Raw genomic sequence first — 144,179 nt, forward strand, 5'->3', positions numbered from 1 at the left:
TTGTCTCTTGTAGTTGTTGTGCAAAGTTTATCAGCATTACCTATTTCTGAGGAGAAACTTACTGGGGAAAATGTGCTAATAATCCCACTACAGATAAGTGCTAGAAAGCTCTTTCTGAGCAGGTAGCTTTCAAAATAGGCAGAGGAAGGAATCTGATTTGCATGTGTTTACTCTTTATAACAGGGTTAACATTAATTGTTAATTAATCCCTGTTAATTTGAGTGATCATTTTCTGATCTGTGGAAGGTTTTACTTAAGTCAGTAATGATACTAAAGCTGCATCTTTGGCCGTGTCTGTACTGCAGTTAATTGTGACTGCAGCACATAGCATAAATTTCTGAATGAGGTGTCAGTAAGCACTTTAGGAGACCAGGCGCAGTTAAAAATAGTCATGCAGAGCTTCACAGGCTTACCTGAGATGTTTCTTTGCTTCCCTAGACTTCCTGATGCCACTACTAGACTGCTGCTCATGCTCAGGCTGACTTAAAGCTATCTCCCAGACCTCTGTACAACTCAGTAGTCACTAAAAACTTCAGCAAAGACATGTCTTCACTTTCATTTCCTTTTATAGGGTAGAAAACACTTCAGTACTTTCTGTTACCTGTTCAAAAGATGCGTGAAAGGATTCATTTAATCTTGTGGGTTTTTAATGTCTCGGTGCCATAATCTGACAAATCCTTCATTTTGAGCTTTTTGTAGGGGTATTCATTTGTCAGGGAGCTGAAGCTCGAAACTCACAATGATAGCCACACGCTCCACTGAACCCCATTGCCGCCTGAACTTGCCTTCCTAAAGACTGTTAAACTTCAGATTTTAATCGCTCTGTGGGTTGGTATGCTGGCACCACTGAAATCACAGGCAGAGCTCCTATGGACATCAACAGATCTGGATGTACTCTGTGATCTTTTTTGGCAGGTGGATTTTGAAAAACAAAAGAATAACTTCTAGCTGTCAGATGGTAATTTTTATGTTGGAGCTGTTTTCTTAGCAGTTCGCATGATGGCTTTTTGCTTTTTCTGTTTAGTCTTTTCTTCCTTGTAAATATATGATATGAATCCTGTGATATGAATGGGGGCTTTTATCATTTGTAGGATAGTAATAATTAAAAAATCCCTGATTATTCCCTATAAACAAACACTTTAGGTCTTGTGCTAAATTCTTTTACAAAACTTCTTGGAGATTTCAGAGATGCTCTGTCACAGTGAGGGGTAAGTGAAAAAATGCAGAAGAGGCATTTTCAGTGCTGCCTGTTGAAAACTGACCAGTCGGAAAAGCAGAGCACAGAGGCAGAAAAGGGAGTTCGTCTCACCTGGAAGGAGGAAGAACTAAGGCACTGGGTCCTGCTTCCTGGAGTGTGTATAACTAAATGGTTAAGCAGAACTAATTTAGGGGGCATTTCCACTTTCAAGTAAGCTTTGTGGGCCAGAATATTCTGACTCCGTTCTTCTCGCTCTTCTTTTGACCCACTGATTTTTGGATCAACCAGATTCAACCAGAAGGACTTGCAGTCAAAGCAATTTCTTGGGAAGTAACCAGAAGTTAGATCCACCTCTTTCTGAATTGTAGTAGTGTTCTTATCATTAAACTGGCACCACCACCCATGAAGTTAATTGAGGTGCTGACTATGACTAACTTTTCAGGATTCTCCAAGGTCTCAAGCAAGCTTTGGCAGTTATATGTCATCCTGGATTGCTTTTAGAAGGAGATAAATATCTTTCTCCATATTGTTCGGGTACTTCTGAGGATGTATGCCAGCCAGAAAAATTTCTAGTCAGATTAAAAGGTACGTAGTGAGTTCAGGTGCCAGGAAATTTAAGTAGTACTGGAAATTGGGTAGAGGGGATTGTTGTTCAGGACTCAGAAGGGTTTACGTGCCTGGGACACACTTTGGGTAGACATCAACAGCACATAGTTTGAAACTTGCTATCTTCTGGAAGAAAAAGTGGTCCTAAACAAAACAAAACAAAACAATCCAGTCCAATCTGTGTATGACAGACATTAAAAGTAAGATATTAAGTGTTCCATCTGGGGTAATTTCAGATGAATTCCATACCAGCTGAATCTGCAGTCTCAGCAGTCACTCCTACCTGAGTATTATGTGATGTATTTTATTTCCGGGCTAGTAAAAGAAGTGAGGGATTTGCAAGACAATAATAAGTTTAGAAAATACTAAAATGACTGTTTATCTGCATACTGAAAATCTGATAATTCCGTAGAAGTTCTATCATAAACAAAAAGCTGTAATTATAAATGCAAAGTAAATGTGATTCTAGTAATTCACAGGGGGCCTCTTAGACACAAATTCATCTTGCTACTAAGGTATTTAAATACGAAAATGCAGAAAATGTCAGACAGCTGTATTCTTTGGAATAATTTTAATAAGCTAACGTGGTAATGAGTTTACTGGTTGCATTCTGTTGCATATATTCAAATTTCTGTGCAACTCAGTCACTTCACTATAATTTTTCTCTTGCATAACCATCTTAAAACCTATCTAACCTATTGTGCACCTTTTCATTCCTTGTTTGCATTGATCTAGAACCAAATAGCTTTGAATAAGTGTACAAATGATGCATGAGGTATTACACGTGTGTGTAGCTGCAGGTTTCTGTTACAGATATAATAAGCAACAGGTATATGTAGACTGTACAGTTATACAGCTTGGAAACCTCAGGGTTGGGCTGACATAAGTGCCTTCTGATGGCTTGCTAGGTAAGATCTAGCACAAGACTCTCTAGGGATGAATTTCTTAAAAAAATAAAAGTGGGTTCGACCACATTTATTTGATATTACATTCATAGGTGTAAAATAGCAGTTTATAGTTTCACTTGTCCATTTCCCTTGCTCTGGATCTGCCTCCCTGATCAAGAAATTCAATAGCTATTAAAAGCTGCAGCTGTACTAACAGTCTTATGCTTTATAGGAGGCATTTTGCAGCTATTACTTTAGAACAGGCATTCTGTGCCAGTACAGATGTTGCGTCCACCTTTTTCATAAGCACTTTATCTGCACCATGGGCATTGCATTTGTAATGTTTGCTTGAAATTGCTAAACATGCTCCATAGCTGTAATTTATTTGGGCTGGTGTAGTTTAAAGACCTGAAAGCTGTATCTGCACCTGTTCTATTCATCTGACGAGGAAAGCACTAATTCCACTGCATGAGAGTTTGTAGAGTTTGGATCTTTTCTTTACAAATCTCCTGAACCAAATGCAGCCCTTTGATTCACGTGTATGTTCCCCTTCCCTGAAGTGGAAATAGCTTGCATATATATCACTGAATTTCAATTTTCTAATATCGAAGGGAGAACATACCACTTGATCTAATGGAGGACCGGCATACAACTCCTACATTTCCTCCCTCAGTCAATCCATCTCTGAGTAATCAAACATACCTAGTGAAATGTGAAACATGTAGAACTGTGTGTGTAACTGGAGCAAATTCTGCTAGTATGATGACACTGGTTTCATTGTGGAACAATATGACAAACAGTTCTGAGTGTAGTGCATTTAAAGGGATATAAAATGAGTGAGAAGGAAAAGCAACTACCTAACCCAATTCACCTCCTGACAACACTGATATCAGTGAATTTGTACTAATGTAAAATAAGCAACAGTTGAAGAAGGCTGCGATATTAGCAATAGCCTAAGTCATAAATGATAAATTTTAAATATTGAATGTTGAACCAGTTTAAGCCATTCATTCAACTGTTTCAGCCCAAAATTTTGGAATTCAGACAAAATCCAGGAGTAGTCCTAGCTTTGAAAGACAAAAAAACTCAAAAAAAAACCCCCCTTTAAAAAAACCCAGAAACCACCCCAAACCAAGCAAACAAGAAAGCCACTGTTCAGTGAGGTTTTTCAAAACCAAAGCTATGTCCCACTGCCCAATTCTGCCAGAGATGTATGTCATCCGTAGACATGTCATCAAATATGACTCAAACCAACCCTTCCCCCAAAATAAATAAATGCAACCACATAGACCGAAATGATTCTTTGGCATTTTAAAGATTCTACCCTACTTACTTGTGGTGCATTTTTAATTTAGAGTTAAACCAGGGGCTGGTCCCTTACTTAATGTTTTTGTTAAAATCAAATAGAAAAAAAGCACTCGTGCCATAATCACTCTTTTTAAAAACTTGTAAATACGTAGGAAATTTAGTGCAATAGAATGGAGAAGCAGCATCTCTATAAGAAAACAAACAAAGAACAGAGGACTTAAAGAACAGAGCTATACGTGGAAGCAAAGAGAAGGCAATAAAAGGACAGAAGCTTATTCGAAGTATGTATTTTGGGAATAGTGATTAAATACTGAGGCAAAGATATTATTAGTAACTATATTACTAAAGTGAAATGCTCCAGAATTGTGCATTTAGGCTTTGAATTCCTTTTGAAAGTTCTGATAACTTTGGCAAACCACACAAGCCTTGTTCGAGAGGCCAAGGATACCTCCTTTGATTCATCTAAAGGCAGAGCAGAATTTGGCCCCTCAGGTTTAGGATGCCATCAGAAGCTCTAGACAGAATTACAGTCTTGCTGTACACAGCTGGGTGTATATAATTCTTTAAGTAAAATTCATGTCTTATGTGTTATAAAAGAAATGAAAGGTAGCTGTTAATTCCAAGGCTTATAAATATGTCAGTGGGTTTTCATAATGTCTTAATAAATTACAAGTACAAACTCAATGACTCATGATGTCACCAGAACTACAGGCTGCACCATATTTATTGTAATTATGTACTATACCTCACAGAATTATGTTACTTTCTACATGACTATATAGGTCCCACTAAAAAATCAAAACAATCCTCATTGATTTCTTAATTTTTTTTATTTGCTGTCTTTCAGCTGTTTTCTTGTTCTGAGCCCTTGTTCAAATGAAGAAAATTTTTAAGAAAATGTATTTAAAAGAACATGGCTGCAACTGCTATATTTATTTGTTGAAAAGCTGAAGTAAAATATAGTTTTCAAATATCCCCAAATTTGGGTGAAGTTCAAATTTTCCTTGGATCCTAGTTCTCTGGCTGGCCACCAGCCCATATCACTAATGGTATAACTAGCTGAAAAATGGAAAAACAATTTCATGAGAATTTCAAGATTATTTTGGCTTAGATCTGAAATGTAGAGATAGCATCAATATCGTAGTATCAGTAATGCTTCATTCTTTAGTGTAAAAAAGAAACGCAGGACGGGCTAAACACTTTAGGTAAGTTAAATGTGTAAGACTAATTCAACAGCATTTCAAAACCACTAAGGTAAACTTAGTGTGTGAAGAAGCCCTTGGCTCTTTAGTGCTCCCTGTCCAAACTGGTTTTTACTCTCACAGATGCAAGCTGCAAGTGTAGTTTGCATTTAAGTGTCATGATTAACTATTCTTTTGTATCAAAAAATATAGTGAGTTGATATATTGAGTTGGCCCTGCTCCCACATATATGGTTAGGTGTTGATTTCAATGGAATGGAACCTGTTACTTAAGATGGGGAGAAATGGAAAGAATTCCACACTGCATCCATTTTTTATGGCCCTTATTTAAATCACTGGAAATGGTACATCTGAATTTAACATACATTGATTTGATGACATGCTTCTCTGAAGATATTAAATAAACAAAACAAAGAAATGACTCCCAACGTTTCTCCCATCGTTACTGAACTAATTCTCCAAGATACCTATACTTGAAAAGCCTGTACATGAAATCCCCTTGTTCAAGCTGTATGTGCATTCACGTATTGCTTGCAAAGAAACAGCTATCTTTTCAATATGGAGGTCTTAATTTTCACTCTCATTTATCCAGAAGCAAACAGGAAACCCCATTCCAAACTTCCCATTCCAAAAATAATAGCAGTGTTCAGTCACATTTTATGAAAGCATCTTAGAATTTATATAAATAAAACTAGTGTACATTTCAAAAAATATATAAAATGTTGGCGTTTTGCTTTTACTGCAAAGATCAAACAGCCGATTAAAATTAAAATTTCATGAATTTTAAAGTATGCATTTAGTCATAACAAAAATATTAAAACAAAAAAAAATTTAAAGCAACAGGTGTACCTTATATAGTAAGATAAAGTTTAATATATTTTATTAGCTTAAGGGACACAGAATAACTATCTATCCAGAACTTCAGGCATGCATTTACATAAATATATTAAATTAAGAAAAGCAATTATACACTTAAACATCCTTTTGTCTAAAAAAATCATTAAATCCACAGATTAACAATAAATCCAACTCTATGCATTTATCTCTTCCAGATACAACTGTTCCATTTCTCAGATATTACACAAATACATTTGTTAGAATTTATATGCATTATACATATATTATATATTACATAATAGTGTGTATACATACATGGTGTTCAATAATATAATAATAATTTGTACTTTTTATAGCACTTTTCATTTGAAGAGCTCAAAGCGCTTTACAAAGATTGATTTCACTAATTTTCAGGTGGAAAGTGGAGGCACAAAGATGCGATTATTTCAGGTTATATAGAATTTGTGACAGACAGCAACTGAATTATTTTGTTGTGAACTTCAGCCATGCTGTCTCCCTAAAAAGAAATACGCATATAGCATATGTTGTCTACGTAGGTAGACTTGCAAAGACTTGTAAGGTCTCAAACCAAGAAAGCACTTAATTATATTAATAACGTTAAGCACATGACTTCAGTGAGACTCATATGCTTAAAATTACTTGTGTGCTCCAGTGCTCTGCTAGCTTCTATATGCTTAGTAGTATAATACAGTTTATAGAAGACACTTAAACATAGTTTGAATGATATTTTCTAAGCTATTTTCCCACATTTCAAATGTACATACAGTACCTGACAGCTACTATAAAATAAAACTAATTGAACAGAGGAATATCACAACAGTAATGTTCTCAAGTGACAGAATTTTATTTCCTTTTTCTTTTCTGCGTGGCTCCCATTACAATCTAATTATTCTCAAAAGGGAATTGAAGTTTTAATTCTGCAGTATATTTTGTGGGGGATGGCTAATAGTATTTCTGGATAATTCACAGGGTAGGGTTACTGCTTCTGGTATTAATGGAGATCACTACAAGATACATCTGTTGACTTAATACCAGATGGTTTCTGGTCTCAGTATATCTCGATATGAATTAAGTTCATTCTGCACACCAGTTTTGACTCTGCCTAGAACATTTGCTTTTTAGTGGCTCCTCCTAGGAACATTCAGAAAACGGGATTTGTTTGTTACTGCCTTGTGATGCAAACCACCTTTTTGTCCTACAGCAAAATGCATCCTACATGCAAAAAACCCCCTCCAAAATAGCCACCTCTCTCTGCCTTCTTTCCACCCAAGAATATTGTGAACACAACCACTGCATATATTCACATGCTTTAGCTGGTGCCTTCTTTCTGAAGTTTCCTGGGAATTTAAGCAATTTTTAATTTACCTATTTTTTTCACTGCTGTTTTCATCGCAAAATGAAAATAAATGGGAAAATCTCATAGACTGTAGAAGGAACTTAACTATACGATACATGGGACCCTATTGATCACTTATAACAGATGGAAAGTTGTTTTTTATCAGTAGAAGTAAAACTTCTCCAATAATGCAGCTCGCTGTTTGTGCACATTCTTAGCAATAATTTCTGACATTTTTTGATTGTGGAAGCCAGTGTGTGTACAGTAGACAATAGGTAAAGACACACATTAAATGTATATAACACAGAATATTATTTTTTTGTGAATTTCTATAGCATGAAATGATCACTAGAATGATATATTTTCAGTACTGAGAGCTCTGGTAAGCAGGTGTGTCACTTGGCTTTCAGATCAAACTGTACAGTGTAATGTGAAGAAAAATTTCCTATGGAAGCCTATGGGAGTTTTCTTTGGGTTATGGGACAACATGATAATCCTTTGCTAATATATAGACCAAATTAGTAATTATTAATAACTCATGAGTGAACTGAAGGAAAATGCTTGATGTGTCAGTTGGACCACTTGTACAGTGCTATAAAATAGTAATGTTTCTCCTTTCCCAGATAAGGCATTAGTAATACTGTCTGATTAGTCAGTCTGCCCAGTGTAAATCTATGCAGAATTAATTGCTGTGCTAAGCTTGTTTGGACGTTGTGCATTTTATAGTGTGATAAATTCTGTGTGCAGAGTCGTAACTGAGAGCAACAAGTACAAAGGCAAGCGGCTATCCCTTTGCCTAGGACGCATCTATAGAATGCCTGCTCATGTCCCACTCCGTAATCGCTTACGCCTGTCATTTCAGTACTGAGGAGGCTCATCGCTTTCAGTCTTACTAGTCTTATTAGTAAGGGTCACAACAACATTTTTTGGATTAGGATATAGTCTTGATTGAAATATTACACCATGCCTATTAAATACAAGAAAAAAGGTTTGAAAATGTGCCCAATACTGCTGAATTCAGCCTTTGTAATACTGGACTCAAAACAGTTGAGGGAACTCTTCTGTGGATGTTGGTGAGCATCTGTGGGGGCAACTTTGGGCCCTGTCTTACTACGGCTATTTCATAAAATGGGGCCACTGACTTGGTATTTTAATTACTTTCCTGCTTAGCGGCATATGCTTACATATTTGAAATAAGCATATATATGTGTGAAAGAGAAAAAATGCGAGATAATTGCTCAACCTTTTTAAAGAAGTATCAAGAAGTCTGGCAGACTTAATAGACCCCTTGTGTAACTGTTGGCAATACCCATAAGGAAACCCAAGAGGACTGGATATGCTCTGTACGTCTTTAAGTAGGATATACTCCGTACAGCTTTATGTAGGGCTGAATCTGCAGTCTTATTCCAGAAAACCTCGGTGTGTCTAATGACTGCAGATGCAGACACAGAGAGGTCATGTGTGCACTGATGTCTGAAGTTAAGATCTTCTGCTAGCTAAGTGGATATCTTTTAAGGACTTAATCCTGTAACTAATGAAGGCAATAGGAGATTTTCAGTTGACATCAATGGACTTTGAGTCAGGCCCTCAAAGATTAAAGTAATCCTGTACTAAGCTTTCAGGTGGCTTCTGCTGTTTCACACCTATATCCTAAAAAGTACACGAGTCTTATTTCACTGAATTACATATGCTGTTGAAGACAACTAACATTTTAGCAAAATGGTCGTAACTTTTTTCAATGTTTCTACAACATTTTGCCCTGAAACTACTTATGGAAATATTTATTAGTTTTTTGTAGCCAGAATCCAGATTATTTGGTACATATTTTCTGCAAATTTGGATTAGAATAAATTTAAAGGGTTGGTTGCCTTTACGGTAAGATTCTTAGTTAATTTTTTTAAATGACAAAAATAAAATATTGGTCAATTTTTAATATTGCAAAATGGGAAAAATTAGTTTTTATTTACTTCATGACTCCCTTCTGTTTGTTCTGAGACAAAGATCACCTCTTAAGTTGGACAGAAGATCAAAACAGTATCATTCCCAATTAAATTGATACACAGTTAAACTAAAGGATAGTAAATTAAAATGCATTAATGTCTTTTAAAAGATTTACATAATTAAGGAAAAATAAGCAGAGCAGGATGTCCTCAGAGTTGTTTTTAGCATGTAGACCCAATCTTATAAATGCTTATTTCATCGATGCAAGTAGAATTACATGTATGAATATTTATTTTCACCTTAATGGGACTTTGCACCTGTGAAAAATTACTTGTTCATAAGTGTTTTCAGAATCTCCATTTTGTATATTTGTACATGAAAAAGTCCTCGTTTCTAACCCCAAATTAGAGAAAGTGTATACTGAAAAGCAACATTTCATCATCCCAGGAATATTGTTCTGCTTTTTACTTGAGGCATCTGATTATTGTATTGAAATCAGTAATTTTCTGATAAGCATAGTGACTGTATAGTGACCAAGTGCTTTCTCCCTTCCTCCAGCTTCAGTCTGTCTGTGGCTGAGCTTCACAGCCTGAGGCTGAGCTGCTTCAGGCTAGTACTCCTGAACTGTAAATGTCCAGCTAAGATACAGTATTAGAAGTCACTATAAAATAACAAAGTTCTGTGGAATAATCAAAAGATGAAAACCTCAGCCTGCTGGGAAGCCTTTTTGATGCACACGTCTACTAGGCAGTTTCAAAAATAATAAGCATCACCTGCAGCAACCAGAGATTATTGACATTTGCTGTGGTCCTAGGAAGGAAGGAACTGCAAAGCCAAAATGTGGAGAAGTGAATGAAAGGAGATAAACAGAGGTGTCATGTTGGAGATACAGAATTTATACTCCTGTTTATACCTAACTTACACTTTGTTTGCATGAAATAGAATAACCTGTGAGGATTTAAAGGTACAAAGGTTTGCATCTGTGTCCCTGACTGTTAACGGAAGAAATTTATATCCTTGAGGGGGAGGGTTTGAGTTAACATTTCTTACTGGATGCATTAGAAAAATGAGTTTACTGTTTTTCTGAAATGGAGTGAAACAATTTGGAGCTGATTTTACATAACCACTTTTTGTCTCCTTGCTTATCTATGGAGTAAAGACGTTTCTCCTTGTATTCCAATAATATGCCTTCTTTCTGATCAGTGGTATTTAAAAAGAGAAAGATGAACGTTTTCTGTCCCAAAAGAATAAAACGAGGGTTGAAAACTAGCAGATATCAGGAACAGAGTTATGTTTCTTGCAACAGGTACGTTTGTTCTCTTTTAACAGTAGAAAGCCTCAAAGAATGCTTGAAATGTACAATGTGTGGGGAACAGAGGGGCAGTATCTCCGAATAAAGGAAGAAATGAATGGAATAAAAGATTAGGAGAGAGAGAGAGACAGAGACAGAGACAACTTGAACACATACATAAAATCCCTTCTGGAGGCCCTTATCTAATTGCCTCATTTATCTAGTTTCATTTATAAGCTCAGTTTTATTCTGGGACACTCGCGGAGGCTGTGTGAGAATGGCTGCAGAATGACCTAACTGGCAACAGGCTTTCTACAGACCCTTTTTTTTTTTTTTTTTGTATGCCAATTCTCAGGGCAATTACTGCAGTTGCCCTTTTTATATTAGCATCTTGGGTGGCTAGGCTTGGGGTTTAGTCACTCTTTTTAATAGTATAATTTCTTTTGATAAATAAGCAGCTAGGATTTTTTGTGTCTTTTTTTTTAGAATACTTCTTTTCCACTGGGACTTCCTATGTACCCATGTGGGCTTAATGCAGATGCTTGCTTTCACATGATATAAAAGATGATTTAAAAATGAAGCAAAACACTTTCCACAAACTGTCTCCCCTCTCTCTAATCTTCACTTAGATTACTTCTGGTTTTGAAGTTTTGATGGAATGACTCAAACAAATTTTTTTAAAAAATAAAATAAACGGAAGTATTTTGCTTAAATTTTGAAAGTGATTTTCTGGGTGCAGCACAGCTGATGTGAGTTTTTTGCCATTGATTTGAATGAGGCCTGGATTTAATTCTTAACTTTTACTGGAGTTTTATTTTCTGATTTCACTAGTAAACTAAATTGTCTTTATTATTAAGATCAAAACTCTAAGATAATTGTTAACCCTTCTGTACGTGACTATGGCATATATATTACTGGGGATCTTTGATTTAGGTACCATCCGTGGTATTTTTTAAGTCTTCAGGAATTAAGCAGTGAGAAAAGAACTATCACATCTCCCCAGCTGGTTGTTGAAAATAATGCGTCACAGTGGAGTTAAGGTTGGGTTTATTTTTAAATATATTTCATTAAAGTGTTAAAGATGTTATCTCTGTCAGATATTTAAATGTTGCTAAAATACTTCAGTGACTTTCTGCCGATTAGGAAGAGTGTAATAAAACTGCACTATTTGACAGATTTAGACAGCTGGCTCATTCATGAGAAGTTCACATTTTTGTCACCCACGTTGAATAAGGAAAGATTAGATGCTAAGGTCAATTTACAAAAATGGTTGTCAGGACATTTTTTAATTGTAAAACTTTTTGTGATGGAATTCAGGGAAAAGACTAAAGGCAGAAAGCAGCGGAGACAAAGAGCTGCTATTAACCTACAGATGCTACCGCAGGGTTCATTTTAAGATTGGTCACACTGCTTAGCCAATGAAGTGTTCGTGTGACTATAAGGGACCACCCTTTTCTGGGGTGAGAGGGCAATTTGGTCTTCATGCTCATTTAATCCCGAGACGTCTTTCAATGGACTGTCAGTTGAATCTACATTGTGCAAAATTATGCATGCACTTTTTAATGCAGACCATTGTTCGCTGAGCACTTAACCAAGATTTCTCAACCAATTTCCATTTGGCATGAGGTCACTCGAAACCCAGGCAAACATATATGGAAGGCAAATGTAATTTTCTGTTCCTCTGAGCTGGAATGCTTAAGACAGAGAAATGCAAGTATCAGTCATGCTGTACTTTCAGATTTAATACTTACTAAATGAAGACTGACAACGTTATAGAAAGGAAAATTCATTGCGTGTCACTGCCCTGGAGAGGTAATTTTGCTACTGGAGAGTAATATGGCTAAAGTCTTTTAGATCTTATTGCCTAAAGTGTTGTAAATCATTGACGCATGAGCAGCTGCTTGTAAGAACCATAGGATGTGCACACTGTGGCTACTCTGCTTTCTTTTGATAGGCAAGATTCTATAAAAGCCAGGTAGTGCAAAGGAAATCTGATAGTCGGTAAGTAGTGAGCAAAGAAACTGCCAATAATGCCCTAGAGCTGGAGGTAAGAGGGCACCAGTTCTGAAGATACATCTAATTAGACTATTAATACTTTAGAAAACCTGACTATAGCATGTACACCATATTTATTGATACATTTACAAAGACTCAATTTTATGTTAGCTCTTCAAGGAACATTTACATTTAGAGAACTGCATTTGGTGAGAATCATTATATGTTTTGTACAAGTGACATCTTACACAGCCAACACGTGCTCATGTGAGCTCTCGTCCAGGGACGTTCCGTTCAGTGTGAAATCGGCAGCAGTCTACTCGTGTATAATCTGGCCCATCCTGTTACAGTGAAAATCACTTTATGAACACTTTTAACATATGCTGGAATTTTATTATGATTGGTTGGTGGTTGTTTTTTTCATCCGTCGTAAATGAATACAAGTTGACACAAGGATACATTTCTAGATTAGATCCACAACACTTTAAAGAGTGCGTTTGCTCTCTCTTTCCCCGTCTTTCCAATTAAGTTGGTGAAAAATGTAACTTTAGTATTTTACAGGACATGGTAAAGCTGTCTCATCTAGGTGATGTCTATATTATAAAAATAAAATAAAATAATATAAATATGTAACATGAACCCAGTGCCCGTCGTTAAATAAAATATATGATAAAAAGCAGACCTTCTAGGATGACTGGTTTTGAAATATGCGAATATAATTTAATTATTAAACACTTGAAACAATCTTGATATTAAGCTGCGATAACCAGATTTTTGCATCTATGCTAGATAAAGAAATGCGTAACATTCTGTAATAGAGTTACATTGATGAAGGTGAAGGTTACAGTCTTACAATGAATTGCCTAGATAGGAATGCATTAAGGAATTCTGAAATATTGTCTCATGATGCAGTTCATTTCACCTTAGAAATTGTTACAACTGGATTTTATTAAGTCCAGCAGTTTATACAGCGATGTTTGAAAACTGCTCTCTTATTGCTATAATCAGATAGGTACAGACACGAGATTTCGGGGATGTCAAAGAATCCATTAAGACATCACAAAAGTCCTTTGACGAAAGTGTGGTTTACAGTGGAATTACTTTGTAAACTATTTCTCATGAAGAAATAAATATTAAAAAAAATTCCACTAGCTGTAAAACCGTATTTGTGATAGCGCGTGCATGTGTATGTGTGCACGTATTGGATATCGGTACGTCTGTGGAGACGTACAGAAATATTTACACACATACAAAGAATTTATCTGCACATTTGTGGATATTATACTTAAATTAATAAAGTAAATCAAATCACCGGTATTTGCTGCAGGATAACAGTCTTTTAAAAACGACAGGATTCAAAACAAATGCCCGTTGAAAGTGTAGTTTCCAAATAGTCCCAGAAACTATACAATATAGCTGGTTAGATCCAGCAAATAGGATGTCATGTCTAGGATCTGATCAAGAATACCTGCCCTTGTCACTCTTCGGATGTTTCTATCCACTTGTTCACACTGGGGGCCGAGATAGCCTTTTTTACATAAGCATTTATTAGGCCTTACACAGACACCTCCATGTCGACAGGCTGGGTCACATTTTGCTGTGGGGAAAAAAACAGCAATTTTCTAATTTGTTTAGAACATCACAAACCGAAAAGATAGTGTATGCATTCATTAAGAGCTTTTCTAAACTTATAATGATAAAGCACATAAATTAAAAACAAAATAGAAAGGATGAAATATTAGAAGTTTTGAAACCGTATTTTTTTAAGTTTTAGAATATTAGGGGGAGGAAGCAATTTTGTATGTCTGAGAGGACGTCACCCAGGACAGACTGTGAAACTCAAATAGCAGATTTTTGAAAATGTCCAATTCCCATATTCATGCTTGATTTTGGAGTGCGTAGAAGACCCATCTCAAAAGACTTTAGGCTCCAAATGTCTTATCATTTGAAAACAAGACATACAGCATATCTAGATCTTTAAACAGTGGTGGTCTACCTCATCCAATTTCTAATGCTGGCAACCCAAAAAAGTCCTGAAGTTGGTGACACATTTTAGCACCTGGCCATCTCCAAGCTACCTGAATCTCAGGTAAACTCCTTTGTACGTGCAGAGTTCTGGACTACACGCTTTCCTTAGCAGAGCAGACTACAATTGACCACAGAGATGCACTTCATTGGCTCTTGAATCACTCACGCTTGGAACAAAATTGAATTCCCTTTAGAAAAAAAAGAACCAGAGTATTTTTTTGATAGCTTTTATCAGTGAGTTAAGTTTCAAAGTTTTTCCCTCTTTCTTTAGCAGATGCCTGACTATTTACCTATAGAGTTCTAGGTTAATCAGCTTGCTTAAGTTTTTCAAATACAAATGCTATTTTAAATTGTAGCCACTGTTAGCAAAACTAACAATCAATAACTTTAGCTGTGGAAGTATTTTCTTCTGAGGTAGAGTCACAGCACTGTGATAAATATAATGTATCTTTCTTTTTGCAGACATTTTGCTGTTTAATGTTATCTATTACAATAAAGCTATAATATTGATTTAGAGAGATTTATAATACGCTATATAAAACCAGGTTTCTTGATTTTATTAATGAGTTTCTTAATTACTTTTATACTGTGATTGCACCACAGTCAATTTCTTGCGAAGATGAGCTGGGGGCTCCTGAGGTAGTAGGACCCAACAAGGCAACTTCTGTGGAACACCTTAAAGGAAATAAGGGGTGTTCCACTAGGAAGGTGACATGGCCAACAGCCCAGATGAAGTGTCTCTACACAAATGCACACAGCATGGGCAATGAACAGGAGGAGCTGGAAGCCACCGTGCTGCTAGAAAGCTATGACCTGATTGCCATTAGTGAAACCTGGTGGGACGAATCCCATGACTGGAGTGTGGCTATCGATGGCTACAGGCTGTTCAGAAGGGACAGGCAAGGAAGGAGGGGTGGAGGTGTTGCCCTCTATATCAAGAAATGGATGGAGTGTGAAGAGCTGTCCCTGAAGAATAGCCATGAGCAGGTTGAAAGCTTATGGGTAAGAATTAGAGACCGAGGCAACAAAGGGAACCTTGTGGTTGGTGTCTGCTACAGGCTGCCTGATCAAGGAGAGCCTACTGATGAAGCCTTCTTCCTCCAGCTACAGGAAGCTTCACACTCGCAAGCTCTTGTCCTACTGGGAGACTTCAACCACCCCGACATCTGTGCGGCAAGCTGTAGGCAATCCAGGAGACTCCTGGAGTGCACTGACGATAACTTCTTAACCCAGGTAATAGACAGCCCTACCAGAGGGGATGCAATACTGGACCTGATGGTCACCAATGCAAGTGAGCTCATCAGTGACATCAAGATTGGAGGCGGCCTAGGCTGCAGTGATCACGCATTGGTGGAGTTCACAGTCCTGAGGGATATCGCACAGGTGAGGAGTATAGTCAGGACCCTAAATTTTAGGAAGGCAAACTTCCAGCTCTTCAAGGAGTTAGTCAGTAGGACCCCCTGGGAAACTGCCCTCAGGAACAAGGGAGCAGAATAGAACTGGCAGATCTTTAAGGGTGCCTTCCATAAAGCGCAAGAGCTCTCAGTCCCCACATGTAGGAAATCAGGCAAGGAAGGCAAGAGACCAGCATGGATGAGTGGAGACATGCTGGTCAGACTGAAGGGCAAGAAGGAAATGCACAGGCAGTGGAAGCAGGGACAGGTAACCTGGGAAGAGTATAGGGACACTGCCCCGGTTGTGTAGGGATGGGGTCAGGAAGGCCAAGGTGCGGCTGGAGCTGAACTTGGCAAGGGATGCAAAGAATAACAAGAAGCGCTTCTACAGGTATATCAACCAGAGAAGGAAAGTTAAAGAAAGCGTACCTCCACTGATGAACAAAACTGGTGACCTAGTATCAACAGACGAGGAGAAGGCTGAGGTACTCAGCAACTTTTTTGCCTCAGTCTTCTCTGGCAACCGCTCTCCTCACCCCTCCCGAGTCAATGGACAACATGTTGGGGACCAGGGGGGTAAAGCCCCTCCCACTGTAAGGGAAGATCAGGTTTGTGACCACCTGAGGAACCTGAACATACAGAAGTCTATGGGACCTGATGAGATGCATCCCAGAGTCCTGAGGGAATTGGCTGATGTAGTTGCTAAGCCACTCTCCACGATATTTGAAAAGTCATGGCAGTCAGGTGAAGTCCCCAGTGACTGGAAGAAGGGAAACATTGCACCCATTTTTAAAAAGGGTAGAAAGGAGCACCCTGGGAAGTACTGACCTGTCAGCCTCACCTCTGTGCCTGGGAGGATCATGGAACAGATCCTCCTAGAAGCCTTGCTAAGGCACATGGAGGACAGGGAGGTGATTCGAGACAGCCAGCATGGCTTCACCAAGGGCAAGTCCTGCCTGACCAACCTAGTGGCTTTCTACGATGGAGTTACCACATCAGCGAACAAGGGAAAAGCAATGGATGTCGTCTGTCTGGACTTCTGTAAAGCCTTTGACACAGTCCCCCACAACATCCTTCTCTCTAAATTGGAGAGATACGGATTTGATGGGTGGACTGTTCAGTGGATAAGGATTGGTTGGATGGTCACATCCAAAGGGTAGCAGTCAATGGCTCAATGTCCAGATGGAGTTCAGTGACAAGTGGTGTCCCTCAGGGGTCCATACTGGGACCAGTGCTGTTCAGTATTTTCATCAATGACATTGACAGCGAGATCGAGTGCACCCTCAGCAAGTTTGCAGATGACACCAAGCAGAGTGGTGCAGTTGACATGCCAGAAGGACGGGATGTCATCCAGAGGGACCTGGACAAGCTGGAGAAGTGGGCCCATGTGAACCTCATGAGGTTCAACAAGGCCAAGTGCAGGGTCCTACACCTGGGTCTGGGCAATCCTTGGTTTCAATACAGGCTGGGGGATGATGTGATTGAGAGCAGCCCTGCAGAAAAGGACTTGGTGTACTGGTAGACAAAAAGCTGGACGTGAGCTGACAATGTGCGCTCACAGCCCAGAAGGCCAACTGTATCCTGGGCTGCATGAAAAGAAGCGTGGCCAGCAGGTCAAGGGAGGTGATTCTGCCCCTCTACTCCGCTCTGGTGAGACCCCACGTGGAGTACTGCGTCCAGCTCTGGAGCCCTCAGCACAAGAAGGACATGGAGCTGTTGGAGCGGGTCCAGAGGAGGGCCATGAAAATGATCCGAGGGCTGGAGCACCTCTCCTATGAGGACAGGCTGAGAGAGTTGGGGTTGTTCAGCCTGGAGAAGGGAAGGCTGCGGGGAGACCTTATAGCAGCCTCCCAGTACTTAAAGGGGGCCTATAGGAAAGACAGGGACAGACTTTTTAGCAAGGCCTGTTGTGACAGGACAAGGAGCAATGGTTTTAAACTGAGGGAGGGCAGATTTAGACTGGATTTAAGAAAGAAATTGTTTACAATGAGGGTGGTGAGGCACTGGAACAGGTTGCCCAGAGAGGTAGTGGAGGCCCCATCCCTGGCAACATTCAAGGTGAGGTTGGACGGGGCTCTCAGCAACCTGATCTAGTTAAAGATGTCCATGCTCATTGCAGGGGGGTTGGACTAGATGACCTGTAAAGGGCCCTTCCAATCCAAAGCATTCTGTGATTCTATGATTCTACCCTAGGAGGAAACTGATGCCTCGTTTTCTTATTTAAAGTGTAATAGTAGCTTGAGGTCCAACCTAGAACATCTCTGTTAAGTGCTGCATGGGATACAGGGAAGAAAGATCCTTAGTCTACATACTTCCTGTAGCTTTCTTGTACATTGCATCTATCAAATTATCTATTATAGAGCTGTAATTTTTAAACAAAACATTATTCAAGACACATTTATGTTCACACTGGAGACCTTTTTTACTTTAAGTTACAACATTGGACAAGGGCTGTAGAAGGGGCCTCATTCTCTAAATGTAGGAAATCTCTGACTGACAAGTGAGGACAATTGAAGTTGGGCTATTTGGCCAGATTACCTCCTCCATTTCTCCAACCTGCCTTTGTTGCATGGCCATATGATGGTCAGCTCATGAATCTTGCCAGTAAGATACATCATTAGTGATTTTATTCATTTCATTTTATTCCAAACGAAGTCACTTCTGCTGATCACTAAAAATCCAGAGGTTGCTGAAATTTACACTCCAGGCTATAAGGACCTCTTAGCTGACCTAGCTTCAGCAGGGCCCTCCTGAGTGCTCTTCCAACCTGGATTATCCCTGGTCCATCATGTGATCCTTGCTTTGTCTTCCTCTGTGATTCTTTTCCTCTTTTGAGTTTTACTGCCATTACATTAACCTTATCTCTTTGTATAGGCATCTGGTCAAACTCGCTGAGCAGATACACTCAGTCAGAAGACTGTGCTGATGCACTAATAACACCTCCTGGTACCCAGGCTTGCTCTGGAAGATCTGCATAGGCCAGAGTTATACAGCTCAGACATAACCACAGCCTCTGAGACAGTAATAGCACAGCTGTGGCACTCCAGGTTCATTCATCTCACCCCTTTGGTGGCATACCCACCATCTAGTTTGATCACAGTCACTTCTTCAAGTGACTTTTAAAAGATATGCTATGGCAACAAGATAGGACTTAATGAAAGCACTGCAATTAATAATGAATTACAGTAACGTTCTGATTATTAGCTGCTTTGTGGTAAGTTGTACATAGAATTCTCTTTAACAAATTGGAGCCATTTTATTTTGTAGGATCAAAAGTAAGAATGTACCAAAACTAAAGTATTTGCATTAAATTAGCGAAGTGCAAAATACGGAATAGTGACCTGCAGGTCTGATTTATCATCTTTCCTGACAAGGTACTCCTATTTGACACTGACAATAATACTGCAGGTGGAAGCTGAATGTCCAAACATGGAACATGTATTGATTGCATTTCCTTTCATTTTACAATCTTGGCGAAAAAATAAGAATACTGTTGTCTGTCATATTTATGCTATTAATTGCATTCTGTATTGGTTCACATTGCATTAGATGTTTTAACTATTGCACTTATCTAAAGACTTATTGTTCTCCTACAATTCATGAGATCAGTATTTCTTTAATGTTGTCTTAGAACTGACGGTCAATGATCTATATTGAAAATTTCTCTCAGCAAATAAATAAAAGCAAATTATGACCCATCACTGCTTTTTTCACTTGTTGCTATGAATCTATGTACAAACCAGTTCTGCAGAACTCTCCTTCCCAGCCTTGATTACAGCAGCATTTTCCTGTGGGAGTGCAGTGCCCATTCCGACAATGCCTTGAGCATTCAGATGTCAGTGTCTGTGCAGGTTGAGCTGTTCTTTTGCATTCTTCAGGGACTAAAGGCCTGAATAAAAATATATGAACCAAGCAGATAGTTAAAAGTCGGGATCAAGGAGAAAAACTTTGGGTTTTTATTAAAGGCCTGATTCTCTTTTATGGTATTATCAGTGGATTACCAGAGAAATCTGTGTTCTAAGGGGATTGCTTTTTTTCTCAAAAACACCAGTAAACATAGAAATGATATGTTGCATTGCAGAAGAATACAGTGTGATTTGCTATTCTTTCATATAACTGCTTTCAGAAATCTTCTACAAGATTAAATAATAGTTCTTGAGAATTCTTGAAGCTTGAACCTGGCAAAACCAGCTTGCTGAGGAGCTTATTGCAGGCAGCATATATCTCTAGATAATATCATTATTAGGTGTCCTAATTCTACTGATTGGGTGGCTTTTCTTCAGGGAGCCCAAACAGTCATATAATTCAGTCTAGAATCTGATGGTGTCTTTTTGCTTTTCTAGCTGATTTATATTTCCAATTGTATGCTGGGAAGAGTAATGTGAACAGCAAGTTTTATGTCACATTATGACATGCATAATAATTTTGTGAAAGTATTACCTCTGCCTATGAATTCAGTTTGACATTGCAGGTTTTTTATTTCCATGATTTAGTTCATGAAATCATATTTGGATTATGCATTCCAGATGCTTATTCAAGCATCTCAGCATCAGGAAAGACTTTTTCACTATGAAGGTGACCGAGCCCTGGCACAGGTTGCCCAGAGACGTTGTGGAGTCTCCATCCTTGGAGATATTCAGAAGCTGTCTGGACATGGTCCTGGGCAACTGGCTGTAGGTGGCCCTGCTTGAGCAGGGGGGTTGGACCAGGTGCCCTCCAGAGCTCCCTTCCAGCCTCAGCCATTCTGTGGGTGATTCTGTGAAATGTATGTGTGAAGAAAATTCTAGTTCAGCTGACTTAAAATATTTCTGATACTGTTTTTTTGCTGGGCTTCTTGGTGTCAAGTCTTACATAATGCAATTTTTTCTGTCAGTCTCTATAAAATATTTTGGATGTCCAGTAGCCTCTTTTATTTACAAAAGCACAGCATTATTTTCGTTAACAAAGATGGAACTGTAGTGTTCCTTCTGTAGTGTTAAGCGTGTAAAACACTTAAGTGTTTTAACTTAAGTGTGCCCTAACTGTTGATAAGACTTCCAGTGCTTTTTTAGGTGTTTATTGTTTTGTTTTTTTTAATTTAGCTGTATGTCTTAATGCTGACCACTTATTTTCTTTGCTGTCTGAGTTCAGGAGCTAGAGACTGACAGGATCATCACAAGGCTACAGGTTCCCAGTATAGGTACCATGTTTTGTCTCTGCTGTGGGTTTGATTGCACAGGAATAAGTTGAGAAAAGAACATCAGGATCTCCCAAGAGATCTAAACAAGTAATTGAATGGGAGCATAATGGCAAATTAAGTTAATTAGTGACAAATACAAAATTATTCATTCTCAAGGAAATAATTTGAACTACAGCCATACATTCCTAAGCTTGAAATTTGCAGGACAAAGATTCTAATAGTTTTGTGGAGAGCTCAGAGAAACCTTGGCTAAGTGTCCAGCTAGAATCCAAGCAAACCAAAACAAAACTGTATGAGATCTAATAGAATAGAAAATAACATTGTTCATTATACTGACATCAATATTAAAACCCCAATTATATGGAAAAGCTGGAATAGCAAGTTGTGCACTGATTACCCGGTCAAATATTAAAATCCTAGATTGATACTCCTGTGTAGAGAAAAGGATAGTCTTTGGAGTCTGAGAAAGAAGGGGTATGATGGAGGTGTGGGAAACAGTGGCAGAAAAAAAAGAGGAGGAAAACTGGGCATTCTTGTTTATCTCCCATTTCAACATCAGAAGAAATATCAAGGGAAAAAATTAAGCTAAAGAAAATAAAATTAACTAGTTGAACTTATGGCTTCTAAGATATCAATGAAGCCCATATTCTAGTAGGATTTTAAAAAGATATTTCTATGCACAATGGGGCCATTCAAAGTAATATTAGATAGGGTAAAAATAATTTTTAAGAAAAATAAGCACTTATACCTAATGTCAAAGAAGTCCCTCACTAGCTGACTGGACTTACATTCCCCTCCCCCCCCCCCCATTTTGGCATGCAGGTTGTTAATGGTACATTACAGGGTTTCTTGCATTTTTCTTTGAAACAGAGTAATAGAGTACAGGCTCACTGGTTTGTTTCACTGTAGCACTTTCTCTGCTCAGTCTTAATTGCTACCATGATTATTTAAACATACATACAGAAGAACTGGTTCCCCAAAGATGTTAAGGACAGAAAGAATGTGTAGATGCATCTTTAGTGTGCCACTAAGTTCTGATTTCAAAAGCACTTCTGAGAATCAGAATTAAGGTCCTGTATTATTTAAGGGCTTTGAAACATGTTTTGACACCTTTCGTGCAGCATATTTGAAACCCTTTCAGGTTTTGCATTTACATATTTCCACAGCTGTCTTTTAAATATAATGCATTATTTTTTTGACCTGTAAGGAATTCCAGTTCTGTAGTAATGAGTGCATTACATATGATCTAGTTAAGAAAGTTCCTACACTTAAAAATTATATACGAGATTCACAGGCAATGCTGTTTTGGAAACAGTTCTACAAAATGATGATATGATTTTCAGTGGAGACTTGTTCAGATTTAAAGTAAAAAGGTCTGTGTTCTAATTCCTACCTCTGGAAAAAAAAATCTAAATTTGAGTTAGTTTCTTTATAGCCAACTGCATAGGAGACAACATTCTTTCTTCATCTGTCTCTGTTAAAGCCCATTTCTTTCAAGTTACTTTAAATGGGAGTTTCTCTTTTTCTTGCTCAAACACAAGTACAGTACTGTGTTTAGCAGGAAGCGTAACCTCAGGCTCCTGGAGCATCTCTCGGAAAAGAGCTCCAGTGGCATATCTTTAGCAAAGAATGACCTCATAAGTCACAGAGATATTTTATTTGTGAAGATAATTATTTATTTTATTAATACATGTAAAGTATTTATCTATGATAGTCCTGGAGTATATGGTTCTTTTTTATTTGTATTTAATTAGGGAGGCAGAAATCATGCTTTTTTTGTATCCAGCAAAGCACGGCTGGTCACTTTTATCATTTAAAGTTTTTTAGTGCTCTTGGTACTTGTGAATATAACCTTGCCTTTTATTCTACCATCAATCAATAACTTGCACTCATCAGCCTCGGATAATTTTATTAATGGTGGGGTGGAGTAGAAACAAAGATGGAAAAAATTCTGGTTGGCAGAGTGCCTTAGGACGAGAGGAACACAAATGCAGCTGCAGCAGAATCCTTCTTGTGTGTGAGAAGAATTACCGGTTTTCCTTAGTTGTGCTATGGGAAAAGCCACACTTCTTTCTCAGGATCTGAATGCCGTTACGGTACCAACACGTATCAAGAGAAAGTCTCTGCCCCACAATACTTACACTTTGCATTCTTAAGGCTTTAAAGGGGTAGAAATTTTCAGGCTCAGCATAAGTTGAACTGAATCTCACAAAGGTAACATAAGTCTTGAAACTGACTGTTGGGACTTGATCTTTCCAGCATTTAGAGAAGCCTATGATTTTGTTTATATAACTAGTGCTTCGCTGTGTCTCTTGACGTGGAAAATGGAGCAGAATAGATGGAGCCACACTGTGGGCTGGAGAGAATTTTTTTCCTTGTCTCCCTCAACCTATAAAACTCTAAAGGGTACAGCTTGATTACTCTTACAGTAAGCACTATTTGGTCCGCAGAAAGTCAGCCAAAAATGTAGCTGATAATGACTATTTATATGGTCTGTACAATTCTAGTTATCTTAAAGAGCTGTTCATATATACAGTACAGTACAGTATATCTTGCTTGTTAAAACATGCTTTCATGAAACTGTGTAACAACTCTAAATGTATGAAACATGGAGAAAAAGTTGTACTGGGGGCTGGGGCCCTCGCTGGGTCCCTTCACTGACGTGTGCAGTGAGCTGGGAATTCTTGACTGTATGATGTATAAAATAATTTTTGCTGCATTACTGTAGCTCGTACCAGAAAGTAGCCTCTGCTGTTAGTTTAGAGGCATATAAAAGTCTAACATGCTTTAATAGATTAAAATTCATCCTGGAACTGCTTAGGATTTCATGCTTTCTTTAGTGCATCTCTTCACAGTTCCACTAAACGCACAGAGTGATTTAGTTGCTGTATGCGCTAGCCTGTAACTCAGACATACATAAAGCAATGCAAGTGGAGGGTCAAATTCAGCAGTAATACAATGGTACTGAACAGAAAACAATTCCTCCATCATGCCTTTGACACAATATCAAAAATCTCTACTTTCCACTAAAGTGAGGAAAAAACCCAGACAAAATTCCTGGATGTTCTGATTTGAACAAGAGACACTGCCGTAGAAATCCTGATTGCGGTACAAAATATATGGAAAGAATGTTACGCTTCAATTAACTGCACACAAGATATTAGGTATTAGAATGATGCTTAGGTATATCACCAAAATTTGTGCATTAGTTGTTCATTTTTTTCCCTTTATAAGGGAAAATGTCAAGAAAAAATAATTTTGTTTCACTCCTTGTCATAGACTAAATTTACTACTTGTCATAGAATAAATATAGCATCTCCTCAGGTACAGCTTCTAAAATTAAAAAGTATACCTTTAGAGCTGGGAGAGATGCCAAAAGCTCGTTACTTGTCTCCAGATTTACTACATGGGAATAATGTGGAAAAAACTCACCGCTTTTAAGATTTAAACTCAGCAGCATATCAAATTTATTCTTATATGTTATACTTGTTCATGACCTCTAGTCTTAAGAAATTCTGTCATGTTTGAAAACTAGTCCCTAGTGAAGCCTGTATCAATGTTAATAGCTAAGAGGTCAATGCAACTGCTAAACAGTTTGTATTACTGTCAGGGTGGTCATGAAAACAACACCTGCTGCATGAGCACTTGGCAGCTGGGTCAACAGGCACTGTGGGAATTTATCAATTTAGGGGGCCACTTGCATAACACTTTGACTGATGAATTGGGAAAGACTGGCTTACTGGGCTAAAGCTGCTCTATTATGTGTGACTTTCTTTAGGATGGCAGAGGCTTCCTGCAGGCTCCAGAAAATAAGCAAAAGATAAACTAAGCTGTTTTTTCCTTATAAAGCGATAAAAAGTGAGAACTCCTTAAGAGCCAATGCTAGAAAGACTAAAAAAAAGGAAAAAAAAATCCCAAACCAAAACAAAAACTTTTACAGTCAGTGAGCTGTGATGTGATTGAAAAAAATCCTTAGGTTTTTCCATCGTGGTTACAAAGGAGTTTTTGTGAAGTACTTCTGTAAAGTGAAACTCTCTAGACTGGTATTCGCAAAAAGCTCTAATTTCTCTTTAGTGTCTCTTCTGGGAATAGTAACTGCATGTGGGTTGGTAAATGAGATAAGAATTTTGCATGCTCCGGCTAAACTAAACATAATTAGACATTAATTCTGGCTTTCCATTCCCTCAAATGACTTAAGGGATAGTAACTTTCTGAACAGAAAGAAATCATATAGCCCACCTGGGTTGGTGAGAGCATTCACCAACAAAATTGGCTCATTCTACAGAGAGTTTCCAGTAGTAGCTTCAGAGTATATCTATAATCCATCAGAACTGAGTATCTTGATGCAGATTAGTCTAATGCCGTATGTTTCCGAGGTTCCATTTCCATAGGAATCAAAGTCTTCAAGAGGGCTACGCTTTCATAAATGCTATGCTTCTATCATACCATCAAACACTCTTGACTCATACTAAAAAATAAAATCACCAATGTTTTTGTAAAGAGCCCGAACAATGTCAAAATGAGGTATGACCTAGATATTGTCCCTTAGTGTTTGAAATCAGTCTGTTTGGAAATACTCTCCGATAGCGGAAATCCCAGAACGTGATGATGGAAAGGATGATAAGTGGAATTACATACTCTGGACGGGCATAAAAGAGGAGTGAGATGGTTTGAATCAAGTTTTATTTATCTTTTAGACAAAGAAGGGGGTTGGACTAGATGACCTTTAAAGGTCCCTTTCAACCCAAACTATTCTATGATTCTATGATTCTATAAGTTCAAGTTTCAATCCAATGAAAAGCAGCTATTCTGGCTGTTGATACGAAACATATTGAAATCCAGATCTATAAGGTGTTAGGAGAGGAAGATGAAATCTTCTTACGCGTGCAAGGACACTTACGTAAGCTCTGCCCACTTTTGTAAAAATCACCTGCTGGCTCCAGTGAGCCATCCTGGTCAAAAGAATTATTCATCCCCTTTGGAATCAAGGCATTGACAGTGGCAAACACTTAAAACTTCACAGGGGATACAGCACTGCGTGACTGCCCTATCAACTTTTCTGGGTTTAATCTCATCTTTTAAATGGAAATCTTTTGCATTGTCCATCAGTTTGAGTACTCTTCTCTGAATCTCTTTCATTTTATCTATAATTTGCTTAGACATAAAAGTGATCATAATAGAAATATTCTAAAAGAAGGCTTACAGAGCCACATTATGGCTGTTCTGCCACCTTCCAAAGTTTATTTTCCTACTTCTTGGTCTGTCCCTGTCTGTGGTTTTCAAAGAACAGCTGGTAATAAAGTTTAAATTACAGCTGATATGAACCATTTCTTATTTGACTATGCATTTTTAGTATTGCCTACAGCTGATTTTCTCCTCTTATCATGCTAGAAAATGACTACCTTTTCTTTTCTAATGGGTTTGTCTCCTTTTTTTCTCTGTTATTGACTAACCGGAATAGTTTGACCTATACACATTTTCTATATCACTGTTTACCTAGTTATTTTTCCTATGCATTCATCAATGTTTTTGTGATTGATATTAGTATGTATTTATTTGTAGAAACAGAAAGAGAGACAGAAAAATTATAAAACAGAAAGTAGAAAAATAGAAAATAAAAAGTTTTTCTTTTTTGGTCAGAAAGACAATTTATAAAATGCTAGTATTTGCCCTGGTCTTCAGGACATCTGACGAACCCTACCTTTTAGTTGAGAAGTATATAAGTCTCTCTCCCTATATTTTCTCATTAGTTCCAAACCCTGGAAAGTAGTTAACTTGTGATAACATTTTTTTATAACCACCAATGAATGGCTATATTTTTCAGAGACACAGTTTTAACTTAAGAAATTCTTCTTTTGTCTGCTATTTTAACCAATTTACCTAATGCTGGTTTTATGTGTTTGTAATTCTTAGGATTTCCCACATCTCCTCCAATCTCAAAGCTAAATAGGCTGTTACCTATACTCTTTACTCTACTCGATTTTGGTAATAGGTAGTATATGTGTATTTTGCAGCACCTCACATACTTGGTTCTTACATTCATTTTTGACTTTTCTGTTTCTGATTTATAACTTCATTGTCTAAGAGCTCCCAAGTACTAATGTATCATCATAACAACCTTGTTACAAAAAGAAGGATTATTCAATTCTGTGCTTTTGATGTGAGGCTATTTAGTTATTGACCTTAAGTATTTGGAGGAACTGAACAAAAGCTTCCTGTGGTACCTTGAATTCTATGTTTCAAACTGCCTTGATGATGGAGGGATTCAGAACCTCTGTGTTGATCCTATTTATTGATTTGTCATACATCACCTCAGTTTAACTCCTCTTTTTTTTTGACATGCGAAGGACTGTTTTAGGATAGGACTTTCCCATTGCTGATTATTGAAGACTAATGCAAAGGGTTCTCTAGATTACCCTCATCCTCTGACCTTCTAATGTTTTAGCCTGCCCACTTCTTTTGAATTTTTTTCTACTGCTAGCAATATCCAAATAGTAGGTTTCTTTCTTAAGCTACATTTGAGACAAGGAAATCAGGGTCATGGTTATGTTTGCGAACAACTTTGATTATGCAGTAGGTTTCTACAAAGATCAAAAGAAACCAAATCCTGCATCTTCATGTAACATTTATTATTTAGAATAGAATAATAATTTCATAAGCTTGCAGCAGCTTATGAATGACCACTAGCAGAAGAAGACTGGTTTTTGCATGAAGTTATTAATTTCCAGCAAGGGGCTACCACAAGGAATGATAATTTTGTTCTTTTACATGGCCCCATGCATGGAAGGCTCTCTCTGCAAATTGATGAGTCTTCCAGGGGCCACCCCTCACAGGGTTTTGTTAGTAAGTAATGAATTTCTAAGACGTGACAAATCAATACTTTGATGACTTTATTTATACCTGGTGCTCATAGCCCACTTGTAGCATCTTTATTTTGTGTTCTAGAAAGCTTACTGTGCTAGGGTTTACACCTATATTTGATGTATTTGTATGGTGCATACCATGGGGAAGACATTAAAAGGAACAACAAAATATTAGCATGCAAAAAATATTAGCATATGAACAACAATTAATATTTTGTTAATAAAGCTTTACATGAACATTTGCCACAGCCACGGAATTTTTAAATTGTTTATATGTGTAATGTGAAATTAGTATGAAATGGTAAATAGAGCTGCAATGCTCTTTTGTGGAAGTAACTCATTATCTTTCACTTAAAAGCCTGCAATGGTGTGAAATTGAAAAACAACACAACTCAGAACTTTGCCTGAATGAAAATTATCCCATGTTTCTAAAAAGCGTTACCAAAACCTATATCCTTTGCCACAGTCTGTTTAATTTCAACTGTGTGCCAATTTACAGAAGTATTTTATAGTTTTCTGGTTACTTTCACCAGTAACCAAACACAGTCTTGACCCTTTTCCATACATGAAAACAGCAACCATGAGTGCAGCAATGGGAGGTCTGGCCTTTCAGGTATGTCAGCTGAAGACCACCCTACTGGAAGAGGTAACAGGAACAAAAAGCTGAGGTCAAACAAGGCAGCCCCATGTAATTAGATACTAATAGTGGATTTAGGGTGTAAAATTCACTCAAGACCGTACACCAACAGACTAAACAATCCCAGTAAGAATGGCAAGTTTTGTTCTAAAAAAATGTTTTTAATACCAGAACGCATAAATAAAACATACATAATAACCTTGACTGACAGACTGCACTAACCTGCAGTAACATCTGCTTCCAAATTATTTGCTATAGGTTTGGGATAGTATAACTATAAAACACTGAAACTCTACTGTAACTTACAGTACAGTGTGCATCCAATTTAATGAATTTATTATTGAATTAACTTGTTGTCCCAGTAACAATTTTTAGAATTTAAATTCTGACAAAAAAATAAATTCCTCTCTTAAACAGTCAACAGCAAAACCAAAAATTCAAGCCTAACTGTATGTGATGCTAATGGGGAAACATGCTGAAGTAGTTGCTTTTGCAGAGTATGAAGGGGTCAAAGTAATTAATACGACAAACTTCATTTCTGTTGGCCATTTCATTTTGTGTTAATCGCTGATGCTTTTGCAGGGTGGATGTGGTACCTTTACATGCCACAGACCTGGTCTGATAGGGCAGCAAGATCCATCATGAAGAAAATGGTATTTCTCTAGCTAAAGTGAGTATCTGCTAGTCATCCTCCCTTATTGTTGCCGGGGCCCCCGGGTCATGTTGGGGACTGGCTTTTTGCAGTCTTTCCAGATTCCCTGATATTTTCATAGCTCTAGCTGCTCTGCAAAGAACCTGAAAGTGACCACATCTCAAGAAACTCTGGTTTGAAAATTTTAATTTATCCTCACCTTACAAGTGGTAAATTATTCTAAATAAACCAATCATATTAATTCTGTGTCTTATAAACCATTTGAGTTGGATTCATAAGCCTTTTGGAAACAATGCTTTAAGAACTGTTGAAGAATTTAGTGTTTTAGCACACAGTCCAAGGACAGGAGGTTTTCTTCCCTGGTGCTCGAAATCTCCCCAGGGAGAGACAGGTAAATGCAGGGGTATGGAAGGATGTTGAAAACCAGTAAGCAGTGACAATTCACACCTACTGAGGATTCAGTCCTCTGTATTATTCTCCATTGGTGGTACCTCCTATAGAACAGAAGAGATGTTTGGGAAAGACTGAATTTGTCCCTCAGAGATTACGGCAAAACTGAAATTGAGGAAGTGAGACTGGAACTGACCGGGGATGGCTTGTTTGCTAGCTACTACTGTCAAATTATTTTCTGTAGTAGCTTTTCAGTATACACAGTAGGTATTGTCAACCAGTAGTAACCTTTTGAGCCAGCTCCTGTTGTGCACTGTCCCACCACAGTGGCAGGTAATGAAGCAGTAGCGCTAGGGAGAATTCCAGCATCTGCCTTCCATTGATGCTGCATAACCTCTGTGGTACCTACAAGTCATTCGGCTTCAGAACTACCAGGAGCATCTTTTACCTATACTGGTCCATATGGTTCCACATTAAATATGTCCACACTTCTATGAAAGCATGCAAAGAATGTGAATCTAGGTGGGAAAGTGGGCAGCATTTAGCATGATGTCAAAGAGTAAAAATTTCCAGAAGTTAGTGTTGGTTACACCTGTGTTGTTCTGACATTCACTTTCTATGAGACAGTGATTACTTTTAGTGAATCTATTCTGCTTGCTGCTGATTTGCTTTTTGGAAGCCCCTTGCACTGAGAATTTCCCTTCTTATTGAATGTCAGTATTGCATAATTCAGCTACATGGAAAGAACTACATTTACCTTTTGTTTTTTAACCTGTTGAAGGAAAGACTGATCTTAGTGAGAAATGTGATGCTCACCTTTTTGGGTCAATGATCTTGTAGAGTTTTCCACTGTGAGGCTGTGTCATGCTTTTACTGCTTGATAATATGTAAATCTCACCTGTTAAAGAAACCAACGCAATAAATTAGTTCTCCTTTCCTAAGATGTCAAATACATGACTTCTGTGATCTAGCTGTATTTGCAAGATGAGATTAAAAAAACTTCAGAAGAGACACTCATCACTGAAATATACAACAGAATCATTGCTATTTGAAAATTTAAATAAGCACTTTCCCCAAATTGATGCTAAAATGTGAAAGATACTTTATCATGAACATTTTTTGTTTCATATTGTATAGAATTGGTTAAAAAAAAAATTTGGGTAGGAAGGGAGAAGAGGGGGATTGGTCTGCTCATGCAATATCTTTGCCCCTTAAGTCTGTAATGTTGGGAATAAAAGCAAGTTGGGAATAAAAGCAATATGACACATCATGTCATAGTGAGTGACACAGTTCACAGAATATGAGAGACAGTAAGGATCTTTGCCCCTTCCAACAACCCATTCTCTTCTTGGTTCTTCTTACAAGGCTGCTAAGGTGTAGCTGAGAGCAGTGTAGACAGCTTTGGCAAAGGAAAGATAGCCTTCAGATTTCTTCTTTTTAAATATTTATTATAATTTTGAACAGTTCAGCAGGCATTACCGATAAGGCTTATGATTTAATAACATTTTTTTTTTTCTATTTACCTAATTCGTCTTCACCAAATCCCAAGACAGGGCCTGAAAAGAAACCTCTACACGAACCAGTGTTGCCAAGACAGAGGGGTTTCTCTTGCCACTGTTTGGTTGCAGGACTCTGTTGCAGTGTTAAAAAATTTCTACATTCAAAAACACATAAAGCAAATTGTTATATTACATTTTGAATAGAGAGTTTTCACTGTCCAGATAAATAAGTAAGCACTTGCTGCAAGTAGCTCCATAGATACATCTGTGCAGTTCATCATCTTATGATTTCCTGCCTGTTATTTTTCAGATGCTTAAAAAGCGCAGCATTTCCCTTCCTGTCATTCAAACATGGCAAAATTGGGTTCAAGCTATACTATACAGCCATTTGTGAATACTGAGCTACTTGGCATGGGAAAACTGCCCATTTATTAAAAAAACATTTATTTTGCTCCATCAGTGATGTTTCCATAAAACCCCCAAAGTTGTCAATGTCTTATCAGTTAGATCTGTTTGGGAAACAGTTTCACGATTAACATTTATACCCATCATAATGTAAATGATGCATGTAACTGTTTGCTAACTAAGAACTAAAATCTTAAGAGTGCCGTGCTGTGAGTGTCTTTATCTACTTTTTTCCAAGGATCAGATATGTTACGTATGTCGCCATTCGTTAGAATGCTGTGCTATTTTATTTCCAAATCTAGAATTTAATCTGCATTGTCACACTGCTAAATTAGCAAAGTGACACAATATACAAAACTGTTGGTGTTCCTTTATATAAGAACCTCGATAACTAAATATATGTTATACGCATTTTTGTTTAAGAGAGAGTTATAAGAAACCTACCCATTGCGATCTCCAAATACATAACTTCCATAGAGTCTTTCAGACTGGCAGCCTCGATAGACAAATCCACCAACCAAGGATCCACTGCTGAATGGTTTGAATTCTAAAAGTGAAGGCTCACTTTCTAAAAAGGAACTACCATAGCATTAGATCATATGCAGTTTCATATTCTGATTCACATTTATGAAAATGTTATTACTTCAAGAAAAGAGGTTAATTCCATTTAAACATTCCTCAAAATTCAAGATGTGTTGCCAGAAATGAAACATTAACAAAATTAGAAAATTACAACAAAGGCTGTTTATTAAACAATCGGTTAGGGATTTAGATAGGAGAGGCTATAATTGCTTTCTTCCATTTGCACAGGCTGGGAGAATTAAACTATATAAGGATTAGGTTGGACTTCCATTGAACTTGATGTGATTACTGCTATTAACTTTTAAGTGTCAATACAGTCTGCAGAATGGATCTCTTGAACTTCAGGAATATAATTAAACCCCCTTCACTGTAAAGTCCTTCCAGTATCTAAAAGCAGAAATTCCAGTGATTTTCAGCAGAACTTGTTTTCAAAGCCATTCAAGGGTTTGAGAAACTCTTTCAAAATCACAGTTTTAAACATGGTATGTGTGTTACCTCCCATAAAACACTAGTATTGTTGGCTGTAGCATCTTGTGATAATTTATTTTATGCTGCTGTTGTAGTTGCAGTTCCTACACATACTCTTTTCCTTTTTTACAAAACTGCAGAGTTTAGTCATATCAAAGAATGTCTTCAAGGAAGTTTCAGTGTAATGTTCCTATTCATGCAATCAAATACTGCTTAGGGTAAAAGTAGGCTCAACTTGACATGCTAACTGCATAATTTTAAATTAAAGCCACAGCCAACAGACCTTTTTGTTTTATAGGAACTTTTTTTTCCGGTTGGAGGGCTATCTGCAAGTCTTTCATACAGATTATTCTACAAGAGTAAGAGCTGAAATTTTATGTGGGAGAAAAGGATGATGAGCTCTTTTTATTGAAGCAATTGACCCACAGCCTAGTATTAATATTGGCAAGCTGTTCTGGATAGACACAATATTGCTTTACTCTGCAATAAAGATGCAGTCAAAATTCCGTTGGAGCAGTGGTTTACCAAATATTATTCTTTGGTTTGGCTTTTATAAAATGAACACAGAAAATACATGCAATAACTAGACTGGAACAATTGCATTACACCATTGTGTACTATTGTACTAGCCAGCACAGCTGCTTTGCTTTTGAATAAAGTACAGGTGGGAGAACTACGGATGTGAATGAAATCAGAAAATGCTACGTTCCAGGAGATAGACCAGTTCTTGATGCCTTTACACACCTTTGGCATTTATCACCTTTTACCACCACGAATTTACAAGCTGTTAAATGGTCAGCCAAGGTAGATGATAGCTCATAGTAACTGTCACCTGGCTTGCCTGAACTAGCAAGTGATCTTAGTGAGTATCAGAGTTGAACTTTAAACTAAAATTGTGACTGACAATCATACTGATTCAGAGAGCACGTGAAACACTTGAAAATTTTAAGTCCCTAATGGAGTATGTTTATCTTTTTGCAATCTAATCTAAACCAGTCGTTTATTATGAAGTAGTAACATAGTGCATTTTTCTAAGTTTTTCATTTTTAGTAACATTTAAACAGAGCTCAGTCATTTCCCTGTTTGGTTGTGGTCTGTTGTTGTCTATCTCACTTTTTCCATTATAGGAGGCACATTACATGAGGTTTCCATTCGGTATCTTAAAAGGTTATTTGTGAGTGGCTAAGAATACATTTTCATCACTTCCTGATATTCCAAAATCTTTTCTTTATGAGCCATCATATGCAGCAACAGTGAGATCTTTGACAGACTAGAAACTGGCATATTTCTTAAATCTTATTTACATGATATTCTACACCAACAAGAACAATGTTGAGTCATTTACATTTTGTTTTGTCTTGCGTCTTTTATCTGCTTGTACCATACTTCTCATAAGTTCTATCTTTTGCAGGTTACCTATCCTGTCTATGCAGTAAGTTACCTATCTTGGCTATACAGACCTTTATCTATTTTTTTCTGCTTTCTATATATTATTCCATGGGCACAGAAACCGACTGTTCCCAGTAGCTTTACCCTGGCTGGAACTTACCATAGTCTTTACCCTTAATTATTTGTAAGATTCTTGCTGAAGATCTGTTCTTTCCATTTGAATCTGAGCAAAGTATAGTTAAATTGATGTTTATATCTGTTGGGTGGCGGTCCACAGCACATCTGTAAAACAAAAAATATAAGAAAATCCACGAGCTAGATGAGCTCATAATGTATCATTTTCTATCAATAGTATGAAGCATCACATTTTGAAGGATTATTGTTTCTTTGTGGTGCCTACTCATTTGAGGGACCTGTTTCATACTGAGCCAAAATATCTGAGAAGTGCGTCAGATTTGTATACAAGAGATAATATACCTTTCCCATCCCTGCACCATTTTTTATATAATGTGAAGCAAAACTATTTTTTCCTAGTGATAAAACGTACTCTACTCAATAGCACCTCAAATGAATAGTGCGTTAACCAAGCTAAATGAGTTGACTTATATGGTGTAGGAATGTTGGACTGTTAAAAACTCCAAGAATCAACTCCTTATCTGAACAACTTGACTTTCTGAATTTTTTCAAACCATGACTTGAAATGTCACTTCAGTACTACCACCCACCTAATTTGCTGAATTATGTGTTGTTTAGTTAAAGCATTGTTCTCCTCCTTGTTATTGTTTAGAAATCACCAGATGTTCTCATTTGTTTTCCACATGCCTTTTTTTCTCAATCAAGATTCTACTGCTCTAATTTCTCAGATTCCCATTTCAGCTGTACTTTAGCAACTCTCTGCTTTAAGTTCTCTCCTTTCATAAAGGTAATCATTTTATTATTCATTAAAAACAAAAATCCTGTACTTTGTTTCTGTCATTTCACTCTTGACTTGTAATAGTTGTGCATTCTCTTCTCCTTCCGCTTTGCCAATGTACACTTGTTTCTAACTGGTGGAGGAGTGGCAGTTTTAAAAAGTTCATGAGTGCCTTCATTATTAAAATTTTGTTACCCATCTGTATAAAAGATTTCTGGTTGAAAACAGTATCTGCTCCAGACTAATTCATTTTAATTTTAACTTACTTACCGGCCTGGATTGTGGAGTCCGTGTGCAAAAATCTCAGGAGGTTGGTTTGTGCTATTAAAATGGGGGTTGCTTCGTGGTATGGAATAAGGGACATTGCACAGGTCAGTATTTACATCGAGGCGCAATACAGAACCTGTAAAATCACTGAGAAAGTTGGAGGATAAAATAATTATTTTAAAAAGTATTTTACTGGTAGATTTAATCCATATAATACTACAGTGAACCAGCAAAATAAACCACCCACTTTACTGAATAATCACATCTAGATTGGTTTTACGGTACATGCAAGTCCAAGCAGAACCTATCAACGATTCAGTTTGGCCAATATGTTGCCTCGTTATGTGCATACTAGAATGCCTCTGACCATGCTGTTGGGAAGCAACTTGATAATAAGAGCAACTTTCCATACATGGACATTGTTTTATGGCTTCAAACATAAAGCTATTAACTCTTTTAGACTGTATCTCCTCTACAGTAACTATGAATATAATCGCTATGTAGTTACATAATGCTTTTTGCTAACACTTTGAATCCTACTCTTGAATTCAATGATTCCTAGGCACAGTAGAATCCAAAGATTAATTATACATTAATTAAAAAAACAAAAAGGAAAGTAATTGTATTGGTTGAATAGAGATGCTGGTATTTTTGGTAAAGAATCAGAACTTTCTTGTTACATGAAACAGGACAGAGTAAAATGTTTTGCCTTACATTCATGATTGTGATGGAGGAAAGGAAGGGAGAAGGACAAGAATGTAGAAGAAGAGCATTGAAACTCTTTTTACAAACATGAATAGATGTGATATTTAAATGGATTCCTTTCTGTCTTTCTTCATCATGAATCTGTTGCAGTCTCCCCTTGTTTTACGTTAATTTAAAATCAAGTATTAGAATTGCTCTCTGGTCTTGGTTTGAAGTGTATTCTCACTGCAAAGGGCAGGACCACCTGCTATTCTGCTGATCCAAAGAGGCCTTTGAGCATAGCAACTCCTTTTAGGTCTGTAAAGGCTCAGTACCACACTTTCTCTAAATTAAGGCAAATGTTGCAACTCTAATGGACCATAGTAAAACAGAGGGGAAAAGCAGGTTGAGAAAATCATATAGGTAGAATGAAAATAGGATTGCTGCATGTTCTCTAGCCGTTTTCCTAAGTGATACAGTGTTGTTATTGATTTTGGTATGTGTTAGTGACACTTTTTTAGAATGTTTGCTCAATAAAGTTGTCTTGTTCATAGAGTAGTTCGGAAAAAAGAAGTCTAACCTGTGCTTAAATACAATTGCATCTACTGGTGAGGCCTCCAATATTTAAATGGTTTGACAGCACACAACTACAAGAAGATGTATTTAAGCAGTAAGACTGTTCTGAAAATCAGCAGTTTGCTAAACCCAGGCACTGAAAACAGTGGGATTATGTAGTAAAGGAAGGGGGAGTAAAGTAAGATTTGTCCTGACAACTGCTGATCACTTTTGATTCTGACCCCAAATAGTGTGCAAAACCAGAAGACAATAATAAAATTCTATCCACTGGTAGTTTTTGTACCTTAAACCATCCATCTCCTCCATATCATCTAGAGTGATCATGCCATCTCCAAGAAAAATGTATAGGAAACCATCTGGGCCAAACAGTAGCTGTCCTCCTAGATGTTTTCGATGTAGTTCTGCTACTTCTAAAAACACTCTTGCTGTTCTCATATCAACTTGGTGTGGATTTTTCCTGCAATATAAGATACGAACACAGTTTTCACAGTTCACTATCGTTGTTCTTCTTTCTCAAAATAAACTTGACTTGTTCAAATTACACTTTAAGATGTGGATGTTGTAACTTGGTGGAAAAATATCAAACAATTATTTCTGAGAAATTTCAATTTTTCAGCATGCACAAAAAAATAATTTGCTGCCTATACACAGTAAGTAGGAAATAACTATAATTAAAAATGACAGAATAACTAAAAAAAGCCTTAAAAAGAATAAGCCAGTGTACTTACTGGTGTTCCAAAACTACTGTTTGAAATAAAATCAGCAATAATTTTTCTGCAAGTGCCCAAGTATACACATTGTAAATCTGATAGTTAATTTTAGAAATGGGCAATACTAAAATGAAAAGGTTGCTGAGAAATACAGAATTTGTGAATTTTAGACTGCTACTGATACCTGGATACTGTGTATTCTACGACCCTAAGGATGTGGTCATGAGGTCCAATAGCCCACCGTTCTTGGTTGGTGGTATAAGACACATACAGCTTTCCATTTTTCTTGTAATTGGGATGGAATGCAAGGCTTAACAGTCCTCTTTCATCTCCTCCCTGCAGTCAAATGAAAAACACAAAGAATTGTGAAGTTAATTATGTTCTTTATTGTGTTTCAGCTGGAACCCCCCAAAAAAAAAAGTTTCTTTCTTGTGGATAATCTTTGCCCAAACTCTTTTATTTCTTATTACTTCACAAAAAGGATTATAAAACATTTCACTTTGGGGAACTCTTTAAGAGTTAGAACAAGGCAATTGTCTTATGTAGTTATCTATGCACAAGTCTCTTACGCCACTTTTGTGGAGTGATTTGTGTATGTAATCTTTGGGAAGCCATGAAGACAAGTTTAAGTGCTGTGAAGAATTCTTTGCTGGGTTACTAGGTTGCTTGTAATTCGTAGAAGACAAATAAAAAGGTCTATAATCAGCAGTCACTTCTAATCCAAGTATCCAAAACCTAAAACACAGTGCTGGCTGCCAACTCCCACTGTCTTGGCAATATGTTTAGAAAACAGTTAAATTGCTTGTGTAATATGTAAACCTTTGTTTTACCCTGGAGGCAGCAACATCAGTTGTCACAACTATGGTGGTCTGTTCATCATAGCTAGTATACTGTAGGTAATAAGCAGCCTTGGTCTCTGTGCAGAGAAACCATAGTTTTACATGTGGTCCTTCAATGGAAAGGTTTTTGTTATTTTTAAAAATAAAAATAGAAAAATCTCCGAGCAACTTTCTTTTGTTATTATGTTTGCCACGAAGATTAGTACAGTTATATGTTAAGCATCAAATCCATGTAATGTACTGTGACAATGGAAATACCCTGTGTACTTAAATAGAAGGCAATTTTCTCTGGCTTCTAAAAATGTATGTAATATTACTATGGCTAAAATTGCATTTGTGTAAATGAAGAATAAAACTTAGTTCATTTGTTGCTCTTGAGGTAATACAGGAGAGAGAAGCTGAGGCATAGAAATAACCAGTACATAATTAACAATTCAAATTCAGTTCATATATGTGATTATTCACAAGCTGGTAGCTGTTCTGGAGTTTAACTCAGGGTTTGCCAGCCTTTCAAAACTAGTGACTGTTGTAGATCAAGTGCTCCAGCTCTGCACCCATAAGGAGACGTTTTGCAACTCTAACCCCACCCATGATAACTAATTATGAAATTTTAAATTATAAGAGAGAATGAAGCTTTTAAAATGTATTTGCGCTTCAGAGTGATGGATGGGCCTGTCTTCCTGTTGAAAGACATCCCACAAAAGGCCTAACTGGGAAAGTGCACAGCTTTAATTTATTTTAATTCAACATGATTGCCATACTTCCTTTTTAATCACAACCACCAAAGAGAAACCCGAGTCAGAAATGGAGATGTAAATAGGTCAAGAGATTTCCATACAAAGATATTTGTACAATGAAATCTGGGTCCTGCTAATTTAGAGGCAGCCAAAATTTCTAGTTTGTTTGCTAGAAAAATTTAGTTTCACGGGGTTATCAGAGAGGTTAGTTTTGAAAGTCTAGTTAGAGCTGCCAAATCAGTTGCAGTCATCATGGATGAAGGGACTGGTAATCTAGCTCCTTCTCCTTTACGAGCCAAAAATAATTCTGCAGCTGAGTCTGAACTGATTGTAGATATTATTGGATGAGATTCTAAGAGTTTTGACCAAGTTGCTCTGATAAAGTCTGAAGCAAAGGGAGGCAAATCAGTTGCTTTGGGAACAGTAAGGCATATTTCAAAGATTCCTGATGAATGATTCTATCTGTTGTGCCCAGACAAAGACAGTCCTATTTCTTCTCCTGAGAGATGAGTTCAACTCATTTAAGGGCCTAGGAATGTCAATGAGTCACACTAGGCCTGCCATTCAAGGTGAGTTATTGAAAGTATTAGTAAGAAAAGATCTTTCTGTTATTAAGCTGAAGATTTCATTTAGCACTTGATGTCATGGAAGCAGTCTCAGTGTGAAAGTGAAGTTGTTGAAAGCATAAACAGGTGAAAATTAAATTAAGAGCTTTTAAAGAAGTACACATGAAGCAAGAATTTGACAAATGAATGAAACACGGGACCTGCAAGGTAGTATGGCAAGTTGTATTCATAGGATCAGGCCAGTATTTCTACTAGTTGCTGTCCTGCATGATTCTATTAGACTGCAATATATTACTTGCTTTGTTTGTAGAATGTATCTATTGCTTCCTGAAAAGTCATGCTGCTTTCTGTTTTTCAAAGTGAGCCAGACACACTATGTTCTAAAAAGTCTATTTACTCTTGCATTTAATAAAAACTTTGGAAATATCCCTCAAAGATACTAAAATCAGTGCAGCATCAAGCCATTAGTTGGCTTATGGTCAACTAGAAATCCAGCTGAGTTTTTCCATACTTATTTTTTCTGGTTTTGGAAAACAATTGTTCATGTGTACTTTCAGCTTTATCACTAACTAGCAAACCTGTTGTTTCCAATTAAATCACTGCCACAACTGCCGTAGCTTTTGAAATGATCTCTATGGTGATGGAAAGTATACAGTTTTCTGTAGTGTTATGTCTCTTATGTTGTGGGGTAAATTGAGAGATATGCAGCAAAATCCCTTATGAGCAGTCATTTTGGTACTGTCAAACTGAACAATTATGTACTAAATCTCAAAATTTCAGATTTTCCCTATAGAATAATCCTCACTTTTATTTTTTGTCAACGGACTTTTGATGTCTACTGTGAAACCAGCATCGCAGGCTTTATAGTCTTGTCTTGTAGATACCATGTGTCAAATATCTATATCTTTCTCTTGGCAGCTTAATAACTTCTTGACATCTTTTTCTTTTTAAGTTTCCCCTTAGATGAAACCAGCACCAACAAACTGTAGATGACATAGTAACTTGTATAAGATTCTGCACTACACAATTTGATGGAATAACCATTAACATTTGTCAGTTGATAAGGAAGGGCGAGAAGAATGAGACAAATCTTTGTATTCCATTGGGATGTCTGTTGAAGACAAAGAATGATGGTTGGCTGAAATGAGTGTTAATTACCTAAACATACTGTGGACTGGGGCCAATGTGAAATCTCTGTTGTAACTAAACCTGGAAGCTCACAGTTCCCATGTCTGCCTGTGCAGCTCTTTAGCTTGAATGCTCCTATCTTCTACTCGCAGTAATTGCATGTTTTGTACCAATACTACACTTGTTTCAAAACTGATTTTCCTTGGGCCAGATTATAAGCTTCAGCTGAGGAGTTCTGTGAAAGGAAAAACATTCCTTTAAAAACCAGTTTGGTCTAGTTTAGGACCACAAGCATGAAAATTGTTTAATCAGAATTGTATTATCTTAAGTCAGTACAAAGCCAAGTAAAGATTAATTGTATGCATTAAACTTAAAGTGTTTCTTTACTTTTAATTTTTAAATGGTTGGTTAGGTACATTATGTCAGTTCTAAAAGTATATTACACCAGTCAGTGTTCTCAACTGAAGTATATTTTTAATATTTCTTTTTGCATTGTAATTTCTGTTGTAATATATTTATACTTGTAAAAATCTGAAACAACTGCACAACACGATCCACTTTGTATTTTGACTAACATTAAGAGGAGTAATTGTTGCACATGAATACTGGATTTTTATAGAAAGGTGCTATTTTCACGTAAGCACTCCTTAGAAGTGGGCTCTACTTTCAATCTATGTGTTTCCAAATGTACTCTGGTATGTCTCTGATATTATATACAGAAGTATTATTATATTTTTAAGGAATTGACTTTTTCTATAATACAGAAACATATGCTGCAGTTATTTTTAAGACATGCTGCCATTTCATTATGTCAATATATGTATTATTTCCTATAGTAAACATAGAGAAATACACAGGAATGCCTTAACTGGTATTGTGAACTATTTCACTTAAAATAGATCATATTGTAAGCATGATGCTTAATTACGTAACCTTAATAGTAATTAATTCTAGTAAGCAAAACCAGACGTGACCATTTATTTCCATTACTCTGTGTGGCTTAATAGTAAACAATATAGGCAGCAGATTCTGAGTTTTCCTTTAAAATTGATTTCACAATTCACTCATATAAAATAGTGATATTTATACTTAACAGCTTTTTCATCTGGACAATCCCACTCTCATGTTGGAAATGAGTAGCAACCTTTTTTAAAAGGGGTTGTGCTTAAAATATGTATATTCAACGGTCATTTGTGACTTAAAATATTAACTCTAATGTAATTTCTTTATATCATTTTCACCTATTATTACAGAGCAAATGCTGGGTAACTTGTTGAGGAAGTATGATCACCCTTAATTTAGTTTATTTCCTATGTAATAAATACCATAACTAATATGCATTACCATTTGTTTGATCTTAAGGAGTTTTATTTGTAAAAAACATGGGGGAAGCGGTCATGGAACATCTAAAATCTCTTATCGGGCAGTACCATATGAACTCTTCAGAGAGGGATTTCTAATCAGGACATCCCAAAAGAATGTCTGCTTATTTGAACCTTCCTTTACCAGATCTTACTGTAGGGCTGAAGATCAATGTCAGGTATTTTTCTCAGCGGGAAGTGTTTGCTTAATCAACATGTTTTGGAAATTTGGTCCCAGCACAGGATAGAAACTTGACTACAGCAGAAGTAGAAACCAGCAAAAGGTCTGCTGCAAGGGCACACCTTTCCTTTCAAAGCTGCATCGGCTATTTTGAGAAACACAAGGGGGAAGTGTTTCTGACAGGTGAAAGGGGACAACAAATACAGAATAAGAAAACCAGAAATTGATTGGGCTGTAGGTATGGTATAGGAACAGAGCTCCTATAGACCTCTTGGGTGTGGAGAACTCAAATGCTTTGCTATCTGAACATCTGTGGGGCCTGAGGCCTCTGGCAAGGGAAGAATTTGTAACATAAGACATTTACCTTAGGGAAAAATAATTATACTGATGTCATGGCTCAGTATAGTATGCATACTAGACCCTATCTCCAAAGCATTTCCTTTTTGCTGTTGTGCCGCAAAGCTTCATTTTTTTTTCTTGTTTGTAAAGGGCTTTGCAGTTACCTAAGGATTTTTTAAAACATGTTCAATATTTTTTACTGATTTTAACAAATGCACTATTTTAATACGTCACTTAAAAATAACTGTAGATACAGGAATGCTTTACAATTAAATTTATACAGGAAAAATACATAGAGGGCCATACTCTTACTTTGAATTTAAGCACAAATCCTACTGAAGTTAGAGGTGTTTTTTGTTCAGTTAGGTGCAGGGCAGGATTTGGCTGAAAATCATTGATGGCCAAAGTACACCCATCACAAAGTTGTCTGCTCTGATGTTTGCAGTGATATTTAAAAGCACATTTTTTTTACAGGACAACTGAACTCTCAATAAAGTAAAGACATCCCACTCCTGTAGTGCCCAGTGGGTCCAAAAATCAGACCTATCAAAAGGTAGTAAGAAGGTGATTCATAAGACCAGTTCTGCATGGATTTTGAATGAGGCTTCTCTGCACTTGGGGAAAAGTCAGAGTACCTATTCATAGGAATTACACACACACATTTATTATGCAGCATAGTTTTCCAGCAAAAGAGCTCTGGAGTGGCCACAACTTGAACTGAAGTAAATAAAAATGGTTTGAGATCTAAAGATAGCACTGGAACTTAAAACCTAATTCTTTTTTTCTTCTTACTTCTGTTGCAGCAAAGACAAAATTTTGACATGGCCTCAATAATTTTTTCTTTTCCTTACCTTCATAGTCCTTTGAAGATACCAGTCACTAAATGCAGGACCTTTCACTTCTAGTACTAGTCCTCTGTACTTATTTTTTTAATTCCTCAACTCCAGATTTTGCTGTTCTGCTGGGCAAGTCTTTAGTTTAATCCAAATGACAATCCTCGTCCCCTGATAATACAATTCTTTCTTCCCGTCCTCCTAAAGAAAGTATATGAAACTTATAAATGCAGATACCAACCCAACACAAACCCACAGCTTGCCTCCTTCACACTCTTCTAGTAAGACATGAATCCTGCTTTGACAACTCTCCCAATTATTGGTTAGAAGCAGCTAAAAGCATTGAGACTGCCAAGAGCCAGCCAATAATTGAGAGGTTTTGGGCAGAGTGACATACGACTGTGAGTGTGCTTGCAAGGAGGTGGCCATGAGCCCATGTGAGGTCTGCATCTGGACTGAGAAACTTTATGTACTGCACTGCTTTAGGAGAATTGGAATAACAGAAGACAGTGGAAATCAGTCCCGGAAGAGGGAGATTCAAATAAAGACCAGACGATTATTGCATTCAGTAAAGCTGGCTCAAGAAGGTGTGAATTACACACTTTCCTGCACCACAGAGGCCTCTTGAGCTGTAAGCAGCATTCATCCTCTGGGAACACAGGTGGTGATTCCACCTCTGTCCCCAGCTGGATTTATTTTCAAGGAAGCTTTACATTCCATCAGCAATTCAGTGAGTGGTTCCCCAGCGGAGGCCACTAAGGGAAGGTAAAAAATAAGCATGCTCCTTCGTATTTCCCTGGCACGCCTCCACTTTCTGCTCTTTATTTATGTATTTATTTGGCATATCTGCTTTTTGGTTAAAATACAGATCTAATGGCAGAGAGTTGTCAAAAGAGTTTAAGAATTATAATTCAATATATAAGTTGCTTTTATATGGCATGACATTTCATCCAATCACTGCTCCTTTTGTCATTGCTAAAGATAAAAATATGCTATGGAAAAATAAAAATCTTACTACAGTGCAAAGATCTCCCTGGGCTGCTAAATTAAGACTTTTCATAAATGTCCGCAAAAAGTCTACAGCACTTTAAAATGAGCTGTAAGACCTTTTTTTGTGCTGAGAGAGGGAAAAAAAAGAGGATGTATGGTGACACATAGCAAATTTGACAGTGCTTATGTAAAATGAACCAACCTACAACAAATTCTATACTCCGATAATTGAAAACAAATTCATGCTGTTTTACCGTGACCACTTTATATGGAAATTTAGGGATATAATTCAGAACAGAATAACAGTAATTATCATACTCTCTGCATTAAATTAAAACCAGAAATGTTGATCTGTCTAATTGCAGGCATTAAAAAATAACTAGTTTCAAAAAAGAGAGATGCAAATGGAAAGATGCCCTGATGACATTACTCTGTCTTACCCACAATTCTGCCTTTCTCCTTTGGCTCTCAGTAGTGAACTGTTGTCTATTAAAGCAGATACTTGCTTTTTCTGGTTGCAAGGGCAATGTTACATTCACATGAGCTATGTATTTAAATATTGTGGGGCGGGGGGAGAGAGCAGCAAACCACAGCCAGCTTGAAGGAAAAAAGCTACAGATTTCCACTGAGATTGGTCCCCCTGTCTTTACTGTTGTCCGTATGCTAATGAATATTAAAACTTGCTCAGCAAGTGCTAAAAGTAAGGTGCTAGCAGTCTGCATCTTGCAAAAAAAAAAAAAAGCACACCTTAAAGAGGATAGCTTTCACCAGAGGGTAATAAAGGACTAGAGGCGCTTCATTCAGTCCACACCATTTGTGTTTTTTCCTCAAGCATCAACTGCGGTAATCACTCATGTTTGCAACATAACCTAGATTAAACTGTGGTGCTTATGAGCCTGGCTCTGTCACTGTTTTAAGAGAAGAGTGAGTTCAGTGGCTTATCAAAATTATACTAATCTTCACAGTAAAATATAAAGGTACTCTTCTTCACTGAAGGTTATTTCTTTAGCAGATTTCTAGCTTTAGTCATTAAGGCTCTGAAGGTACGTAGCAAAGGTTGTAAAGCGTTTTCTGCAAGATATTTCAAATTGCCTTTTCTTCTTATTTTAAGAAACTGGAAAATCATATGATCTGAATGGTTTTTGGTAGGGGAGTAGGAGGCAATTTGAAGGATAGAAGTTCAGGTGACATAAAAAGACAGGACAGAGACAGGAAGCATATGAAAGGTTAACTGTAATTGATGCTTGTATTCCACCTATCACCTTGTCTCGGATTCTCTCCTGAAGGCAGAGCCACCACGTAGAGCGTGAGGCTTGCCTGCAGGCACTGGAAGATGGGAACACCACCATTTTTCAGTTGCCAAAGAATGTGTGTGCAAGTTCTAGAGATAAAGCAAATGCTATTCTGTTCCCTAATATCTGAAGAACTTTTGGACTCTGAAATCTGGATGCATGGAGAGGCATATTTCAGCCTATACTTAGCATCAGCATTCAGCATAGTTTTGATAATGATGTGTCATATCTTCAAAGCAAATCTGGTTGTGTATGTTGCTTGTTTTCTCAGTAGATGATTATGCTAAATGTAATAGGCAAAATCAGAATTTGTATTCTTAGAAGCTCTGTAAGTATTCTTCAACATTTTACAAGTAGACATACAACAGATCTACCGGATGAAGGCTAGACAACTATCTTAAGTCTATTTACTCCAATTTTAAAATTGTTTTTACCTATGTTCTTTGTCCATTCAGTTGTTCCAAACAGTAAACAGTCTTGTCTTATTGGCACAAATGCAAACAGAAAATCAATTTAGAGGTCTAGCATCTGCTACTGAGTTTTAAGCTTCCACATGTGAGCATGGAAGTGTACTTGTTATCCAAAATCAAACTGTTTGAAATATAAGGACTGCACTTGTTGGAGTCCTGACACAAAGGCAGCTAGAAAAAACAGAAAATGCTATTACTGCATTTTTTCAACAAAAACTGTGCATGTGCATCATGTTTTGTACCTGGGTCAGAAATATATTTAAACACCAGGACCCTCACATTTCTGAAAAAGCACTGAATGGGAGCTGGGAAGAAAAAAGTATTTGAATTCTCTGATACTGCCCAAGCGGTTTTCTCACTGGTACTTTGCCAATGCCTTCGGCCTCCCAGTGCCTCAAGACCTGTGCAGTCCAAGGGCATAAAGGCTAGCATGCAACTTATCTGCACTGCTGCAGTTAAGCAACAGCTTGGATTTCAAATACTGACTCGACTAATCAAATAATTTGAGTTCTTTCAGTAAGTCATAAGAAATATATGGAATTTGCCAGCTACCTGAAAACAAGGAACAAATAAATCCAGAGAAATCCAGATTTTTCCACATTTTGTGAACACCAGAGGAAGCTAAAATAATCAAGCATTTTTGTGCTTGATCTCGTCTTTACCTCTCAACTAAAATAGTGAAAAAATATTAATAATTTGAAGAGAGACATGAATATTTTTATGAAATGTGCCAAGTGGAAAAACCAGGTTGGTGGAGGATATACGGTTTGCTCTTCATGACTAGAATCTGTATATAAGAGGAGAATGATGGCAATCCACAGCCGTGTTGACAATTCAGACATACAGGAAATACCCTTGTAGGAAACTAATACCATCTGGGTTTGGCCCAAGATGTGTGAATGAGAAATATGTTTCTTGTTGAGAATGCAAAGATAGTTTTGGACATTGCAAAGAAGGAATGCGTTAAGCATGCACAGTTATAAAAATGAAATAGGGTGAGGCATTGCATGCATATGGAATAATTAGAGGAATATGTTTGTGTGCGTCAATAGCTGATGCAGACTTAGAACTTCAGAATTCATTTGTCCTAAGACAACCAGTAAATTACTATGAAAAATGTCTTCAGTATAAATAGCCAGGACCTTTCTGAATAAAAACAGTATTTGAAAATGCTGATTTGTCTAAGCCACTGCGTTCCCTGATAGAAAGGGAGGTTTGCTTGTGACACGTGTTGTATTTTGGGGAAAAAAGTAAAATAGTTTTTAAATTGTTGAAACATCCAGTTCTAATATTTGTAAAACTGGGAATTTGGATTATTTCAGTGAGTTGTTTTCAGTTTAGAAATTAGTTTTAGTTAAAAGAATGTCAACACTGAAATGGAATATTTCATTTGGCCCTTCCTGAGAACCTTTCAGTCCACACTTGGTGAGAGTATGTTTTCAAAATCTCAGAATATTCTCACTCCTCTCTATCCTGTTCTTGCATTAACTGTCTGAGATTTTAGTGTCTGTTCTTGGCATAGGAAGGCTCTTTGGTTTCTAACGAAGCCATTGCCAGCATTCTGAGGTTCCTGAGACTCGCTGCCTGCGGGATGGATTTTTGCCTCTCCCTTGACACCCTCATCTACTTGTGAAAGCCCCAGCAGTGCTGATTTTTCTGTTATTTGTGAGGCTAATGAATGCCTTGCATGGACAGGAAAAAGTTCCAGGCTCTCTTTTTGGTGTGCATTTGACTTCTCCAGAGTAGCCTTTAGTACTATCGTCCTTTCTCTAAGTTCAGGCTCTAAATGCTCTTTTTAAAGAAAATTATTGAGAAGATAAAAGGTTTTCTGGTCTTTCATGTCTGTCAAGATCCTGGATTAACCCTGTTCCAGGTTCAAAGACATTCATTATACAAATTACCTGCTCCTTAACTGAGCAATGCTCATACGATGCTCAGGCAGTAAACTCTCTGTTATTGTATCTTGGTCTTCATTTGTTTTTCAGCAGATTTTTGACATACCTGAAAAGGATTATTCTTATCATTGCTAAACACTGCTGGAGACATCTATTTAACATGTATTAATTGTTTTAGTGCTTACCCAGAAGGCACAATGCAAAAAAAGATGGAAAATGAAAGTGGCCATTTTGATTCTTTTATTTTCCATTCTTTTTTAGTACACGTTGAACATGCATAGCACCTGAGATCTTTGGACAGGACGATCAAAGTCTATTGAATCAAGTGTTATTAGTACGCTAATGGCACACCATCGCATATCTTTGATTGATGGATTACATTCAGGTTGACATGGGCTATCTGAAGAAGCAGGCAGGCTAGAGGTATGAACAGCAGCCCATTACAGAGTCAACTGCAAGTTTGAGCAGATCATCAGGGTTGAGTTCTGTGCTTGCTAGCTAATAGACTATGAATATATGACTTGATGGTAAATACATTCCTTGTTCTTTGAAAATGAATTATTAGTACCTCTTTCAGCTTCATTATAGAATTGTGTTATATTAGTTCATCCCTTGCTAGGCTGTACACAAAGCATTGCTTTCATTTGCATCTACTGTGGAACGTGCACATCTGCCTTTCAGGTGAGAATTTATGACTGTGCAAGGCTTGAATTTTCCAAGCTGTTTATGCTTATGTGTTATGCATATACTCACTACATACACATATAAACATACACATGCATCCAGCATTTAGGTGAACACAGATTTCCTTGTCCCTGTAGTTTAAATTTTCATCAAATTTAATTCTTTTTTGTAGTCCCAAAAGCAGAACGTGAGTCGATATAAACAGTGCACACATGCTTGATTTGCATATCTTAAGGCTTAAATAAATGGTGTTTGAACTACCTAAAATAATTTATTTTACAGTATAGAATAAGTTAATATTGTTATGCGTACAACGTTCCAATGTTGGGGAAAAAGGGTTTTGAAAAATGTGCATTTCATGTATGTGCCTGTGTTTTTTAAAGAACTCATTAAATTATGGTTGTACTACGTATTTTAAATATTGACATTTCTGAGTGGGGTTTAATTTTTATACTGCCAAGCGTTGTAAATTCCTGTTTTGGATCCTGAGGATTTTGGTGGAGGTGGAAAACCACTAATAATTTCTTCTTGTTCACGCAACTTGTATTCACTTGCATGTTTTAACTTGAAGCAGACCTTTTCTGTTGATGCTGATAACACTGTTCTGAATATAAACCAAACTCCTTTGGAGTAGGAAAGAATAAAAGTTCCTCTAAGTAACAGCAATGATAACTACCTTAATATAAGATTTTGTTTCATAAGGCCCTAATTCAGTAAGTATTTAGGCACGTGCCCAAACTCCACTGATTTTTTTTCTAGTGCAAAACAGGATACCATGAGGCAGTTCATTCTCTTCACTTCAGAGTTTACTTGACTTTTGGTGTCAGTAAATGAGATCTGATACAATGGCAATGAGGGAATTTATCAATCAAAAATGCTTCTGATTGAGGGTGAAAAAAATTACTGGAAAAAATGGAGACTTTTCTCTTAATGAATCGGGCCGTGAGATTTCATAAAGATTTTTTTATGGTCTGTAGCTAATGTGGTGGTTATGCAGCTAAAGGCATTATCTTCACATCATTACAATGAAACGTAACACTGGTATCCTTGACTTTATTAGCCAGGCTGCATTGGTATCTGGCGTTATATATTTCCTATTATAAATCTAAATAAGAACTTACATTGACCTGCATGAGACCAAACATTAAACAATTTACTAAGATTACAACTTTGAAAGGGAACTTTAAAAAAAAAAGTCTTTTAGACCACCAAGAAACAACCATAAATTTAAGGAAATATGAGGTTTCCACCATGTGACTTCCCCTGCAGAGTTATGCAACAGACTGCTGTTACTTAAAGGTCATACATAAAAAATTTATGGTACATTTTTTAAGAGATTTATAGTGTTTCTATTTATACAACTTATATGTCAACAATTTAAAGGTATAGTATACTAAAATAACAAATTAAAGTCTAATCCCTCTGAATCCTTGATAAAATAGAATGCTCTAATATGTCACATATAAAAGAGGTTTAATAAATGTATCCGTATTAATTGATGTGGTATGTGTGATGTAATGATTAGCTGTTTATTATATATTACAGATCATTTGTTCATTTTTATCCTGAAAATCATTTGCAAATGGGGTTGATTAGGGCAGCATTCTTTGTCGCATAGGCCCATTACATGGTGGTGTAACTCTCTTTAGAAGAGCTCTGCAAATCAGTCTCAGAACTAACATTCTTTCAGCGTTGAGATGAATGATGACATTGATACTATCTAGACCTCTTGTTGTGGGATATCTTTGAACTCAAATACATATCATTTACCCAAGATATTGTTGGATTCTCTGGAAGTAAAAATTTGTAGCACTATATAAAGGTACCACCCCTTAGTTATTTGCTGAACTTTATTTGCTTTGCACTGAGATGAAGTGGGAGCAGTTACACAGTACTCAGCCTTAGCTGAGGCAAGAGAATGACAAAGAAGACTGAGAGGGGGTAATTTCTCAAATCACTAGAGCTGCTTTACTAGTAGGGTTTGAACTCAGCCATAGAAGTCACATTTTCAACCTTGCCTTTGCACACTTAACCCATATACTTATGTACATTTACGTGGGAGTTGAAACCGCAAATGCATCATTTTACGCCAGGAGTCGGAGCTGTATACGCAAGCCTGGCAGTGATTATTGATGCTAAATGCATCCCTGAATTTTGCATATTAAAATAATCCATGAATACGAAGCCTCCATTAGGGCACAGTATTTAAGTACCCTAATGTGTGTAAGCACTTTGACACCATAAATACTAATTTCTCATGAAAACAAGTCTTCAAAGATAAACAAAAGTCCTAGTACATGAAACACCTATGAACATGCTCAACCATAAACACTTTGATAATTCCATTGCCTTTGAGGTCAAATATAAACACAGTGCTGAATGGGACAATAGCATTTGGAGAAAGATACTAATATGGTCATGGAGATTTGTCTCTACCTGGTATTGTGGCCTAATCTTGTCCTCAGTAAAGAACCTAAGAAAGCAGTCTGGTGGTGGTAAGTTCCTAAAAACAGGGAGGGGAATTCTCCACAAGAGACAGCCTTTGGGTTGCTGTGCCGCCCACCAGGTTTTAGTTACGGAGTCTCTACTGACTTGAATCGTCATATCTAGTCCCTTGATGACTCTCACAGTATTTCTGTAGGGATGCCCTTTGTCTGGGCATGAAAAATGTTTCTTGCCTTGCTGTGGAGATACTGTTCTATTGGTCTCCTTGGCTACTGCTGTCTCCAGCTCCAAAGATAACATACAATGCCTGAGCGGCCCTTCAGAGCTGGAGCTGATACAGTACTTCTCAGTAAGAGGTCCTCAATAAAATTACCCAATAGACCTTTGCAAAAAGTACTTGTGCAACCCTGGATTACTGCGTTTTTTTGCTGTAAAATAGAGTTATACTGGTTCTGTGGATTTTAGATGTTTCTAAAGTTGTGGCACCCTGTGATTTGCCTTTGCTGACTGAAGAAACATATCACTATTCCTAAGCTGGTCATCACCCCTTCATCAGCATAATTCCTTTTCATAGTAAGAAACTGTTGTAAAGAAATTTGGCTACAACTGTTCCAGCAGAGTTTATAGGTTCATAGGCCAACCCAAGCAGCAATTAATTTAAAAGAAGATGTGATCATTTCCTATCTTTTATGAGCATTAAATAATACAATTTTTTTTCTTTTGGACAAAAAATATTTGACATGTCAAATGACTAGAATAAGAGCTGATAGTATCTATGGTATTTTAAAATATTAGTATCTTTTACAAATAAGAAAATCACAAAGTTAGAAAAGAATAACAGGTATGGCATTTTAAAAGCTCTTTTTCTTTATAACTGTAAGTCTAGAGTTTCAGAGAGAAAACACTAATAAAAATTAGTCAGTCATCATTATGATGTCATTCTCATAATTTCCCTTGAAGTAAACTAGCAAGTACAAATAATATTTGTAATGTCTGACATCATCTATGTAGCTTTCCATTGCTCAGACTTTGGGTTAAATTTAGTGATGTTTCCCATTTGTTAGAGAGAACACCTTCTGGGTGGAATGGATTCCATTAAGAAAATCTCTCTGAAGTTAAGCCATCTTTGTAACTTGTTTGAAACAAAACAAAACAAAAAAACTCCAAACAGGCCAGGAATGATAGGAGTACAGCAGTAGCAATTTGTAAAAAATGTGATCATCTGTAATCAGTCCTGAGTTTCAGTCCTGAGTCTGGGTGCTCACATGAAAAAAGGAACCATGCTTTTCAGTGATGCTCTCTTTAAAAAGAAATAAGCATCATCATCATTATTTTACTCAGGAAACAATATTCCCTTCCATGTGATATATGCCCATTTATCATAGTTTGACCTGCAAAGGCTTCTTAGAATCACTCAAACTTTGAAAAAATGTTTCAGAATAGCCATGGACTCATTTTTTGTTGCTTCTGCTTTGAGGTGTTAAGCATTAAAGGACATTTCTAAAAGCAATTCCTTGTTTTTAAGGTTTAACTTAAAACAGCTAAAAAGCGTATAGGAATCACAGAAAGAGCGATCAGTATTTCCTCAAAACTAGTCTCAGGTTGAGCACAAGCACTAACTCACATTTGAAAATCTTAGTCTTATATTTACATTAATTAGAATACTGCCTATTGGGTGATAATTTATGCATATAGAATGGCCAGCCACTGCCTTTCATCTTCCTTTTTCTTTTCATTATAAAGTTTTCTACAATTTTTAAAATAGTAATTTTGTTTCATTATTGTTCTCTATTAGTGACAGGACATATGTCAGTATCACAATATTATCGCAATTCTATGCAATAGCATATGCTAATAATATATGTAGAAGATGAGAAAGTTGTATTTCACATGAAACAAGTCTTGTTCCACTTGTGGAATACACAGTCTTGCTTTTTCTGTCTCTTGCCCACTGTGTCCTTTCCCAGATGTAGGCCAATGATGTCTGAGCCATCTCTCCACTCCCAGAAAGGAGCAATGGAGCAGGAGAGATGGTGGTGAGACAGGATCCCCACTGCCTTCCTCAAACATCTGTGCTGTTCTGCTCCGCAGCATGACTGGCTCATCAGCATCATTGTCCTTAACACACTTCTGATCTAGACAAATATGTACCAATCGAGTTCATTTTTAATTAAATTATCAACTGGAATGATATCTTTCATTTCTAGTCATCTTTCAAAAATATGCAGTACACAGATTATTTGGACCAATTTAATCCTAAGACCCCTCATAACTTTTTCAGATAATACATTGCATTACTTAATATAAACTTGAAATTTAAGTAAATATTATTCATTATTCCTGATTTTGTTGTTGTTGGAAGACTTGGGCATCTGTTTTAAATGGTGTCATTATTTACACATGGTGACTTCTGCATTTGAGTGGACATTAGTTATTCAAATTCAAAGTAGAAAAAATGAGTAGAGTTGTCAGAATGTTGTGATACACTGATTCATTATTCCTTGATAAAAGCCAAAATTTTCTACTACCCCCCCTCCCAAAAAAAAAGGAATAAGGAATTCGGCCATTTACAGTCTACACCTAAGTACTGAATGGAACCTTTCCTGAAAGAAAAATAGCTAACATAAACATAATTTCTTCTTTAGAAATACAAGTTATTAATAATTAGCAGAGCCTCACTGAGCTACGTAGACCATATTCCCTTAGGAGAAAAAGAATAGTAACTACTGAAAAAAGTGACAGGCTACACACAATTTGTTATATCTGAAGAATACAAATATAACTGCTTAAACATATTTAAAAAGTGGTAAATTCACTTCATCTACAAATTCATAAACTCACAAATGTTTCTTTGCAATTGTTCTTGGAACTGATAGAGGAAAATCTCCCAGGGACACACAAAATGTAATAAATGTAACATGAAAATTGCCCTTTCTCATACAAAGATTAAAACAAAACAAATCTTCTCCAGAAAACCAGCAGGTTCCCCTATTCGCTGCTCTTATAGGCTCTTCCCACAGTCTCACTGCATGGAGGACTTACGAACTTTGTCCGAGCTGACTGTATGGAAGGAATGTGGACTCAAACATTTGAAGGCATGCCACAGAACCTCAGCAATCCAGTCTCTTGTTAATGACAACTAATATTTCTTTATGTTGTGGAATTTTCAGCTACAAAGACATATGTACACATCTTAGTATATAGTGTAGCCAATGACTGCAATTATATTACAAGCCTTGCAAATTATAAGAGGTGTATTGAAAGCTGAAATTAGTAGAATAAAACATTGCAGTAGGTTTTCAGCTTTTTAATTTGAAACCTTTAGACTTCAAGATTGCAGGAAGGAATTTGAGAACACAAATCAAGCTAAAAAGTAAGGAGGGAGTGAATTTCCACTCCCCCTGTTTCCAAATGAATTTTTTAAGCACATGGCTTTTAAGCCAATTTCATGATTTTGGAGTCTGCCTCAGGAGTGTCTGAATGGACACGACTGAAGGTACTTTATATGGCTTATTTAAGAATAACATCCTAACCCAAGCTATAAATCATGATAAGTATTTAATACTTTATGTATATAATAAATATTCAAGTCTAAGTATCTGGTTACAGCAGTGATTAAGAGTTCTGAAAATCAGCCCCTTAAAATATGTTCTTCAGTGGAAATGCTGTTAGTGGTGAGGCTTCTTTCACACCCTTCTATTCACATATACAGTTCATAGCCATTAAGTCAACAGCGTGACAGCATCTGTTATTTCTGAAGTGTTGTGCATGCCTATACACTTGCAAATCTCATTTGAATATTGTTTTTTGAGAAATTTAAAAAATTCTTAAGAGAGAGAGGAGCCAGCCTGATACGAAGCTCTATAGCTTACAGTGGTTAAAGCAACTGGATGGGTTTTATGGTGGGAAGAGGGACAGAAGGATAAGAAAGATATCTCAGGGCAGGCTATCTCTAGGTTAAGATTTTAATGAGAAAAGTTGATCTTCATTGAGTTGGGGAAGAACTACCTCTGGCTGGATAGCAACAGTCAGAAGGAATGAATTGGAACTACAGATATAGATTACTGCAGACTTTTTCTTTTTCAAATCCTATTACATTTGCATAAATACAGGCAGGGGACCGACTGGCTGGGGACAGCTCTGCTGAAAGGGGCTTTGGGGTCTCGGTAAACAGCAAACTGAACATGAGCCAGCAGTGTGCCCTGGAAGCAGAGAAGACCAACAGCATCCTGGGCTGTGTTAACAAGAGCACAGCCAGCAGAGCAAGTGATCATCCTCCCTTTACTCTGCACTCATGAGGCTGCATCTAGAATACTGCACCTGGTTTTATAGGCTCCTCAGTACCAGAATGATATCGATACACCAGAGTGAGTGCAGTGAAGGGTGGTTGGGGACTGGAGCACTTGCCCTGTGAGGAGAGGCTAGGAGAGTGAGGCTTGTTCAGCCTGGAGAATAGGAGGCTTCGGGAGCTTGTTCAGCAAGTGGGGCAGTTAAGTGTGGCAACGAATACAAGGCCTTATGTCACTAATGCTAGTCTAGGATTTTTGGCAAACATTTCCATGGCAGTTATTGTTGGAAAATCCTAATCAGTAAAAAAATCAGTTCACACATCCATGTAAAGGTCTAACCTATCAAGCTATTGGTTGTGTTGTTATGGACTTTCTTTTTATCTTTTTACTAGAATTTCTGGTCTTGACTTGAGAAGGTTTCCAAACCACAGTTTTCTTAAAATCAGAAGAGGAATTCTGCACTTGATTCATGGCAGGGACTACAATCTGTAACTTGCATATCCTGAACAACTTCCCTGATCATCTGTATAGAGCAATGAGTCTCTTTTACCAAACAATATTTCATGACAACAGTAGCACAGCAGGTCTCTTCATGAGCAAGTACCACTGACTTTGTATGTGCCTTTGGAGCTGCTTCTCTGAATTTCGTCTGTCATATTGTATATTGTGTCCAATATTTTACAATTTTATAACTGTCCCCGGAAGTATATCTTGACAACCCTTAGTCACTGTTGATAGCCTTGGAAATGCTTACTATTGCATCCAGCCCTGATATAAAGCAGACCTTACATTGAGTCTGATAGCCTTTGCAGCATATTCAGAGTTTCACTTAAAAGATAATTTTGAGATGTCTTGGTCCTGCTCCACACAGAAAAGAAAGAAACAAAATTAACACTAGGATATTTCTGGACAAGGAATCTGAAGCAGATTAAAGGTGATAGTTGTATAGACTACAACACCAGCAGAGCTAGGACCTACCTGCCTCCAATTTTATTGACATATGGCCCGATTCCCTAACAGGAAAGCTACATGGCTGCTGTAATTTTTGTAAACAATTGGATAATAAATTATAGTAGTAGGAAAGTTACAGGCAAATCCTTCATTAATTGGTGTTGAATCAAAACTATCAAAGCAGCAGCATGTAACAGACAAGTGATTATTTTGCTCAAATGTCATTCCTTTTATGTGTGACAATTCAATTTGTTAAACTTTTTCATTGAAGAAAAAAGAGAATGAAAAGGCAATACTGCCTTCTCTGAAATGTATTACTTCACCTATTTCTGCTAGGTCTTATTTTTTTCTAAATTAAATATAGTTTTTAGATGCCACCAAACAAAAACCCTTTTCAACACTATTTACTCCTATTGTGTCTTGCTGAACTCCTGAGGATGCTGCTGGGCTATATAGTGACAATGTTTGTTCACCAAAGTACTTCAAACCCTCTTAGATACTGCTTAATACCTGCTTTTTTATAGTTGCATAGCTACTCGGACTTGTCACTGATGCTTCTTAAATATTTTTCAGGACAGAATAGAATAAGGTGAGAGCTCTTTGTGTGTTTAAAGATGCTTCCTGAGGTACGTTATATTGAATTTAGTGTGCCATTTCCTTAGCTAGATTTAGAAAATTTCTGTAGACTTTCTACCAATGTACTCCAATCTTGTACCACCAGCAAATTCTGCTACTTAGTTATCATGAACTCTTCAAAGTAACAGCTGATTTTCTAGAAGCAATTACTAGATTATACATTTTAAAATTATTTTCAAGATATTGGTTATTTCTTTCTTCTATTCGTTTTCACCTCCTAATTTAGCAGTATACTGGAGCTATGTCCAGAGGCACTCGTATAGAGCAGTTCTTCCCTGAGTGCAGTCTGAACCACAACAGTTTTTTTTATTTTATGACTAGCAATGTCTCATACTACTTTCTTCAAAGACACTGTATAAACACTTCTAGAAATGTAAACTATTTTTTATTCATTATCTTACTAATTCTTTGACAGAATTCTGTTTGTGGCAGCAAATTAACACTTACACAAGATGCTTTTTTGACCTAATTTTACAATTCTTTTAATTTTTCTCACCTGGGATTTTTCTAGGTTCTCACTTCTCTGTAATTTGCAAGATGACCTTCAAAGCCCTTTTATGGCCAGACTCACAGATAATAGTTAAATTTTGTAAAAATAAATAGTACAACTTCATTATCTCAACTACTCTAATTTTCAGTTCCTTTAGAGCACTTATTTTGAGGGCAATTTATGCTGGTGCTTTCCATAATTTCTCTTCTCCTTTTTTTTTATCACAGCCTACAGGTGGAGAAACGGAAAATGTTAAACACCAACTATAGGGTGTGTCTTTCCCAGTCTCTCTTATGCAAAGAAATCAAGCTGTATCTTTTGCTTTTATACTCTCTTGCTCTAGCTAACCGGCCTCTGCCAAAGACCATCACCTAGCTTGAGGAAGTTCTTCTTTTATCACAACGTATTAAAAATTTCTCTGTATTTTTCCCTATTTGTTCTTTAAATTTCCTCTCAAACCTCAGAATGTTGTTCTACCATAAATGTTTATGGGAAACTCCTACTTACTTTGCCAGTGAGACAATGGCAGGATATAACCCTTACTCTGGTGTTCCGAATTTATATTCTGCTCTATTAGTGTCACTTGAGTTGGATTTCCATTTTATTATAGGATTATTATTTTTTGGGGGCCTGAACATTCCCTCATACCTTGCTATATTTCTCACCTTCTTGATTCCTAATTGTTCCAGTATATGCATACTTTCTCTGAATCTAATAAGGTACTTTTAAAGAACCTCCATGCTGCTTCTACAGATTTTAATTTCCTAACTTTCCCCTTCAGGCTGTTTCTAACTTCCTCAATATAAAAATCTTCCTTCTTTGAAAAGTACTGTAATATTATTACCTTATGGTAGGATCCCATGGGAGGATGTTGAACTTAATTATATTATGGTCACTTTTATTTAGTGGCTCAACCACGTTAACTTCCTGAATCGACGCATATATTTCACTCAAGACCTGCATCAAGACTAGATTCACCCCTTCAGTATTCCAGAATTCCTGTAACAAATGATTGTCTTTGGTGTCTACACACTATTCCAGTATTACACTGAGAGGGCTTAAAAATATGTGCCTGTGATACACATGAAAAAGTCACCAGGAAATATTTGTTTATTCAATGTACTTTTAAGAATGCCTAAAATCTAAAGGGCTTAATTGTCAGTGAAACCACATAGAGTTTTCTAAATTCAAATATTCCTTCTCTGCGCATGAATCAAACTGTATGTTTGGGAGGTCAGTTATACATCTAACTCTGCACGTGTTGAAATTCATGTTTGTGCAGCATGAATTCTTGCAGGTTAAATATCCTATGGTTATTTAAAATCAGCAAATGCAAATTACTGGTTCTCCCACGGCTTGAGAGCTTAAGCCCATTCAAACAGCAGTTGGTTCCTTACGTTATAAAAAACCCCCCCTGAAACCCAAACTGTAAATTAATGATCTTGTGACCTGTAGTAAATAGAAATTGTGATACCTTATAAGTGAAAGCACATTATGACATTAGTACGTTATGCACATTATGACATTATGCACATTAGTACAGTAATGTATCTCAAGTAATCAGTTGTCGTTAGGCTAAGATTCAGCTGAAAACAAACTTCAGTAATGAACTATACGGTAGTTTTGAAAAGCAGATTGAAATATGGTTTATCTTTGAACTAGATCCATTGCTTCTCTGAACTTATAAACATGACTTTGAAAGAATGTACACTGTTTTCCTGATTAGAAGTCCCTTTTCTTTTTTTTTTCCATTACTCATTTATTTCAATCCCAATTTTTAAAATCTAGCTCATTAGAAAAGCATTCTCAGTAACAGAAGTTGAAACAAATATAGACATGTGTATCCTCATTCAGCACAGTGCAAGACAGCTATTACTATTACTTATTATAAGAACACTAATATTTGTCTGTACTAGACTAAATTTCTTTATTATTTTAAATCCCAAAGTGATTACTCTTAAATCTAACTTTTTCTTAAATTTGCCCAGTGAGAAATGTTTGCTTCATTAATGTTATAATTTGTGGTTCACATTTCAAAAGAAAGCTAAAAATAGTTTCTGAAATAGTATGTCTTGCTGACATGAACACAGTTAACTTATATTCTTGCAGTTTCCAGGATTGTTTCACTTGTATAAAGCAGTAAAAGTATTCTGCTCTTTCCATTTTTCTCGTACTATAAGAACCAAGAAAGCAGGAATTTGTTTAGCTCATTGGCTCCATTTATCCTGAGCCAAGACCATGATCTTGGAAACCCTTTAACTTGGCTGAATCCAGTACAAAGTTCTTTTCAAAAAGCCAGTGCAATTAGAACAACACAGTGTATGTTCAGTCTCAAAATTAAGACGATAAAGTTTCAAACAGCTAGAACTGAAACACAGAGTATCATGGACTCAGACCTTTAATCAGTTAAACACAAATCCTAATTCCACTAGTTTTTGATCAAATGAAGAATTGTGTAGTTGAGGACAGCATTAAGAAAACACTATTCTACCTTTTTGCAAATAAGCAGAATTAACACAGAAAACAAGGAAACATAATGGAAGAAGTGTAAGTTTTATGCAGTCCAGGCTCGGAAGCTTCTCTAAATACTCCAGACAGAGTGATACTATAATACAAGCCATACCCTTTGCACTTTCTGTTTTATCACTGGTTACTGCTAAGTGATAATACACATTTGCTAACCAAACTGGCACATTGTAGAGTCTGTTTTGAACTCCAGTGCTTCATTTTTGAAGCTGTTTTTTTCCAAAAACCTCTCCTTCACTGCATATGTAGTACATCAAACACATGAATAAGATATTCACTTCATGTTCTATGAAAACATCTGTAATTGGTATTTTGATGAATTACAGCACTTAATAAAATCAAATAAATCAAATTCACTACTAAGGATTCTAGTTCATTATGTTTCATTTCACCTTCTAAATTGTTCACTGGTTGTTGAAGGTACATTTTTGTTTTACTGAACAAAGGTAGGAATTCTCAGGCCTTATTAAAAGATAATTTTAGCACTGTTCAGTTTGAGAGTAGAGTAGTAGTTTCTGTCATGCATTTTCTTTGCGGTTTTTTTTGACCATTCATATAAAGTGATTTCAGAAGTTACTAGTTCATTTCCCTTAGTCATTTGACACTGTTTTTTCCTTAGAATACTTACTCCTGGAAGTTGAAATATTGATGCAGATAGTCAAATATAATAAAATTTATACACATTTATACTAATTTAAATTTTATATTCTATAAAATGTAAAATGCATATAAATTTTATACAAAATAGAGGATTATATGAATTGTATTGAACTATGTTCCTTTTGTTCTTTTATTTGTGTCAGATACATATTTAACATCCTATTTTGAAAGCAAAATTATTAAAAGGTTCATATGATTTGTAAGGAGAATGTATCTCTACAAGAAGTGCAAAATGTTGCAAGTTGCAAAATACTGACTCTAATTAAACTACAGCAAAACCACAGTTTTTAATGCTTCTGCTTCAAGAACTGAAATTACTTTTAATTTAAGTAATCAATTACACATTTTTTTACTAAGCATTTGTAAATAAAGGGTTTGATCCAATTTTATCTGCGGCCTTCCCAGCCCCACAGGCCTTTGGAGAAACATGGATACTGTCTGTGGAATAGTTTTGACTTGTCCCAGTGAGGAGCAACCTCGCAGAGGGGGTGAAACCTGACAGAGGCTAGTTTCTATTTGGCAGTTCCCTAATATTCTCCGCTTTTGGATTTGTCTGTTGCTTCAGACTTTTGACATGACATTTGGAACTTCACTGTATTTGGCAGGGCTGTGATCTGTAAGTAACTGTGGGGGCACATTTGAGTAATCTCATAGGTGGCTTGTTAAGTTTTATTTGATCTTACTGAGTTATTTACACATGCACACACATGCTTGTTAGATGAGACCGCTGACTTCCTGCTCTTTCCCTCAAAAAGTCACTGTAGCAATAGTGTCCTGATAACATTGTCCTGTCATACCCTGTAAGGCAATTATGGGGGAGGAAAATAGCAGTAATGGAAGCTGCCAACATTTTGCATTGCCTTTCTTCTAATCTGAAATTCTATTTATTTGATTAGAACTTTAAAGTGTTCAAGGTTTAGTACATGCGTTAACACACCTAAACATTGTCTGATACTTGATAAGGAGAGTCAATAGTGCTTAGTCACATCTTCAACTAGGCTCCTATGAGGTGTACAATATTATTTTACATTCATTAGTTACAATTAAGCATTCAATTTGTAATGGAAAGGTATGTGTTTTCTTTAAGGAAGAACTTGAAATGATGTCCTGAGAGGAGCTAACTTCCTTCTAATGTGGTTCCTCATGAAAACTGATCACAATTCCAAAAAATGATACGGATACTTCATGTTTAAGTAAGTACTTTCTTATGTAGTTTGATATAAAAAAGATTCTCTTCTTCTTCACACTACAGTGTGACACAGATCCATTAATCTACTAGTACTTCTGGTGTGTTGTCTCTGGGCTGTTACAGTGATTGAGAATCTAGCTGATAGAGATTCACAGAATTTTTATTAGTGTCAAAAATATAAAAGTTTTTTGTGATTTACTCCCTCTTTTATTTCTTTTCAAGGCATTCAGTTAGCATAAAAATAATGATTATTACGTAAATTAAAGTTGTTGCAATTCAGCTGTAGGGATTGCGATTCAATGCCAGTGAAGATAGATCAAGGTTTTAAAAAGTATCTGCTGTAAATTAAAAACAAATGGTTGAAAGTATTTTGCAGACCTCTCTCACACAGATTGTATATTCCATTTTCCAAATTAAATCTAAGAAAGAATATTACTTTATTGAGATTTATGGAATAATTTCTTTAAAAGTTCCAGCAATATGAGAATGCAGGCAGACACTGACAGTGAACAAAAATAAGTGTCAGCTACTAAGTGGTTTCATCTTTTGGACTTTTTTTTTTTCAGTAATGGGAAAAATTAGTTCTGACTGTTTTTTAAAACTAAAATAATATATAAACCATTAAACTGGGGACAGATCATTTGTCCAATTTTGACTGCAAAAGGGATATAAATGGGTGGAAAACATGATAATATACCAGTGCTCCGTTGGAGGAAGTGTTCCTCCCTCAATCCAACTTGCTGATCCTGTCTAAGGAATAGGACTTAAGAGCTTGTGAGAAAATGGGTGTAAGAGGATATAGAGGAAAATTGTTCTGTGGCACCTGGAAGGAAGTATATATAGGAATTCCAGTCGGGCTGTATTAACTATGAAAGTATATATGTTATTCAATTGTTAATCTCCTTCAAGACAAAGACATGACCCATTTTCTGTATGGCACAGTACAAGGGATATAACACCAGAGGAAATCATATAGCTGTGATGGACAGGAAAGTATAGAAGAAGTCTCAAGGACTCTGTATTGTTTTTGAGAGCTCCAGTACTTCATGGGTTCCCTCAAGTATTCTAGGACCTCATTACAGGTTTTGGGGTGTCCAAGAGCTTAAAGGGATGATGAATCTTGGAGCCTTAGTGGACTGTTCAACCTCCTCCCATTACAGAAAAACATGTGGTTGAAACTGTGTTGGCTAAAAACCATGGAATTTTCTGCGTAACTTTATTCCTTCTTTGCCATTTTGTGTTGGATATCATGATCTGCCTGTTATATTTCAGCAAACGCAATAATTTCATTTTAATTAGATAATTACCATGTTATTCATTGGTTTTGATCACTTCTAAATTCAGCTTTTGGTTTTAACAAATGCTGTTTCAGAAGATGATGGATTTTTACATTTTTAAAACCGCTAAATGTTCAAAAAGGATTTGTACACATAACAAAATTAAAGTAGGGATTATCTAGCACTGTGTGTGGGATACAGCTATAATCTATACAGTGCATGGAAAAGAAACTGGCATTCTCAATTGCACTGCACACATCTCAGTAATAACAGGGTATGAGGCATACAATTTCATGGAACACCCACAATGAAAATTATTCTTTCCAAACAGAGAATTGTTTTGGAATAAGTTAGGTTAATTGGCACCATGGGATTCCTTTCAAGGAAACACAGAACATTAAAATCTACACATGTGCATGTAAAATGATAAAGTATTATCTTCTTTCCCCTCTCAGCTCCTCCAAGCTAAGACATGCTACCCAAAATCAACAGAAACGATTATGTTTTGTTGATTCAAATTTCCTTAGAATAAACTGGCAATTCTTCATCTGGTCAGCTTACAACCTGAGAGTCACTGCACTGTTCCACAATTGCTAGCTTGGGTATGGTTATCTAGTGCAGTCTCTCACACAAAAATAGACGTCTCTAGAGCTTTTGGCACATGCTTTTCAGAGTTATAAAGAATCTTTATTTTCTGTGCAAGCAACAGGGCTATATGGTGGTAAGATACAGCCTCTTTCAAAGGACTGTTATGCCCCTATTAGTATTAGAACCAAAATCTGCAAATGGTTCATGGGAAATCCAGGCACATTTCACTGTCATTATATAGTCCTTGGTTAAAACACTGATGGTATTTTACAGTTTCTGAATACAGTTGAAGTACATTAAGTCCTCACAGAAGTATTATCACCCTCTCAAAAATCATAAAGAACTTATCACTAGTAAAGAAAAAAATCTTCCTTTTTGTGAAGAAGGCTGAATTCTCATGCAGGCTGTTGTGCTGTGTGCATTGTGTCTATTTCATTAATGTTTAAGGCCACAAGGACGTTCTACTTGGTTTATCTTTAAAATGTCCTGTACTTTCACATTTGGCCATTTGCACACCTTAACCATTATCTCTTTCCTAGTTTTCTGCCCCAGTTATGTCAAGACATTTAAAACCAATTAATTGTGATTCCTAGTGGGCAGGTCACAGGTGAGGTGTGGCCTCAGAAATGAGGTCTACAAGTTGGACTTGTGCTACAAGTCCAACTGCAGCTCTTCTGACCTCTTGAATGAGTGAGAAACCCTTGTGTCCTGTGACCCCACATGACTTCACATGTAAGTCCTGAACTGAAGAACAGTCTTCATCACTTCCCTCTCTGCAGTCTCCAGTGGAAAGCTGGCGTGTATATTGGTTGCCTTGTCATTTTTGCAACAACATAGACGACGTAACATTGCAGCTTCTCATCAAAGACATCCTAGAGTCTCCCCTTTCATACTCTGAAAGAGGAATTCCAGGACACCAAAGAATACCCCAAAATGTATCACTGTTATATGCCAGTATTTTATTTCCCTTGCCGCTCTGCCTGGGCCTATGCACATATCTTAAATGGACTTACCATTTAATTAGTCTTAGTTAGAAGTACAGGAGCAAGACAGCAAATAGAATTTGCACTCAGCATTGGTGGAATTAATTGCAGAATGAAATGAAAATTAAATCTTACACTGCTCATAATAGGATATATGTCATATTCATATTCTATACTCTAACATTATTATTTTAGAGGACTATCCCTGTTCTTCATAGACAGATGAGAGCTTGGTCTGGTAGAACAAAGAGAGTTTACTTTCCAGAGTTTTCATAGACAATGTTTCTGAGTAACTCTGAAGAGTTGCAGGCCTGTTAGCTTGAAGAAGGAAGAAATTTAGATAGGATCTCCCAATTCTCCTTCCAGTCCTAAAGCCTGGAGAGAAGTAGATTCTTCCACTGCTCCCCTTTCTCTCCATGCATCAAAATAATCCCCTGTTCGGAGTAATTGGTCACAAATTTAGTAGTCACTATAAGTTTGGCTTTCTAGGGAGCAGAGAGCAGAAGATAACCTTTGCTGAGAGTGTAAACTAGTGGTTAGTGGAGGAGAGCCCAGCTTGCTCTGTGATGTCAAGGCAAAGAAGTAGTTCAGGAAAGGTTCATTGATTTCACCCTCATTCTCATAAGAATTCAGAGGAAAATAAATTGATTGACATTACTGGACTTGGATGAAAGGATTAGCATGATCTGTGTGAATTGCGGGTCTTTTGTCATTAACATAAATCCTGTGGGTATCAATGGACAGGTCTGTACATCAACATGATGCAAAACCAAATGTACATATCCACTGTCAAGAGCAATATGTGAGAAGTTCTATCAATGATAGAACTGAGCATACAATTCAGCAAATAACACAACCAACCTCATTCTATTCACACACTAAGTTTTAAATAGATGTTATCACTGGTTTATTGTAGTTTTCTGTAGCAGCACTCCTCACTGCAAAGGCTGCACAACCTATTCTAAGCTCCTTGAAACATGCTGTGCCAGTGCTGGAGGTAGTGGTATTTTTTTTATTTTTTAATTTGTATTTTATATTGAATGATCTGAGTAACACGTATTCATGTGATTAAGTGTTATGTCGTGATACAAACATGAAGGCATAGTAGAAGTTTCACTACTAATCCTGCATTCCTGCAAAATGGTGCCCTGACAAGCTCTGGAATAATTGGCTCATAGCAGCATAGTTAGCATATTTAATACCTGACAGTCTACTTCCATAGTCTTACACTGAATATACGTATTGCTATGTTCCACAGCACTCTTCATGGCATCACAGAAGATTCCTACCTGAATCACTGTATCACTCATGAATAAGACTTTGCACGACTGAAAGTACTTGTGCTTTGATATAAAAACTAACCAACATACAAGGAATATATCTAATTTTTAACTCTTCTTAAGACTATTACTTGGAAATTTGCTGAGCATACACTTAAAATAATTGTTGTCAGATATTTCTATATTTGTTTCACTGCAAAGAGAATTGGCTGTTAAAATATTTACATGGAATTATATAGGAATATAGCATTTAAAAAACTTTGGGAATTAAAAAAACCCATAAACTAGTCTTACTGATTAATTTGAAAGTAAGATGAAATAAAAAGGTGATTATGGCTTAGGATTTAGGGAACATTTCTGTTAAAATTTAAGTGTTTCTGACAAGGAAAACCATATTCTTAGACTGGAGAAGAAGGTGACGGAGGTCAAGGAGTCTAACTCATATATTCTTAACAGTGATCTCCAACAGCATTTCATCGAGATTTTCTGTCCCTTTTCCCTTCCCTCCCCTGCCCTGCCTTTTCCTTCCTCAGAGGCTTTGGCCTTTATCAGAGTATTCCCATGAGATGTATTAAGAATATTTTATTACTAGCTCAAAAAAAAAGAAAAAAAAAAAGAAAAAAAAAGATCTCTACACAAGTACAAGTGGTAATTCCATAATGGCAGTTTTAAGGATACCCATTTTGTAGGGGTTTCTACTCTAGGCACTGTGTGAGGCAAAGTGCAACAGAATGCAGCCATTCTTGCTGGCTACACCATTTATGACCCTGTAGTCAGCAGATACACACCAGAGCTACACCAGAGCTTGGTCACAATCAAAAAAAGTAGCAATAAACTGAAAATAACTTAAGGATCAGAGACAACAAGCAGCTGAACATGAAGCCCAACTGCCATTCCATACCTAGAGAGCTAATTCAGTCAGTGGATTTGTAAGTAGAAAACTACCATGTAACTACAGGGACTTGATTTTACCATTGGCAGTAGTAAGATGTAAACGTGGCTACTTTGTACAGTTCTGAGGTCCTTCATTTTAAAAGGATTTTGGGCAAGTTGAATGATTCCAGGGAAGGACCACAAAAAATTATTTAAAGACTAACAGTTGCAGCCCTAGAGCTACTTAGCTTTTCAGAAACTATTTTGAAAGGTGATTATAGCATTTAACTCCCAAGAGAAGTGTTAGGCTCTTCCTTTTTTGTTGTTGCCAAATCATACCTTGATGCCTTCCCTTCCAAACAATGTATTTTAGACCAATATATTTTAGACCAATACATGTTTTGGGGTTCAGGAGACAAGAGAGTGAGTGAAAATTGATGTCATAGGTGGTGCTACGTTTTACGGTGGCTGCTACTAATCTAAAGGTTTCCAAATCTTAGGAAATAATACAGTTAATAAGATAAAATACAGCCACAGGAGTAAGGAAATTTGGAGAACTGCTAGAACATTCAGCATTTTTCTGTAAGTTAGATACAATCTTGAGTACAAGGTGACTGATCTTGTAATAATAACATATTCAGCACTGCTACATCTCAAGAAATCATTAAGTTCAAGTATTTAGAATGTTTTGATCCTTTTTTTTTTTCTGCTGAGTGCATTATGGGATAAAATCATATTTGCCCGATACTTTTAAAGCATCTAATTGTTTTGCCTAACTTTTTGACAATAGATTCAGATACATCAGGACTATTTTTTCTTGATAATTGATTAAGGTCTCCTTAAATGCCAGTGAAATCAAAGTATTACCTTTATTAGTTCAATAGCTTCTCATTCAAACTTTCTGCCTCTCTTCTACTTGGCAATAGTTTAAAACAAAAAGAAAATAATGGTAGTGAAGATAATTCCAAAAGAGAAAAAGGGTACTAATATTTTCATTTAAGAATTGTCTTTGCTACATAACTTTGAAGGAACAACTGTAAAATGTTGCTCTGTCACTAACACTCTCTTCACCACAACATAATGAAGCAGTAAATCACCAGAACAGCGAAGCAGACTTCCAGGTTTTTTTTCTGGTTAATGCTTATTCTTTTCTTCTACATACATGCCACATACTCTGTGTACTTTGTAATATTAATGGGCACTGGTGATGGAATCAGTATTTTCTCCACTACACTGGGCTATATATTCCTAAATAGTTGAGCCCAGGTGCATGTCTTAGCTTCGAGTTACAGGTGCATGTCTCACTCATGTTCTTACTGAACTTTGGGGCAAGACTGAGGTGCACAGCTTCCTTCTTTTCACCACATTCTTGAGATAGGGAAGAAAAGGCTAAGGGTGACAGGAGGGACTTGGCCAACTGTCCAATCCATCCACAATACTTACGTAGCCAGTGTGGCATAAAATACATTGGAGAGGGCCACAGATGTTGAATTAGCAACTTCTTCATTAAGATCCATTCATGGCTTTCAACAACTAAGTTGAAAAATAGAAGATCAAAAAAGCATTCCCGCTAATTGTTTCTTAAGCTCTTCAGAGGTTTTTTTTTGTTGTGCTTTTTTGGTTTTTTTTTTTTTAATCTTCAGGAATCCTTCATCTAATTTTCTCTTGAGTAAGGCCTCCAGGAAGCACAAGCTACCGTCATCTATTCATGGCATCTCTCTCTATTATGAAATACTTCTACATGCTTGTGCTAATTCCTTCTGAGATACTAGCAGCATATAAAATTATCACTTCTTCTCTTTCATTTGAACTCCTTAAAATTAAATCACATAACTGTCAGTAGATTTTACTGCAGCAACCATTTTCAAGCAGAGACCTCAATGACTTCAATGAATATTAAAAGCCAATGGACCAATAAAACATATGCATCAGGTTGTATCACTCTTCTTACTTAATTTCCACAGACCTTCACAGGAGTGACTGACAAGAAGCAACTCCAGATAATCCTATTTGTGTGCTTAGGTTAGCAGGACCAGTGAAGAAGCCCTACAAGCTTGCTCACAGCAATGTTAGGGGCTCCGAATGAATTTCATCAACACAGGGACCATTAGTTCCGTTAGAGGAACAAACCAGCATCTTTTTAGGAAGGTATCATGGCTGATTTTTATACAATGCAGTCACCTCTCTTCCCCTGTTTTTGTATATTGTTTTCCTCATCTGACTGCCAGTGCTGTGATGAGCAAAATGATGTTAGTGAGGTCAGCACTGAAGTCCAGGATTATTTTTATGAAGGAAATATGTCATTTCTGTTTCTTGGTTATATCAGCCTCAAGATAGTTTTAAGTATATTCTTTGGAAAATCCTCATGCAACAGATTTGCTGTTTTGTGACAATATAATTATTTTATCTCTCCTAAATTTCCTCTTTACATTAGAAAAAGAAGAGGAAATCAATGACCACTATTTTACTCCATCTATCAAAATTAAAAATATCTTATTGGGATTGCTGTCCAAAACGCTTTTCAGAGGCATAAATTTAAATTACCTTTCATTCAACCACAGCTGCATTTTTTTTTTTTTTTTACTGGATACAACATATATCTATAAAAGTTTGAAAAAATATTTTTACTATTGTCACTAGAGATAAGTATTTGTTCGTATTTCAGATACAGACAAAAAATTAACAGAAACTGCTGTTTTCAGACACTTGGGTATAAGAGAGAAAATTTTTACACTTATTTTTAGGGAAAAAGAATTGTTTGCCTTTTCTTGCTACCATTGCTCCAAGGTTAGAAAAGAGGTGAACAATGAAGAGTCTCTATGTTAATTCAAGAATAACATTATATGGATGAGGTTATACAGGAATTGACTAGATATTTGGTTTAACATCTATGAATCTGTGTAAATGAACAGAGGACTCAAAAAAGGCAACATGTTACCTTGGCAAAACACTTCACTGGAACATATGGGCCTAAGTTTGATCAGGGACAACTAAAAATTAATTGATTTCATTTTACTTTTTTACTTACACCACTATATGAGAAGAATCAGTCACATCAAGCAAAATGTATACATACAAATTCATCTACCTGACACTACAAGCATTTCTTGAGTAAGCACAAAGGACACATTCAGTGATTCTCACACTTTGCATGTGGATGCAACGTTTTAGATAGTGGGGGTTTTTTTAATTGCTGGTTGTACACTATCTGCACTGCCTGCTGGAAAATTGTCTATCCACATAGTGTTCTCCATTACTGATTTCTAGTGTTAAAGTGTGTAACAGGTAAGTAAAATCAAATACCCTTCAAGTAGTCTATTTTGATTGAATAATTGCTACTGTTGTCACACTGATCTTGCACCCTTGTGGGTAAAGGACCATGGACAATGATTATAGGAATCGGACTGCAGGGCATAAACATAAAAATGTTTAAGAACCCTTGTTTTAAAACTACCATTTGGATTATGTGGGGTTTGTTTTATTCTATTTATTTATTATTTTATATAATGTACTCATTCCTCGAATTCTTTCCCCTTTCTATTTAAGAGCTGGAATATTGCTTCTAGGCACATTCCCTTTCTCCTTACCTGTGAAGTACATAAAGCCTCCGTTCTTGCCAGCCTGCATTAAACAGTGCAATACAATTATCCTCAGTCACTGGACTGTTATCTCAGGGAATTGAATTAAACTTTCTAGCTTAGAGAACATAAAATTATTTACACAAAATGTTATAGTTGAAACAGATCCAGTTTAGAGTAGTATATGATGGTTAGGGTAGTAAAGACTAAAAAGATCAGGTCACTGATTCAAAACAGAACTAAAAGTTCAATCTGAATCTGAGGGTAGCTGTTGACGGTCTTATCAAGCAGGCTATTGCCTATTCAGAAGCATGGAAAATCAGTTTTCCATTTAGCCTTGCCTCTAAGTTCCAGCTGTAAAAGTTTTCTTGAGGTAGGTTTGTTTGGGACTGATAGCAGTTCTCTGGGAAGTTTCAGTGTCAATTTTTCACAAGCATAAACTATCAGAATTTTTGGTTAAGAAATATGAAACAGCCTTAGATTGATGTTCAAAAGCACCCCTGATAAGTCCCTTCTGTTTTGGTATCTTGAACATAATGGTTACCTACAGAGGCAGAAAGGGAAGTGTTCAGGAAATCACAGAATCATATAAATTGGTTCTTTTCCTGGAAAACATGTAATATATTCCATTTCTCTCTCTCTTTCAACACAAACCAAAAACCTCTGAGATTTCCCCTCAGAAAAGACTATCTTAATTGGCTTATTGCCCTTATAGCTGAAACACAAAATGGTTAGTTAGCATGTGCTATGTATTTTAAATTGATACCGTTTGTCACAATTATTGTTTAAGATTACTCTGTCAAGAGTATGTCAATATATCTTTCATCCATGAAGGCTTTATGATATATAGTCCTGACTGTTCTAGGCAAAACCTGATTACAATTTAAATTTGCTTTATATATCTGGATTTTACCTGCATTACCACTCTAAAATGTGACAAGAAATCAACATGGAACAACACTTATGACATCTCCAAAGTAAAATATCCCCCAACAGACTTACGAGTTTTCCATTAGTACTTACCCCATAGCTAGATGTAATTTCTTACCTCCACCCTCCAATGTATTCCCATCAGTGCCCATTCACCATTCACTCCCCTGACCATGAAAGTCTTCCCATTAAACACGATGAAAGCTGTTGCACCAACCCGCCCGCATGTCTGAATTTAGAGGGTCAGTCACTTTTTACGTGCATCTCAAATACATGCCGTTTTAAAGCAGCCTCCCGCCAAGGGCAGCTTGTGCCACATGCGAGGTTGAGCCAAGAGGGAGTGAGCACCACTGCCCCTCTCCCGGGGTCCCTGAGCACTCCCAGGCCCCCTCCTGTGTCCGGCTCCCAGGGCATCGCTGAGCACCCACAGGGCAGGGGAGGCCCTGAGCCCAACTTGCTCCCACTGGAATCACAGCAAAACTCGCCTGAATTCAGTGGGATGGAAATGAGCCCAAAGGATGAAAATACAAAGATAATGCTGTGGGATGCTGGTGTTGGATAGTTTCTTCTGAATTTAAAGTTAGGAAAAAATGAAGGGAAAGAGAAAAATGTGATGACAGTTATAAGATGCTATGTTTTCCCTTCCCGGAACAAGGAAGTTTTCAATTCTTTGCCAGCTAGAACTGTAGTGTCTGTTGTCATTACTCTTCTTTTTTATTATTTAAATTAAAATAATTTCTGAAAAACATTTCTTCCCTTTTTCCCCATATACAGGCTAAAATATAAACAGGTAGAGATAAGTATAAAATCCAACCTTTATTCCACTTTGAACAAGCTTGTGTATATCCAAAAAAGGGTCCTTGAGTATGTCTCCTTCAGGACTGAAAATCTTCACATATCCTTCTTTCTCAAGAATAAAGAGACGATGGGATCCATCCCCACAATGTACTGCTCCAACAGGCTGCCTTAGTCCACTCACAACCTCCTGAATACAGAAGCAGTTGTGCTTGTGTTTTCTAAAAAAATTTAAAAAAATAGTGAGAAATGTCTTATTTCTCATAACCATGACACAACAATGTCCCTAAAAAATAAAATTATTGTTCTGCAGTGATATTAAAAACACAGTTATACAATCCAGAATGAATTATTTCCTTGAATGTGTGCAAGTAGATAATACTGAAAATCAATTTGAACTTCACTTGAGCAAAATTTGGTTTGTATACAAGAAAGAGAAAATTAATTCATCTTAGATCTGAAATGTAGAGGAATAAGAGAGAAAAAATTTGGTAAAAAAAGAGAACGATTTATAAACACAAAATTTCTACCGTACAATAAACATGGTACCTTCCAGCAATTTGACAAAATTTCGCTTCTAAAACCCATTTAAAAATAATGACTTATGATGGGACAATCTAATTTAATTATTTTCACAAAGAAAAGAACATGAATGAAATACATTGAAAATCATGAAATAAACATTTTACTAATAAACTTATTGTAGTTGTTTAGTAATATTAAATTCAGGTAGTAAGGACTTCCCAAAACTATGTATGATCCACAGGGTGGACCATAACCAAGATCCACAGGGTGGATCAAACCAGGTTTCTAACACCTTTTCAGCAATGCAAATATCAAATGGTACTGAAATATTGAAGCTAATGTAACTTTCTCTTTTGACGTACACTAGCAGCAGCAAAAGAAAGTAACATCTGGAAAACACAGCTGCTGAGCATAAGCACACACTGAGCTGTTTCACTGTGAAAACCACAGGCTTTGCTAGGGTTTTTTTTCAGATTAAACAGCATTTATCTTTATGAACCTGCTGATCTCTTCCTCTTTGTCATATTCTTCCATGTGGTCCAGGGAGTTAGAAGCTGGCCCTCGCACTTGTTTTCTTGGAAAATCTGGAAAGCATACACCACCATCTTTTCTTGCATAGTAAAAGCAAAACTCATCAGCTGTAGTTTGGAGAAAACCTTAAAAATGCAAAAGAGCATACAAATATTTAGTGTGTTGTCATGTCTGCAGTTTTGTGCTGTCAAACTGATCTTTAAATAGATTATATATTGAGTGGAAAAAGAAGTCATTTTAAACAAAGTGCTATCTGGAAAAAAAGGCCTGCTCTGAATAAATACAAACTGAGTATTACCTTTTATAGTTTATTCATCTGTATTTGTATTAAACCTTATTTTCAGTGTGCTTAAATAAAAATACCAATTCATTCAAAATGACACTACAGTTCACTCATTAAAAAATCAAGAGACAAAGTTCAGAGTTGAGGCTGTGATACACTTTTCCCTGATTTTAACCCTATTAATCAAGTGTAGTATCTGCTGTAAAATAGCTTGAGCAGCTTTCATTTAACCTTTTTTTTAAAGTGGCTTCTTGTAGTAAAAATTTCAGTGAAGACTTCGGTAAAAGACATGCAGTAAAGACTTTGTGGAATGCTGGCAGCAAAGGACATCAGTTGGAGAGGTGAATAATTAGTTGTCTCAGAAGATGAGAAGTACTGCTGAAAACTGCACCATGTTGACATGCAGTTGGCCTCTGGTTGACTCCTGGCATTAGACTGGGTGAACACAGTGTCCCATCACAAGGTCTACTTCTTCAGGCCCTGTCCCCTGAAAAGGGGGATATGTCTCATGCTGCATTGGAACTGGCTTTAAGCTGGCTTGGATGAAAAGTGGTCTTTAGGTTTTAGGTTAAAATGGGAAGGAGTTCAAAGACCCAGGGAAACAAGTAGGTAAAATGAGAGCCTTTGAAGAAAACCCCTGCCACTACTGATATTATACTATGTTTAATAACAGCAAAAATATCTACTTCTGTCCACAAACCTATTTCTAGTTATTTCTATCCAGTTTTTAATCATTAGTCTTAAATCTAAGATGATAGAATTTGGCTAGTTATACATGTACTATTTTACTAAAACGTTGTTAAGATAATATGTCTTAAGTTACCTTCATTCCTTTTTGCATTATTGGCATACTGTGTTAGGATGTACTATGGTCCAGGACATAACTTATACGATACACAGAATTAGCACTTAATTGGAATTAGAGGCCTAATTTATGCATGGCTTTACCACTTGTGAATAATGCAGTAATCCATAGATCTTGGCCATAAAACCTCTGGCTTACAATGTACAATAAGAGCTGATCAGGGACAGCTGTGTTTCATTGGAAAATGCCAATTTCTTAAAAGCAAAGCTTTTTCAGAAACATTATCAGTTTTGACAAAATTTTAGTTAACATGATGTTGCTGGTCCAAACTCAAACTTCTGGTCTAAATGAAAAAGAGAAACCGACAGCAAGCCTTGTATCACTATACTCCAATGTCTTGTAATTAGGGTGTTTCATTAGGAAGAGGAATATTCAGGTCAATGCCCCTCATCTGTCAGGCAAGAGTTTGACCCTAAGTCTCCCATTTCCCAAGTAAATGTCCTAACAACGACTTTATTAGCTATCCTGGGGTGGTCTCTCTGTGGCTTTCTTCATGGAAAATTTCGAAAGAGTTCAATTTCTTCCTTATGTGGAATAGGAAAATTTTTTAGATCCCAGAATTTTTGTGGAGTGGAAAGCCTTTCCCACCCAACTATACTTCTTTTCATACGCATCTTCCTTTAAAAATATTGGAAAAATAACATGACAAAGCCTGCCTTTGGTTTCTATAAAATAATATCTGGAAACACATGGTAGTGTGTTGTGGTGTAAAAGTTTAATTACCATGATTTGGAGCTTCAGTAAATATCATCTCTGAGGAGCTGGTTTTAATTTATAGTAGTTATTTGGAGAAAATGGGAGATATGATTTCAAGTGGAACAACTGAAGAGGAACTCTGATATAATCACAGAGTAGTATTCCAAGGCTTGTAGATATAATGCCAAAATCAAAGGTAATCTAAAATCTTGCTGTTGAATTATTTGACTTAAGAATACACATTTTTTTCTTTAATAATTTATTTCTCTAGGCACGGTGGGTCATTCAAGAAAATGCAATAGCAAATTAGAGGTGTACAATTTCTAAGAATTTCTAGAATTTTCCAAGTATACCATCTACTATTTACTAAAGATAAACTACTCTTGGCTTGGATGTTATCTTTAGTCAGAAAAAATTAGAGCATATTATGATCATATTGTTTACTTGGTACACGTTCATTTCAAGTAACAATCAGATGCAAACTCACTTGACTATGCTTTATGCAATGCCTTTTCTTATACGTAAGACTAATCCCTTTTCCTTATGAAATATTTTATCATGCACTTAAGTACATGTTGCACTGCAGTTGCCTTTTGCTCTTTAGCAAAACCATCAGCAGGTTCCAACAAAGGAGAAGGCTTATGTTCCATTTTCCTTAGAAATGCTCGTAAAAAATGGGGTTTGAATTAAACAATGAAAATCAGTAAATTGCTAAAATGTTGTGTTACTGGAAGGAATGTAACCTCTGTAAATACAGTTTCACCTGTGTATTAGGGATGAAATTTTGTTCTATAAAAAACACAGTAATTTACAAAAAAGAATCTGCTTGTGTTATATATGCTAGATTCAACATACTAACAACTTCACTAAAGAGACTTAGAAAAACATTTGCTTCTACTCTCCTATCTGCTTGTAGCTATTTAATGTTTTCTTTATCGTGCTTAGATTGTAAGGTCTTTAGTGTAGTTTGCCATTTTGTTCAGTGTTTGTACGGTGTCCAGAAGAATGATCCCTGACAAGTGCCCCTAAGCCCTAGAATTGTTTGGAGAAAATAAAAAGATCGTTTTGCTCAGTCTGAGTTTATTCAGATACAGCTCTGTCACTGTCCTCTATGAGAACTATGCCTAATAAGGACTGCAACATTTGGTCCTGTGTGAATTTCTGTACTAATAAGTAATAACTTTATTTTAAAAGACTCATACATATCATGACAAATTTCCTACCAGCTGTGTATGTGTTGACAGAGCAGTGCCTGTGTTAACAAAGAAAACTGAAATCATAAAGGAAGATTAAACATAATGTTTAAGCATTGTACATGTCAGATTTTGCACAGGCTTGCATTTCTATGCTTTTAAAACTTTCTGTCTTGCAAACAAGAATCAAACTACAGACTTTTCAGTTAAGGCAGATACAGTGAAGGCTTTCTGTGTTCGCCTTTATAAGAAACTGTGGGAATAAGTTGCATGGTTTCAAGCCTTTTCAAAGGAAAACTTCTGCTCTCAGCTGATCCTCACCGCCTCTCTCCACTTGTATTTGTGGTCAGTTATTCCTCACACAGTATCTTCCTTCCTATCCTACCTTCACCAAATTCCACAACTGAAATGCCATGGTAGCATTTGTCCCGGTCTTTACAGCAAGTCAAGTTCCTATTCACTCCCTTCCTTGTTTGCACTGCACACAGTATTGAATATCATCCACTCATCTGAGTAGACCTACACTGGCTTAGAGAGCATCTGGAAATCAGGCTCACCTGCTTTATTCCTGCTGTGACCTTGTGCATACAATTCGGTATTGTGTAAAAGAAGCATTTTCCTAGTTTGGTTTTCTTTTTTTTGTGACAGCTAGATGTGAATTTGTTCACAAAACCCACATTCTCCTCTCTCTTCTCAACTCTCAGTGAAAACTAAATCAAAGAGGTGATTCCAGACTGATTGTTTCAAAATGTAATAAATTCAGCGGTAGCTCACATCATTTCCTACCAGTTTTCAAGTCACTAGTGGCCCTCTTCTCATACTCACACATTGCGCGTACCTGCACACAGGTAGTGCCAGGGTTAATCCCCTTGATGCTCTTCTTAGTGGTAGCAACATTATGAGCCACCACTATTTTTCTGCAGGTTGACTACGTTGACTGTGACTATTAGTTGACTATGTTGGAACTTCTGGAACTGTTGTGTGGGTTGCAGAATTTCTTAGATTTCCAGCATTTGGGGCTGGGGTGCCCTTGTTTGGAGTTAAAAAATTCATATCAAGCATCTGTTCTGGTAATGCCTGGATTCAGATCTGGGCCTGGATCTGAATTCACCCACAATCATCTGGAAACCATTTCTTCAAATGAAAATAACGGAGAGCACATAGTTCAAAATCTGTCCAATGTCCTCGGATGGCAGAACGCACTGTGGCTGTGGCACAGGTTTGTTCCTTAGAATATGTCACTTCCACTGGCATGGATCAAGTTTCTGCTCATGCCTAAAGGGAGAATCAGCCATGCCTTTCTTTACTAGCTATATTAATAATAAATATTAGACAGTCTTCTCTTATGATCTTGGAAAACTTAAAATTCATATTGATTGAAGATATTTCATTAAGTCACTTAAGTCCAGTGTCTCCATCAGTAATCACTTAAACCGAGGCTTACAGTAAAGATCAGATGAGAAATAATGCAAACAGTCACCTGGGATGAAGCAGGGAAGTTCTAATCTCATAGGCTTTGTGAAACGTTACACCCTGCTGCGTTAACATATCCATACAATCCTAACAGCTATTGTTATTATTCTGTTTGAATAAAGAATCGGGTCCACTTCTTCTTTGGATATTCCTAAAGAAGTCAATGGAAGTTCTGATACACTAATAACTGGTGAGCAAACTGCTGTCTTCGAAAGAGTTAAGCTGCTAGAGTTTTTGTCTTTTTAAAAAGACACAGAACAATAAATGAATTTCTGGAACTAACTCAAGAAAAAAACTGATGTATAATTTCTCAGTCTTCTTGGTTAATGTGTACTGCTAAAATTTCAGTTCCAGAAAAGATGCTTACTGTCTTAAATCGCTAATAATATTTCTCATTCGTGCAGGACTTAAGGGATAAAATTATTTTTGTAGTCAGCAATTTCCTTAAACTCCTTTGTATTGGTGTTCAGAAACAATTAGCACTCCCTAATGGAGGAAGAGTAATTATTTGACTTTTTAACAAATGCACAGTGAATCATTGCCAGAGACCTTGGGTTTGGGGGCCTGTTAATTTCCAACTCTTTGTTTAATCCTCCAGGCTAAGCTGAAAACATAGCTTCCACATTTTATATTTTTTTCTTTCTTTTGCAATAAATATTAATATGGATATGTGGGTCTCACAAGTAAAATAGAAAACCCAAATAAGTTGTTATTTTAATTATTTATATTTTAGAATGTATAAGACTATTAAGCTATATTGAAATCCTATAGGCCATCTTCTCAAAAAGAGGGACCTGAATCTTACTTAATACCTTCAGGAAATCCTAGTGTAGGTATCAACAACCATATATACCAGTCAAGTCTCCAAATTAACCCTGTTGGTGGATGTAAGTATGCAACAACTTTTTGTTAGTACAACCCACTTTCAGAACAAGTATTTAGAATGATTATTAGCATCTGATTGATGTAGGAAAAATCCTATTTTAACTGACGCTAAAGTATGTAAGCTCTTTTCCTGCAAAGCACAGTGCTCTGTCCAGTGCTAAAGTTATGCTTTCATCTGGTTATCTTTCAAGGCAACCTGGGTGGTCACAAAAAGCACTTGACATCTTGATGCACTTCAGCAGTTTTACATATACACAAACTTTGTAGAAAAATAAATTTGTCATTCGTCACCACATATGTTGATCTGAGGAGTGAGGTTCCTGTGGCTATAGCTCCTGTGCTGCTCAGCCCTTTCTCATTCTCTCTCCCTCCCTCCATCTCCTCCTTCTTTCTCCCTTTTCCCTCTTTCACTTTTTCCAGTTAAACAAATTGTTTCCTCAGAAACACAGAATTTCACAAAACAACTATGAGGGACTTGCTCTGCAGAATATGCTAATCATTTGCACTAGCTACAAACTCATGTCAAAAAAAGTCTTTGTGCTGACTTCTTATATGGGCCAAACATTTAGAATATCTAATCTGTTATCGCTGTTCAGCAGGCAGTCTTGGCGACTGTGATCTATTCTGCTTTGCTTTGGGGAATGTGATAAAGAGCAAGAAACAGCTGGTTTAAGAAAGCCTTAGAAACATCTCTTAGTTTATAAAGACAATAATAATATTTTCATATTTGAATGGGTTGAGATACATGTTAAACCACAGTAAAGGGAAAAAGTAAGTCAATTCAAAATGTTTTCTCAAGTCAATAAAAGAATGCTGCAAAAAATCCCTGCACTCTTGGGATTTCAGAGAAAACAAGTACACACGCAATTAAAAAACCCTCCTCCAAATCTCATCCACTTAAACTATCCCCTTTACTCAAATATGTTTATATTACAAAGCTGTGTTCATATGTCAAAAATGACTATTCACAAATTCATTTTTCATATCGTTATCAACTTTTTTCCAGTCTGTGTTGCTAGTAAAAAAAAATCTTAACCAGTTTAATTATTTTCTCGTGTGTGGCATTATTTGTAAGTAGTGTTTGGACAGGGAAAAAAGCATAGTTTAAAAATGACAGTCTTAAACATATAAATAATTTACTACTGAGAATACCAAAGATGTTATTTAATATAATAGTGTATTAAGACAGTATTTCTAAAAGAACCATCTTCTGTGGTTCTTTTGTTGATATAGTTACAAGTGATAGCACACATTTGGTGACTGCCTTAGACAACACAGGTCAAATTCTGGTTTTGGTTATGTTCAGCTAACTCTACTGACTACAGTGAGGAAGTGTTAGGTTAGTTAAGAATTTGGTTGTTAACAGCATGTTGGAAGTGATTCAAAGATCACAGAAGTCTATCGAATAGCTCCCTTTGATTTCAATGGGCTTTAAACCCTGTGGAAAAAACATCAGTTTCTAGGGTAACAAAACCAGAAAAAACACCTTACTCATCAGCTTTTAGATTCTACAGCAAACAGCCAGCATCCTTTATTTCTTGCATTTTAAAGCTGTCTATCATTTAGAACAGCCTTTTGGATGGCCAACTGCTTGTTTACATTATTTGAATGAACACACTAATATTTCAGCAAAGGCAATAGTTTCAGGTGCCTTTGACAACAATCAATCCTGTGTTTCATGGAGAGTTTAATAGGAGGGTGGCAAGAAAGCACTCAAAATATTTACCTCACTACATAAGATCCGCTGTGAAGACCCTGAGATATTCTGTCTTTGCTTGGGCAAAATCCCCTGGATATCAATGGGGATTTTACCTAGTGAAGAGCTGGATCTATAACCGCTCAGGCAATATCAACATTTCAAAACAGACATCCTTCAGCCCCATATTTTGTTATAGGTTTTACCTGGTATGTGACCTCTGCAAGTATAATAGAATTCTTTACAATAGTCTTTGCACAGGTAGGGAAGAGTTAGTTCTCTTTCAGGTGTTTCCCCTTTCTCAGGTGAGTGGAATAGGTTCTGAGCGTGAGGTGAGCAGTGTGCACATTTGATTTCCTCCAGTAGCTTCGCACATTCTGTGTTGTTGGTAACAGAAAGTATCTGCAAGCCACAAACCAGAGACAAATAAACATATGACCTGTTTCCCCATCTTACACAAAAAAGACCTGCATGATCTAATGAAATAAATAATACTAGCCGAACCAATACAGTTAGTATAAATGCATCATGTTTCATGTTACCATTTCGGAAGGGCAACAATTATTACTATGAAATGGCAATATGTTATTAGTACAGTGAGATTTTAAGCACTTGCTTCTCTTTCTCAGATAAGTATAATAGTACTCAAGTTATTTTATGGACTCATGCCTGCAATCTCTTAATCACATAGGCAATCTCTGAACTAGAGGGATCATTTATATAAGGAGGAGCTACAGCAGCAGGCCTTCTACCCACTTCTTTTTATGAGAAATACTTGTAATACGGAAATTGAGAAATACGGAACTTGTAAGGTGACCTATTCAAGTATTTAGAGACTAAAAATTAAAATTCTACCATCAAAACACATCAGGAAAACCATATCTAGGTATTTGTTAAATAGGTGTATCTTGAACGATACCGCAGTCCGGCTACTGAAATGACTGCTGTGGAGTTCAGCAGGTGCCTTGGATTTTTCATGCTTTAAATGCTGCTCTGCTTTTTGCTCTCTCTAATGGAAACTCCTTGGAGGTGGGAAAAGCTGTATGTTTTCAGACATTTCTTTTTATAAGGGAAAAAATAGAATTTGTTTGTAACATCTTGTTTGTCTCAATATCGAAAGTGTGACTTTGTCCTGAAAAAAGAGCATATATTATGCATAGTACTTGAAGAAGCACAAAACCACGATTGATGATGTGTTTAAGTAAACACAGGAGCCTAAGGAGCACAATGTCATCAAATCATGAAAAATAATGGAAAACAGCATAGTTGTCTTTATTAGTCTTTGAATGCAGTGCACTTTGTTAATCTATTAACCACATGGATTGTTTTTTGATCATTCATCCCAATGGCGGGTAGTGGGAAATGTGTTCTCAGTTGAGAGGGACTGAATCTGATCCAATCCAAAAACAAAGCTCAGGTTCTCTCTACTATTTGTTAACGCAGTTATGAACAAAGACTGTAAGACATTTATATTAAAAAATATTAATGCAGTAAATATTTGTATTCTGTAGAATTTGTAAATATTTGTAAATAGCGCATTTGAAAATATTGACACAGTTTTGCTATAGTTCCTATCTCTGAGTCGATTTGTAGAAGGGCTTTCCAATGTCATTCCCTTGCAACATAACATTGAAGGGAATTATCTAAATTACTTTTGGTAAGTTATTCAATGCATGAAGACTCTTGATATGTTCGAGTATGCCGTCTCATAGGTTGGCTCTCTTCTAGGATGCAGTACTTTGATAACACAGTTCTGAACTCAGCATTTCATTTAGGGATCATAATTACATAAACCTCAAACACTTGAGAGAAATGCACTCTCCATTGTTTTAAACAGATACGTATTCAAAATATTACACAATACATGGCCTGTACAGTTACACAAAATCCTATTTAAAGGAACCTTAATTTAGAAGACAAACTCTTTCCAGGAAAATTTAGTCGTACCGAAAAGGCCATCTGAAATGTGTACTAAAGTTTAGTGGTGTAAGTTGGACCACTGATTAGAAGAACACCATTTGGCTTCTACCCTTATTCTGGAAGAGCTGCCATGGGCTTCAAAAACAATTCCTCCAGATTTGCCAGGATCGTTAAATGCATTAAATGTTCTGTTCTTTAGACTATCTGTTCTCAGACTATCCTTGGCTTCATAGCACCTGCAATTAAGTAATGTGACTAACATCTGCCACGTATGGTTTATTATCTCTCTTCAGACCCTTCTTGGGAATATAATTCTCTCACATCTTCTTTTGGAAAGGGTTTGTCTTTTTTTTTTAAAAAAACCTTGAAGACAGTAATAAATTAATTGCATGTTGCATGTATGGCAAAAGGTTTGCATTGGCCCTGAATTCTTTGGGGAATTCTTTCCGCAGCCCCAGCCCCTTCTCTCCTGAAAAAGTTTAGATTCTTTTTGCTAGATTGTTCATTTGGGCCATAGCAGCAGAACTGTTAACCTTAGTTTTCTTTCTTGAGTTTCAGATGTTGTTCTAGATATGGTAGATCTGGGGAGAAATGCCTTGAAGACAAGAACTTAAAATATAGTGATAACTACAATAAACTATAACCAAAATACATAATAACTAAAACTTTGAACTCGACTTAATACTGCCTAGGATTGCAATCCAGGTAGCAGAGAACAACTATTACATTCTCATATAATAGCATATAACTATTATATGCTTGCAGTAATGCACACTGCTGAGGCAATCTTCTGCATTAGCTGGACTTCCTTAACGGATGATGGCATCCTGATGTTGGTATTTTGTGCTGCTATGGTTCTGATGGGAAGTGGCCTGTATAATTCAGTCAAGTCATTGTCTGCCAAATAGAACAAAGTCTGAAGCCAATAGGGGATGATCGAAAGCACTAGCCATAAATGCTACTTTTTAAGAACATTACATCACCAAGAAGCTGGGAGCTCTCCTAAAGTAAGGATGAAATTACCTATTTTGGTGTTTCCACCAAAGGAAAGTGCACCATGACTACAGACTCTTCAAAGTACTTGCCTATATTCAGTAGTATCACCTGCTTTGCAAAAGTCTCAGATGTTTTCATCAGGGAGTTGATCTCAGGCAGTAGGCTTTCTTGTGGTAGCAGTATGATGGTGTGTTTAGAAGTACAAGTAAACACGAGGTATTACTAGGTAAATATTCAATGTATTTATTGAATTAACTCCACAGTGATGCAGATAGAAAACTGTACGTCTACTGGAAGACTCCAGAATGCATTGTGAACAGGGGGAAAAAAAAAATTACAGGATAGCAAAGCTAATTTACTGTTTCTTGTGGAAAACGTAATTGACATTGCCTGGTGATACAGGAGAAGTAATGCTTGCCAACATTTCAGTCCTCAAAGTTAAGACAAAAGGATCCTAATCCCCCTGAGCAGCTGCTATCCAGGAATTAACCACAGGAATTCACCCCCTCATGTCATTTCTGGAATGAATCTTGGTCATATAATAGCTAATCGGAAGATTAAGGAAAGAGAATCAATCAATTATCTGAAAATCAAGTACAATGTTATTTAACTTTTAGAATGCTCAAGCAAAATAGGGTAGTAACATTTGCTCTGTGTGAGGTCTGATGTATAACTCTGTCCTGCCTGGGAGACAGGACAACCGTTCCATTCTGAATTTCAGTAAATCAATAATGTATTTATCCTGGAGTATATTAAACCAGTTTTAAGCAAAAGCTGAAATACTTATTTGAAGCTTTTTCTGTTGGATCTCTACTTTGAAAATGACCTTAAAGTTGACAATGGCTTTGGTCTTTTGAAGAAATGTAAACCAATTTCCTGCTTCAATTTTTAAAGTTGTATGTGAAACCATCAAACTGCAGTGGTTTAAACTAACTGTGCTCTGGAAAATTTGTAAAACTTGCAAACATTTATTGCAACATGCCTAATAATGATTATGCCTGCTGCTCACTAATTTACAACATCTGTAAGATCATCCTTTAATCTCTAGCCACATGAAAGTAAAACGGGTAGACTAAAGGTAAGATAAATCCTGGAATGCGCAGGAAAGCATAGCATACTAAATTGGTTTATCAACAAAAAGAATAGTGCAAAGAAGAAGAAACAGAAGACGACACAATAGACAGAAATTCTTTACGTTGAATATTGTCATCTGCTTTGTGTACTCTGTCATATCTAGTTGGAGAAAGGCAGTATAATTTGGATGTTAACAGAAAAAAAACAAACAGTGAAATAAGTCATTGCATTAAGCTGTATTTGATATACAAGCATTTATGTCTAAAAATCATATGCTTACGAGATTGTTCAGCTGTTGGGTTGAACATATGCTTCTTCTTTATTATAGTGCTGGATTATGTCATTAAAGAGTTCGGTTTCAATTTTAGGGTAATATGTAAATAGATCATTGTACTAAGGCAGCTGTTAAAGGGACCCCAAGATGAGTTATTTGTTTAGTTGGATGTGTTCAACAATAGCCTTTGTTCGTGAAAGAGCCAGAGCAAACAAATGATTGTAAAAGGGCACACTTGAAAACAATTACTTTTCACCCATTCCTTGACAGCCTTGGCTGTGAAACCATCCAAGGTAGAGAGGACTTATTTGCCTGTTGGGCTGTAAGCAAACTTTTAGAAAAACTGATATTCCAATGTTTGACTGGGATGTAGTAGCCCTTCATAAACAAGGAGATATTGCAGAAAACTAGAAGACAAAGAGTTAAATGTCAACAACAGGATGCAAAAATCTTACTTGAGCCAGTCCAATGTTGTATCTGCTCAATATGGTAGCTCCATTTTTGTTCCCAAAACCGCAGGCAATGGTAGTGTTTTCATTATAAACACAGATCAATATTTGGTCAAAAATTCTCAAAGACCCAGCATCTTAACCAAGAAGCTCTTATGAAAATGTCTACTGAGCATGCTCGATTCTTTTTTTTTTTTTTTAAAGAAGCTAGCGTTCAGATTTCTGATTTCGTATAGCTATATGATGGAGTTTAAAAAAGCTGGGTTTGGAGCTGTAGTAGAACACAGTTTAAAAAATGTGCTTTTAGAAAAGTTCCGTTCAAATGTATTCCATAAGAGTTTGCCATGTCTTTTATGGAATGACCGCCTCATTCTGTCAAGTGTAAATGACATATGTTTTGACATTTTTTCTAAACATATATGGATACGATAAAGTAGATTTGCGAGTCTCATAAATGTTAATCTTTGGTGAAAAGCAGTCTGATTTTAAAATGCTGTAAAATAATATTCCTTAAAAAGTGTGATTTATATTTAAAAAAAACCCCAGGTTCAACAGCTCAGAAATAGCTACTGTGGCATATATGGTCAATTCCTCACATTTATATCAGGTTTTTAGTAGTGTTAGTAAAAAAATAACCCAAAGGGAATTAAAAGATATTTTCAAGGAATAGTAAGAAGAGAATAAACCCTTCAGCTGCCTGGAGATTGAAAACTAACCAAAATTCAACTTCTAATTTACTGCATTAAGACACTTACTACAAGGGTCTCCAAGCATTGAATAATCTTGGTAGCATATATGCCACCAAGACATTGCAAACAGGGTGAATTAAGGACATATTTTCCAGTCCTTTTTTTTTTTTTCTTTTTTCTTTTTTTCCAGCTAGATCTTTCAGGTTATCTGTGTGTGGTTAGTTTATAGTTTAATTCAATTATCACACAGGAGCTTAATGACACTGTCTCTAGACAACATGAAGAAATATATCTGCCTTGAATCTCAAACTGCTGCTGCATATGGTATGAATAAAGAGAGATCTGCAGCTGAAAACCTGCAGTAAGACAGTTCTCACTCATCTGGGAATAGAGGGGGTAGGACAAATGCTCCCTCAAAAGGCATGAACATTTGGACAGAGCTGGGGACTGAAGGAGAATGATGTTCTCCAGTTTCACCCATTAGTGAACCAACTAACAAACACAATGGTGTTGTTGTTATTCTTTTGCCATAAGCAACAGGACTCTGTGTGTGGGCAGCAGTTTAGTGGGGAGGAGGATAAGTCGACCCCTTTTTGTCCTATTGATTTTTTCCTATTTGCATGACTTGAGCAAATTAAATGATGCAATATGGCTTTTTGTTACAAAACAAAGTGAGAGATACCACCCAGACACATATGTTGATTCGTAGAAGCTGTTTACATGAGAATGGAGTGAAATCTACCGTGAACTGAGCATAAAAATTCGATTCAGGCTGGGCATTTTTTTTTTATTATGCTTGGGCCAGCAAGACTGAAACACAAGTTTTCCAAGAGTCTCTCAGACCTTGACAACTACAGAGTTGTAACTGAGGAATTCTTAATTAAACCTAAACCAGGATGAAAAAAAAAAAACAGAAAAGAAAAAATAAAAAGACACCTGATTGTTTATTTCACGTGCAGGGATTCTTAATGACATTATTCAGCAATTTCCCTCCCTGTGCGTACCCCTGGATGCAGCACTGGTCATCACAGCAGAGCTTATCCAACACGGTCCTGCAGGCTTAGGTACCAACGCGTTTGAAAAGCTAAGCAACAGGCTGATAAGCAGAATTTAACTTGCTAAAGGACGCAGAGAACTGACAATTTCAAGAAATCGGTGAGCAGAGGAGGTGCTTCCCTGCACTTGACCGCAGCTTGAAATTGGGCAGAGAGGCTGCCAGGTAATGTCAAAAGGAAGACTATCTCACGGCACCTTGTGTGAGGAGCCGGTCATGAGCGAGAACTGTTAGACCAGGGTCCTAAGGCAGAAACTTCGGGGGTCTTTCGCAGCCGATACACGTAATCGCGAGTCATACATGGGCCCCGAGGAGGCTGGAGATCACAGAGCCTTGGTACACCGGCACCATCGACTATCCAAAAACCTTCCTGACTAAACACGTGGAGCAAACCGGACAAGATTTTTCACCCCAGAAAAATAAACCGGAAACCACCGCCAAGTGAGTGTACAGCCCCACTGCTGCCAGTGCCCGCACGGCAGCCAAAGCCCGTCCAGCTCCTCCACCTTTCCCCGGAGCCGCGCCCGGGCAGCGGTACCTGCGGGCGGCCCGGCCCCGCTGCACCGGGCCACCGCGGCGCCCCGGGAGGAGGCCGGGGCCGGGGCCGGGGCCGGGGGCCGGGGCCGCAGCCACGGCCAGAAGCTCTGGCGCTGGGGACAAAAAGTAACTTCCACGCACACCCGTCGGCCAGCGTAGCGCTCTCCCCGCGGAGCGCCCGTCCCCTCCAGGGCAGCGGATCTGCAGCCGGGCTCCCCGCGACTCCCGAGGAAATAAATCAGCACCAGTGTCATGTTTCGGCTTCGCCCTCACCTCCCAGGCAGAAACGCTCGCCCCCCGCCGCTGCATCCCCCCGCAGGGGAACGCAGCAGGTTAGCGGCTGGTGCGCGGGCTCCACGCGAAAAAAAAAAAAAAAGAAAAAGCAAAGCCCCAAACCTCCCCCAACCCCCAAAGCAGCCTTAGGTGGTGCCTACCTTCGCCTCGGCGTGCAGCAGCCCCTGCGCCTCAGTGCGGGAGCAGCAGGACAGGCGGGGGTAGAGGCCGCGGCACATCGCCTCCCCGCCGCCCGGGGCCTCCGGGGACAGCACCCGCCGGTCGCGCTTCTTCAGCCGCCTCGGCGGGGTCCCGTTGAGGCACCTTCTCCTCCGGGCGCCGCTCTCCCCAAACTTGGCATCCCCCTCGAAGAAGCACAGAACCACGGCCACCAGCAGCAGCTTAAACGGCAGCATCTTGAGCATCATGCCTGAGGGAGCGTGTGAATGCACCCAAAAAAGGGGGGTGGGGGGAGAAGGAGGGGAATCCCACTGACTTTTCTTTGCACTTCGGATCAGGAAACCACCTCCCTCCCCCAGAAGGGGAAAGTCTGGAGGAGAATAATAACAGTAGCAGCTGAAACGCCTGCGGAGGAAAAGCACTTCGGTCACCCCCAAAAAGGCAGGGACGGGGGAAGAAGCCCCCCGAGCCCCGGCTCGGCGGCGCGGCGGGAGGATGCTCGGGGCCGGCGAAGTTGTGCAAGTGGCACAGGTTTAGCAGCTGCCGCTGCCGCGCCGAGGCGCCGAGGCTCGGGGCGGGCCGGGCAGCGGGCGGCGGCAGCCCTTCACTTGTCGTCCCATAGGAAGGGTGTCCCCGCGGTGGGACGGCGGCGGCGGCGGCCGGGCCGGGCGATGCCCCCTCCGCTGCTGCCGGCGGCGGCTGCGGCTCACTAGGGCTCTCATGTTTCGCTCCCTCTTTTCTTCTTCTTTTTAAGCCGCGCGCGGGGAGGTGCTGCCACCGCGCGCCCTGCACGTCACCCGGCGGCACCGGCCGCGCGCCCCGCCCGCGCCGCCGCAGGGGCCCGGCGGGAATCGGCGGCGCCGCGCCCGGCCTCGCCCCCCGGCCCGCGCGCGAGCGGCCGGGCGGGAGCGGCGCGGGGCCGCGCCCGGCGCGAGCCGCCGGGGCGCGGCGAGGCGCGGGGCACGCGGCGGCGCCCCGCCCTGCAGCGCTCTCCCGGCGGCGGCCCGGGGGTCGCCGCGCCCCTCGCCGCCTCGGTCTTGCCCCCTCCCCGGTGAAACGGGAGCCGGGGCTCCCGGCGGGCCGGCGGAGGGGGCGGGCGCCTTCCTTCTCCCGGCCGGCCCTGGCTCGGCGGGGACCGGTGGAGCCGCGTCGGTGCCCGGCGGAAGGCGAGCGCTGTAGGTGGGTCCTGCTCCCCTGACGGCCGAGGTGCCCGGCCCGCGGCCCGGCGGAAGAGCCCCCTCGGCGCGGCGCAGCCACCGTTTGGCCAGCCTGGCAGAGGTGCTGCTCCGGCTCTGCTTGGCCGTGCCCGCCTGCTGCCCCCGCAACTCATCCCCAAAGGCCAGGGAAGGTTCCAGACGCGCGGGGCCACGCGCGGGGCGGGCATCGACGGCCACCGGGGAGAGCGGCGGGAGGTGCCGTCAGTCAGCTCCCGGTGGCTTTTTAGCAGAGCTCCGGCATCGGTGCTTCCACCGAAGGTGCAGCGGGCTGACTCCTTGGTGTCTGCCAGCGCAGTGACGCTCACACCTTCCTTCCGACCGTGCTAACCGAGTTCAAAGTACGACCGGTTGGTAGTTGAGGCGGTGGACATGGCGGCCGCTGCTAATGGTAGGAGGGAGCAGGGTGTAGAGGGGTGAGCGTCCTCCTGGTGTGCTGAGAACAGGAGACCTGTATGTGGGAAGAGTGGGACGAACCGAGTGTCTGGCATTCGGTGGCAAGAAAGCACCTGGGAGACCAGGAGCAAGCCAGAAAGGGAACGGCCAACCCAGTGTGAACAGGGGTGAAGTGAATTTGGGACGGAGAAAGATGCAAGCCCAGAGAATGCCAGCCCAGGGCAGAGGCCAAGGTCCCTGGGGAGGAGGTGGTACAGAGCCCCGCAGGGGGGAAGAGGGAGCTAGAGCATAGCAAGGAGGTGTTAGCTTCTTCTTGTGGGGGAGAGGAAGGAGTGGAAGTCCTCGGAAGCGGCTGTAGTGCAGGTGCAGCTACAGCCACTGACCTGGGGCTGAAGGGCAGCTGGACAAATAGACCCCCGAGGTCTATTTACAAGGGACTTGCTGCTGATCCCTGAAACAGGGGAAAAAATGGCTTGCACCCGAAGAGCCCCCTTAGGAGGGAGAAAGGGAAAGAAGTATTGCATGGAGTTCGTGATGTGCAGTAGCATTGTTTCTAAAGCAATGCGCCTGTTTCTAGGGCCTGTTACTGTTCTCCCCACGTTTATTTTTTAACCAAAGAAAATGAGTCTCTTCAGATTTACATTTGAACTCTTATCCTTAAACAGTCCACACTGAACTAAGTAGGAATTTGGCATGGACAGACAGTACATCAGATAAATCATTGAGTAGACATAAAGACTGTTTCCTCTCCCTTTAAGTGCATGTCTTGAAGGCTAATGGTTCCTGCACTCATGACCACCACTTGTCTTACCACTGACTCTCATTTGTCTGAAAATGTTCCCAACCAAGGCTTGAACTACATCAACATGAATGAGGGAGGCCGCTGGTGCAGCATGGGCCCTAGCAGTCATGTTGAATGAAATAAGGATGGCACCCTTAGGATATCAACAGCACTGGTGATGCAGCATCCTTGCTTTGTAGTTTTAGAAAAAAGTACTGCTTTGCAATATGTGAACTTGTTCCATGAGCAACCAGACTGGCAGAACTGTAGCTGGCAGAAATGGCAGAAATGTAGTTATACTACAACAGCTATGCCATTTTTATTACTCTGGATTATTGCATACATTATTCTGAAAGAAAAGTGGTTCTGGTATAAAGCAGAATAACAGTATCAGAATAAAGTCACTTTTATTCCCAAGCAAACTCCTTACAGAGGGTTACACTGGCAGAACTGTAGTGGCAAAAGGACACAGCTGGAGGTCTGTATGTCTCTTTCCCTGTGTAGGCAGGTGCTCATAGTTTTCAAGTAGATTGCATATTTCTGCCCTGCATCTCCCTTACTGGAGTGGAAAACTGGAACTCAGTGGAAAGAAGTGACTGTGGGGCAGATACCCTCTTGAAAAAACAAATGTTCAGTGAAAATTTCTGTTGAGCATTTGTGGCCCGATCCTTGCAGTTCCTGTCTCGCTGAATGAGAGAGGAAGTGAGGAATGTAAATCTATATGATCAAAGTAATACAGCTATTAGTAAATAACCTTTCTTCCCCCTTCAAGTGCTGCCTGCATAAATATCCGTTTCTATGTATACCTGTACCAGTTCTCAGAGGAGGTGAGTTTGAGGTGTATTAATTAAATAGAGAATGATTTCCCGAAATGGGATTTAGATCAAGTTGCCAAACTAAGAAAGAGCTGACAGTTTGTGAAGGTCAGTTTCTACATAGAAATTTTACATAGATCTATGATGGAGACATTTCCCAGAAATTCTGTGGAATGTACTGTTGACGTTGTATAATATGAAGTGCTCAAAACTTCAAGCTCTGTAGTGATACAGTGATATAAAGATGTATAAGCAAGACTTGAAGAAGGCTGAATGTTCTTTAAAACAATATGAATAGAAATTGTGCAAGAAGACCTGATTTAATCTTATGTTCCTTTCCACACTTTAAAAGTATGTGATGGCTTTTTTAACAAAGTATTATTTTCAAGCTGGTTGACACAGGATTTTATTTATAAACCTTTTTAATAATGCAAAGTTAAGGTCAGTATTAGTATATGCCAGTTCAGAGTGTCAACTTCAGGTGACTTCCAACCTCTGATAAACAGAGATAAGGGAATACTTATGAAGTAAAAACATATACATAGGAAATATGGTTAATAAACACATCAGTTTTTTAAGGCAACCTGGATTCTGTCATATGAAGCTCAGTACTAGAAATGATTAAACATGGTAACGCTGTAAGTGAGCTGAATAAATTCTGTAATTTGTTCAGAGTATGTAGGATGTAGATGAGAATCTTTGGGTTACAATGCAGTTATGTGTGAAAGGGTTACAAAGTTTTAAAAAAGGAAGCTATTGCTGCCACAGTGTGTGAATGTAGCTAGATTTCTTCTAGTTTTGCCTAGGAGATAAGCAGACTGTGCGTATTTATGCCATTACCTTCATTATCTATATTACTATCTATATCATGATACGTCATGGTACCTGTATCGTGTGAATTAAATGTGTCAGAATACCCTTCAAAGAGTGTAAGGCTGATTGTGGCATGCATTTGAACTTACTATTTCTCAGGTTATTTTATGTTTGTTCTCAGTCATACATATTTTGCAAGGGAATTTAATTGCACCGAGAAACCTGCTTTAAGGTTTAAAGCTAGTGAATTCCTCAGTAGTTTGAACAGAAGAGGAAATGTGTAGTTATGTGTAGCAGCTAGTGTCGGTTTTGGGAAATATAGTTATCATATGAGTTTGCAGATAGGAGCAGAAGCTAGGCAAAGCGATCTCATGGCATCAGGTTTGATGGAAGCAAACAATAGCATAATTATTCCTAAACTCCCAACAGATGTTGTCTGATGGCACACCTTTATATATTCTTGTGATTCACAGGAGAATTTCACATGCGGTGACCTCACTTTTACAGCTAAGCCCATGCAGAATGAGATGTGTCTTCTCAGCAGTGATATCAGGGCTAAATTCCATCCTTCCACGCTGGTGGCAAATACCTGGCATGCCATGAGGAGGAATGCTGCAGTGTTGGAGCAGGCTAGGAGACAAACCAACACTCACCTTGGTCTGTGTCTGACAAATTATGATATTTAAGATACTAGTACAGGATGATCACCCCTCTGTATCAGGGACACTTCACTAAGTGAAGCAGGTGGACTTCAGCTCTTGGAGAGTGGCTCTGCTTTTGTTTTAGCTGACATTTGAGTAGAACTTCTGAAACACACTTTTGTCTTGCCATTTATTTTGTTAAGAGAAAAAAATTTTTTTAGAGCCACTTCCTTGTCAGATGAAATGAGGGTGGAATCTCTCCATATCTCATCACCATTACACTTTTCACTGAGTCCATTGTAACATTAATACTTGTTATTTTGAGCATTCTCCCTAAACTGTGGGATGCGTTGTGAAGCCAATGATTCTACTTTATTTCTTAGTTTTAGGTTGTCCTGTGAGGAGCAGGGAGTTGGACTCGATGATCCTTATGGGTCCCTTCCAACTTGAGATATTCTATGATTCTATGATCCTGTGTTCTTGTTGGGGTCACTCCATGTCATAGACCAGCGAGAAACACTCAATCGTGGATTCTCCACTGTAGATGCTCAAAATTAGAGTTCCATTTTCAGATTCAATTCTGAAAAAAAGCCTTTGATTTTGAACTTCGTATGTTTCATTTAGAAAGGAAAGTAGAAAAATCTTCCTGAAGTAGTCAGATAGTTCATTTAAATTACTTTGCAACAAAATCGAGCTTGAGAGTCCAAGCTCTGAGGCTTCTGCCTCAGCTGTGGCTCCTGAAACTTAAAGGTCCCACCTCCCTGTTTTCTGTCAGCTAGAGGGACAGAGACCTAGGAATCTGGAAATTTGGAATGAGGACTTGGGCAGGAATCTCAAGGTTTGGCAGTCTGGGCTCCTGTGCTGCTGGCTTTTTTTGGGTGAAAGCCTGACTGTCCTGAGAGTCCCATTAGAAGTGAAGTTGAGAGTTTTTTCTGGCTCTCTGCTGCATCACTGGGGCTAGGGTTCCTGTGGCTTCAAGGCAGAGAACTGAAATATCAGGAAACCCTGACTCCAGGACAGTCTTTATGGCAGGAGTTCCCCACAGCTGTGAACTCTGCAAGTCCATTCGCTGTAGCAGCTCCTCTGGTAATGAAGAAGGAAAACTGCTGGAATGGTTTCATTAAAGTGTCTTGTGGTTAGTCAGAAGTTTATAAAACCATTATATTTTTGCTTATATTTCTGTTTGTGATGTAACAGAATTTTTTCAGTTTGGTCAAAACATTTCTGGTTGGTTCTATCCACCATATACTATAGCCCACATCATTTCATGGGGTTGAGAATAACATGTTGCTTGTCTTTGCATACCACAAATACGAGGTGTGAAAGCTGGTATAACATGAATGAACAGGACTTGTTAGGATATTTTTTATGGGAAAATAGGTGCCCAGACAGTCACAGACAGGTTTTTAGGGTATGTCTTTACCACAGAGTTCCCCATGGCTCTTAGAAATCCTCTAAACCAGATGAAGCCACCTGGACCATTTGGGACTGTGAACTAATGCGTCTACTCTCTAAACATGACTTCAAAAAAACCTGAGTCCCGTCTGGGTACAAAAGCAGTATTGGGCTGATGTTAACTCCACTTGATTGGCCCATCAGGGAATATGAACTACAGATTATTTTAGCACATCACGTCAGCTGCTAACACAAACCTTCAATTACGTGTGTTCAATTTTGCAACGTAGGCTAGGCTAACTAGAAGGCAGATAAAGCAAACCATTTTGTGAGGGAGTGAAGACTCAGGAGGCCCTCTTGCCTATGGTCTGCATACTTTCACTACCTGCTGTAATTCACCTCAACAGCGGGTCTCTAATTATGTGTGTTACAAACAGACAAAGGAAGCTGCTGTGGGAAAATCTTTCTTTCCTACCAGAGACTGTAGTAATCCCACTGCCTACTGCAGTTTACCAGCCACGTGTATGCTATCCCTTGCTCCAGTGTTTGAGGTATCCTTAACTTGCTGTAGGAACATTTTGTATAAGATGTCATCAAGGAAACTCTGACATGCTTGTAATAGTTATCAAAGGAATAAAGGTCTTTCTGAATAAGTGATATTGTGATGCCAGAACTAAATAATGGGCCTAAATATTTGTGTCTAGTATTCTTTGTTGCCTGCTAAGTGCGGGGATGGAAATTGCAGCCCGGCAGTGTTAAAACTAAGGGGTCATGAAGCTCTGCTCTGAGCTGCTCAATGACTGGGATGTCAGTTGGGATTCCACAGATTTTCTCTGTGTTGATGCAGTGCATGTGCATTTCACTCTGTTACATAAATCAGTGTGAGTCCATTCATATTTGATATGGGAGCTTTGGGAAATTCTTCATAGTAGCTTTCATATAATACACGCTAAGGCACCATGTACAGCATTGCTGTGTATAGAGCATATATGCTGTATTAACTGTGCTATTTGAGGCTACTTTCCAAACAGTAAAAAAACTTTTCTCCCACAGGTGGAAAATAGTGATGGGATCAGCAACCATTGTCATATATTTTCCTAGAACAGCATGTGTCTAATTCATATGTGTAATGTAGCTTTCAGAAAGATGTATCTAATTCAGTAGCATAATATATCTTTCAGAAAGTAGGGAGTTTATCTCAAATATATATGCTCCTTGATGCATTGTTCTCAGAACTACCAAGTGCCCTGGCATATGGAGGAAAGTACCAGTGTACCTAACAATCATTCTCAGACACATGCTAACAGCATGCTCAAAATCAGTCGTTTTGGCCTGAGTTAAATGACTTCAGAATGGTGCCGAAAGCTGCCTCACGTTTCTGGCAACACACATGCTTCTGCAGGCTTGTGTACTTCTAGGCTGTCTTCTCTGTGCCAGTGTAATGCATACATAGTGCCATCTTTTTGAAGTGTCCGTTTAGCCTCCACTGACCTGCAGTTACAAATTTTACCCTTAGTAACTTTTTCTGTCTTGCTTCCCTGAAGGGGCATTGGGAGCGTTCTGTTAGCAGCCTAAATCCTGACCAAATGAGATCACTCTGGACAGGATTAAAGCTATATTCTGAGTCCCAGTCATGCAAAGAAAAAGTTGGAAGAAGAAGGTGATTTTGTAAACAGCTAATTCTTACACAGGCTGTTCTTTGGGAACCCATCATTTAAGTGACTGAGTTTGGCCTGCTCGCCCTCCCTCATGCTCCCGTGATGCACAGCAAATTTCAAGCATGTGGATCTTAGATTATTTACAATAGTCAACCTCTAACTAAAAGACGGTGCTCAACTTCACTGCAATTAAAATGGAATGTAGACACCAGTTTGGCTAGGAGTCTAGGTTGTAGTCATAAAGCTGCTTTATCCGCATGGAGCACTGTCGAACCATCAGGCTTTGGGACTCCCTGGTTCTGCAGGCTGATACTATTTTGCCAGGAATGTGGTCTTCAAAGACAGATTGGACCGTGTACGCTCTTCTAAACCTTGAGATGAAGAGTCCATTAACTTTGGTGAGAAATAAATCTAAGTAGGTGGTAGGTTCACACACAGGTGGCAATGCGTGAATCATTTCTTTCATTTGAACATAAGATGTATGAACAAAGAAGATCCTTGGATAAAGATGTAAACTGATGTGGATGCCAGATGAACTTTGACTGAACTTAAGGCCGAACCATATTTTAAAAAATAAATAAATAACCCAGGATAAGGAGACACAATAGCAGATGCTGGAACCATCTGTTCCTGGACAGCTCTAATAGAAAACTTCTCCTAGTCTATTGTATGTTTCCCTGTTAGGTAGTAGTAGTCTCTGTATGGATGTGGTCTGCCTGTGGTGAGATATGAACAATAATGGCCCTGATCTCCAGGTGACTTGTCCTCAATCCCAGAATTTTATATGCAGTCTGGCTTCTACAGCATTTGAAATTCTGTGTATAATCAAGTGATTGAGTTAAGCACTCCATCCTAACCTTAAGGCATGTATTACAATCACTATCAAATGAACTTTAAGGATGAGCTGTACTGCTCCATGTAATTTGTTACAGATGTGAGGGAATCCCTAATTTCCCAAGGAATGGTCACTGCAGACTAGATGTTGTTTGAATGAGGTAAACAGACTACACTTAACCCTTACTGCAGAGGTTCAGTTCTGATTCTGGCAAAAACATGATTTAAAGTGGTCATGATTCCAGCATTTTAACCTTTCCTACTCCCCATATAATTTTTTAGAGTAGGACATAAATGATTATTTAAAACAGGAGTCATAGCATTCCAGGGATGGCACAAAGTTACGGACTACTTTCTATGTCTGGGACAAGATTAGTAGATATAGGTCACCACTCAGATATGGTATAGCGATCAATGGATTAAGTGTTGACTTCCATAAAGGATGATAATCAGGATGAATTTTGCAGACCCATCCACTGGAATAATGATATTTAATGATTTTTAATATGGGAATACATTGTTTGCAGGGCAATGTGTATGTCATGGATTAGTTGTTGAATTTTGCTAGCAAATCAGTCAAGTATGGGTGGGAGTCGAATGAGTTTCTACTGCCTTTCAACATTTTTTGGAAACTCAAGGGTCAATTGGTTGTTTGCAAGGGAATACTTTGTTCCAGCAGTCATTTTTTTCTAATATAAAGTCTGACATGCCAGCACAGTACTTTCAGTGGAACTGTTTATGATAAACTTATCTGAATATATGTAATGGAGGAAGGCCCTGAGGACATTTGAATCTTGTGCCTCTGGCAGCTTGAAGGAGCAGAGGGACTGTGTGGGCTGTTCTCTCTGGACCCATGGTTTTTTATATAACCTCACACTGAATGTTCAGTTCTTCTGGGAGGCTTGTGCATCGCTCTACCAAGCATGGCTTTCCAAAGGGTTTGAACTTTTAACATCAAGGGCACTTGTATGTCTCAGGAGTAGCTAATCTGTACAGACAAAACTTTGGGAAACACTTCTAAGTGACAGCTGTATGTTCCCTGAGAGTGCTGCTGTACCAAGAAATCAATGAACTAGTCTGGAAGTCTGCAGAATTAAATTGTTTGACAGAGCTGAGTGGACAGGTAACAATTCTAAAGTTTCCAGGATTTTTGGGTAGGAGACAGAGTTTTAAAAAGTTTTAGTAATCATTTTTAACATGATGTTAAAAATGTAATTTCAAGCAGATAACATAGTAATTATGAGTTATTTATCTTTCTGGTTTCGTACAGGGAGGGAATCGTATAGGACACAAATGGGACACTTCTAGAAAAATAACTTGATGGAGAAACAGTCTTGTGCTTCTCTTCTTTCTTACTGATCCTTAATTTAGAGATTTCTTAAATAGGATTCCACACTGTATCTTGAGATCCACCTACCTACAGCCGTTAGGATGAGATGGAATTCTGAAAAGATGTAACATTTAAATGGGTTAATTATGATTTTTTACATCCTTTCTCAAAGTAGGCAGCAATTCACCCATTGATGGGTAGAGCTAAGTAAAGATCCTTTTATTTGAAGAAAATAAAAATTTATGAATAAAAGGAAAATGGGGCTAGCACTGAAAAATAGAAAAAAAAATGGATAACAATTAATGATAAAATAGAGAAGGAAAAGTGAATAATGAAATCAAGGTTCTTTCAGATATGCTTTATCCTCTGCATTGTGGTTTGATCTAGAGCCCATTGAACAGGTTCCCCTAGATTTATCAGTTCTCTCTTGATCGCCCCGTTATTATGTACATCCTTCTAGCTTGGGTCTGAACTTCAGCATTACAATACCTTGATACTTTATTTCTTACGAGTGCAAAGATGTTAGCTAGCTATATATAAAATATCTGTTTACTTACATACTTACATTTATTTTTATACTTACTAATGTTACATTAATGTGGAATATTTTCAGTCATGCATTGATAGGACAATAAAATTGGTTCACGTACCACTTAACTTTTGAACAATTGAGGAAGCCATGGTTTCTGGTTAGCTCTGAAACAGAAACCATTGCAATGTATTCTGATTCTTATTTGAGAAAACATTTATTTTTAAATCTTTCTTACAGGAAGATGTCCATTTCAGTGACCTTACTTGTACAATGCATACAATACTTACATGCTTGTTTGAGGAGTATTGTGAAAATGCAAAGCACTTCATAAGTGCTAAGTACTGTTTATAATAGGAAATTTTTCTTGCATTCCCAAACTACCTAAGATCTTCTTGGGAAATTATTTAACCAGGCTGTGCTGGAGCTTTCTGTAGTGTTTAAATGAGAATAATGTTTCACTGCATAGTTTGGCATCTAAGATATAGTAATTGTGTATGGCAATCCACAAACTAGAAAAGAACTGTAGCACTGCAGTTTATATTATGAAATTATTATATGTGATAAACATGCATTTTTCATTGGTATCAAAGTGCTCTGAATAACTGTTTTAACATAAAGCAACAAAAATGGAGGGATCTTATGCTTTGTCATATAGGTTTAATGCTTTATGAGCCTGCATATCCACAAACATTGTGGAATATTTATTATTGACCTGATGAAAAAGAACTGAGGTTCTGTTGGATCAATATATGTCAGAAGCACATGAATACTCAAATATTCCTATTCAAGTGAATGATAAAAATTCCTTCTTTTTCATGGTTATAGTTTTACGTTTTCAAAACATGTAAAATACTCTGGAGTTGCAATTTCTTGAATTTGCTTTGCTCGTGGAAATACAGGTTTGCAAATAGCCGTATTGGTTGATACTATGATTTTGTTGACATATCTTTAGAAAGGAGACAATTGGAAATGATGATATCACTGTTTTACAGGTAGCCAACACCCTTGGCTGTGTGAATTTTGGCTGAGATGGCGAGGAGTGCTGCAACCCAAGTATGATTCTACCGCCAACTCCATCGATGTTTCATACTGAGAATGGGTAATTAGTTTTCACTAAAAAACTTTAGTTGACACTAAAAATACAGGTATTGCTACAGAACACTATTTGCAGGACCTATTGAGTTTGTGGTACAATGTGCATCAAAATTAATTTTATTTTCACATGGTGGCATGGGTAAAACAGTGTCTGAATCACCTAGCTTTTGGAAATTTACTGACTACAGTGATGATACTGGAATGAGACACATAATGAAATAGAAAGCTGAATACAATTATTTTAAGAACCTTTATTATTTAAGTTAATTTAATATATCTCTAGTCTTTTGTTTTAAGCCCCTTGGAAGTTAATTTTCCATGTGTATTTTATATGTATTTATATGTTGCCCTGCACAGTGGCAATCTACATTTGATTTTGTCATCTAATTCATATTACAGTAGTCTATAGAGTAATATTAGAGTAAATTTTAAAGAAACTATGGAAGTATAGAGATTGTAGAAGGACCATTTATTAGAATAGTGTGGTATATGGAGAAAATGCATGCTTTCTTCTATTATTAAATTAAATATCTGTAGGTAGTAATTGAGACGTGTTGAACCCTGGTGTGCACTCTGAGCGATAGATAATATTCAGAATGGTGATTTCCTGCTTTTGTCCTATGAATAATTCTAATTAAATGAGTAAAGACTGCATGTTATTAAAAAAAAAGGGAAATGTTAAATTAATAGGGTGATTCATTTACTTACTGGTTGTCTAGGTCTCAATGTAAATTTTAAACTTGGAAAAGGAAAACATAGCCCATTACTTCTCTAAGAGATTGAAAATTTCTAAGTTACAGAAAAAATTGAAAAATTCTAAGCTTTTGAAGTGTCCATGCTCTAACAATTAAAGAAGTAAAAATAGCTGAGCTTCATTAAAACCAGTAGCACATTTGCTAAAACCTGTAGTGGAGGCAGATTTTTGTCCTTGATGTCTGAGGCATGGAAGTTCTGTGATGGGACTTTCTGTGATCCTTTTCTGGCCACATTCAAGACCCACTCCTAAAAGAGAAGAGGAGGCTCATCAGCTGTTTGAAACTGTCATGTCTCTATTGATTTCAGTTATGATAATTTCTACTACCTAAGAATCTGCCCCAAGGTCTTTCTGAAAAGACCCTTCTGTGTTATTTTTGAAAGGCAAAAAAACATACCTACAACAAAACAACAACAAAATGCCTTGTGCTCTATCTTGGGCATTATCGTTTTAGAATATTAAAGTGTAGTGGCACTTTAGTAGCAAAAGAAAGGAAGGTGGCTTGCCAACTAGAGCAGGATGCAGTTTCTACCCACCATCTTAGATGGTCTTATGATGTCCTCTTTGCTAATCAGCCTCTCTTGTATTGAATTAGTCTTCTCCTCATTACTTTAAATTCCAAGTATAGAAATATTGTTAGTGCTAGTAAGGCAGAGTGAACCAGAAAATATAGTATAATTTTCAGATCATACTTGTAGCACTGGGACTTAAAAAAGGAAAGAAAGGTAGTGCTGTTGCACCTACAAACTTAAAGAGCTTTGGTACACAAGCACAATCACTGAGAGATCGTTTCTATAGTGCCACTTCAGAGACAGCCGCCTAAAAAAGTGCTGACTTAGAGATGCTATGGAAATACCTAAGATTCTGACTGTGTTGCTGGCCTTAACTGTAGGGAGAGTTCACCAAATCCAAAAAACTCTGAAGTGATACTTCTCCAGTTTGCTTTCCTGGATGCTTCACATTCCATATGTCCTGCAGGAAGGGAATATCTCTTTTTTGTTGTTGTTTTGTTGTTGTTGTTTCCCTCCCCTGCCCCCCCTCCCCAGAAACAAGTGGTATTGAGTAGAATTCACCTTGCAGAACAGGAAGATTTTTTAAGGCTCCCAGTCTGCTGCACAAACATGCGCTGCATATGTTGTTTTGGTTAGCAGTTCAAGTATCCTAGCAAGTCCTACTTAATAATCTATCTGATAAGGCTTGATTGTGCTTCACTGTGTTTAAATTTTTTGGGGAACTGTTTAGATAATGAAAGTGCTTCAGTGCCCGCATTTGTGTAAAACTCAAAAATTAGAAAACACAGCCTTTAGTGTCGCAAAGTCTCGGATGAGTGAAATACCAAAAGGAATTGCATATTGCAGTATTTTACTCAGTATCTCAACAGTAGCATACATGATACATTGTGTAAAGAATGTCTGCTTATACTTTACTTTATGTATTAAATTTTGTTGGTGTGAGTGTTAAATGGAATGGTCAGAAAGCAGTTTCATAGCTCTTTGCAGTAACAGAACCTGCAGAAGGAAAAGGTCATGTGTAGATCATCTAGGTTTTATCTTGTCAATAGAGGATTGTGCCCTGTATTTTTTGAGAGATTCTTCTGACTTTTCTGGCTTTAAACAGTACTATCAAATTGTAGGTGGTGCTGTTTCTCTTCGGCATTATGTTTCCATTAAATAATGTATATTGAAAATAATGTGTCCTCACAGACCGACAGCATCTTATATCCATCTGGAAAAAAAATCTGCATTAAATCTTAAGAACTGATCCTGGATAACTAGTAAAGTATTGCTGTTGTTGTTGTTATTATTATGCAGTAACTTTCTCCTATCTAATTGCTCATGCTTATACAGTACAAATGATAGAATGCAAACTTCCATTATGTACTTGGCGTGAGACTTAATATCTCAAAGCTATTACTTAAAGGAAAATAATTTCAAGCTACAGACCATAGCTGCTGCAACAAATAAGGAATTCCAAAGGAGGTTACCGGAACCTTGTTCAAGTTAAAATGTTTCAGACCTTCAAAATCCCATACTTCTGGACACATTCCTTTACCTCACATCAAAGATATCCATGTGTGATTCTAGTGATAGTGTTGTAGCTGTGGTTATTTAGGTTTTTTTGTTTAAATATAACTCTTCCTTTCCTTTCTGCCCTGGCATTATTTTCACTATTCCCAGTGTTTTTACTTAAATTCATCATTTTGATAATTTTAAGTGGACAGTTCTATTTCATGTACTTATGGCACTTCATGCAAAACAGTTCTGCCTTCATTTCCTGTTTATTTTTAGTTGCTAATTTTCAGACTTTTTCCATCCCCTTGGGTTTTTAAAAATCCTGTTTGGTACAAACCAGGGTGGTCCAACTGGCAGCCCAAGGAACAGTTCCATCTGGCCTGCTGCATTTGCCAAGGAGGAGCTAGGAAATGCCTGTAAGGGCATGCACTGCCCTCACAAGCAAATGTTACCTATTGCTCAGATACATAACCGTGCTTAAAGCCCAACTGTTGTGCCATGTCCACCCAGAAAAGGAGATTGGCACCAGACATCCCTTTTCCCAAGCACAGCCAGGTGTCTAGAGGGGCTAGTTGTCCTTTCAAAACAATCTTCAAAGAGGATGCTACAAGTGGAAGCTAGCACGTGTCCCTAAAAAACCTAGGCCACTGTTGTTTTTCCTGGTTAGATTGATAAATTACTGGAGTGACAGGAAAACTGCTTAAGCCCCAGGACAGTTGGAGCTAATTAGAATTTTAATATCAACTTCAACAAAGTTGTTGTTATTAATTCATGGTATCGTTGCTGGCTTTGCATCTGACTTCCATAAGTGGCCTCTGTCAAGCCACTGTATCTTTTTTCCTTATGCAAGATGACCATAATGATAATAACCAAGCACCATGCATTGAAAGCACCTTAAGAACCAAGTGTATTTTGTCAAATTGACAATGTAATTTCAAAGGATTTTGTGTGGCTGCTTTGCACTTTTCTTTTTGTTGGAGAATATTCTACCTTCAGATGCACATGGGTGTCTCACTTGAAATCAGTGCATCTGCCAACATGCAATTCCTCATAAGAAATTGTCTCAAAAGCTGAATTTATCCCATCTACTCCATTATGTTGTACAATAATAGCCTTTCTGTAGCAAAATGAGCCCAACTAAGCATGAGGTCTAACCAGTGCCTCATAAAACAATAATATCACATCTTTTGATGTGTATTCCATTTCCATTAAAAATATTTATAATGATTAGCAGGAAAGGGGCAAAAGGATGAAATAAGCAGTCAGGAGCAGTATACCCAAATGTATATTTACTGTTACCATGTATCATTGTGTGATGACAGCAGAGCTCTGCTAGTTTTAGTATCCTGATTCAATAAGCTGTAGCACATAGTTATCAAAGGCATATAGTAGAAAAACCCCCACCATAATACAACATCTTAGTTTTATGATAATGCCTTTTAGCATCCTGCTTACCTTTTAAATTGTGTAGAAACACCAGATTCATGTTCATAACTTATAGCCCCTTTCCTGTTTAGAGTGTACAGCAGCACAACTGCTCTATTCACTCTGTGCTCATTTATTTTAAAATATTTCTTCTGTTTATTGTTGTAGGCCCTCTACTCTGGTCTGCAGTGTTCCCCATTATACTGTGCATCTCCAATTTTGGTTAAAAACACCCCTTATTTCTGATACAGATCATCTCCCCAGGGCTTTTTTTTGGTCTTGATTAATCTCCTTTGTTTTCTGTCTCCTCTTTGTCTGTTCTTTCTTACTGTCTACTCTTTATACTATCTATAGCTATGGTGTTTTCCCCAAGTCTTTCTTTCCTTTTCCTTCTTTTCCCCCTTCATGCTCAGCTCTTTTTGTCACACTGATTTACCCCTGTCTTCCTTTGGTGTTCCTCCCCCTCCCCAATTTTCTCCCCATATCCTTCAGTCTGTCTTTTCCCTTTTCTTTCTGCTCTGTTCACTTTACTGCAGTATCCTACACTGCTCTTTGTTTTCCTTTCTCTTCCCTGATGTTTTCTTACATCTGGGAGATGACTGATGATGACAGAAAAGAGGAAGGGAAGACAACAGCTGAAGGAATTAAGACATAGGATAACCTTCAGAGAAGACTTTTGTTCAGGAATAAATAATTGATGGAAGCATCAAACAGGAACAGCAACAAAAAAGCCTGATTATTTATGGCTAATTTTTCATTAGTGAAACTGAATTTTACTTGAAGATTACAATCAGCAATGTTGTAGAAGGACTATGTGACAGCATACTTAGATAAAGCTTAAGTAGAGGGAAAACATAGTTATAGTTATTAAATATACTTATTAAACAGTTGTAGCTAAACATGCCTCTGGAAATGTTCATGGAGAAAGAAATGGCACTGGAGGATAAGGAGAGGCTAATGAAAGAAATAAATACAGAAATAAGATGAGGAAACTATGTAGTCATACATGAAGTATGAAAAGATGGTGAATCAGAGGCAATAAAGACCTGCATCAAGTATTTGGAGCAGGTTGAAAACCAGAAAAAGTAGCACAGAACTGAGAACAAGCAGTGATTATTCTGTTACACAAGACGGAAAAAACCAGGAGCAGTGGAGATGGCAGCAGAACCAGCTTACTGAGGGTACCAGACACACACAATTCATTAAAGTAATTTCAAGCAGGATGCAAAACTTTCTGGATAAGACAATGAAGTACTAGGAAGCCAATGGTTTGAAAGAGGATATGGTTCATACTGATTAAATTCTTCCTTGTTTGGATGGCAGAAAGTGCTCAACTAGAGGAATTTAGGTCATAGTTACCCATTGGACAGTGGTTTGTCAAAATCTTTACATTTTATTGGTGATAGTATCCAAAGTTTTTGTCTAGATTTTGCTACTCGTATTCATGTTTTCTAACAGAAATTTATTCTCAGAGTTGTTACCCTGATTTAGTGAAATCACAGCCACAGGCAGAATCTAGTCAGTCACTGTCATAACTGGAGTAACAATCCTATTAAAATGTCACAAGCTTTTCAATTGCAATATGTGCAAGGACTCAATTTCCAAAATAAAAGATCATTTTAGTAGCTTTGTCAGCATTTCTAAAATGCTAGTCACCCCTCATTGGCTGTTTATGATTAAGTGGTGTGTAATACAACGGTATATTGCTTGCTGAAAACCTGATACTAATACCAATGAATCCACTGTAGTTTCCCAGCGCAGTGAATAATTGGATAGCATAACCTTTGTGGCCAGAACATTTTTCTGCTTGAAAGTCACATTTCCTGGAAGTATTATGCTACAAAATGGTCTCACACACCTGAGTACCATGAGTTTTGTTAAAATAAGGTGAAGGAAGCATACCCATACCAAAACCATCAACAAGGTATGCAACATGTTACAGAAATTAGATTAGAGATGGTCAATATGGCTTCACCAAGGGCAAATCTTCACCAAGGGCAAATTATGCGTGACTAATCTTGTGGCCTTCAACGATGTAACTGCGTCAGTGGACAAGGGAAGAGCTATCAGTGTCATCTCTCTGGACTTCTGTAAGGCCTTTGACATGGTCCCCCACAACATTCTTGCCTCTAAGTTGGAGAGATATGGATTTGATGGATGAATTATTAGATGGATAAGGAATTGGCTGGCTGCATCCAGAGAGTTACAGTCAATGGCTCTATGTCCAAATGGAAGCCAGCAACGAGTGGTGTCCCTCAGGGGTCTGTACTGGGACCAATACTGTTTAATATCTTCATTAATGACATAGATAAGGGGTTTGAGCGTGCCCTCAGCAAGTTTGTGGATGACACCAAGCTGAGTGGTACAGTTGATATGCTAGAGGGAAAGGATGCCCTCCAGAGGGACCTTGTCATACTTGAGGGTTGGGCCTATATGAACCTCATGAAGTTCAACAAAACCAAACCCCAGTGTCAGTACAGACTGGGTGATGAACTGATTGAGAGCAGCCCTGCAGAGAAGGACTTGGGGATACTGGTGGATGAAAAATGAGATATGAGCCGGCAATGTGCGCTTGCAGCCCAGAAAGCCAGTTGTATCCTGGGCTGCATAAAGAGAAGCATGGCCAGTCAAGGGAGGTGACTTTCTCCCTCTACTCCACGCTCATGAGACACCACCTGGAGTACTGCATCAAGTTCTGGGGTCCCCAGTACAAGAAGGACATGGACCTGTTAGAGCAGGTCCAGAAAAGGGCTGCAAAAATTATCAAAGGGATGGAACACCTCTCCTATGAAGAAAGGCTGAGAGAGTTGGGGTTGTTCAGCTTGTAGAAGAGAAGGCTCCAGGCAGATCTTACTGCGGCCTTTCAATACTTTAAGGGGGCTTATAAGAAAGATGGAGAGAGACTTTTTACCAGGGCCTATAGTGACAGGACAAGGGGTCATAGTTTTAAACTGAAAGAGGGTAGATTTAGATTGGACATAAGGAAGAAATTATTTACCATGAGGGTGGTGAGACACTGGAATAGGTTGCTCAGAGAAATTGTGGATGCCCCATCCCTGGAAGTATTCGAGGTTAGGTTCGTCGGGGCTTTGAGCAACCAGATCTAGTGAAAGATGTCCGTGCCCATGGCAGGGGTGGTTCTTTAAAAGGTCCCTTCGAATCCAAACCATTCAATGAGTCTGTGAAAGCCCATCTTGCAAAGACAGATAGAAGGGAAGACAACACAAAATACTGTAGCCTATGCTCATTGTGTCCATGGGGTTTACCCATAAAGAACGAAGAGTAAGAAATGTTTTATATGCTAATTGTTTTCAACTATTGTCTCAAAGAAGAGAAAAATAAAATAGATAAAAATCTTTATTAAAAACCAAAGGTTTTATCTGGGAAAAGATTGCATATTACAGGTTCACTACAGTAGTGTTATTTTAACATGTGAATGATTAATTTTTGTAGCAATTTAGAGACAATAAGGGAAAAAGAACAGGCAGTACTGTACTTTGAATGGTTATGGGCACTCAATCTGGTCAGTTGCAGTAGGCATAAATTGTCTCAGTATCTGACTGAACCATGCATGTATGTCCCTTATTACTATAATGTATACACCTAAACAATTTTCATGACAAGTTAATCCGTTCAAGTCAATAGCCATTTGACAGAAAAGAAAAAACCTTCCTTAGCTTCCAAGCCGTAAAGTGATTGAGGCAAGTAGGACAGAGAATGGTTACAACAGCTCTTGGATTTCCATCCTATTCTGTCCCCTTTCTTGCTGTGCATTAACTTTTCTTTGAGGGCATATAGGGAGGGAAAATTACTCCAACATGGTGCTGTAATCTTTTTTACAGATATAAATGAAGACAGAGAAGATGAGCAAAATGTAGGCTCATCCTTTACATTTGCCTTTTTTTTAATATGGATTCTATTACATAGTCATAGTTGTAGGAAAGAAATGAAGGGGATTCTCTCCCCCAAGTGAAGCAGATGTTCTACTGAGCCAAGTCTGAGATTTTGTTCTTTGTAAGGAAGCAGAGGGAATGCCTATTTATGGTGTTTTGCAGCTGCACCGAAGGAATTACTCTCTTCAAATTATGTTGAGTGGCTCCATAGTGTACAACGTTTGTGGTCCCTTAGTTGAGCCAAGAGCCATGTAAGCAACTTTTATGCAGACTGGACCTTAAGAATCTGATCCTCAGGCACAAAGACAGTCCTTCATAAGTTTAACATTCTGTGAATTCAGAACTCTTTGCAATAAGCAGAATTTACTCCTGTCCAAGTAACATGGGTTACTAAATCAGTTGCTGGTTGTGCTTTTCAAGTGTAACTCCTGTGAGGAAATGACATGTAATTTCAGCTCTCCAAAAGAGACAGAATTGTAATCCATACTATATCTTCAGAGTTATTCAAGGTGTAAGTAAAACATGTTGCAATTCTATGTTCTGGTGCCACAGATTATAGTGGAGGGCAAAGAGTTAAGGGTTCATCTGCTTCCCAATTAAATGTGCAGAAAAGCAATAGCATTTGAGGACACTAATCTCTTGGCTACTTCTGAACTTACATGGGAGCTGGGGGCTTTTTAGTCCTTTTGGGTTCCTGTAGCCCTACATCCTAGTTCCTAGCATGCACCTGTTATTTCGAGGAGTATCAATAAATTCTGGACAAAAAGTTTGTTTTAATTAATTTAGGAATCTTTTATCTTCATAGCCCTATTAAGCAGTAAGGTGTTTTGGCCCAGAGGGAGCAGTGTCTGTCATTCAGAGCAAGCTTGTCTATCCGTATATGGTACTGTGTTGCTCCAGTTAAATATACCTCAGTTGAGTTGTCAACACAGCATAGCTTTGTGGTTGCATAATCAATGTTTTCCCCTTTAGCTTTGTTTGTGACCTCTAGCCAAACCCTGCTTTGAGTAACTAATCTCCATTTGGGATTTTCTATGCAATTATTGCTATATTAAATAAGTTCTCTGCAAGCAAGAAATAATTTATTTTGTGAAATGAGCTGCTTCCTATGCCCCCACAGAAATATCTGTGTACTTGAAACGCTGAGAGATCGAATCCTGTTTTGTCAAAAATGCCTAATCCTCAGAATGTAGGAGACTTTAGGCCTGATTGCTCATATGATTTGGAGCTGCTTATAGAGCTTGAAGTGTGAAAAATAGAGCTCTTCTTGACTTATGCTGCTGTTGTAAGAATTCAGGTCTTCTGGCAGACCTCAGAGGCAGAACGCAATTCCAATAAAGCAGCCTTCCATTGCATTAGTGAGACCTTGCTTTCTCTTCCCTCACCTTTCTCTTGATGCAGTCTACTCCCTCAAGGGCTATAGTGCTGATCCTTCCCTCTGGATCTCCTCCTGTTCAGCTCAACACAGACATTTAAATTCACATTCAGAAGAGAAGACCAGTCTTTGATTTTGCTTGGTGCTTCCACGGCACTATCTGCCTTCTGGAGGAAATGAGGCAGAAGTCTAATGACAACATCCTTATTCAAAGCCTAAGCTTTAATCATTCTGTAAACACTGTACTTCCTGACTATTGAATGAAGTAGGGATCCAGGACAGAATATATTAATGTAAAAAAAAAGAAATAGAATCATTATGCATGCAGGAAGCAATTAAAGATTGCACAGGTGAACTTAATACTGGTATGTTCTAAATTTTTAATAAGACTTTGCAGCATGTATCGTATTTTATTGAGAACTTAATGTACCATCCTATCTTACAAAGTAGGATACAGTAAACAAAATAAGACCTTCCTGAAAAACAGAATTGTCATTAGGTGGGGCTACCCAAACTACTACATTGGTATTAAATAGAGATTTTACAGACCCGTAGCACAGACTCTTGCATGTCTCTAAATGAAGTATTTGGCAACAGCTGTAAGCTATCATCTCTTTTGTGGGTTGGCGGCAGCATGGAGAAGATGCATGCACTTTAGCAGTGACTTTCCCAACCATATACCCACAGCAGAGGAATCTTAAAAATTGAGAACTGTGTGTCCTATTCCAGGTTCTTGTGGGAAGTAGTTGTACTTAGTAGTACTACGTTGTAATTAGTAGTACTAATTAATTTTTTGCACACTTTTCCCACCAGTTTGCCCCTTCTGCTCTGATCCATTAGCATATCTCACACAGCCAGCAATATTTTTTGGTAGTCCTTTTTCTCCTGTCAAGTCTTCCCATCCACTTGTCACTCACTTTTTTATGAGCACTGCGTCTTCCAACTCAAGTGATTCTTTCTCTGAGCTGTGTGTATAACAAGAGGAACATTGAGAACACAGGAAGACTGTTTGCCTCTTTTCTGTTCCAGTGCCCAGTGCCATAATTGTTTCTGGCAGCCATGAGGAGCTGTTGCAAGGAAAAGCTCTATTCAGTTCTGGAAGACAAAATGTGAAAACAGACTCCATAAAGAATGTTGGTTGATACCCTCTAACAAGCTTTCATCGAGCACGTGCAAACTCTTGATTTTTGTCAGAAGTTTATAGCTTGTCCAAACAGGGTGAGACTGCATAGTGACAGTGAAAAGCATCCTGCCAAATTTTAAGTCCTTTCTTCAAAGAAGGAAGGTTGAAGACCCTCTCAGTGAAACAGCTATAAGAATTTTTTAACACGAGCAGAAGTGTATAATTAAGCTTCTTTGTCGGTTCTTTTACAGAAATGGGGGATTTAATCATAAAATCAAAGTGCATAATCACACATAGGTTTAGAAGACTCCTAGAGACAGCATTATTTGCCTAACATTACAGAAAGTTCCAGATTCATCCACAGAACAGGAGTTTCTAGAAAAAACCTTTTTTCTGGGAAAAAAAAATCAGTGGGAGTTTTTAACATGTGTATCTGACTCTGTACATGAAATAAAGGTTGTCAGGCCAGCTCTCCATCTGGTGTAAAAGTAACATAGTTCCGCTAAATACTACCTGACACTTGGTCTCATTTCAAGAAAGAAATCAAAAAGGAATGACTTACCCTGCTGTTCAATAAATACAACTGTAAATTAATTCTTGAGTAGCAATGGGACCACTTTGCATTCCTTGAAAACTCTTTGGCGATTCATAGTGTGGTCAGCTTCAGTATCTGCAGAGAATGTGTTAGATCTTGAGTATAAAGCCCCTCTTTCCTCAAGAGAGTTGTGTAGCACTTAAATGATTTTTTTAATCCCTTCCATGGTTGGCGACTGTTCTGACAGCTATCTTTGATAGCTAGGTTTATTGAGGAATGGTATGAAAGAATTTCAGAGGGAATAGAAGAGCAAGTCCCTGCCTACTGATTAATAGCTGGGGAGAATGAAAGGACAAATTAATGATCTAACACCTTCTGCTGGCCATTCTGAAACCGAACTCATTCAAGAAGAGACAACAAACAAGAGCCCTGCCTCACACAGGCTGAAATGGCAAGACCACTACCTCATCTTCTGTTTCTTCTGGGAACAGTGTAGCATTACAGTAGCCCTAAAACGTATGAGGGGTGGGAAATGAAGATTACTGAACTCTTTGCCACAGTATGACACTGTTTTTTTCCTCACACCCATGTAAATTGCATCCAAATGTTTATGATTACCTCCTTTTGCTTGGACTATTTCCTTTTCCCTATAGCGTCATATTCTTTGCTCTCTAGACTCCAGGTTCAGTCAGCTCAGTGTGCAAATGGTTCAGGAAGTCATATGAAAGCTATGTGCTCATTACTACCATGTAATTGGCACACAGGTCACTCTCCAGATAATTTGGATAATCAGGTATCTCCCTTTCTCAGGTCCTAAAGGAAAGGTATAATTTTAGATTGTCTGTCATTAATAAGATTATTTATTCTCTGATTTTCAGATGTTTTTAGTTAATTAAACACTCTTGATTTGAAGAGAAATTTTAACTGGGTGGAATTAAAGCCAGATTCTGATGACTAGCAGCAGTGGCAATCTGTGAATTACTGACGTATACGTTTAATATCTCCCTTGAGAGCAGGGAAGTTCTTCAAATGTTGAAACTGGCTTAAATAATTTAAATTCATATGAGTGGTGAAAATTCTTTGGCTAATAATGTTAGCCTGATTTCTTCACTTCCAATTTAATCTAGAATATTTGGAATAGTTGTTAGTAGTATGTTGATTTATTTGAATATCTTATTCAAAAGAATGATTTGCATCCTTATACTCACACCTTAGAATTGATTAGATTAATATTCTCAAGTTTCTTAAAATAAATATTTTTTTATCAAGCAAATAATTATGTTTCTTGACATACCTGTTTTTGCTTGGTGCAGTAAGAGCAAGCAAAATGCCTGGCTATTTTTCCTTTTAGTTTCTATGAAAGCTGTAGGGAATGATAAAATGGCTTGGGTTTTGTTTTTTTTTTTGGCTAGAAATGCTAGTCCATGAACACTTTTACTGGGAATGAAGAAGAAAGAAAAAAGTGAATGAAAAATATGAAAAATGAAGGGGGCACTGTCACTGGGTTGCAGAAAGCTAAGTTTCAAATCCCTGCTCTGACTTTAAAATAAAGGCACTGGCAACAATGCCTTTTTGCTGTTCTGGAGTCTTTCTTCCTTGCTTTTACGTGGAAAGAACTTTGAAGCTTCTGGGGTTAATTCTAATGTGGGGAAGAAATATTTCTGAGATTTCAAAGTTTCACAGGAAAGGAACTATTTACCACCCAGCTACAATGTCAAGAAATAGCATGAAGGAAAACAATTGTCAGCAGCAATCATTCTAAGTAATTTCTTGTCCAGGTTTAAAATTCCAAGTTCTTACCCACAAAATACTCAGGTTATTAATAGGAGGGTGCTTCTGATTGCTTTATAGAAATGGAGCTATTTAGTCTAATGATAATGGAGTCTTTAGGAATAAGAAATGGAATTTAACATGAAAACTGTTAGGTAGTACAGACAGTACATTAAGCTTTCATCTCTTCTTTTCCTGAGAACCATCTATTTTCTTTCTGCATAACTTGGAGACCTAATACCTCTATATGTCAGTATGTGTCGAACATTGCTATCTACCTCCTTGCAGAGAGAAATAAGCAGCACTGTATCTCACAGCCATTTGATTCTGGTGGTTTATATTCGTTTCAAGTTCTGCAATGGCTTGTTTTAGGACTTCACTTCAACATCTGCACTACCCCTATCAGCCCTCCTTGACTTTCTTCATATCCTCCTCCTTTAGCCAAGCAGAGATCAGGTCTTTCTGTTCTGTCATACAGTCAAGCCACATAGCTGCAAGATTGCTTTACTGTTAATATTGTAAGGACTTCTACAGAGTCTCTTCTTCACCTGCTGTTTTCTTATGCAGCCAAAATCAACTTTTCCTTTCTTTACAAAACAATTGTTCAGCTTTCTTATGAACACAATCATGTTTAATGTTTAGCCTCATAAAATATTCTGAATTATACTGTTAAAGGGACACTACAAAATAAAAGACATGGCCTTGTATTTTACTGTTCAAAGGAAGAGATGTGAGAAACCTGCTCCAATTTTAATGGTGATAACCCAGTAATGCACCAGTGTTAGGTACTGTGGGGGAAAAGTACTACTTACTGTGTTTATAAACCTTAATTGGGTATGTGAACCAGATACCAGGATTGCATACTAGGTATCTCCAAGGGAAAAAGGAATCCACTTTCCAAGTTTGTAGTAGCAGCAACATGGCAAGTGCTGCCAAATCAAGAAGTCTTGTTAAATTCAGGTGGGGCCAGAGATGTGTAAATGTAGCCTGCACATTCAGTACAATGTAGAGGTACCCAAATACCTGTGTATATAAGAAAGTTTAATCACTGGAAGAAATCTTGCTGGGGAAACATGGGAGTTTTCCAAAGAAAATAAGCTGATCTGTTCCTCCATGGCCATACAGCAGGATGATTTCTTGTAGCTGGCTTAAAGTGAGCTTGGACATCTCTGCACTCCAGTCTTTTGCACAGACTTGTCTAAGATGTGAATTAGCAGTGGCATACCAGTCTTAAATGTTACTTTATTGTTGTGTAAAAAATAATGCATTAGAAGATTACCTCCAGAAAAGGTATAGTAAATAAGTACTTCTAAAACAAAGCATAATTTATTGCATGTTTTAATCAGCAGTGGGGAACACTTTAAAAAACAGAGTTAATCAGATGCAGAAACTGTTAGATAAAACAATTCTCATGAGTCCCTCAAAAGGCATAGCCAGCAGAAAGCTTCTAGCTTGCAAGTTTCTATACCTTTTCAGTTATCAAAGAGAGGCAAAATCAATTTCAACTCCTGGGAAGGATGGCTTTTGACATTCAAAAGTTTTGAAGCTCCTGCCCTGTAAGTCAATATTTTTCTGCTCATTTTGGGTTGCTAAAAATACTGTACGGTAGGGTCACTGATTGGTAACTACTTTGACAACCATTTTTCGTGTCTTATAATGTCATACATGATTTATGTCACAGTCTTTAGTTAGCTACTTAAGGCTGCTTAGTACCAAAATGGCTTTTAATAAATATGACAGAGACTATCACCTTCTGACAGGCAGCATGTGTCATTGCAATAAAGGCAGTCATACAATAGCTTTAAAAGAGGAGTGCCACAGCTGAACAAGCAGCTTTTATGTTCTTTTTTTGTTGGACCCCCTCCGGGAATAAGGGGTAAGTTTAGTTTATTGCCTTAGTTTAGCATTCGGTTTCATGCTAAACTGAAATTTTCTGGCAGAAAGCTTGAATAGGATCTTAGTAGGATAATCTTCCAGAAAACACAATAGAACAAATGTAGTCAAACATGGCCATACACAAAATGTAGTAGACATAAATTGCTTTGTACACTGTCTTTGTTATAATGTTTGAGTATGCGGGTACATGTACATATATGACTGCATGTATAAAACCTGATGTATGTGTGCGGGGATGTATCTGTATGAAAAGAAAACAATAATTCACTGTCAGATTAATATGCATCAGAAATAACTTCACTGAAATCAAAGTAGTTTTGCAGTGTAAAGCAGTGTGAGAAGAGAATCAAACCTCCTGTATATCAAGGGCATAGACCAAATTCAATTTTGTTGTAAAATAAATCACATACAAACACAGGCACATACACACACAACCTGTATTAGAAGAACACTGTTACTGTTATCAAGTTCAGCAATCAAATAATAGGACTTAATATATTAGCATGAACTGTGCAGCTTGATTTGAGCTTTTATGTATGCCCCATTTTTAATTATGTGACCTCACACATTTTGTTCGACAGTGCTAAGAACAGACAAACACATACTAAGGCATGACTTCTGCTGTTGTAGGCAAGCTGATAGTATTGCATATTACTGAAGTTGCTTAGTTCAACCTATGACAAAATCAAGTTTTCGGTTATGTTCTTCTTTAGATATAATAACCTTGAACTGAACTCTTGCTTTGTACACATACGTTCCTGCAGTTTTAAACTGGATTGGATCTAGGTCCAGTCACTGGAACAGATCAGGGAATCTGTTTTGCACGTGCTATTTGTTACCCCCATGTAAACATAGAGGAGGAGTTGCCTTTGTGGAATGTAGAGGGGAAAAAGGCAAACATATATAAATAAAAGGAACTAATTGGGACAAGAACAAGAGAGGGATGGACAATGAGGATAACAGAGCTGCTATGATAGATAGGGAGAAGGAAGGAGAAAAAGCTTGGGAGGTTTTGATGGAGTAAACTTGGTCCCTCATATGTTTACATTTAACTATGAGATTACACTATTTTTCCACAGAATTCCTACCTCACGCAGGATGCACTTAATGAGCAGCTATTAAATATATTGCTTTGCCCTTATCATGCATGGCCCCAAGCCCTACTTATTGCAGACATTTCAAATCCTTGTCCAAAGGCATTATTCATTTTTTCAGAGATTTTTGTAAGGCTTTAGTCACTCTTAACATTTTAAGTAGGGTTGCACCATCAACACTAATTCCAGTATTTCCTAACTTTTCAGTGCTTAAAGTTGTAGTCTTAATATTCTTTTAAATTTTTATTTATAAATTATAAATAAATAATGTGTATAATTATTCGTATGCATTCATATATATACAATATAGTTTGAGCAAACAAATTGACATATAAGTATTACTGGAGGACATAAAGCTGCTTAAAATTTTTTTTTATAAGGACAGAAAGTTATGTGAGGGCATGAAGAACTCTAGAAATGACTGGCAATAAAAGAAAGCAAAGATACTCCTTACCATTTTTAACCATTGTGTTACATCATGTAACACATGTTCTGCAGCAGATTAGTCATCACATCAAAAGGCTGACGGAAATAATAGTGAAAAGGACTTGGCGGACTTTGAACGTATATGAGGTAATTCAGTAAGAGTGCAAAATGACTTCTGGCATTTTAAGGTGAAATGGAAAAACTACAGCCAGAATACCTGACTCTTTTCTGGTTTGTTTTTTTGCTTGGCTTTTTTTTTAATTCCTGATTGCAATATGCTGATATCAGTGCAAGTTTCATGGGTCTGTACAGGAATTAGGTAGAGTAGAAGGATGTCAGTTACAGTAAAGTAGTTCTGTGATTTTAAGTATTTTAGGTAGTGTGGTCTAGAGGGTCCATGGGAGTAATAAACAAGACAAAGTTCTTGCTGGAATAGCTAGGAATATGATATCTGAGAGAAGGAAGCTAGTGATTTCTTAATCGCATTGGTATATTGGGACAAACTTCTCCCTAATAGTATATAATAGCTGACAATAGTCTTCAATATTCTTTGAGAAAACTCACTTTGATTTTTAAACAGAGGTCTGCAATAACATTTTGAGGTGATGACTAAAAATTATTGACTGGCTAAAATTCGTGGTCCAGAGCTGAGCTGAGGGTCGTTAACAACAGCCAGTAGTGAATCCCAGGAAATGTTCTATGTTGAGCATCATATAGTTAAGATGAAAGGGACAAGAAAGAGAGTTCGAACCTATTTTTTTTCTTTTAGAAGCAAAATTGTTTCAACAGATATGAATAGTACATTTCTAGAAAACTACTGCCATGTATCCTAGTCAATTACATTACTTGATAATGTCTTTCGTGTTTCACATATGCAACACCCATTTATGTTTACCTGTTGGGATCTTCAATGGGGCTAAAAATTATGGAAACAAATAACGCAAAGCATATGAACAGTGAGGAGGTAGATGAAACTTTTTCATGAATGTATGAATTATTATTGGACTGATCAAAACAATATGTATCCAATTTTTTTAAAAGATATAGCTGGTATGTGTATAGTAACAGTAACAATTGTTTTTAAGGGAATTGACTCGACATAAGACGAGGATAAAATTTATTTAACATTTTCATTGTGTGATGAAAGGGCAATCCTGGCATTTTTGTTAGGTAAGTATTAATAAGAAGGTATAAATGTTAATGTTTGTGAAGCAGAAAAAATAGCTGAGGAGCAAAACTTTATCTAAAAGGTCCCTTTTTCAGTAAGATCCTAAAGTAAAGATGAATATAGAATAGTATGCATTTTAATAAACAAGTGATATAGTGCTTGATAAAGTCATATGTTAGTATCCAGTTTGTACAGATTCTCCCTGTCACATTAACAACTATTTAATCAACTATTTAGTATTCAAAGTGCTCTTTTGTTTGGATCAGTGTTTGCTCCCATTTTATTTATTATACCCTTTATTGAAGAAGATGATCGGTATGTTCAGTTAAGTTACATGTGATTTTAAGGCTGCGGTTTCACAATTGGTGTAAACCAGTTTAAGTCTATTCTGCTACTGTCCCACCACTTTTCTGCTCCAGGCAATGGGTTATAATGCCTTTCTTCTGCTGGCACCAACATTCATGCAGCTGTGTAATTGGTTGGATCAGAGAGCTGATCTGCCTGAAAACTAATTAATTAATTTTCATAGTTTTCAGCTGAATAGAGTCAATCCATCTGATCCCAGCAATCCGGTGCTGGCACAAAGGAGGGGCCAAGGGCTTAAGGAAATAGGGAGGACTTTCCCTTTCGGTGGCAACGTGGACGTGGATTGTGAAATAAACTAGTTGTGAAACTATGCCTGAATTGTGATGAACAGCATGCTCTAGAGAGGATGGAGAAACAAAAAATGAACTAACAAGTTGTAAATGGGTACTGCATAATCAGTGGAAGTGCTTGTAGGAAACAGAAAATTCAGTTTTGAAGTTTATAAACTGTATCATGGAGTGAAGAGGGAATATTTCTTCTCTGTGGGCCTAATCCAGTTCTCTTAAGAGTCCAAAGAAAAACTATCATGTTTTCAGTGTAAGATGGATCAATTCCTATTTGATGCTAACATGATTCAAATTGAATGGCTAAAAGAAAAATAGTAGTGAGAAGTTTCCCAAGGAAAAAAAATCTTCACTGAATATCCATAAACCAGTGAAATGATCTTAAATATAGTTACTTGAAACTGAAACTAATAATAAAACATTTCATACATATAGAGTATAATATGGCTTGCTCTTTGAAAAAGTATTTTAAAAGTTTATTTTATTTGGCTACTGGTGGTCAGAAAACTTATACAGTATTACTACTGTGTCCTAGTCAAATACATGCTGTAATTCTCTGACATTCCAATTTCTGATTCAAATGCTTGATTTTGCTTTTCGCTGATACTTAAGTTTAAAATTAGTTCCTTGGTCATAATGGAAGTACTTGATAAGATGAATGCAATATGAATGTTATCACAAATAGTTAATTTCTACATTGAATATATCTTTGTTGATGTAGGGAGAGTATAGTACTTATTTCTCCTGGAAAACTGCAGCTTATTTCTAAGCACCAAATTTCCAGAAACTTTGGAGAGTACAGTAAAGAGACTAGGCTACAGAAATGTTTTAAAAGATAAGATTATATATTTTCAGTATAGCTAGGTGATTAATTTGTTTTCCTGGCAAAGATTCTTGAAATTAATAGTAAGATTCTCTTTCTCATTTAGCTAGCTAGGTGAAGGTCAGTAGCTAGGTCTTTCTGTCCATGTCATCTGCCTTCTTTTCTCTTTCCCTTAATCCCACCTCCCAAGGATGCACAACTCATCTAAGTCAGATAGCCATCCAGAATTAGATTTATAAAATTCTCTGTCCTTCTAAGTTGCTTTTCTCACATTCATACGATTCTCTCCTGCCAACTTAGCCTTCTGTCCTCCACCCATCCCTGTTTTGATTCATTTCCCTCATGCCGCGTGCCTAAATATTGCCCAACCCATGTGGAAAGTCCTTAATTCTTGTCAAGACAGGGTCATGACTAGCCCACCCAGGAAGATCAGAACCAAGACTCCCAAACTGGGAACAAGGCTTGCCCACCAGTATAAAAGCCATTATTCCCTCATGCTCATTCAGGCCTTTGGGTTAGCAGACAGTTTGAGCAGAGGCACAGAAGGTATGTGTTAGGAGAGATGGGATAGACTGGGAAATAGCAACAGATTTATCAGGGACATGAGGGGGACCATGCAAAGGACAAGTGGGGTGGTAAGACTGACTATGAGACTGGATACAAGAGCAACTAAACTGAGGTTAGAGGTATGGGACAGGGAGGGTCAGTGGGTGAACGGTGTAGAGGAAAGCAGACTTGGTAAGTTAGGCAGTATGTTTTCCCTTAGTTATGTCTGGACATTTGGAGGAGCTGGGGAAACAAGCCTGGCAGAGGACCAGCAGGCCACCTACTCCAGCTTTCTCAGCCCCATGGGGGAGGCTCGAATTGAAAAGAATTACTGAGCAGACTGAGGCTATGCAGTGCTTAGTTGTGGAACAGGCCCACCCTCAGTTTTGTGATGCCTTTGGCCACCTCCATCCAAGTCTTTGATGAGTATTGCCCTTGGTCCACTGGCTTCTTTAACTGCACAGCCTATCAGTCCATTGACCAATCCATGGCCTGTAGGATCCTTGGAGAATTTAAAAAGCTAGTAAATAGTAAGAGGAACAAATCAAGTTCCTTGGGGATTTGGAAAACTGAAAACTGACTATATAAGAATTTTCAGGAAAGGCAACATTTTGAGGATGGTATGGACACGTAGCAGGACCTGAATAAATATTAGAAAACTCCATTAATCCCTGCTGTGCCTTCATCAGATGATAGTGGATGTACAGTATGAATATAATTACCATCTCTCATACCAACCTCTATTTTACATACCTGTGTCAAGGTTCTGTGTACAGTCTGATTCCAGCCCAGCCTTGAGATATGCTTCAGCCAAGGACAGTTCTCTAATAGCTGACATCTTTGTTAGTGCTCTCCAGGCAGCAGACATTTCCAACTATTCTGCTACCCTATTTATCTGCTCTCAGGTAGCAAAAATGTGTTATGCATAGCGGTATCATTTCTTAGGCACATTTTACTAGACAGTAGCTTCTGTGGCTTATCCTGAGCATAGTCTGAACATATGATCCACCAGAACTTCATAATAAGCTGCTGAACACCTACTTTCCTGGAAATGAATGGGAGGAGGCAACAGTCATGCTGGGGAAGCTGTCATTATTTGTTAACTTAAATCTTTTTGGATTACATAAAATAGGCCAAACTGTGTGGCTACCTACACCCATGTTGTTTTGCAGCTATTTCTGTTGTTACCAGAGAGAGAAGGCATATAAAACATGGGAAGCCCCCAGATCTATAGCCTCAGTCTTTTTCTTATGCTGTCTTCAATTCTGTGGTATGAAGAGTCCCATTTCCAGAGTCTAGTCATCACAGTGGGCTTTACACAGCACTGCAAATTTCTGGTTCAAAAGCAGTTACCTCATTCCAGTCAGGCTATGCTATTTACTCCTTTCTAGTATACTCTGTCCTATGGCACCTGGCCAAGTAGCCTAAGTTCCTGTGACACCTTTTGAAGTCCTTGACCTTTCTGATGATTGCCATACAGTGTGTAATTAACTGGACCAGCTGGCCCTAAATATTTGGCTCTCCTACATGACTTTTGTGACCTGGAGTAAGGATGCTCTTAGGAGTTTGTGTATTAGGAAGTTTATTTCAAGAAACCTCTTGGGAGAATGGCTCCATGTACACCAGAGATCTTCTTGTTTCCTCTCAGAGCTTGCTGCCTAATCCCCCAGTTCATATGGAATTACTACAGGGAATGAACAGCAGAAACCAGAGCAAGACAAGGATGTATGTAAGAACTGTGGATTGTACAGAAGTAAAGAAGGGCTAGGGAGAAGAAAGAGTGTCCAGGGCTCTGCTCAGAAGTAGTGGTGGGCTATGACTCTCTGAGTTCTAGTGAAACAGCCTGGGAATCAGACTCTGGTGGTGATTCATCTTGGAACTGGAAGAGTGGGAAATAAATTGTGGCTGGAGAAAACAGGGCAGTTAAGAAATGGCCTACTGTCTTATCTTGAAAGGCTGTCTAAGTACATAAATCAGTATTCTGTTCAAATCATTGATTCAAATAATCTTGAATCCTCAAATCCTAACTGTACAATTAGAATGCAGGATACTTTTCAGTTATGGTATTTTGGCACAGTGACCTAAGACACAGGACAGCCCATTACCTCTCCTATATAACAAGCAGTTGTAACAGGTTTGATGCTGTCTGGGCTATTGATGAGGCAGATACTTCATAGAGTTCATAAGGTCGACACTCTTGTGTACGCTGTACATGTAAAGTGTAGTGAGAGGTATATAGAGAGTTGTGCCTACCTGCTTCCCTAACACCCTGACCATCAAGGGAGAGGTTGTGGTTGCATTCAGTAGAACGTGCATGTCATGCAAAGTAACTATCTTAAAACATGGACACATATTTAGAGAAAATGGTTTGTAGCACTTTCAACAAAATTGACAAACATAGAAGTTAATCATAACACACGATGCCATAATGATGAGTAGAATCTTAAGAAGGATGAACAGAAGGTTAATGTGACAATGTCTGATAGAACAGAATGCATGAAAGGTGAAAATATCAAGGAGAAAACAAAATGCTTCCTAGGAGCATTTCTGTAGGAAATTTCTGTAGGAATTAGGATAAATCCTATTGCTTCAGTCTACTCATGAGAGAGTATAAGTGAAAGGGAAAAAACAATTCTGAATGGACAGGGGCTGGATGAGGTGACCTTGTAACTCTGCCAACCGTTAATATCTCATAACACACAGTGCGGCAATGCTGGTAGGAACTGAAGTAAGAAGAAAGCTCACTACAGCCATTCATGACTGGCTCATCCCTGTTAAATGTTGGAACAGAAACACTGGAGAGTAAAAGCTAATGTGCTTGACCAGTGTTTCTGGCACACTCACTGAAAGTACCAAAAGAATGTTGCTCTCCTTCATTGCAGTTATCTGTAGTATGTTTGGGGTTTTTTCTGCCTCTGATGTATTTATCCTAGGATTGAACATCCCATATGGTTTATTTGGAACTAGGATGTGAAAAATATTTTAAGTCATATTTTAGGCATGATACTTCTCCCACTTAAGCCGATGACTAGCAAAATTGACTTCAGTCCTATTAGGCTGGGCTCTGAGATGGGAACTAAGAACTGTAAAGGGCTTATTTTATTCATAATTATTTTCAAGACATGAATGTAACGTCTTCATTCTTTGGTGTATGCCTGGAGCTTCTCTGTTTGTATCATAGGACTGGTACTGTTTCAATTTTTATCTGGAAAAGTAATTTTTGTTTATTTTGGCTGAAATTGAACTGATGGAAATCACTGCTTGTAATGTCATGCAATTACTAATTACTGGTGTAGATGATGAGACAACATTTCTCCAGTGTTCAGGAGCTTGATGTATAGTCATGTCAAACAGTAAGTAATACCTCTTGAAGCCTGTTTCTCTATTCATGACTAGCAGTTTTCATTATTTTGAGTAAGAAAGACACTTGCTAAAGCAATAGCATTACAGCATCCAGGAGTTTTTAATCTTTTACTCTAAATCTTCATGTTACGATTTTTAAGTAAATTGGTGTAACAGAAAATGACTTACAATTTCTGTTTCTTTCATTTCACTAAGAATGCTATTTTACTATGAATGTTAAAATCTTTAATACTTGCTTTCAGAAAGAATATTATATGATAAGCCAAATTATTTAAGATAGTTGGGGACACTATTTCACTTGACAAAAATTAAGATAAATGTTTATTGTCTACATTAGAAACGAATGGGCTTTTCGCTCTACAAACTGTGGCAAGACATAAACTGATAATACCATGTCTTTGGCATCAGTAAATGCTGCAATTGTATTTTAGTCCTGTCCCTGAAAACTTACCATTACTTTCTAGAACATTGGCATTTAAACACAAAGGATGTGATTTCTTTGAAATACAACATGTACTTTTGTGGATGGCAAGTTGGAAGTAAAATAATTAGTTTCCATGAATGCTGACATTCAGCAATGTAATTATCTGACTGACTTATACAGTTTTAGTCTTTAGTCCAAATAGGAGCATTTGTACCCAGGTGTTTCCAGTATGCAACATGGTGCTAACTTCAACAAATTTAATCTAAAAGCATTAAGAAAAAATGAGAAGATTTTGATCACCTTAACTTCGATCATGTTGTCAAGCCTCCTCCTGAAGCCACTACAATTGTTCAAAGGAAGCAGAATATTAAAGCTATAGAATTAAATTGCTTTATCACAAAGAATGAAGGGATGTATGTCATCACAGGAACAGAAATGGCCACTTTGTTTTGTTATGTTCTGTGACCTACATGGGAATCACTGTTATTTCTGAAAGTCACCTCTCGATGTGTACAGATGTAGTTATGCAGGAGACTGAAATTGCTTTCCCCCTCCCCCAGGGTGTACAGTAGTTGTGCCAGAAAGCGTAGCACTAAGCTATGAATTGATAGCCAGAGACACAACTGCCAAAAAGCAAATACATTTTATGTCCAAAATAAGTAAGTAAGTACATACACAATATGTGCCTATGTATATCTTCAAACATACTTCTGCAACTCTGCTGAGTATTTTCTATGATCTGCTAATGCTATGAACCAGCTATATATAGCCATAGGAATGGCTCTTTGTGTAAATTATAATTTTGTATGGTATTGTCTTAGCCTCTTTGTATCTGCTAGCATTTTGGAGCTGTCTATGAGGGAGCTAGAAATAGTTTTCTGAAAGTGCTGAACATCTTTAATTCACATTACAAAAGTTGGCCCAAAAGAATGTACAACCTCCGAGCTCAAATGGAAGTATACATGCAACTTCAAACATTCAAATAAAATATATATATAGACCTACCAGAGTAGATGAAGGGTAGACTTCAGCAACACATGCTATATGTATCAAAACATGGAAGAACTAGAACTTAGTTTTGGCTAGAACTCAGGAAAAAGAGGAGAGTCTATGACCTCTAGAAGAAGGGGCAGGCAACTCAGGAGGACTACAAAGGTGTAGTGAGGTTGTGCAGGGAGAAAATTAGAAGGGCCAAAGCTGAGCTAGAGCTCAATCTGGCTGCTGCCGTAAAAGACAACAAAAAATACTTCTTCAAATACATTAGCAGCAAAAGGAGAGCTAAGGAGAATTTCCAGCCCCTAGTAGACGGGGGAGGGAACACAGTGACCAAGGATGAGGAAAAGGCTGAGGTACTTAATGCCTTCTTTGCCTCAGTCTTTAATAGCAGGGCCAATTGTTCTCTGGGTACCCAGCCCCCGGAGTTGGAAGGTAGGGACGGGGACCAGAATGGAGCCCCCATAATCCAGGGGGAAATGGTTAGTGACCTGGTGCACCACTTAGACACTCACAAGTCTATGGGGCCTGATGAGATCCACCCGAGAGTACTGAAGGAACTGGCAGATGTGTTCACCAAGCCCCTTTCCATCATTTACCAGCAGTCCTGGCTAACTGGGGAGGTCCCAGCTGACTGGAGATTAGCAAATGTGACACCCATCTAAAAGAAGGGTCGGAAGGAGGACCCGGGGAACTACAGGCCTGTCAGCCTGACCTCGGTACCGGGGAAGCTGATGGAGCAGATCATCCTGAGTGCCATCACACGGCATGTAGAGGATAACCAAGGGATCAAGCCCAGCCAGCATGGGTTCAGGAAAGGCAGGTCCTGCTTGACCAACCTGATCTCCTTCTACGACAAGGTGACCCGCCTAGTGGATGAGGGAAAGGCTGTGGATGTTGTCTATCTAGACTTCAGTAAAGCCTTTGACACGGTTTCCCACAGCATTCTCCTGGAGAAACTGGCTGCTCATGGCTTGGACGGGTGTACTCTTCGCTGGGTAAAGAACGGGCTGGATGGCCGGGCCCAAAGAGTGGTGGTGAATGGAGTTTACTCCAGTTGGCGGCCGGCCACAAGCGGTGTTCCCCAGGGCTCTGTGCTGGGGCCAGTCCTGTTTAATATCTTTATCAATGATCTGGACAAAGGGATTGAGTGCACCCTCAGTAAGTTTGCAGATGACACCAAGTTGTGCGGGAGTGTTGATCTGCTTGAGGGTAGAAGGGCTCTGCAGAGGGACAGGCTGGATCGATGGGCTGGGGCCAATTGTATGAGGTTCAACAAGGCTAAGTGCAAGGTCCTGCACTTGGGCCACAGCAACCCCATGCAACGCTACAGGCTTGGGGAAGAGTGGCTGGAAAGCTGCCCAGCAGAGAAGGACCTGGGAGTGTTGGTTGACAGCTAGCTGAATATGAGCCAGCAGTGTGCCCAGGTGGCCAAGAAAGCCAATGGCATCCTGGCTTGTATCAAAAATAGAGTGGCCAGCAGGACTAGGGAAGTGATCGTGCCTCTGTACTCGGCACTCGTGAGGCCACCCCTTGAATCCTGTGTTCAGTGTTGGGCCCCTCACTACAAGAGAGACATTGAGGTGCTGGAGCGTGTCCAGAGAAGGGCAACGAAGCTGGTGAAGGGTCTAGAGCAGAAGTCTGATGAGGAGCAGCTGGGGGAACTGGGGTTGTTTAGCCTGGAGAAAAGGAGACTGAGGGGAGACCTTATTGCTCTCTGCAACTCCCTGAAAGGAGGTTGTAGAGAGGTGGGGGTCGGTCTCTTCTCCCAGGTAACAAATGATAGGACAAGAGGAAATGGCCTCAAGTTGCACCAGTGGAGGTTTAGACTGGATATTAGGAAATTTTACTTCACTGAAAGGGTTGTCAAGCATTGGAACAGGCTGCCCAGGGAAGTGGTTGAGTCGCCATCCCTGGAAGTATTTAAAAGACGTTTGGATGAGGTGCTTAGGGACATGGTATAGTGGTGGTCTTGGTAGTGTTAGGTTTACGGTTGGACTCGATGATCTTAAAGGTCTTTTCCAACCTCTACGATTCTGTGATTCTGTGAAGAAATCCAGTGGCAAGTTAGTGTTCTTTGTTTTGAGGAAGAAGTGACTTGACTATTTCCTACAGAAAGACAAATTTATTTTTTTAAGATGGACTTCCTGCACCAAATGGTTGCAGGTGACAAGTGATACTCATTTGCAAATTTAATGGCTGAGATTATTAAATATATTTACTTGACGTAAGAAGAGGTATTAGTATGCCTCAACTGTTATCAATACACTTGCAATGCAATTGTGAATGGAGAGGCCAATCAAATGTAATTTTTATTGTATTGATGTTTTGCGGTGAGAGGAAAACATTCAACAAATTTTTAAATATTGTACTGGAAGGAAGTGGGGAGGGTAACTTTTTATATCTACCTCTATGACAAATATGAAGTAAATAAGGTGTTTAGAAACATCACAACTCATGTGAAACCCATCACATTTGCTTAAAATCATTTTCATGAAATGTAATGTTGCATTTTAAGATAAGCTGGAAAAATCTTGTGATTTTCATTTGCATTTAAACACTAAACCATATTTCCTGTATTCTGATGTCTTAAATTTTCTAGTTTGATTCCTTATGCGTGTTCTTTTCCTGGTGATACTTGACTGAAAAAAAGTTTTTATGGTTTATTCCCATTGTATTTATATTAATGGTTTAAATGTTTTATAGTATTCTGCAATAGCTTATTTTTGAAAAAAAAAAAAAAAAAAAAAAAGTCGTACTTCCTTAGAAGAAGTATCATTGAAAGAATTTACATTAGAAGAAAAATTAAAGGATATGTCAGCTGTACTATTTCTTATAGCCACATTTAGAGATTTTTTATAGACTGTTAGAAATTCAGTACTAAAATACATAAACAATTAATAAAATGTGGAACATACCATGAACGCACATCAGTGAAACTCTGGAAAATGTTAGAATGAATTATTTTTGTGCAGCTTGGTGTGGCTTTTGCTTTGGAAATCAAGCATCAATTTTCTAGTTTTGACTGAAATAAGGACCACCCTGAAGCCAAGCTTAATTGAAATAAACCCCTTAGGAGGCTCTATTTATCACTTTGTTATAAATTTGGCAGCTAAAAAGACATAACAAAATATGCAAATTAGAGATGAAATAACTTTTACATTAAAACAAACACTTAATTTTGGGTATTGAATTCATCACTGACAACTGATTCTTTGGGGAGACAGAAAATTACTTAAAAATAGTTCTGAAAAATTGTCAGTCTTAACCAGGATACATGGTACTAGGAGATGCAGGGCTTTACTACACCAAATTTTAGTCATCTTTCCGTAATGAAACACTTGGAGAGACATAAATATAATTAGAAGCTTAAATCCATTAATATTTACCAACATGCATAACTCTTTTCATCTGTTTCCTTGTGTTGATAAAGGAGATACTCTATGTATCTTGTAGGAAAAAAAAATCATGACCTCACTATGTTTAGTATCCGCTATTAAGAAGAGTTTTGAAATACTGAGCCAATCACTGTCAGGCAGTCTTTAGATTAGCAATTGATATGGAGTGTGATGTTAATCTCTGTTGGAATGCCTTTATAATGAATAATTGGAGTTTGGAACTGAAGGAAAATGTTATTAAAAGTATGATATCACTCTGAATAAATATCAAGGCAATGTTGGTAATAAATCGTTCCAACTTTTGTATCAGTTTATCTAATGGATGACCACTGTAGAAAAAGGGTTCTTGCTGTTGCTGATACATACTGTTGTTTTTAGAAGCAAGTTGTGAAAGCATTGAACATTAGTAGGAAAGTATTTTTAAAAATGAAACTTTACATTTTTTTTCCTTGTGTCAGCACAATTTGGTAGATCTGTCTGTCTTTTACTGATCATATATGCATTTTTTATTTGGCTTTTGTCATGTCAAGGGGATGAAACAAGGTTTTCCCCCTCTTTACTACTCACAAAACAGTAAAGTCACAGGTAACTTGAAAGGATACATGCAGATGAGGAAAAGCACACTGCTCAGGTGCTCTGATCTCGTTCTGATCTTCAGAAAGGTCCAGAAGATGCAGAAATTCTTATTCTTCATTGCTCAGTATCAAGAGAAAATGCTACATCCATGCTGCTTTCAGTTTGCAATGTGGACTTACTGTAGTTTCTTCTTCCTTTCCTCGCTCATCTTTCAAAAGTGTATCACTGTTCATGACAGCATTCTTTCCTGTTATCTGACAGTTAATGGTTAGAATAATTTTCCTTTGATTCTCCACCAATCCCTTTTCAAAAACATGTGTGAAATATTTAAATGGGTGGTCTGTGTAGAAGTACTTAAGGTAGGTATTTAAGAGTACTTTCAGTGTTTCTTGGCTTTGGCTGGGTGCTGTGTTTTTCTACTATATGCTTTGTTATATATTGTCATGTTTTGCACAGAGCTATTTTTAATAGCAATATGTACCTGCACATTTGCTTGCTTGCAAAGCACAAGTTTTGCTTACAGTTTTGATCTATCAACCACATGGTTACCAAGTAAAAAACAGATCCTCTATATGATTACTCCTATAAACTATTAGAGGGATTTAGTAGCTCAAGAAGTAAGAAGAACTGAAGTTGGAAGAAACAAAGAAAATGAGTTGTATTTACATGGTTGCTACATACATACCTGATATAAGTGCATTATAAGTGTCATTTGATTAAATACCTTCTGAAATGCCAGACACAATAAGAATACTCGTAGGAACATGCTGTTTCAACAGATACAGTCGTGGTCGATATGGCAATGGTCCTGGGTGTGAAGAATGATAACAGATAACGTTCTAGGCCTACAAAGTGTCAAGTTGCTGCTTACTTGTCAGAGACAGATAGATAGACAAAAGTGGCCAGCTTTACAACGTCCCTAAGAGACATACATGGCACGGTTCAGGAGTTTGATTTAAAAAACTCCCTTGAATTCTGTGATTAATACATTCAGAACATGAACCTTTTGATGCAAACACCCCTATTTACTCTAGTGGCTTCACATTTAAGGCTTCACAGGACTATCTAATTCCAAATCACCTCACAGAAAGAAACAGCAATTGCACTTGATCAGACATTGCTCTGGAGGAAGATGTGATATAAGGAGGCTGTACTGCCAGGGACAGGTTATTGTGAGTATAATGCATCTCCTGAGATGTGTGGTAAATAGTATGGTGAGATGACAGGCATTTTATGGCCTACTCTTGCAACAGCTTGCAGTCGTAATTTTTGTGATATTTCATGGCTTTAATAAAATGGCAGGATTAAGCTCTTCTATGCTTTTCATTTCTTTCCATATTTTAAAAGCAAAGTGCTACACATAGTAATATGTTCAAATTACTCACCCAAACAACATCAGCCCCGTCAGTTAAAATTCTGTGCAATGAAATAATAACCATAACTCTTGTCTATTTTTAATGTCTAAGAGCATGAGAACTGGTAATTATTTATTCTTATGTATAAACTTATGCTTGGAAAAAAAAAGAATTCTACTACAGTGATTTTAAAATTGTTCCAAGGTTTATGTTCACTGAAATTACAGGCGCATTTTCAAGGAAGTCATTAGTTTTTAGAATTTGCAGTGAGTTCATCCCTGGAGCACACTGCATATATCACTTTTTATTCTAGTGACAAAACATTATTTGATAGTTTATATCAGCAATAAGTTAAATTCCTATATAGTTGCACTGCATTGACTGACAGCCATTGTCCAGGTAAACCAAGCAAGGGTGTGAGAGTTGGCTCTACTCCTTAGCCAGTTAAAACAGGAAGTCAATTTATATTTGTAAACTTTGATTGTTATTTTCCATTCCTACAATTCCACTAGAACTTTAATGTATTAAAGTGCAGACTTAGAAATAAAACTTAAAACAATTTAATGATTCCATTTGTTACCAGCTTCTTAAGAATGATCCTGGTTCATTGCCAACAGCAAGATAGTGAGATTAGTCAGATCAAACAAATCCTAAAATATCATCTTGCTACAGTTCAGCTGAGTGAAAACCACCACTGAGGTCGACAAAGATTCTCAGGGGGAGAATGCAACTCACAAAATAGTGAGGAAGCCTGAAGTGTTTCTGTATATTACACCATGTAGCATATAGTATTCTTCAGCTGCAGGTTTCTGATTCAGCTGAGCTCACTGAGTTTGGACTTGCATGATCAGACCAGGAAGAGTGCCTCTGTATTTTGCAAAGGTAGAACATAAAAGAGAGTGTTTTTTATTAATATATAACAACAATTAGTTGAAAAATGTTCTATACTTGATGCTTAGCCACCTGCACTTGTTACTCTGTGCAGCAGGAAGTTCCACAGTATTCTGTTCATTTCATACTATTTTAAAACTTCACCTTGATAGACTATTTTCGTATTCTGCTGTGTTTTGATAAAGCAAATGGAATTGCAGACTAAGAAATACTGATTTAGAAAAGTCATAAAATGTTGGATCCATGTCAGTTGGATCTGTGTTAACAGATTTGTATTTACTGGGAAGCGATTACATGAACAATCCCATTATTTATTATTTCTGCATCTTTAAAATGCTGACTAGCCTGCAAGCTGCCTTCTTGGAAATTCTAATTATACAGTAATTCAGTCTGTTTATAACATGTTTTCAATTTTCACTACATATTCTACTGTCAGAAAATCCTCTGACATTTGGTTTTATGGAAATATTTAAATCATAACAGCAAGCTACTGCATTGGAACTCTGGCTTTTGGAGACAAGGATGGGCTGGTGAAATTATTCTCTTGTAAGTGGGACATTCAAAAGAATTCCCAATTGATTTCCATAACATATGAGTTAAGTTAATGTGGAGAGCATCTGAAATTCCATTGTATTTTAGCAGCATTTGTAAAATGGAAGCAACATATAAAAATGCTGATGAGCAGTGTTCAAATACTGATCTAAATTGATGTTTTGATTTATTTATTGAGAACTTGAAGATATCTTTATGACGCAGAATTTATTAAATTATTCCTGACACTTTAACATAGCTGTTTTTCAAATATGTGTTATCAGATCAATCTTTGGTTGTATTTTTATATTTATATTTAGAAGGCTAATTTTTGCTCACACTAAGTTTCAATGGAAACACCTAGAGAATCCTTTTGCTTTCTATTGCAAATTGATCTGATTTATAATCGTGTATGGTTTCTTGCAAACTTATTTATAGTTAATGAATAAGCATGTGCAGCAACAGCATGCAATATTGACAATATCATTAAAATAAGGCCTTAGAAAAGGTACCTGTAAACAAGGGCCAGGCTTGAGTACTCTCCCAGAACACCATCTGCTACTGCCACTGTTGAAAACAGAACAGTGGGCTAGGTGGACCATTCTCTGACCCAGTAAGGCATTTATTTTCTTATGGTCTTATGGTGTTAGCAGCTCAGTTTTGTTAACTAGATGTGAAATTTCTATAAGCAAAACCCTTAGCTTTTGCTACTGCTGACAGTGTGTAGTGCCCATAGCCACTTGAATTTTCCCTTCTAAAATCTTCCGAGTATGTGCTCTGTTCAAGTCTAGAATTGCCTTGGTCTTGACTGTCCTAAATAAATAGCTACATTGCTCGTGCTAACATCCTATCAGGATTTGTAAAACAGGCATTGCTCTCTCTGTCTTGCCTGCAGGGCGTGAGAACGGACACAGTGTTTGGCATGGTAGGACTGGAATAATTTCCTTGTTGAGTTGCCCATAGTCTCTATGATTGTAAAAGCATTTTTTCTCACTTTAATAAATATTTAAATGTTAACACAAGGTGGAACAGCTTCAGTGCAAGAGAGCTGACAAACATTCAGACCTTAAAGGCTGGTAATTAAAAAATCTTCTGAGATGTAAACGCATGGAGGGAGAGAGAGAGAGAGAGAGATAAAGGACTGAAACCGGAATACTTTTGCTGTCTGTATTACATTTGTCAAAGTGTTTCTTTTGTTCCAAAGAGCTTCTGAATGAGAACATTTATTCCTACATTTGTATGTATAGTCTAGGGCTACAGTCTCCAGTCTTTTCTGTTACTACTTGGAAAGAGTTGAAGGTTACTGATCTGGTGTTACATGAGCAGTATGTTAGACATTTCTCAAAAGCTGATAGGGTGTGTGCTTCAGAAAGTCCCTGGAGAGCCTCACTAATCTCCTGAATGACCAGACTTTGACTCCCAGTATCAGAATAATTCATGTAAATAGCTTCCACCTCATCTCTTTCTTAGTGATTTTTCAGTAACTTCCAAGGAGCAAGTACAAGCTAGCCATTGCATTTCCTGAGTGTCTCTTGGTCCCTATTCCATTGCATGACTAGCAGTATATCCAAAATAACAATTTGACTTAGGATCCTTCCTGGCCCATTGCCAAAAAGGGATGCCAGGAATGAACTTTGTCCAACTGAACACTGTATAAGACATGCAGGCGAAAGGTTGGGCATTCTGATCTATGGATAATAATATGAACTTGGCACATGGTGCTGTGCTGTGCTGTCCAGTGTATTTTACTTCATACATAGGAAAATACTATTTTAATCCAAGATGCCGCTTGCAATATCAGAGGAGTTTGCATATGAAATGGCAGGAAGTGATTAATTAGCTTTACATGACAGATAAGATATTTTCTTGAGTCTGTAGGTTTTTGTGTGCATTTTTCTGCTTCATTAAATTTACTCACAGGCTTCACATGCTCTTCCTGTGCATAGTGATACTAACTCTATTACTCTTCAGAAATTTCCAGTGAGATTCCTGTCTTAAATATACTATGGAAGCTAGACAACAAAACTAATTTTTGAACTTACGACATACTTTCTATCCTATGTTTATTGTTCACCAATACAGAATGCTAAATTGCTGTGATGTAAAGCATTACCATTTGTTTTGCTAGTACATAGCCAGGAAAATATGTGGTAGATCGCTGTTATACAACATTGTGAGACTCTAGCCAAAATTCTGGGAACCCATACTTTATGGATCTGACAATAATGATTTTCAATTAGAACATTCAGTCATTTCCTCATTAGTCTATGTAAAGAGCTCATAATCTCGACTGGTATTTATATGGGTGATGTAGCGCTATCTCAGAGGCACAGCAGGCAATATTTGCTTTTTCATTTTTTACCTCTGAGATTTCAGGCATTGGGGATCTTACAGTGATAGGGACAATGTAAATTCACTGACAAACAAGCAGACATCTCTATCTAAAATGCTATTTTCATACTGTGCATTCCTTTGCATTCTTAATCCACTCAGATTTTTTCTCTGACCTTTTACTCCTTTCAGTTAATTTCCCAGTGCTGAAGTCACTGCCACCAAAACTGCCCTCTGCCAGGTTTTACTTCCTGACACTGTTCAGATAAATACATTTAAAAGACTTATGTAAAAAAACAAACAAAAATGCTCAAGTTGTGTATGGGTAGTAGCTCATTAGTCCCATTTTCATCTGATTTTCTAATAGCCATATATTTCCATAACCATGCCCTGTTCTCTTCAAGTCTCTTAAAGCTTTGAAAATTTACAGAATCACAGAATCGTAGAGGTTGGAAAAGACCTTTAAGATCATCGAGTCCAACCGTAAACCTAACACTACCAAGACCACCACTACACCATGTCCCTAAGCACCTCATCCAAACGTCTTTTAAATACTTCCAGGGATGGCGACTCAACCACTTCCCTGGGCAGCCTGTTCCAATGCTTGACAACCCTTTCAGTGAAGTAAAATTTCCTAATATCCAGCCTAAACCTCCCCTGGTGCAACTTGAGGCCATTTCCTCTCGTCCTATCGCTTGTTACCTGGGAGAAGAGACCGACCCCCACCTCTCTACTACCTCCTTTCAGGTAGTTGTAGAGAGCGATAACGTCTCCCCTCAGCCTCCTGTTCTCCAGGCTAAACAACCCCAGTTCCATCAGCCGCTCCTCATCAGACTTGTGCTCTAGACCCTTCACCAGCTTCATTGCCCTTCTCTGGACACGCTCCAGCACCTCAATGTCTCTCTTGTAGTGAGGGGCCCAAAACTGAACACAGGATTCGAGGGGCGGCCTCACCAGTGCTGAGTACAGGGGCACGATCACTTCCCTAGTCCTGCTGGCCACTCTATTTTTGATACAAGCCAGGATGCCATTGGCTTTCTTGGCCACCTGGGCACACTGCTGGCTCATATTCAGCTAGCTGTCAACCAACACTCCCAGGTCCTTCTCTGCTGGGCAGCTTTCCAGCCACTCTTCCCCAAGCCTGTAGCGTTGCATGGGGTTGTTGTGGCCCAAGTGCAGGAGCCAGCACTTAGCCTTTTTGAACCCTATACAATGGACCTCGGCCCATCAATCCAGCCTGTGCAGATCCCTCTGTAGAGCCTTCCTCCCCTCAAGCAGATCAACACTCCCACACAACTTGGTGTCATCTGCAAACTTACTGAGGGTGCACTCAATCCCTTTGTCCAGATCATTGATAAAGATATTAAACAGGACTGGCCCCAGCACAGAGCCCTGGGGAACACCGCTTGTGGCCGGCCGCCAACTGGAGTAAACTCCATTCACCACCACTCTTTGGGCCCGGCCATCCAGCCCGTTCTTTACCCAGCGAAGAGTACACCCGTCCAAGCCATGAGCAGCCAGTTTCTCCAGGACAATGCTGTGGGAAACCGTGTCAAAGGCTTTACTGAAGTCTAGATAGACAACATCCACAGCCTTTCCCTCATCCACTCCGCGGGTCACCTTGTCGTAGAAGATCAGGTTGGTCAAGCAGGACCTGCCTTTCCTGAACCCATGCTGGCTGGGCTTGATCCCTTAGTTATCCTTTACTTTAGATCCATGATGTGACAGACCATCGTTCAAACAGAAAGTCTCACTGTTACTTCACAGAGTATTTTGGAGTAAGGGTTTTCTTGCTCCAAATCATTTACATGATTGGGGCTTAAATCTATGAACTTTCCACAGCTGAAACATGTCCTTTTCTTGCAAAAACATCACACATCAGTTTTTTCCATGTTAAAGATTATATTGATACAGAGAAAGATAGGGACAGACCTGAACTTAAGTTGCAATGAAAATCAAGTGTTCACAACACTATACTATACTAAAATATTTTTAGAAATATTGTCTTTTTTCAAGAGATGTTTTAAGACTTTTCTCTAGTTTCTAACTTTTTCAGGTAATAGATAGGAATTACATCCACTGAAAAGAGACTTTGGCAGTCAGTTTAATATAATGGGTTATAGTCAATTTCATGTCATACTTTTTAGGATACTGTCAGATTCATTCTCAGTAAAAGTTCTTGCTTTATGGAATGTCTAAAAATCTCAGAAGTCTGGAAATCAGGAAACGAATTCAGATGGTTCTGTGTGATCTCAGAAGAGTGCAAATTTTCAATGTCATAATTCTGGTATTTAGAATTTTTTCATTGTCAGGATTTAATCCATTTATTAAACATTGTAGAAAGCTTACCCATAGTAAAAAATGCTAACAAGGCTATTATTTAAAAATGCGTAATGCACTAGTTTGTTTAGAGTTTAAACTTTTAGAGTTTGAGCTAACAAAAATCTTAGTATTAAAACAAAGCTGTTCGTAAGGTGGCATAACACAAAACAGTACTAGGCTAGGGATGTCAGTTCAGCTCTTCTGAGCATGTAAAATTAAACTAGTGAGTTTATTTATCGCTAGCTTTCTAATTTACATATTTTCTGTTGTAACAGTAAGTACTGTTAAAGTGCTGTCATTCTGGGGAGGGAGGATAAAGCTATTGCTTTCCCTTATAACAAAAGAATTTGAACCCTGTTTGCAGTGCTAGACCTTAATGCAAGTTGAATTCAGTTTCTAGTAATGCCTCAGTGGGGAAGATGTAGCCAAAACAGTAGAGGAAGAGCACTTCCCCACTAGTCCTGCCCCTACCCCAAGATGTAATCAGAATCTGCACCCATGATATCGAACAGGAAGCTGTTTGCTGCTAATGCCACGGTCTTCCTAGGGCAATGAAAAAATAGTATGTAATTTTCACTTACAAAATCTGTGTTTAAATTGGAGATCCACCCAGGCTGCCCTCATGAGCAGCAGTGCTAATTTCAGGTCTCTTGTCTGAATCAACAGTAAAGTAAGCCCCCTTATACAGTGCTTTTGCAATTAGAAGGCCTTATTCAGTTTCCCCCTGAAAACAGCTGGAATTGCATCCCTTTAGATAACAGCTGATTTGGATTTCATCAGAACTTAAACTGGTGGTGTTCATCATATGCAGTTATTAAACTGTATCTACAAGAGCAGGGGAATTAATTGTGGCCAAGCTCCAGGTTTGGTTCGCCTGTCTGCATCTCCTTTTTAGTTTCAGTTAAGTTTAGTTCTTTACTTTGCTTCTCATCTAAACTTTAAAAGTGCTTCTGAAGCTAACCACTGTTTAACAATTGCCACATTTCCTCCCACAGGCAGTTATGTTTCACTTGTGGTTTAAGTAATCCATAACATGTTATTGGTTACTATGAGTTTGTCAAAGCATTAGTATTTCTTTGAGTTACTAATATCATTGAGAGACAAAGAAAATCTCATTCATTTCCAAAACTGAGTACTACTGGCATAGAAACTCACTAAATGCTAGTAGTTTCTCTATGGCAAGGGACTATTAAAAGAGAAGGATAGAGAAAAAGAAATATTGTTCTGGAACGAGATCCCGTACTGCGTCACTGCTCTGGTATACCATGAGAGAGAAACACAGCTAAAATACAAACAGAGACTGGGATTTTTTTGAGAACTTTTGGCCACAATAAATTTGGTTTTGGAACTAAAAAAAAGAGGTGGAAAGAGAAGACATGCATGCCTAATACTGAAGGAGAACTTGTTTGTATCTAACATATTGGAGAAATTGTTTGAGAACAGTTCATTCTAGTGAAAATATTACTTTTGTAACACTGCCAAGATCAGTGTTTTCTCATTCATGAATCAGAGTCCTTTGCTCATTTGTGGTTGCTTTCTTCTCATCCTCTTTCTTTTCCTACTGTCTTTTTACAGCAAAAAGCCATCAACAGTTGCCTAGCTAAGCACTTGCTCAAGTATCAGTTGTGAGGGGTCTATAGAACAAGTTAGCTGGGCCTCATCCATTTACACAAAAGCGCTGATGTGCTCTTCTTATTTGTGCAGTCCACACAACTCTTCGATTTTGTGCGGACACGCTAGGATTCTTTTGCAGTTATTTAGCTCTACTGCAGAACTTGTATGTCTTCTGGTAAGAAGCGTGAAAAAGGTGTTGAAAGGCTCTCCTTACTGCAAATGTGGGGGGTCCAGCACAAGCAAAAGCGCAGTGTGGGCTTTAATTCCTGCCACCAACATCAAATTACGTGTGGGTTCAAAGAGCAAATGAGCGTATACTTTAAGATGTGGAGGAACTGGGCAAAAATACGGAGGACTATATGGGTAACACAGGCGTGGGTGTCTCTCTCTTAGAAAAAGCTATGTAATTACTAAATGTCAGCATAGGTCTGTCACTACAGGTACCCAGGGTTTCCTTTTCTGAGATGGGTTTGCTGGTTCTATCTAATTCTGTTCATATGAAACCTGGAGACTCCTGAGGATTACATAGCTGTGGATGTTCTGAGCAGAAGAATATTGGCCATTTTGTTATAACAAATCCAACTAAAACAAAATGATAGTTGGGGAAGGAGGAAGGGAGGGAGGGGGGGAAGGGAAAGGAAGGCATTATTCGTTACCACAAAATGTTCCTCACTTTCTCTTCATCCCCTAAGCAAATTAACAGAGTAGGTCCTTTATGCATGCAGGCCTGTGCAGGAAAGTTACTGAAGCACTGACACAGAAGGAAATCATACAAGATATTGTACCTGGCTCCAGTAAAACTTGAGTGTGTGGGTGGCAAGGAGCTTAGTTCCATGTGCTTTCCACCCCACAGGCAGCTCCACAACTTCCTGTTGTGGAGGTTTCTCCTCTTTCATATGTGGCTTTGTGCAGTAGGCTTGCCTTTCCCCTGGTTGATGTATTTGCAGCCTGTGTACAGTAAGTAGCCTTGTGCAGTTTGCTCATCCAAAAAGGCTGCATATAAATTTGACTTATGAACTCTGTAGGGTGGTGTTATGAAGAATTATCTCAGCTAAGAATAATTTTTCATTAGTTAAACAGGAGATGACATAGTGCATGATTTTTTTTTCCAGACCTTTCAGTATGTCCCATTCAGGAATCAGGACCAAAGACAATGTTATTTTAGTTCTTTTTGGAATATATTTACTCACTCCCAGTGTGTTCTGTCCTTCTTAAAGAGACACATTTACTCAGAAAGGAGTATACCAATCCCTATAATTGTATATTTTCTGGTTATGAATATGAAGTGTTTTCTGGCAGCCTGAAAGAAAATTCTGAGACTAAAGTCTGAGCTCACAGTGAAAGTAATAGGTCCAGGCTTTAATGATTTACAAGCAGAATTATATACCTTCTCCCTTTGCTTATGAGTTTTTGAACTAAGGGTCAACATGAGGGCAAGCTATATCTTGCTGAAACATAGACAAGTGTGACTGAACCATTACATTTATTCCTTTTTTGATTCCTCTTGATTTATTAAGAGAGAAGACAGCAGAATGAATGAAAGTGTAGATCAGAGACAAGATTTTCATCTTCATTGTGGACAGATCTGGATAGCAAGGTATATGTTTTGTGGTTGAATGACTGTCAAGGAGTAGCTAGGGCAATTAAGTAGCTCAATGTAATGCCCATGTAAGTAATTTTTTTAATGATTGGAAGTCCAAGTGTTTTGACCACTAAAATTAAGAGGTACAGAAGCCTGTTTGATGTCATAGGACATGGATAAAGAGGATGGGCGGCTGACAACATTTTATGTTGGAAATATTTATCTTTATCTGTCAGTCTTCATCAACAGGCATTCAGATTCTGTTGACACAGCAGTATTAAAGTTGTTTCAGCTTCAGTAACATGAGTTTGTTTTACATTTCGAGGGATTTAGCTAAAAATTAGTAATGAAAACATAATACATATTTCCATTTACCATTTTGGTTTGACTGGTACAGGTCAAACAGCTTTGTATTTTATTGCCTTGAATGTGTAGAGTATACTATGGGTGAGATATTTCATGGTTAAGACAAACTAATGTTTTCCAAATTGAAGGCAATCACATTAAATTTTTATGATGTAAGTAGCATCAATAAAGCTGGAATAGGCACAGATGTCAGTTGCTTCATATACCAGATAGTTTATCCAGGGTACTCAAGTTAAATAAGAGTTTGGCTGACTTTGAGGAAACTATTTCATAGGTCTGAAGAATAAGTATACAGTCTTTCTGGATAAACTATAGATATGATTTGAACATGTAAACAATATTGATTATATACTCTTTTACCATTTATTTTACTAGCAGAGTTTTCACTTGTTGTCTAGCTTCAATCATATACAGTTTAAATACAGAATATAAAAATTATCAACCTCTGGTTTAATAGTGATACTAACTGTGTGCTACTAAGTATTTTTTTAGCCCATTAAGCCTTTATATAGTTCAAATAGGCTTTATACTAAATACTTTGGAAAGAATGAGAAAGTTTACAGATTTTGATCCTCCTGCAAATCTGTTGGAACATGTTGTTTAGTCACAAAATAGAATGCATTTGGTGGGCCCAAGTACCAGACACATGAGTCCCAACTGGCTAATTTGTGTGGGAGTGTGGGTCTTTCATCTACACACCTCATTCCAGGCCACTATTTTTTCCCTTTATCCAGTCCTCAATGAGCAGCTGCATGCACATTAATTACCCTGACGCTTGGAGAGCAGACAAGTAGTCTTTTCTGTTTCTACCATAAATGCCACTCAATGAACCAGCCACTAGGTCATGCTCAAGTGCAATGGAATCTTGTTTTTCCCTCCCAAACATCTAGCATCACCTCCACTGTGACTTCAGCTTCTATCAGGCCAATGAAGTTGTTTCACAAATACACTTATTGTGGTTGGTATAAAGAAATTTTTTATAGATGTAAATATATTAAACTTATAAACATTTACAGGAGCAGGATCTAGAGGTAATTGTGGAATTTATCTTTTTTCCCCTAAAACTTCTCTCACATTTAAAAAATTGCTTATTTTATCATTGTGGAATTAGACAATACTGTAAAAAGCCTCCTAAGATTCAGCTTTTCTGAAACCACCTAAGGGGTTGTATCACCAATATTTTCTCCCTCATGAGGACAACAGCAATTGAAATATTGGATTCTTTGTCTTTCTTTGTGCACTTTCATCAACAGAGATTATTAGTTATCTTCAAATTTTGTTTAACTAGATCTTTTTTCAGGTATACTTTTCTAATATACTTTTCTCGAGTATATTTCAGAGAAAAATGAAATAATATTTAATGAAGATTGTTGTCTCTGAAATTAGATAAAAATATTCATTTTCATACTTTCAGTGTAAATATAAATTTTAATTTAAAAAATATAATCAAGAAAATAAGTTATTAAAATGCTGCGAAACAAATAGGAGAAGCTTCTGGGAGATCTCTGTGCAGAAGAAATTGTGGATTTTTTGGGAGCAGTTCCTGAGTCACCAGTATGAAAAGAGTCTTTTGTATGGAGAATCAACAGACATATCAGACTGAAACATAAATCCATTTACTTCATATATGTTTTTGTAGCTTTTCCTACAGCCTTTCTGGAAATTAGAGAAGACATTTGCTTTTAAATAAGATTCTTTCTGAAGGAAGACTATTAAATCGGGGAAACGATGCCTTAGCATTTTAAGCTTATTTGAAGTATATTGCACATCTAAAATGACTGAGAACCATTGGCTTAAACAGACATTACCTAACCCTGAGAAGTCTGTGTTTGTGGAATTTGATGAATATACGGAGAAATACATTTAGTGCAGCACTCTTTCCACTGGCTTAATCAGCCCTATGGAATTACCTCACCTTGATTCTTTCTCTAGCAGCTTCCCTTTGAAAAATTTCCTTACTTTTGGGCAATAGATCAATTGTGACAGTACCAATCTCTTTCAATGACTACTGCCTCATTTTGTAACTTGTACCACTGATTTGTGACCTGTTTACACTATGCCACTTTGGATGCAATCTTGGAAACAGTAGAAAAGTTGAAAAGACAGTTACATCAGTGATCTCTGTTTAAGGCATGGTACAGAACTTATGCTCTAGACAAACTGTGGAAGAGGGAGCCAATTTGCCATCTAGCAAATCAGGTATAGAGCTAGGATTAGAATGTAAGTCTGCTGAATCATGATTTTAAGTTCTTTTCACTATATCATACTTCTTTTCTGAGTTCTGGCTAATCTTTATCAAACCTTGTTACTGACATGCAGCTACTTGGCCAATACATTGCTGAGCATGTGGCAATTAACTGAATGTACATTAGAAAGCAAGGTAAGAAAACTGTTAGGTAAAGTGGTGAGTTAATCATATTTTTATATATAGGATTGTGGAAAATGAAACTTGTGGTTGGTATTTATCATCAAAAGCTTCCATAAAGGCCCAGCTGGTTGCTAGGAATCACCATGGAATGAATATTTGTCTGACTGCCAGCATTTGGTTGAGGAATGGCAGAATAGAGTTGCTACCCACAGGGAGATTTTACTGATCTGTATTGGAGGCTGCAGGAAAGGACTTTAAGAACACTTGAGGCTCATCTATTAAGGATGCTAGACACAGGACAACTGAGAAGATGATGCTGAGGAAAAGATCAAAGAGCATAAAACCTGGTAGCTTCTGAGAAGGAGGATTAAACTGAGATCTGCAATAAAACTTTTCTCTGCCTGAGACATTTGAAGGGAGATCTGCTATGAAATTAATTTAGTCATTACTTCTTAGCTGTGAATAATAACTAAAAGTTTACTAAATTACTCTAAAGGGGATCCACAATGACAAACTGACTGGAGACTGTGTCTTGAAATAAGGTACAGAATAACTTAAGAACAGCCAATATTCTATAGGCATTCTTTCTATTCTCAATTACACCAATTTCATTCTGCATAAATTGGGGTCAGACCTTTGTAGCTTGAAGCAAAATTTTGCCTATGTTTTAAGTTTAATCATAGTCTTATCTAAGATCTGAAATTGAGGTAGGATAAATCATCCTGTGTAAGTGCCCATCTCTCTGAATCTACTAGAAATGGAGTTTAGCTTGTAAATTTAGTCTAGATGCAGTTGAGTTTAGTGAGATGAATGCCTTTCATAATGTAATAACACATTTTTAATGGGTATTGAAGGTTTATTGTTATCACTTACTGGATTACAGTAGACCAGATCATGTTCTGTTGATCTGAGACCTTAGAGGCATGACTTTTTGTATTTTATTGTACACTTGGTACTGAATGTGTATGTGTTATTTAATAAATACTGTCTGAGTCTGATATCTCACATTGTGTAATAGCTTAGGTGGTTTTCTTAGATTTACACATATCACCCATGAGTAAAATTGGGCAAATATATGTAATAATTGGTAGAGCAGTTTGAGAAGTGAAAGTCACATGAAATTAGTTGAAAATTACTGGTATTGATCTGCGACACAGGAACTAACTGTGCACACCCATGATTTGTTTCACGGTAAAACGAAGTGGGCTTGCATACTCCACCTTCAAAGCTTTTTCATCTGTTTATAACTTTAGCATGCAATGATCCTTCCAGTGAGAAACTATGATACTGTTACTGTGTTTAAACTTATGCCTACTGATGACATGTCATGGTTGGGTTGTATTTTCTTCAGGTAAATTTATGGGATTTGTGGAATAAATTGCTACTGTGTTACTAAGACCTTCAGATTTTAGCCCAAACAGATTTGGTTTGGAAAAAACACACTTTATTTGCTCTTTCTACAGCATTTCTTTGGGCCAATTCCTGTAAACATTTCAAACTCAGTATTTAATTCCTAATTCCATTATTTTAAGTGCTTTGCTTAATGTGTTCTTTTGCATTATAGCAGCATCGAGGTTAATTATGTTAATTTTTGCATTCAGTGCTCTAATGAAACATGCAATAGGTTCTCTAGAAACAACAGATGTGTAGAGGTAACTCTTTTCACCACCCACAATATGTTATGAGTACAACAGGGTACTCTAAATGCTTTGGCAATGAACATGAAAAAAAAAAGCTGATCCTGAAAATACCATTAACATTATTTATTTTGAAATTGACACTGCTCAATTTTCAGGCTAACACCCAGATTTATCTGTGTATCTCAGATAATCCAACACATACACAAATCAGCCTAAAATGTCTTTTCCTTCGTCTCTGTTCTACCCATTTAATTTTTGGAAAAGGTGAAGAAAACATAGATCGAGAAAAAGAAATCAGCTAAGGAATTTTGTTTATTATGATTGGACAGCTGCAGTTGGTCCACTAAGGATCACTTTATGTTTTATTTTGATTGAGGAGATACCAGTCTGCCAACCATAATTTGTACAATGCTGCTATTGCAGTTGAAAATAGATGACCTTTTGCAGCTGACAGTGGTACTAATTAAGGTGTCATTGCTTGGCAAAATTTTCCATTTGTGACGTAATCAGTGGTGGTTTTTTGTTTTATTTCTGCATATTGATATGTTGCCAGTTTAATCAGTTAGCCTTTATCGAGAATCATAGTGTCCCCCCTTAACTTGCATGAGGTTTAATTCTAATCTTATATTAAATTAATCACTTATTTAGTAAATGTTGCTGAATAACTTGCACACATGTTCACAGTTAACAATTTTGCTGAATCAGGATTATAATTTAATTTTTCACAACCAGACTTAGTTGGAGAATGAATATTTGTCCAAACAATATTTTTTTAAACTTTCTTAGGAAAATAAAGGTACTTGTTTTTCAAATTTCCATCTTTATATTCATGGATCTGCAGTCTTTGCCCGTGTGGCTATGCACCTTTTCTAGCCTTTGTACTATCTTTTCATCCTGTAGGAAGACATAGTCATCCTATTAGTCTTCAGTTTGTTTCTCATTTCATGCCTGATTTTTCATTTCAGAAGACAGATACAGAAGAAAATTATACAGTCTTGTCTAAATCATAGCTACTGAATCCAGTGATCACCTTTTTCTTTGCCTGTAGCTCTACCACTGATTTTAAGTATAAAAGAGAAAAGTGGAATGCCATTTTACAGCCATCATGTAGATTATGTCATGTGTCTGGATTATGCAAATTTATTTTGTACTGGGGAATGATTTCACTCAAACTAATGCCCATACATCTATTTAATTTAAGAAAAAAACAAGCAATACACCACTGGGTTTCAAAGAAGAAAGTAATATACTGGTTTCGATTTATAAAGGCCATGTTTGCCGTTCCAGCACTTCTTATCCTTTGCTGACTTTCTCCAAATAACAGGACCATGTGAGATAGAAGTGTTTCAATGTCCATTTGTTTTTCATCAGACAAGTCTCAGAGCTGAAAAAAAGAGCAGGATCTAGCCTTTCATGAAGGAGAAACAGTTAGCAACTTGAAGGATTCTGGTTCTGGAATTTGCCCAGATGGAGTTCAGATTTATTAATTTCTTGGTCATGCTCCAAAACCCATTTAAACATATGTTATGGATATGAAAAGTAATTGTTTGGGGGAAAAAAAGGGCAGTAGGATACGACAGGCAAGGTGTAAGATACCCTCTAATGGGCTTTACTAATTGTTAGCTCTAAGGTAATATTCTGTTGCTATAAAACAATTATTTGAAATTGAAAATTATTTGAAAAATTTGATATAAAACATTTACAGAGCAGCAGTATAGCCTTGTTGCAATTCTATATCCAGGCCAATTGAGAGGTAAAGCAAAAATACTCACAGAA

At 37.8% G+C, this 144,179-nt stretch overlaps 1 protein-coding gene across 1 annotated transcript; it reads right to left on the reverse strand.

The window, feature by feature from the left end:
- Positions 1 to 14,024: 14,024 nt before the first annotated feature.
- On the reverse strand, positions 14,025 to 87,903 carry HHIP (hedgehog interacting protein). Its single transcript, XM_072862266.1, has 13 exons — positions 87,637 to 87,903; positions 80,416 to 80,611; positions 73,087 to 73,243; positions 72,082 to 72,283; positions 37,442 to 37,593; positions 36,831 to 37,004; positions 35,291 to 35,434; positions 34,268 to 34,389; positions 32,113 to 32,236; positions 31,288 to 31,418; positions 30,581 to 30,662; positions 19,784 to 19,932; positions 14,025 to 14,218 (listed from the first exon to the last, which is right to left on the reverse strand). The coding sequence occupies exons 1-13, from the start codon at positions 87,901 to 87,903 to the stop codon at positions 14,025 to 14,027; spliced, it is 2,094 nt and encodes a 697-aa protein (XP_072718367.1).
- Positions 87,904 to 144,179: the final 56,276 nt, after the last annotated feature.

Source organism: Ciconia boyciana, chromosome 5, assembly GCF_034638445.1.
Source record: "Ciconia boyciana chromosome 5, ASM3463844v1, whole genome shotgun sequence".
NCBI lineage: Eukaryota > Metazoa > Chordata > Aves > Ciconiiformes > Ciconiidae > Ciconia > Ciconia boyciana.

Bases quoted from the DNA above. Each gene is read 5' to 3' on its own strand.
- HHIP (XM_072862266.1), bottom strand. From the start codon at position 87,903: ATGATGCTCAAGATGCTGCCGTTTAAGCTGCTGCTGGTGGCCGTGGTT. The intron at 30,663-31,287 runs GTAAATAGAAAA...TTTCTTTAACAG, and splicing joins ATTTGGTGAAGACGAATTAG to GTGAGATTTACATATTATCA. The intron at 19,933-30,580 runs GTGAGCATCACA...ATTTTTATTCAG, and splicing joins AAGATCATTGACCCAAAAAG to GCCTTTAGTCCCTGAAGAAT.